This window comes from Podarcis melisellensis (assembly GCF_964234715.1).
Source record: "Podarcis melisellensis genome assembly, chromosome: 3".
Classification (NCBI taxonomy): domain Eukaryota; kingdom Metazoa; phylum Chordata; class Lepidosauria; order Squamata; family Lacertidae; genus Podarcis; species Podarcis melisellensis.
Genome location: NC_138530.1, coordinates 36,630,271 through 36,752,166, shown reverse-complemented (window position 1 = coordinate 36,752,166; position 121,896 = coordinate 36,630,271). Strand labels below are relative to the sequence as shown.

The following is a 121,896-nucleotide window of genomic DNA, read 5'->3' as shown; positions in this document are numbered from 1 at the left end:
ATCCCCAAAAGAGCAGGAAGTACACATTTAAAATAGCCCAGGGAGCGCACGAGGGAAAATTTAGAACAGAGAACATGTTCCCTACTTCTCTACTCTCAACTGCCCACACTCGGTGCCATAACAGCTACCAGAACACCAACTCCTTTGCTTCCTATTCAACCTCCAGTAATGGTACTGAGGACCTAGGGAAACTGCAGATGGGACACACCATTGGAGCTCTCAGTCCCCAAGGTTCCAGTGAACCCTGAACATGGTTGTTCTATAGTTGATATATTCATTGTTAAACAAATATGTCAATTTTATCACCACTTGTTTCAACTGAAATGACACATACAAGGTTGCAGTAAAGAACCCGAATATTATGTTTCCATGCTGTGTTTTAGATTTGAATACTCCCATCAAAACTGATGTAAGGGTCAAACTAATTTAATTGAGTTGATTCAATGCAATATTCTGGATAGGCTGCATTATCATCATTGTATGTCAACTTGTTCCATCCCTTTCAGATACACATCTCAACAAACAAAACAATATAATTGTCTGTTTTCTCTCAGGGCAAAAAAAAAAGTCAGGTTTTGTTGATATTTAATGGTGAATGCATTCTGCAAACAATTCTTGATACTTTACTTTTGCAGACTTAGGAGACTGTTCTTAAAAAGTGTCAGGAAGTCTCTGCTGAGAGCTGTTTCACACATTGTGTATGATGGTGACATTTGTCGCTGTGGTTGGGGCAAGAAGCTAATCCTGCTTCCCTAGGGGCAGTTATCTGTAGAAAACACTCATTTGCCACAGAGATATATGGCACATATATAGTTATATAAAAGCATTTCTAAACAACTTTTCATTTCACTTTTAATTTGTATATCGCCTTTCTATATTATTATACACAAGGCAGTTTACAACAACAAAATATACATGAAAGATCACACACCTTATAATAATCTGATTCAATACAAAAGTCATAACAAAAACATAACTTTAAAATAGACAACTTATGTCAAATAAAATTCAATAACCTATTAGAATATAATAACACACAATAAAATTAACTCTCAATATCATCAAATAACAATTAAGCAGGACTTCACTCTTAACGATTACAGTAATTACTAACTAAAATCAATAAAAATAGCAGCAAGTCACAGTGCATAAATAACATAAAACTTTAAAAAATGTAAAAGATTAACCATTTAATACTTAAAAATCCCTAAGTAGTATACTTACATTTCTGTATGATAAAAAGAGAGGTACAAACATAAAAATATAATATAATATGCACATGGATGATAAAAACTGCACATGTAAGCATTTTATATTTAAAAATATTTAATATGTTGTGTTTGCTATTTTTCACTGAAAGATAGTTTGATGACTGAAGTCCATTTAATAGCAGACACTGCAGTGATTTATATGGTGAAAAGCTCCATGAGTTCAAACTAAGCATCCTGATGAGACAAGTCTAGTGGATCCATTTTTTAAAGAAGTAAAAATGGACATTCCATAGCTATAATTCATGTGTGGCAGTTCAACCATTGAGATTTGCTGAGGTTTTTTGTGGTTCTACCTTTGGGTGATGCATGAGAGTTGCTTAGGGCCTTGTCTGTTGCAACAGCTCATTTACGGAACTCCCTGCCTAGGACAACTGTGCAACAATGCAGTCATCAACTCAACATGCACCTGTTTACCTCGATCTCTGGGACCTGTGAACAGAATGAGGAGGCTTCACAGGCCTCCCTGGAGCACAGAATCAGTCTTTCACTGCTAATCTACATTGAGGAGCTGTGAGGCAGACATCCAGGGCTCTACTCAGCAGATAGGCCCCCTGCTGTAGCACATTTTAAAGTGAAGTAATACACATTACCACCTAAAGGAATGGGTGTGCATAAGACCATTAAGTCCAGCATCTAAAATTATCTAACTGAGTTTCAGTCCCCACCATTTCTATATCCAGGAGAGCAGACATGGGGTGGGTAGACTTCAGACTTTTGGGCTCTACTTTGTTTTCTGTTTTTGCTTTAAACCAGAAACCCCTTTACAGTATATATTTTTTTCAAAACCATTCCTGATGGCCCTAACTCCACCCCTGAGTTTTGAACAATACAAACATATAAGAGCCATTAGATTGAGCCAAAGGCCAGTCTAATGATCCTGATCCAGGATTGTGGATCTAATGATCAGATGACTATGGAAAGCCTACCAAAAAAAGCCTTGCATGCAACAGTGCTCTCTTCATTTGTGATTCCCAGCAGCTGGTATTCTGCTTCTCAGCGGAGAGAGAACATGTTATGCTAGCTATAGTGACTATCTTCCACGAATCTAAGCCCCTCTGAAAACCACCCAAGTTGGTGGCCAACATCTTATGGGAGCAAATGCCACGGTTTTAACAATGCTGTGTGAAGAAGTACAGTGGTACCTCAGGTTACATACGCTTCAGGTTACAGACTCTGCTAACCCAAAAATAGTGCTGCAGGTTAAGAACTTTGCTTCAGGATGAGAACAAAAAATTGTGCTCCGGCGGTGCGGCAGCAGCAGAAGGCCCCATTAGCTAAAGTGGTGCTTCAGGTTAAGAACAGTTTCAGGTTAAGTACAGACCCCCGGAACGAATTAAGTACTTAACCCGAGGTACCACTGTATTTCTATCTGTCTTGAAACTTCACCAGCTCCCCTGGAAGGCCCCAAGCTCTAACATTATGAGGAAGAAATGTTACTCTATTTTCTCCACATCATATTTACGCACCTTTACCATGTTCCCCTTACTCTCAAATATTGCAACTTTTCCTCATATGGAGGGCAACTTTTGTTTGTGTGAAGGGACTGGCGACTGAAGACGAAAGGTGGCTTGTGAGACGTTTGCTCCAGATCCCTTACAGTGGCAATCCTCTGTAGGTCTACTCAGAAGAAGCAAAAAAAGTTCCTTCCAGTAGCACCTTAAAGACCAACTAAGTTAGTTCTTGGTATGAGCTTTCGTGTGCATGCACATTGAAGAAGTGTGCATGCACACGAAAGCTCATACCAAGAACTAACTTAGTTGGTCTTTAAGGTGCTACTGGAAGGAACTTTTTTTGTTTTGACTATGGCAGACCAACACGGCTACCCATCTGTAATCAGAAGAAGCAGGCAGCGGTTGACCGTGTGACCCAAGCAGCACTGTCAGATTAGCAGGAGAAACGGACCCTGCTTCCTAGCAAGGCTGCACTCTCCTACCCTTTCCAACCGCGGTTGAAAGTACAACCCAAAAAGGGGCTCGTGGGTCCCAAGGTCGCACTTCCGCCCGGCACATCGCGCTCTCGAGAACCAACCAGCAGATGGAAAGCTTTTCCCAAGGCGAAAAGCCAGCGGCGGGGAAACACCGAGCGCTTGTGTTCGGTTGCCAAGGGGTAGCAGCCATGGCACGATGACCCCCCCCCCCCGCGGGGAAAAGGACGGGTAGCGCGAAGTAACAAGCCCGGGGCAGCGTCTGCGATCACGTGGCGGCGAGGGACGCGCGCTTGTGAGGCGTTTGCCCAGGGCAGCCGCGCAGGGGGCGCCTCGCGGCTGCGCCGCATTTCCTCGCCGTCCGAACTCCGGCTGGGGGCGCGTCCTGCGTCTGGAAGCGATTGGCTGGCGAGGCGCGCGCGGGGGCTGAGCTCCGCGCCGAGGCGGGCCCCTCGCCCAGCTTACAAATGCCGCCAAGCCCGCGCGCCAAACTTCACTCCAACTCCGCCGCTGGGCGCTCTCCTCGTTGCGCGCCTGAGGTGGCCTCGCGCCCCTGCCTGCCTCTGCGGTTGCTGTGGCCGAGGCGGCTGCCGGGGCTTGCGCTTCTTGGGGCAACTCCGGCGGCAGAGACATGCCTCCGTCGTCGGCGCCGGCGGCGGCTCCCTGGAAAAGCTTCACTCTGGCTTTGCTCTTAGCCACCGGCGGAGCGACTCCCTCGAGGCGGGTGAGTCGTGACGGGGAGGAGGGCGCGGGGCGAAGGCGCGGGGCTGAGCGCTATAACCGAGGGCGCTTGGCCGAATTGCAGCTTGGCTACTACTACTACTCGACGGGGTTTGCTTGTCTTTGCTCGGCTTTCCCTCCGCGGTCTTGCCCCGAGCGAGTGCGAGAGGAAGAAGCGGGGGGGGGGGGAGAAGCACGATTTGCCCCAAGACACAGCGCTAGGGCTGCCGGCGTCGATCCCTCTCGCTCCCTGATTTTGCTGTCTTTTGAGCCACTTTCTCCCGCCCCTCGGACAACTCCCTTGTCTTCAGGCGGTTCGGTCTGCGAGGGCAGAGGAGCTCGACGTAGTTGGGTTTCTTGGCCGTTCCTTCCGCAGGCCAAGGGCAGCCGGGCTATGCTGCATATATCTGAGCAATAGTGCGGGAGGTGGGTGGGTGGGTGGGGGAGTTCCGTTATAAAGCTGGCGAGGTTGCAACCACCGTCAAAAGTTTATACGATCTACACAGTTTTTTGTTTTCTTTTTCTCAATCATTGCTTATCAATTGGCTGTTTGCAACCGGTATCGCAAAGCAGCATTCAGAAACTGAGTGTTCCACTGGTCTAAGATGCGCTCATCTCAAAATCTTGACAATATAATAAACCCATGCCTGGCACAGGGATGCAAAGTGGGGCCGACTTCTCCTAGAGTACCGGCGGACTGATTTCTCTGGGTGCCAGGCGCTCCTAAACAAAAGCCACTTGATCCCAGCTGAAGCATTTCTGCTATAGTTCGCTCTGGAGCTGTTTCCTACAGCCTTACAAGCACAACTCTGCCTCTTGGTGTCTGCTGTTGTGTGTGGTGGCATTACTTTGAGAAGACTATTGAGGGTGGGATGCTCAGATTAGCTGGCCAGAAATCGGGCTGTGTCAGGGACTTGGTTGGAATTAAGTGAACTTGCAAAGACAGCTTCAGTTTGTATATAGGCTACTCAAGCAGCATCTGCATTGGGGTATACAGTACCCATATATGAATGAATTGAATGAATTTTTATTACTTCGGCCACAGACCAGTTCCAGCCCACATACAATATCAAGGAAGTCATAAAACATGATAGGGATACATTTGAATTTGCAATTAGGTATAACAGGGGCAATACAGATATAGCAACAGTTAAAAAATACATACATTAAAACTTAGTCACTAACATATAACCTAAAATTATCATTTAGGGCCTTAATCATTATGATAGCACAGCTTGTTCCCTAAGTTTTATGGCAATCGCACAGAATTTTGCTACCCTTAATGTGATCTCAGGATCCTTGTCCTCTACCAGGGATTTTAGACAAGTACCCATGTATATTGTTTGGGACTGTGTTGTTTGCTAGTGGAGAATAAACTATAGGGCTTTCAAAAAGGTGTTGAATGGCCTTATTTGCGCATCGTTACCTTATCCGTACCAGTCTCAGTGCTGGGTTTCAGCATTCTCAGAACTGGTAAGGTGTGATGCTGAATATAAAGTACATGCAAAGTCTGTATAAAATGCTTATGAATTTGTGGGTGCTTTTTCTTTTCTTTAAAAAGGTAAAATTTCTTACCTTTGTGACTTTAAATATTTTTACGGACCTGAAAATAAATACCTAAAAATGCTAAGCTTTGTGTAGCTAATGGATGTTTTTGCTCATGAGAAAGATGCAATGGGATTCTCCTCCAAGGAAGTGTGCATACAGGCCAAGAATCTTTTGTGGTCTCAGCAACTTCACATAAATTTAAACTTCTTAAAAGAATCATGGTTTACCTTCATTTACCTTGAAGTAGGTTTGATTCAACTACAGACATTCTGGACATTTTGACACTTGCGTATGAGCATCATGTGCCTCTTTGCCAGTAGAATTTGGCGCCTATTGTAAGTGTTGATCAAAAGGAAATGGTAGATTATGTGGTCAGACTTTTTTTTATAAAAAAAATCATGCATCCCATAGAAAATGCTAAGAAAGAGAACTAGATAGTTTTGCAATAATGGAATAAACCTCCTTATTTGTCTTAGTTACCGTAGTTTTCACTCTATAAGACGCACCTAGTTTTTGGAGAAGGAAAACAAGAAAAAAAATATTCCGAATCCCAGAAGCCAGAACAGCAAGAGGGATAGCTGCGCAGCGAAAGCAGCAATCCCTCTTGCTGTTCCGGCTTCTGGGATAGCTGCACAGCCTGCATTTGCTCCATAAGACGCACACACATTTCCCCTTAGTGAGTCTTATGGAGCAAAAAGTGAGTCTTATAGAGCAAAAAATAGGGTATACTGTAGCTGTTAGCAAATTATTGCCAATCCTCTTGGTTGACACAGCATCCAGAAAGCTTTCAAACTAGGTGTGCTGGAAAAGATCCTGAGGGATTATTTTTTTAAAAGTATGGGCGGTAAAGTATCATGAAGTTGAGTTAGCTGGTCTGAAGATAATGTCCCCCGTAAATAGAATGTTAAGTTTATGCTGCAGTGTGAGTTTATTCAAAGCATTAACAGGCAGTGCATGAAGCCAAGACTGAATTGCTAGTTGAAATACATGACTTTAAAGAATGGGAGAGAGTATCAGCAAAATATATAATTTTGCTTTATTAGTTTTGCCATTAATGTAGAAAGAGTACTTGGGATAGGATAAATATTCTTTTGTGATTCAGTACCTTCAGTATTTAGGCTTAAAAAAAAACCTTTTGGGGGTCTTTCAATGTAGCTGTACCATTTATATATTTACTACATTTATATTCTGTCTTTCTGCCAAGGAACTCACAACAGCATAGTTGGCTCCTCTCCCCTTTATTTTCTCTTCAACATAATGTTGACTGACACTGACTAACCCATGATCATCTAGTGTGTTTCGTGGCTGAATGGGGTTTTAACTTTGGTCTCCTTGGTCCTAGTCTAACCACTGCACCATGTGGACATGTTGAAGAGAGTTCTGGTCCCTCTCTTGCAAAACAACAAAGGTTTATTAAAAACTTAAAGTTATAATTTAATCAATCGTTAGTCATTGTCCTGCTTTCTGGAATATCTTCTGACCTAAAAGATCCAGTGCCATCCTTGCTTGTCAGGAGGTATCTGGCCCTTGAGGCCATGCACAATAATTGCCTGTGAAATGGGTTTGCTTTATGAAGAGGAAGTGAGACTCTGAGTATTAGAGGGGATATGGCAGGAATGGTGTCATTGGGGTAGTGGAAGAAGAATGACACACTCTTGCATACTTCAATGGATCTTTCATTAGTATTCCATGGGTCCAAGACTGAACGAAACAGAATTACAAAATGAACAGATAAAGGATGGAGGAGGAGGCTGCCGCCGCCACAGTAGTGCAGGTGACAGAATGAGGCCATTTCAACAGTAAGGATTGAGCAGAATGAGAAGATGCAGAATGAAAAGCAAAAACTCATATCTTTGTCCCATTTGCTTAAGAGAGCAATCTTAAGATGCAAGCTTCTGTGACAAGGCCTCATTGAGGATGAGGGAAGATAGGCTTAGGCAGATACTGTTTTTGCTGTAGGCAACCCAAGGAGCTGCTCAACAGACAGACTTGAAAGAGGCACTTTCTTCTTTAGAATTATATGAGCTCTTGATGCAGTTTTATAACCAAGCCTCTCTGCATTTCTTCTCTTGACCAGGTGGCTTTGCCATGAGTTAGACTTGTGCAGTGTCTTCCGGTTTCTATTAATGTGCCCTCATTCTGTCACCTGCAGTATATTACTATACTGCAAAAATGAAGGATCAGTCCCAATGGGGCTGCAAACGTTTTTTTTTAAACAAAAGTTTTACCAAATAATAGTAGCCTCTTAATGTTCTAATAAAAAGTTTTCAATATGTTAGAGCTAATAACACGATTCTTCAAAAGGGAGCTGCACATTAAAGAAGGGAAGGTTATTACAAAAATATCCTTTAAATATTTGCCACAACTCGCTATTTCCATTTTTTAAAGATGCCCAACATTGGGTTTAAAAAGCAAAGAATATGATAACTTGTACTCCACTAACCCAATTCTGGCAAAATCGAGCAATTTAAAGTTGAATTTAGTAAGACTTATAAAATGATAACTTTGGGCTGGATGCCCTGTGAGAATGAGAATGAAGAGAGAGCTTGTTTGAAAACTCCTTAATACACGCAAGACTGAATAAAGGTCATGTTCATTCCTGTAGCAACTAACCACAGAAAATACATATCTCAAAAGATGCTGTTGATCTGCTAGCTGCCACACCATAGTTTTCTTGTTCTCTAAGACATATGTTTAAGTTCAATTCTATACATGGTTATTCAGTGGGACTTCTTTCAGGTAGGTGTGCATTGGTTTATAGCTTTATTGGCAAAATTGTTGGCAAATTCCAAGAAACCCATCCATCTATGCTGCTTGCTTTTCCATTTCTGTTTAAAGTTCCTTAAATGTTTCTAACAAAATCTGTTCGTTTAATGCTGTACTTTATTCGCATTCATGTACTGCTCAACTTGAAATGTGCTCACTTAACTGCATTTCTTGTGCTCTGTTGTCTCTGGGGAGCTCGTCATAGATATTTCTGCTGTTCCAATAACTAACCCATTCAATCAGTGGTATGCAAGTATCTTGAATAAACTGGGAGGAAATGAAGAGAAGCTCTTTTACTTGCTCTAGACTTCCTGACGTGGACAGCTTGCGTATTAACTGTATTTTATGCGTTGAGGTGACTTGACCATGCTATTAACTCTTTCATTCCTGATTGGATTTTGCCATTGAAGAATTAAAATAAATGTAAATTGTATCACTTTAAAGATCCATTCTGTTCAAGATCCATTCAGTTGTGAAGTCCTCACAATAGCTACACAAAAATTGATACTGAACATTGTATTCCTGGAACATAATGTATCTCTGTCTGTAGTTCCTTCTCTACCTGTAGTAGCATTTTTAGTAATCAAACTGTTAGCGTCATGCATTTTTGGACAGTTTATTCATGCTGTCTTCTGAATGAACGTTAAAGTGGAGCGGTAGTTTCAAAGTGGAGAAATCAGTATAGAAGGGTGGAGAATTAATATATTTGCTGCAGAGAGGAGAAAACGTGTATCTTTCATCAGTAGGGAAGGATCATAGCTTTGAGTCAGTGGGCGAGCTCTCTCTCGTGCACGCTTTCTCATGTGTTTTCACATAATAACTTGCTTCTTCCCATTGTCTGATAGAAGTCATTCAAAAAACTTTAGCTTGAATTTTTCATAAATTACATCTGTACTAAAGAGTAAAACTCTGCAGGAAGTTTCACATATTGTCAGTACCACTTTAAACCGTTATGTTTTCTTATATTAAGTAAAGTTGTAATCATGCCCACTGCTATTTGATTTAAGTGGCATGTAAGCATTCGTAGAATCGCAGAATTGTAGAGCTGGAAGGGACCCTGAGGGTCATCTAGTCCGACCCCATGCAATGCAGGGATCTCAACTAAAGCATCCATGACAGATGACCATCCAACCTCCACTTAAAAATCTCCAATGAAGGAGAGCCTACCACCTGCCCAGGGAGTCCGTTCCACTGTTGAACAGCTCTTACTATCAGAAAGACCTTTCTGATGTTTAGTCTGAATCTACTTTCTTGTAACTGGCAGCCATTGGTTTCTCTCCTACCCTCCAGATTGCCATCAAAGTATTTAAATGCAAATCTCCTTTTGAACACCAGTAGTGGAAATTTATCTGCAAACGGAAATATGCACACCATTGAGTAGTTGTGCAAATTTCAGCTTGGGCAAATGTTTTCCTAAATTTTAAGTAGAGAATAAGACTGCCAATATCTCCTAAGGGAAAATTAAGTATTCACTGCTTTCCTCGCTTGGTTGCTCTTGAACATGAAGGTGCTATGTCTTTTGCTTGTCAAATCCTAAATGTCAAAAATGGCACAACACCTTTATTACATTGTGCCTAGTCTTCTCCCAGAGAAATTGAGATTTATGGCATACTACTAATTTATCCCCCTGTTATATATCAAGAATTTCAGGTATTTGACAGCATGTCTCTTCAGTTATGGTGGTTTAATCCTTTCATAATTTTCCTTATTTAACAGTTTAATGTTTTCCTTCTCTGCTCTCCCTTTTATCATCTTTGGACTATAACTTGTGCCCCTGTTTCTCACTTTAACTGGTTTGGTCAGTCATTTGCTGACCATTTGTTGACTGTATTCCCCTTTTAGGCAAAATCAATACCATCTTCATTGTAGGTCAAACTGCTGTTATCTCTGCGATCCTTATTTTTCCAGGAGTCCCATTTCAGATGAAAGAATGACATCTTTGCTAAAAAAAAAGTTTACATGAGTTTCAAATGGCGTATTCCCCACAAATCACATATCAAGGAGAGGTAGCAAGTAAGAGCTGTGACTGTCTCCACCCTGTGTTTTTTATTCATCGGATAAGGAAGGCAGGTGTAATTTAAGTGTTTAAAAGTGACGCTGTAAACATTTGAGTGGGGAAATTGCATAAATGCACAGTCCACTTCAGCTCAGAAGGTTACAGTTCTTTTCCTTTATTTGGGTTGCTGAGACTCCTTAGTCTACACACATTTGCTCAAAGTAAGCACATTTGGTAGTTGTCATTTTACCTCTTTCCTTGTTGCCAGATTTGGAGTGCTCACAACCACTGTGCAATTGACTGAAAGACATAGGATGTTGGTGTACCTGCAGTTTCCTTGTTCTTTCTAAGCAGGAAAGTTTGTAAACAGATTATAATATAGTAATAATAATACTTAACTTCAAGGAAACCGAACATGCAGAAATTCTGCTTGTAATTTCCCAGGGCTTAGGGAAAGGAAACCTAGACATAAATGCTCCTTCTGCCAAAGCAATGAATGTTTGCTAACAAATAATGGAGAGGTGTCTTTCTTTCAGAGGCATTTATAAATGGCCCTGTACAATTGCTGCCTCCCATCGGAGACATACGTTTCTTCAGTTCTTGCCAGTGGATAGCAAATAGTTAATTCAGTTCTTGCCAGTGGATAGCAAATAGTTGTTGACAAGAGTGAGAGTTATGCATGGTTGCTTTCCTTGTATTCTGAAATGCGTGCTAATATATACATCATCCTGATTCAAGTTGGTGAAAGCTGTAATAAATGGATCAGTTTTGATGCATGACCGTTTCCTGTTCCTCCTGTCGCGAGGCTGCCTCTTTTGCACTGTGAAGAGAAGCAGCTTGTGGAAGGGGACAACTCTTGAGTAGAAAAGGGCCACAGAAGGAAGGATAAACTGAGGGAAAGCCCTCAGTTGAGCTCAGAGTCCCAATCCAAGACTGCTCTGGGTTCAAAAAAGAAAAGTACTGTAGGATATAAAAGTTTTGCTCTCTCTCTCTCTGGTTGCTTCTAAAGATATTTGTTTTAATTTGCTTCTTGTTGAAGCAAGTTAGATTTTTAAACAGTTGTTGCTCTGTTTTAAATTTCAATATGATTTCATTGGTCTGCTCAGGAATGGTTTATGCTGGTTTAAATGGTAAATTTTTAGATATTGGTTTCATATCTTACAGCTAAGATAGTAACTGTTAAGTTGCCTTGAGAAACTACTTGTTTTGAAAGGTTAAATAAAAAATAAATTAATGGAAGCTCATCAAGCAATCACAAATCTGCAGCCAGAATCCGTTGCATGAGATCTCCCTGTTGTAACTGAAACTAAGTTAATGGCACTTTGCTAAAGTCTTGCTGGATTTATGTATTTCCTTGCTTGTTTCTTCTCACCTGGAACTGTCAGATGACCTGACATCTCAAGAGTTTTATTTGTATAAAAATAGAAATAATTGTTGGAGGTGAGCAGGATACTTCAACAAACAATTTTCCGGATATTGGCAAAAACATAGGTAAAGGTAAAGGTACCCCTGCCCGTACGGGCCAGTCTTGACAGACTCTGGGGTTGTGCGCCCATCTCACTTAAGAGGCCAGGGGCCAGTGCTGTCCGGAGACACTTCCGGGTCACATGGCCAGTGTGACATCGCTGCTCTGGCGAGCCAGAGCTGCACACGGAAACGCCGTTTACCTTCCCGCTGGTAAGCGGTCCCTATTTATCTACTTGCACCCGGAGGTGCTTTCGAACTGCTAGGTTGGCAGGCGCTGGGACTGAGCAGCGGGAGCGCACCCCGTAGCAGGGATTCGAACCGCCGACCTTTCGATCGGCAAGTCCTAGGCGCTGAGGCTTTAACCCACAGCGCCACCTGTGTCCCGGCAAAAACATATATATATATATATATATATATATATATATATATATATATATATATATTTGAATGTCAACCTTTCCCCTTTGTTTAGTGATCTTATAGTTCTCCTTCTCCTCTGAAGTATGTAAAAAAAAAAAAAAAAGTTGGGGCAGCAGATTGTTTCATCTATTCTTACAGATAATAGTTTTGCCAGTCAAAATCCCTGTGTGTTAGAAAGCTATTTTAGCCAGTTAGCCTAACAGCCAGTTTAACAGGACAATCCGATCTATTTAGTGATGAGTGCAACACAATGTAGATATATATATATATACTGCTGCTAATTTAGCTGACTCTCTGCAGCATTCTGCATAATATGTGGACAGATGTTCAAAGCAAGTTAGTACCGCTTTAGTAAGGTATTGACCTCTCTCAAGCATAAACTTGTGAGTGGAGCCCTTATCAGCTCATATGAGCAGTTGCGCCCAGGAACAGGTGCAAACAGTACCAGATGTTTTCTGTATGTCTTGAGACATGTTCCTAGAAAAACATACGGTGCTGCTGCACCTGTATTGTTGAAACACTGGGAGGCAATCATTAAAAAGCAATTAAACTATGTTTGTGTGTGCGTGCGTTATGTATATAAGATCTATTAAAACCTAATGATCATTACAATAAAAACATCACAGCACCAACTATTTCATTAGTAACAATCAGTTCCCCAAAGCCTGTTGGAATAAGAACAGGCTTTTTGTTGTCCTGCCAGCGGAAGGACAAGAAGAAGGGAGCCTTTCTAATTTCTCTTGGAAGGGAGTTCCAAAGTCTGGGAGCAGCCACTGAGAAGGCCCTCTCCCGTGTCCCTACCAAGCATCCCTGTGGGACTGAGAGAAGAGCCTCCCCTAAAGATTTCAGAGCCTGGGCAGATTTGTGTGAGGGAATGTGGTCTTTCAGATAACCTGGACCTAAGCTGTATAGGGAAGTACTCCTTAGAACTAGTTATCCTAGCAATGAGAGGAAAAGTATAGATGGAAGAGATGGTAATTCCGGCATGAAATGTTCTTTTTAGGTCTTCAGTGGGAACAAAGACTTATACAATATATAATGAAATGAGTGCTGTTTGCAGCCAGAATGATTGCACCAAAATGAGGACATCACAATTGCATTGTTTTTTTTGAGGACTGAATTCTTATTCACATGTTTAACACAAGAGCTGCAGTAATGGGCAATGAGGGAACAACCAGCAATATCACTTGGTATTTATCTGTGGCAGCTCAAATGCAAGATGTAATAGTTGTGAAGAGCATTTGCTTATTATGCAGTAGTAAGGTGTACAATCCCATTTGGTTTTTATACTTTTATACTTGGTTTTTATACTTTAGGTATTGCTACTGTTGCTGTGGGCTGTGGATTACGGTAATAAACAGCCCATTAGTTGCATCAGATTCCAGGCCGTGAATGCATTTCCTGTAAGCACAAGAAAGTGTATAAATTATGTTAGGTGATTTAACCTAGACGTATTGATAGTGGCACGATTTAAAGCACAACACAAGTTAAGGTTGTGCAATGTCATGGACCAAAATGCTAAACCAGCATTGCCAAATACGTTAGCACTAGAAGCTTAAATTCCTCAAACAATTGAGATCTAGCTTAATGCCTTTCAGAAAGTAAGGTTTTTGCTTCTGCAAAGGAAACATCTTATTTCACTCTTACACAGTGAAAGCCAACAATGAAGAGATTTGGGAGTTTGCAGAGAGCAAAAGTATAGAATGCTAGAATGATTGACTGCAAGACAGATCAGACACAGGGATGGTCATGTCTGCACAAATAGCAGCACAATGGCCCCTCTAAATGGCTCCCTGTGGTGGCTGCCTTCTTCATTGGCAACTATTTGCTCTGTATGGAGAAGCTTTCTGTATCTCTGCTACTGTATACCCACTGAAATATGATTTATGGATGTTGTTCGTCTTGCAAGCCCTCCCCTTTCAAAAAAGTAAAACTTATTTTCTTGCGTCTAAGCTTCGTTTTTTCTTATGTTGCTCTTATGACTTGCTTTTAAAATCTGCCTGGTGAAGCATATAGGAAGGCCTTCTGCATTGCTAACTTCAACCTCTCCTCACTGTGTGAAAATTCAGAGGTTGATGCTACAGCGTTTAGTTTCCTTTTAGATGCAGAAGAAATTTAGCTCAAATTGCATTTGAACATGAACCTGCCTGATTTACACTTTTCAAAATGGTATGCAAGCCAAAGTGCAGCTGTCCTTCAATATCTGCATTCTTCAAATTGTGCAATTTGGCTCTCAAGCCCCCCAAAATGTGTTTTAGGTGAAAATGTGTTGTAAAGATGCATTTATTCAGGAGAATAACAAAAAGATGCATAGCTTTAAGGAAAATAGCTTGCACAAATGTCTACATCAGATAAGATTGTATACAAGACTGTGTATGAAGAGAAATGCAAACTAAGGGTTTACATTAGGACTTACAAACTAAGGATTTACATGAGGACTTAAAGTAAGAAGATGATGACTGATACAGAAAAGTGAACAGAACACAAAACTGGAAAAATGAGAAACTGAGAGTAGCATATTGGACAGATTTCTATCCCAAGATGAGAGTGAGCACTGGAGACTTGGTAGTGATTGTTTATTTCTGTTTATAAATACACACGGAGAGTGCAGATAACACAACTGCTTATTCTGCCTCAGATTCCCAGACAACTGTCCACAAAGATGATTTCACCAGTGTCCTACTTGGTCAGTCTTATTCACCCTTCAAAAACTCACAGCTGTGTGTCCGTCCATCCTGCAAAACTCTAATGGCTATATCTTCCCATCTTCAGCCCATATGGGAAACTTCTAGCCCTTCAGAAGTTGTATTCACATTGGCCTTAGCCAGCATGGCAAAAGGTCAGGGATGTTGGGGGCTGGGATCTGTTCCTGCTTTAACCAGTCTTAAGTGGCTGTTGTTGCACCAAGGTGATTATTTCATGGGGTCTTGGCAAGGCATGCTCCTATCTGGTGTCTTCCCTTCTGATCCTGAATCTCTGTGTCTGAACTGTTCAGTCTCTAACTGAGTAAGTGAGGACTGGCTCTTACTCATACCCCCTGTGATGGGTGCTCACTCTTACCGCTGGTAGCTGGAAGGAGGCTATTGCCAGTCTTTCTACAAAATCACTTGCTAGCCTGCCAATGGCATGGATGCCTTGTACCCTGGCAAGTAAGAAAATAAGAATGCTTACGGGTGGCAGGAGAATATAACTCATTGTGAAACTTCCTGCCTATTCCTATGTATCGTTTGGCATATGAAATGGGGTTAGGCACACCATAGAATTGGCTATCTAGTAGAAGCTGCAGAAAGGGTCAGGTGGGAAATTGCATCACAGCAGCTAAATTAGGTTGGAATAAATTTATTCTGTGGTTAAAAAGGCTAATAACTTTTTTGTAGCCTTCTGCTAAAAACAGATTTCTCAGACTGCGCTCTGGAACAAACAAAGCCATATGTTCTGAAGAGTTGGATATACAGAATGAAGACCCTACCTATTGCAGCAGTGTTGGAAATCTACAAATAGTGGCATTTTAATTGTGAAGAGTTGTGGGATGGGAATTGGGAAAAATTAGGAGTGAGTTTTAGGACCCAGGGTCTGTGATCTCTAGCTAATGTATGGAATGCTATCTAGAGAGGTATGAGCAGTGTCCAATTTCTAAAGATATGTACTTGGAGTCAGACTTGCAGAGGAGCAGTGTCTGCTTGTCTCATAAGTGCTCCTCCTTCACTCTGTATGGGCAGGCAGAGTAGGCTTTACTTGCTTAGAGGAAAGTGAAAGGCACTGCACATGTGCTTTGGGGCAACTGTTTGCTACCAAGCCTGGGCACAATTTCTTGACTGGTGGCTTTTGTAGTCTCTGCAGCTATTAGAGGTCACTGGGTCCTTGCATCTTCATTGCTTGGCCTGGTGAGCCTGTGCAACATGTAAGATGCCAAATGTAGATGAGAATGGCATTTGATGTTAGCATAGAGAGCCTACATGCTCTTGCTACATATTGTTGATGGCGTCCTTGCTTTTATTGCTCTTAGTGCAACAGCCCATTAATCAGCCGTTGTTCAGATTTCCACTTTAATGCTGCTGATTGAATTTCATTGCTGCTTGTTCATCTATGCCTATGTTTCCCCCTCTTGTTACTGCTTCTAGGTCTTGATTTCTCTGAGGTTTTGTAGTATATCCCCATGAACGCTTCCACTTTGTTGTCGCTCCCTTTCCACTCTTATTTCTTGCAAACTTTGTTGTAGTGTATGTCAGAAACTCTCCCACTCTTGCTCTTTTCCTCCCCTTTTCTATAACGGATAACAAATTGAACAGTTAGCAGCACAGAACTTAAATGAAATTGGGCAATGTAATGGTTTTCTAAAGAGAGATGTGCAGGGACTTTAGAGTTTTAATTCCCTACAGCCTAATTAGGAGTGCTAGGGCTGCCCCAGACTAGTGCATCCCTTATAAAGTCCCAATGTTTTCATTGTTCTCACTGCCTTATGTGTTATTTTATTGTCCTTTTATGAAAAACAGTGTCCAACCTTGAACTGAAGGGAGTGTGAATGGCTACAGAGTGTTTTTGCTACTTGGAAGAGAATCTAACAAGGCCACAATTGTTCTCAGAACTGAACTTCTCTGTGTCTGACGATGGATTTTATTTTCACCTCTAAATGCACTTGGGGATCTGTGAAGTGAGCTTAGGCTGTCTTATTGAAGGGGAAGGTATTTATGCTGATCTGCACCAGATAACAACAAGCCTGGATTTGTGTTTGTATGGGTGTGTATTATTTAAGGGTTGTCCAGTGGTGGCTGGTGCCAGTTGGGGATTGGTAGGGCATTAGGAGGGGATGTCAACTGTAGGTGGAATTGGAACCAATGACAGACAGAGCCAACTAATTCTAGTTTTGTCCCCCAGCTTCCTTCCTGTTTTGCTCAAGGGGGGTAAATAATCAGTACATGCTTCAATTTAAATGAAGTAGATGCTCTCGCTCGCTCTCTCACACCTGCACCCACCCACCCCTGAATAAAAATTCCATTGAGTTGATTGTTGTTGTTTAGTTATTTAGTCGTGTCTGACACTTTGTGACCCCATGGACCAGAGCACAACAGGTCCTCCTGTCTTCCACTGCCTCTCATAGTTTGGTCAAACTCATGTTGGTAGCTTCGAGAATATTTTGTCCTCTATAGTCCCCTTCTCCTTGTGCCCTCCATCTTTCCCAACATCAGGGTCTTTTCCAGGGAGTCTTCTCTTCTCATGAGGTGGCCAAAGTATTGGAGCCTCAGCTTCAGGATCTGTCCTTGCAGTGAGCACTCAGGGCTGATTTCCTTAAGAATGGATAGATTTGATCTTCTTGCAGTCCATGGGGCTCTCAAGAGTTTCCTCCAGCACCATAATTCAAAAGCATCAATTCTTCGGCTATCAGCCTTCTTTATGGTCCAGCTCTCACTTCCATATATCACTACAGTGGTACCTCGGGTTAAGTATTTAATTTGTTCCTGAGGTCTGTTCTTAACCTGAAACTCTTCTTAACCTGAAGCACTACTTTAGCTAATGGGGCCTCCTGCTGCCGCTGTGCCGCCGGAGCCCGATTTCTGTTCTTATCCTGAAGCAAAGTTCTTAACTTGAAGCACTATTTCTCGGTTAGCGGAGTCTGTGACCTGAAGCGTATGTAGCCTGAAGCTTATGTAACCCGAGGTATCACTGTACTGGGAAAACCATAGCTTTAACTATACGGACCTTTGTTGGCAAGGTGATGTCTCTGCTTTTTAAGAGTTGCTAGTGTTGTTGATAGCGAGTTGATAGTGCTGCCTAAATACAGGCCTCTTTCATTATGAGGCTTGAATAAAACTGGACTGCAGGTGCTGTGGATGATAGCAAGGTTAGCATCATTCAGCCAAAGTACAGCAACACACTTTTGATAGATTTGTGGCTTGTTATATATGTTGTTTTCCTAACAGAGAAGCATGCCAATTGTTGAAATACTGTTTTGAAATACATTCATCTCATAAAAGAAATGTGTGTAATGCACTATGTGGTGTGACATGCAGAATATTCCCGTAAGGAAGAGACATCTGTCAACAATATTAGCCATGATATTGTTATAAATAGAGCAAAGAAGACATGGCCTTGCTTTAGCTCCAAAATTAAAAGCTTCCTACTTTATTAAGCACTTTTTCTTTTCTGTTGAAAGTTTTTTAATATATGGAGATTTGACTTTTACATTCCTCAGAACGCTTGTCTAAAGTGGACTCTTGTTCCGCAATTTCACTTTCCCTTCAAAATTTTAATTTCATTCTGTAGTGGTGCAATTCATTTAGTTGTGCAGTTTTGTTTAGGCTGCTATCCTTTGCCCACTTCCCTTGGAGTACATCCCATTGAACTGGGGGCTTACTACAGAGTAGATACAGTAAGGACAGGACTTCCCTGCAGTCTCTGCCCAAGAGGGTGGAGTACTTCAGCTATAGCTATTTCTTACCTAGCCTTCCACATAGATAAACTCTTAGTTTTAGATCTCAGATTGATTCTTGCCTTTGTTTTAAAAGTACTGTAAAATGTACATGCTGAACTTGACTTATATAAGTAGTCTTCACCATTTTCCCACCTAGGGTGCACCTTTTAAACCATTTGGGAACCATTTCCTTTTTCTTTTACCTTACATTTTCATGGGGGTCATGCTGCTTCTACAACCCACCATAGATCAGGCTGTGACCTGGTAGCAGGTCCCAATATCCCAGCTGAAGACCATCAAACTCTTTTCTGGCAAACCTTCCCCTTTTGATGGATTGTTGTGATCGTATTGTAGCTTGGGAGCCTTTCAGAAACATTTTAAACTAAATCCATGGGACTGAATTTGGTATTGGTTTTATGTTTGTTTTTACATACTGAAGAATGGATCAGGCAATTAAGAAGTAAGAAATGGAGGGGGAAATCACCCAGCATGTAATCCCACAAAGGTCTGGTGTAGGTCTGAATACATGTTATTGACTTCTGTATGTAGGAGGGGTGCCAACTTGAATAAAATATTGTAGGGGTCCAGGTAAGTCCTGCCCCACATAATCGATCACATGACACATTGTGCGCGCACGCACACCCACCCACACCATTTGCATGGGATTGCCCATTGACTTTGTGGGGGCCGAAGCCCCCATGGCCCTTAAGAGCTGGTTCCTATGGTATGTAGGGTCTGCATACTTTTGTTTGCATTAAATGCTCTCTGCTTCCTGAACCAGAAGAAATTCCAGGTTCTGGGTTTAGTTTTCTTTGGAGGAGAGAGAAGATAGGAGAATTAGTCAGATCATAGTGGAAGGGAACAGGCACCACTAAGCAAATGCAACATCCCCAGAAAGCAACTTGCATATTCTAACCCCAAAGGTTTTATCACCAGTTCCAGCCTGGAGCTCTCCTACCTTCAATCATTCTCTCTCCCTACCCTGGCCATTCCAATAGCAAAACTGAAGTGTTTTGGGCTCAGTTAGACAGGTGTCACTTCCTCTATGATTTGATTGGTATCTCTCCACAAATGCTCAGTGATTTTTAGCTCTCAGTAGACCCTTGCTTGCCATTTGCTCCCACTGATGAAACATCAACCACCATCCTGGTCCATTAACCAGCAAATGAATGGCGGGCTAGCAGCCATAGCGATCTTTCAGATGCTATGAAAGTGTATGTACGTACTCTCTGGCTCCTGTTGAGCTCTGAAAAGCAGATTAGAAGGCTGCCAGGATGTGAAAAACAAAGGAATCAGATGAGTCACTCTCTGTTCAGTGACCCCTGCGTTACCTGAACAAAGCTGGAAATGATATTTCAGCGACTGCTGTTTCTTCTTCTTCACATGTTAGAGGACTTCAGTCAGATTTTTAATGATATTACTTCTACTTACTGCCACACTCCCCAAGTGAAATTGATGAAAGTGTTGATTATCATGTGTGTGTGAAAAATTGGTGGTTAATTTAAATGCCCCCTTAATAGGAATTTATGAATAGGTGGTAGGAGAGATTCAAAGCAATGAACACAGGAAGCGGGGAATAGGATAAGAATGTGTTGCCATGTGTTTTATGTAACTGCGTGGTGCTTGGATACAAAGGTGATAAGTGTTTTTAAAAATATCCGCAATTTCTAGAGCTAGAAATGTGGCAGACTATGCTGAAGCTGAGTCAGAGCAATAATATTAATAATACTAATATATTTATTTATAGCTCCCCCTTTTTTCTGATGGGACTCAAGTTTACAATTAATTATTATTAATTTAAATTTGTATACTGCTATATACCAGTAGATCTCAGGGCGGTTCACAACATAAAATTAGAATAGAAGAAACCCACAAAATACATAATAAAAATAAGAACAAAAACAAACCAATAACTCCCCTCCCACAACACATTAAAATAGATATAGGATATTTATCAGCCCAAGACTTACTTGAAGAGGAACATTTTCACCTGGCACCAAAATGGATATAATGAAGGCATTAGCCAAACCTCAAAGTGGAGAGCATTCCACAAGCAGGGAGCCACTGCAGAAAACTCCTGTTCTTGTGTTGCCACCCTCTAGACCTCTTGTGAAGGCACACGAAGAAGGGCCTCAGTGGATGCTCTCAGAGTCTGGGTAGGTTCATATGGAGAGAGGGTGGTCCTTGAGGTATTGCGGTCCTGAGCCTTTTAAGGCTTTATAGATTAAAAACTAGCACCTTGTATTGGGCCCTGAAACTAATTGGCAGCTAGCACAGTCTGTCCAGGATCGGTGTAATATCAAACTGTCTTGTCCTCGGGAGCAACCTGGCTGCCAAATTCTGCAAGAGCTCAAGAAATGCTAAAACCATGGAAAAACCAATCATTAAAACACAGTTAGACATTGACAGAATTAAAACTATATGCATATATAAAATCTGCTTTAAAACTTACAAGTCATTACAATAAAACAGCAGCCAATTCCCAAACGTCTGTTGGAACTAGAAAGCCTTTACTTGCTGGCAGAAGGTCAGCAAGGAGGAAGCCAATCTAATTTCTCTAGAAAGGGAGTTCCAAAGTCTGGGAGCAGCTACTGAGAAGGCCCTCTCCCGTGTCCCTACCAAGCATCCCTGTGACGGTGGTGGGACTGAGAGAAGAGCCTCCCCTCAAGATTGCAGAGCCTGGGCAGATTTGTATGAAGGAATGTGGTCTTTCAGATAACCTGGACCTAAGCTGTATAGGGAAGTACTCCTTAGAACTAGTTATCCTAGCAATGAGCGGAAAAGTATAGATGGAAGAGATGGTAATTCTGGCATGAAATGTTCTTTTTAGGTCTTCAGTGGGAACAAAGACTTACGCAATATATAATGAAACAAGTGCTCTTTTGCAGCCAGAATGGCTGCACCAAAATGTGGACATCGCAATTTCATTGCTTTTTACAGTCATCAAAAAATCATTCTGAGATCACAGTTAACGGGGATTATTATTTTTTAATGAACACTGCAGACTTTTATTAGTGGCAAAACTGAAGGTGAATGAATGGTTATGCAATATTAGGATACGGGCAAAACTCCACATCCTGCAAATTTTGGCTCTTTAAAAAGCTTTCAGGTTCTCGTGGATGTAAAGATGAGTTGAGAGGACAGTTTTGAAAGAAACATCACATGTGGGCAATGGGGTTAAATAATATCTCATTTCAACTGTTACAATTTTCACGGCCTCTCTCTCCCCTTTATATGACATCTACCTCAAATATATTGGCAAATGAATAGACATTTTACATCATTAATGTGGCCATCGTGGAACTGAATCTCCTTGGCACTAGATTGGGTTGCCTTGGAGCATAATTCTTCTTTAGCACACAATCTGCACAGCTTTAATGTGTAATCATGAATCGTTGTCATTAACACCCAGCTAGGGGATATGGTGGCAGAAAAATTTGACTAGCTAATAAGTTGTACTAATTTTCTTAAAAGGCGTCCTGTTGATCAAGTGATTGAGAGTAGAACTTGTCCCTTCCAAGGTACAATACATGTACAGGGGACAGAAGCTTCTGAGAACATCTAGTGTCATTGCCTGCTTGCTACTGAATGTTTTAATAAACAGTTTCAGGTGTGTTCCATCCAGGGTTTCCTTCTGTGCATCAGAAGCTTGCCTCTGTTTTGTACATCTGGAAGAATTTGTTCCCTGTTCTCTTTGCCTTCCCTTTCCTGTTCGTTTGCTTGTGTGAACTGCTTGCCTCTTAATTGTTCCCCACCCCCCAATCCCTCTTGCTGCTCGGCATTCTGAGAAGAAATAGGCCCATTTTCTTTTTAATGTGTCCCACCGACTTACCTAGTGGTTGACTGCTGTTTATGCTATAATGATTATTTACTATATAATTGTCCCATAAAATAACAGGATGGTGATCGCTCAAATATAATTAAATGCATAGCAGCAATAAAAAGTGTTTAATTTTAGAAACCTGCCGTAAAACTCTAGATACATAAATATTTCTTGTCAAAATAGCTTTCGCATAGGCCACTAAATTTAAAGAGGTGTTATCTGCATTGTGCTGACTTTCATATGAACCTAGGAAGATGGTCAGATACGCATATGGATAAATGTGTGCGGCTTATGTTGCTGCCAATTCACTTGAATATTTTGACAATGGGATAGTCTACTAAAACATAGAGTGTCATTTTCAGAAGATTTGTTGTTCTATCAAACTTAGAACAGTAAGAAGGTTAATCTTGCCTGCTACAATGTACAGCTTTTAAAACTATGGGAGAGACAGGCTCCCTTGCTCTTACAGGTTTGTGGTCCCCGCATCCCTGAACCTGCTCTGCATCCCCTCAAGTTCTTTATCCTGGTTGGAATGTGTCCTTGAAGTGTGATGAAGGTGATGCCTCTTGCTTACCTGGATGGAGAGTGAGTTTGTGGGTGGGTGGAAACCTCTGACCTTGGCGTGGTTGGAATGTAGCTTACTGTACAAAGATAAATGTCTCACCCATGGTCCTACCCACTTTTGTCTCTGATCCCACCTGCCACTGGCATGGGTAGTGCTTACAGAAGGCTACCCACAAGCGAACAACACCTTTGGGCTGAAAAAAAGGCACCTCTCTCCTGGAAACTCTGTATTATGTAATATCTCCATATAAAGAGCAAAGGATCAAATGTTGATGACATTTGTGTTAGGTTTCCATTCTGTCTTCCCTTATAAAGTTGATTTTTATCTGGATTTTTAAACACTGAGTTGTACTATTAAATGATTTGCCACTATGAATTGGATGCTGCTTTGTTGTCTTGTTGCCAATCACAAGGATTTCTGCTATGAACAAATGCAGTGGAATAAATGGTTAATTCTGTAATCTATATCACCGTTTATAATATCTCCAGATACTTAATGTTTTAATAGTTGGATTAATAACCGTCTGTGACAAGCAAAAGATGAGCCATGGGTTAAAAAAATTACTTGGGGTGTTACATTGTTAGGAAGGCTATGAACTAATTTCTCGGGGAAAGTTTTCTTCCAGGAAAGTTGGGCACTTTATTTGTGTTTATGGTTCTTTCTAGATATTCCGCAGAGGTGAATGGATTCCTATTTGCTTAAGACTAGGTAGGAAGTGGGAGATGCAAAGTTGCTAGGGTAAGGTTAATGAAGTTCCATCCCCCTCACAAGGCTGTGTTAGCTGTTGAATGGGTACTTCAATTTTCAGAATATTATTGTTACTGTATTTTCCTTCCACCCAATTGTACTCTGAAAATAGCTGGGAAATGAAATTCTCTGTAAGTTAAAACTCCAAATGGCTCAGCTGATATATAAATCTAAGATTTTAAATCTTCCCTCCATCCCCTTCTACCATTCTGTTCGCACTGCCTTTATTCCAGATTAGTTTGAAGACTGGTAGGGTAAGGATGAAAAGAACTGCAATGGTGAGATGACAGTGACAGAGAAATGCATGGAATATAGAAGCCCAGTCTGGCCACAGGAAGAGCAATGAACAATGCTGGACTTGTGTGCACTGTGTTAATAAACACAAAGCACTGCCTTGAACATCTCACACCTTTTTTTTTACTTCAAAACGCCTAGTCCTTATTCCAGCAAGCTCGTTAGATTCCTATATAGTATATGAAGACTTTCTTTCTTGGCCATTATACTTCACTCCATGTAACTACTGCTATGTAGATGCTAAAATGTTTGTGTGTCCCAGTAGCAATCCACAACACTGCAGACTAAAAATGTGTTAAAATTCTAGTGAGTACACTATCACTTTTAAAATGCAGCTGAGGGAAAAGCTATTAGTGATGGTTGTGGATTGGTACTCCTCCACCCAGTCTTCATCCACCTCCCCCGGAAACTGCTTAACTGGATTTTTAACCTTGCATAGTTACTTGATAATTACATGCTTTCCATGCTGACAAGTTGCCCTGTATTTGAGTTCCTTAGTTTTGACTTTTCAAAGTTGACTCTTCAGTGCACGTGTATCATTGACAACTGGTGTGCCATTTTAGGTAATGAAGCTGGTTGCTGTGAAATGATTCAGGGTTCAGTTTTAATTGAAACTCTTGAATTAAAATCTATGCAAGACTTGAGAAGTTTGGCCACAAGCATCAATGTTCATATTTAGTTGAAAAGCTGGGTTGAAGTAGAAGCAATGTTTTGATAAGGCTTCTGTTTTGGTAAAGCTTCTATTAGGCTTCTGTTTTCCCCCAGGTTACTCCAGCATTTGTAACTGCCTTCCTTTCTCTTCAGACACATTTTCATACTAAGGGAAACATAAAAGTATCTAGTTGTATAGAATCTAAACACAAATATACACCACCTATTGAGATTAATCATGCAAGAGTTCCACAATTCTAGAGCTGCATGAAATCCGATAAGAATAACCTGTCAGTGCAAAAGGAAAAATGGATGGGAATGGAGGAAAAAAAAGAAGTAAATCCAGGTATCAAATACTATATATATATATATATATATATATATATATATATATATATATATTAGTATTATCAGTGGCTTCGATGGAAACAAACTGCTTTCAGTTCAAAACTTATGCCTTGGTGCCTCCTGAGACATATCCTGTTGACTGAGCCTTTGTGGAAGTGACAGTAATGTAGCCAGAAGGATGGGAACTGGTGGCTTCTTGTCACTTGCACTGCCGCAAGTAGGGGCGGCTCACAGGATCCTGTTGATAACTACCATCCCCAGGAAAGATTGTCTTGTTCCAGTTCCGCACAGGGCTGTTGTAGCTCAGGATCTCTGCAAGGGGAGAGGAGGAGCCCAACCCAGCTGATGAGAGCAGCAGTGTTTGGAGCCAACAGCAGTTCCTGCCATCTGTTGCTTTTAAAAGCTGGTAACAATATAGCAATAACAAACTGCTTGACCAAAAAACTCTCCAAGCAGGGATGTGGCTCTTTCCAGGTGTGATGCAAGGGGCAATTACCCCCCCCCCCCAGTGCACCGCCTATAAAGGGCCTGCTTATGTGGGATTATTCATTTGTCCATAGAAAGCCTATGGCATGCTGGCTTCTTGCAAGGGTGTTGAGGCCCAGATAACCATGAGATAAACCAGGGGTACCTGGAGGAATAGTGAAGCAAAGTATTTTATTTACTACAAAGTTTGTTTATTGAAAAATACTAGGCAGTTAATGTGGTACCATGAATTTGACGAGACCAGCAAGCAAGAGTCTAACCAAAACATCTTAAATGGACAAGTACATCCAAATATTAATATTTTTTTATCAGTGAGGTGCTTCTTGGAGAGAAACGACAGCCTCTAAGATTGATGGTAAGATTAGCTGTCTTCCCCTGGCAGGCAAGTTAACGAAATGCATCACTAGTTTTTAGCATAAGGATGGATCTGTGTATATAGTGGTTGGTTGAAATATCAGCTGTGCTCTTCTACAATCAGAGGGGAAGTCAAAGTATACACATCTGTTATATTGGGGATGAGCTCTTATGTTATCTTGTTATACTAATGCATCAAAGCACCCTTACTAGTATGAGCAGTTTTATCCCTTGAAGCACCCTTCTTGAAATCTATTGCCAGGCTATTTCCGAGTGTTTGCAACACCACTATACTTAAAAACAATTATGGGAGGGATGGCTAACAGGAGCTGATCAATACAGTGGATAAATGAGCTTTGAACCTTGAGCACTGTGACAATGAGCTTCTAAGGGAGTTACCCTGGGCCATAGTTAATTAAAAGCAAAATAAGCAGCTTCCTTCGGCTGGAACTGCAGCTTTTGAGACATAATCGTATTCCTCACTCACAATCACTTACCATTAGGAGATGCAAGAGCCATGAAATTATATACTAGAGATTATGTTTAATAGCTTTGTGATTATTCTTTTACTGCCTTGTGTCCTCTGTTTAACTTAGACTTTTAACAATTTAATATTGGTGTGGCTGAAATGAGTAAACAGTGAAAGCAGGATAATCTAATGTCATTTGACAAGGGGCTACAGAGTTGAGAATTGTTTTCCCTGCTCTGAGAATCTTTCCATTTAAGTAAAAGTCAGCAAGTCTCTTCCCTCCCTCTTTGGAGTGTGTCTCCGTTTGTTACCAGGTTCACTAGGTTCATAGCAATAGAAATAAGTTGTTTACTTGATTTAAGGCAGCTTTCTTACACTTGTCTTCATGGGAGATCCGACGTAGAACATCTCTTTGTAGTGAGTGGGGACATGTGAAAATTCGTGATGATGCATGGGAATAATGAATGATGGAGGGAACAGGGATATTACATCCATTGGCTTGCCTTCCCCTCCACACACCTGTTGTAGGCGTTTTGAGGACTTGAAACCTGAAGGGTTGGTAAGTTGATGGTGAGGACAAAAAGTGCATTCCTCTTCTCTCTTAGATATTCTACCTATAATGAGCCCAAATGATCACATTCACACAGATCATTATACAAAGGGTATTATAGAATTTTAAGAGTTAGAGGGGACTTTTGAAGTAATTTGGTCCAACCCTTTTCTCAGTGCAGGGTGCAAGGACAGCAGACCCAACAACAGCCCATCCAGCATCTGCTTAAAAATGCATACCTCCTATGGCAGACTGCTTTTACTTCTGCACAGCTTTTCTTTGGGAGTTTTTCCTAATGTTTAGCAAGAGTCTTCTTCCCTTCCATTTCCACCCATTGACTTGGTTTTTGTTCTGGAGTAGTAGAGAACAAGTCTGGTCCTTCTGTGTGACATCTCTCCAGGTATTTGAAGATTGCAATTAAATGCCTCCTTTAATTATCTCTAGGCCAAACATGCCAAGCAATTTCTATGGTTCTCCATAGATCTTGGTCGTTCAGTGGGCATGGAGGAAAAAATAATAATCTAAAAAGGCGTATAGGAATTACTTACTGTGTGGTGAGATTTTCCTTTGGGGCTTTATTTTATTGGAATGTGAACTTTTAAATAAAACAGCAATAATGAATTCTCTCCATCCTTTTTATTGAAAATTTTGGTTCAGTCCCCTAGTGCCCATTCCCCATGGGCTGTAGTGGTTGACAGGGTAGTGGTGTTCACCAGGCTTCCCAGTACTGTTAATGTCAGTGACCAAAAGGGAGAGCAACAGGGAGCTCAGCACTGATTGGCCACTCTGCCTGTGCCACTGTGCTGCCGGCTATTGCCATGTTGTTGTTGTTTAGTCGTTTAGTCATGTCCGACTCTTTGTGACCCCATGGACCAGAGCACGCCAGGCACTCCTGTCTTCCACTGCCTCCCGCAGTTTGGTCAGACTCATGTTTGTAGCTTCGAGAACACTGTCTAACCATCTCATCCTCTGTCGTCCCCTTCTTCTTGTGCCCTCCATCTTTCCCAATATCGGGGTCTTTTCCAGGGAGTCTTCTCTTCTCATGAGGTGGCCAAAGTATTGGAGCTTCAGCTTCACGATCTGTCCTTCCAGTGAGCACTCAGGGCTGATTTCCTTCAGAATGGATACGTTTGATCTTCTTGCAGTCCATGGGACTCTCCTCCAGCACCATAATTCAAAAGCATCAATTCTTCGGCGATCAGCCTTCTTTATGGTCCAGCTTTCACTTCCATACATCACTACTGGGAAAACCATGGCTTTTACAATACGGACCTTTGTTGGCAAGGTGATGTCTCTGCTTTTTAAGATGTTGTCTAGGTTTGCCATCGCCTTTCTCCCAAGGAGCAGGCGTCTTTTAATTTCGTGGCTGCTGTCACCATCTGCAGTGGTCATGGAGCCCAAGAAAGTAAAATCTCTCACTGCCTCCATTTCTTCCCCTTCTATTTGCCAGGAGGTGAAAGGCCCAGTGGCCATGATCTTCTTTTTTTTTTATGTTGAGCTTCAGACCATATTTTGCGCTCTCCTCTTTCACCCTCATTAAAAGGTTCTTTAATTCCTCCTCACTTTCTGCCATCAAGGTTGTGTCATCTGCATATCTGAGGTTGTTGGTATTTCTTTCGGTGATCTTAATTCTGGCTTGGGATTCATCCAGCCCAGCCTTTCACATGATGAATTCTGCATATAAGTTAAATAAGCAGGGAGATAATATACAGCCTTGCCGTACTCCTTTCCCAATTTTGAACCAATCAGTTGTTCCATATCCAGTTCTAACTGTAGCTTCTTGTCCCACATAGAGATTTCTCAGGAGACAGATGAGGTGATCAGGCACTCCCATTTCTTTAAGAACTTGCCATAGTTTGCCGTGGTCGACACAGTCAAAGGCTTTTGCATAGTCAATGAAGCAGAAGTAGATGTCTTTCTGGAACTCTCTAGCTTTCTCCATAATCCAGCGCATGTTTGCAATTTGGTCTCTGGTTCCTCTGTCCCTTCGAAATCCAGCTTGCACTTCTGGGAGTTCTCGGTCCACATACTGCTTAAGCCTGCCTTGTAGAATTTTAAGCATAACCTTGCTAGCATGTGAAATGAGTGCAATTGTGCGGTAGTTGGATCATTCTTTGGCACTGCCCTTCTTTGGGATTGGGATGTAGACTGATCTTCTCCAATCCTCTGGCCACTGCTGAGTTTTCCAAACTTGCTGGCATATTGAGTGTAGCACCTTAACAGCATCATCTTTTAAAATTTTAAATAGTTCAGCTGGAATATCATCACTTCCACTGGCCTTGTTATTAGCAGTGGTTTCTAAGGCCCATTTGACTTCACTCTCCAGGATGTCTGGCTCAAGGTTGGCAACCACACTACCTGGGGTATACGAAACATCCATTTCTTTCTGGTATAGTTCCTCTGTGTATTCTTGCCACCTCTTCTTGATGTCTTCTGCTTCTGTTAGGTCCTTTCCACTTTTGTCTTTTATTATGGTAATCTTTGTATGAAATGTTCCTTTCATATCTCCAATTTTCTTGAACAGATCTCTGGTTTTTCCCATTCTGTTGTTTTCCTCTATTTCTTTGCATTGCTCGTTTAAGAAGGCCTTCTTGTCTCTCCTTGCTATTTTTTGGAAATCTGCATTCAATTTCCTGTATCTTTCACTACCTCCTTCACATTTTGCTTGCCTTCTCTCCCCTGCTATTTGTAAGGCCTCGTTGGACAACCACTTTGCTTTCTTGCATTTCCTTTTCATTGGGATGGGTTTAGTTGCTGCCTCCTGTATAATGTTACGAGCCTCCATCCATAGTTCTTCAGGCACTCTGTCCACCAAATCTAAATCCTTAAACCTGTTCCCCACTTCGACTGTGTATTCATAAGGGATTTGACTTAGATTGTATCTTACCGGCCCAGTGGTTTTCCCTACTTTCTTCAGTTTAAGCTTGAATTTTGCTACAAGAAGCTGATGATCTAAGCCACAGTCAGCTCCAGGTCTTGTTTTTGCTGACTGTATAGAGCTGCTCCATCTTTGGCTGCAGAGAATATAATCAATCTGATTTCGATGCTGCCCATCTGGTGATGTCCATGTGTAGAGTCGTCTCTTGTGTTGTTGGAAAAGAGTGTTTGTGATGACCGGCTTGTTCTCTTGGCAGAACTCTATTAGCCTTTGCCCTGCTTCGTTTTGAACTCCAAGACCAAACTTGCCAGTTGTTCCTTTTATCTCTTGAATCCCTACTTTAGCATTCCAATCACCTATAATGAGAAGAACATCCTTCCTTGGTGTCATTTCTATAAGGTGTTGTAAGTCTTCATAGAATTGGTCAATTTCAGTTTCTTCAGCACCAGTGGTTGGTGCATAAACTTGGATTACTGTGATGTTAAAAGGTCTGCCTTGGATTCGTATCGAGATCATTCTATCATTTTTGAGATTGCATCCCAGTACAGCTTTTGCCACTCTTTTGTTGACTATGAGGGCCACTCCATTTCTTTTACGGGATTCTTGCCCACAGTAGTAGATATGATGGTCGTCCGAACTGAATTCGCCCTTTCCCGTCCATTTTAGTTCACTGATGACCAGGATGTCAATATTTATTCTTGCCATCTCATTTTTTACCACCTCCAACTTACCCATGTTCATGGTTCTTACATTCCAGGTTCCTATGCAATATTTTTCTTTACAGCATTGGACTTTCCTTTCGCTTCCAGGCATATCCGCAACTGAGCTTTGGCCCAGCCGCTTCATCAGCTCTGAATCTACTTGTACTTGTCCTCCGCTCTTCCTCAGTAGCATGTTGGACGCCTTCCGACCTGAGGGGCTCATCTTCTAGCGTCATAACTTTTATATGCCTGTTGTCTTTGTCCATGGAGTTTTCTTGGCAGGTATACTGGAGTGGCTTGCTGGTTCCTGCTCCAGGTGGATCACGTTTGGTCAAAACTCTCCACTATGACCTGTCCATCTTGGGTGGCCCTGCACGGCATAGCTCATAGCTTCTCTGAGTTATTCAAGCCTCTTCGCCATGACAAGGCAGTGATCCATGAAGGGGCGCTGTTGCCATACCGTCCAACATTTCTTCATATTGACTGGGTTGCCATCCACTCTGGGCAGCTTCCAACATATGTAAAAACATAATAAAACATTAAACATTTAAAAACTTCCCTATACAGGGCTGTCTTCAGATGTCTTCTAAAGTAACTTGTAACTTGTATAGTTACTTATCTGCTTGGCTCAGGGGCCACATAACTCAATACCCTCCAACATTTCTCTGGTGAAAATAGGAATGTTCTAAGGAAAAGCAGTAAATTCCAAATCAGAAACTGGGATGGCTTCTGTAAATCCAGGACTGTCCCTGGAAAATAGGGACACTTGGAGGGTCTGTGCTGCCTACAGGCAACTAACTCTGTAACCAAGCCCTAAGTGTGTGCGTATATAAAAGGGTCATGTATAACTGATAACTCATTTCCCCATTTCTCCCTACCTCCACGTTCCTCCTCTTCCTTTGTTTTCTCTGTGCCATTTTTTTTACATTGTAAGCTCCGCAAGGCAGGGGCCTCTCCTCTGTCCTCCTCTTCAATGCACATTCATGGTGTTATAAAAATAAAAGTATTAAGCCTTCCAAATTCGTGCCTGTCCAGTTTTTAAACATGTTTCTCACTTGCCAATGCCTAAGAGGAGATAACCTATTGGGGGATGTCCAGAGCAAAATATGCAATATATTCCCTCCTTCTCAAATATCCTTTCCACATGTGGAATGTAAAGGTACACTTTCTCCTTCAACAGGCATGCAAATCTTCTGGGCTCTCTGGCATTGTACTGAAACAATGACATTCTCTGAACTGCACTAAGCTATTGTTGCTGCTGGCTAAAAAGGATCAAAGAAGGTGTGTGGGCAGGAAATCTGAAGTGGGTGGCATTGTGACCTCTTATCAGTTTGCTTTTATGGAATCCTTTAAAGTCCTGGGTGAAGTTTAGCTCTCTGGGTACCTGCTGCATGGTTAGCATAACCAGAAATACATCTACAAATACATTTTTTAAAGATGCTGCTGAAACATCCGTACTGAACAAGAATAACCCTATACTTCTGCTAATGCATACATATAGCCGAAGGAAATTTAAACATCTCTTGTTACAAAATCTAGATCTTGAGATTTCAGTAGTTCACAATACGGCATTTTCCCATTTCCTCTTGGATATCAAGGGGGGAAATCTGTGTTTCTAATTAGTTGCAGGTCCCTTCTGGAGTCTGTCCAGAAGAGCCAATCCCTTAGTTGACACTTAACCTCTAATATTAGTTTTAAGATTCAACATTCTTTCCTCCTAATCCTTGTGAATGAAGGCTGGTATAAGTTACCCAAAAAACCCCCATTCTTTTGGAATAGCTAAGAATGGTTACTGAAAATAGTATTGATTTATTGCTAGATAACAAATTATGTTTATTTTTAGCACAAGCAACCTGTAGCCCATTTGCTCATTATTGTTCCAGTTCTTTTTGCTGTTGCACGTAAGAGATATATCTGTGTTTTGTTGTGCATGCTGGGTCTTCCTTTTATGTACCCTGCTCTGGGATTGTTAGAACGAAGAGTGGGCAATAAATAGTTGAAATAAATGTCAAATTTTCAGTGTTCATCTTGGGAATCAGAAATTCCGAACAGAACTGTGCTTCTTGGTTTAATTAGAATTATCCATATGTAGCAGTTAGCAATGCATATTTAAATGGGAACTTGGCTTACTCAGCTGGCTAGCTCCTTTGCATATGCATGGCAGATTATTTAAATTTCTCACTATTTGAATGAGATCATTAAAGTTACACTTCTGCTAGACATTGTTCTTCTGCTCAAAATCTAGCTTATTTGTCAAAAAGCAGTCATTTGAACTATATACAGAGAGGTATAGAAAGCTTAGAAATTCTGTAGTCCCTGTCCAGAATGACTGCGTATGATATGTGTATGCCTTCTCCAGTTTTGCAGGAGAGAAGTGGATAATTCTTTAGTGACGAAACTGGAATATGGATCCTTCTTCCTTCTACTCCCTGGGAGGTTTGAGCTACTCCTGCCACAGAGGAGTTGTTGTTTAGTTGTTTTGTTGTGTCCGACTCTTCATGACCCCATGCATAGCAAGTTGGGGATGGCATTCTTCAGGTGTTTTGCATCTCCTCTGATCCTATGTACTAAAAATATTTTCTTAATAACAGGAAATGATCTAGCAACTATTCACAGCACAGAACTTGATTTTCCCTCATTGCAGAAGGTCCCATGTTCAATCCCCAACAGCTCCAGTTAAGGCTGGGAATGTCCTCTGTCTGAAATCCTGTAGAGCTGCTGCTGGCCTGTGCAGACTGTACTAAACTAGATAGGCTGATGGTACTGACTGGGTATAAATACAGATACACCTGTGGCTTGCTAGCAATATCATTGCATAGCTTGGAAAAGGTAGCCAAATTCCAGGATCACCTTAGTTTTTTCTCTGCTTGTACAATCCTTATCTGTTTAGGAATATGGGCTTGCACCGAACGCATATGCAGTCAGTCTGAGAGAAGGGGCACCTAAGCAGGCATTTTTAGAACTCTGTTTTGGAGAGAAATACATACGATCTGATTTAGTACTGCTGTTGACTTGGGCACAATGACACTTGCTATAGCTGCCTCAGTGACTGATATGACCAAGATAGGACAGTGCTGGAGTTATGTTGTGTCAGTCTCTCAGGATTTATCCTCTGATCACAACCTATAGAAGTTAGCTATCAATAGGCTCATACTTTGTGGGTTAAAATTCTCTTCTTGCTCCAGAGTGCCTGACATAGTGAGTAATACAGCCTGGGTAGATGTCAAGCTCAGGTTCTCATAACCCCTGCCACCACAGGGTCCACCATCATTGACTGAGAGGTCCTCAATGCAGAAGCTTCTGCTGTTGTGTCTTGGTGCCCTTGGTGAGCACTTGGCCCAAGCGTGTCATCATTCTCTTTCTGTACCCCACTCCCTGCCTTGAAGTTGAAACAAACTCCTTTGGTGACAGCAGCATAAGTTCTATTGGGGTTGGCTGTTGAGTAAATCTATGATATACCCTCTTTTGGAGGAAGCAGAACATTTGGCTGGAGCAGGTCAGTAAACTGCCATTCTCTCTCACCATCACAGGCCCGATTCCCTTTGGTGCCTGATCACACCACCACCACCTCTTCCCTATACATTTATATGCACACGCAAACTGAGATCTGCCCAAATGCTCAGTATTAGAAGGGAGTATGGGAATATTAATTTGGTGCCTGGGTTCATCCAGTTAAAGGAAATATCCTAAAAGAAACACGACTCCAAAACAGAACCGAGGCATGAAATACAGCTGTGCATCAACAGATTAACTAATCACACTAATTCTGGAAGAATCTGGAGGTGGGGAGGGGAAACGAGATGCAAGCAAAATAATGCCCCCAAGTGTCTCATAGCTCTAGGCTGAGGCATGGGAACAAAAGTAATTGTAAGGTAAATCCATCCAACTTTAGCTGTTATGTTTGGTGTTCTATATATGATGCAATTTGCTAAATCTACGGGGAAAAGATTTGCATAGCTAATGTCCCTAGTGTATAGCCTCCTAATTTCCTGTTTTCCTAGTTTAATCTTTTATTTCCAATTGTCCCCCCTTCCCCACAATCTGGTCCCGTCTCTCACTGGTGGAACTGCGGCTATGCTTTTTTTGTAAGTATATTCTGCAAGCCACGAGTCCAGCCACCACAATATCTCCCAACTACTCTGAAATAAAGGTTGAGAAAACACTTTCCTTTGAAATCTAATAGAGTGCCAGCAACTACAATGTGAAGCAAATGTGTCTTGTTTTCCATTATCTGGGTAGAAAGGTGATGATCTTCTTCCCTTGAATTTTGGACTTGTGTGGCTCCCAATTGAACTGCAGCAGCTAGAGAAATTTGAGATCTTCCAATCCTTGTTTAATGGCAACTAAGGACTCATTCCATGATGCTAAATGTGTTTCTGTTAATGGTTGTGAACTAATAGTTTTATAGGTCTGTTCTGGTTACTGTCAAGGTTTGTGGCACGACTTGATGCTCTTCTGATTCCTTGGTCACCTCATGAGAGCAAGAGCCCTTCCTGTATTTGTTTCAGTTACTACCAGCTTGATTTAAATTACACCCCAATGGAGAGAAACCTTAATGCTCAGATTTCAATATTGGTTCCATAACTGCTTTCAATTGAATAATGGGTTGGTTAGAGGAACAAGAACTGTCACTCTCCCTGCAACTGTCTCGTTCTCAAAAGGTCTGCTGTGGCCAGTCAATATTTTTTGTGGCCTGAATCTTGACGGCAGATTGAGCAAGAAAGGCAAGAAAGATGCAGGGTGACTCCAGTTCAGCAACAGAGCCCCCATCTTCTTCCCACCTTAAAGACTGCAACTTGATCATCGTAAGGTGGTAGCAAAGCTATCAAAAAAGAAGTGGAAACCCAGCTTAACATATGTATATATCCACACACACCCCGTAGCTGAATGATGATGTCATAATCCAGTCATCCAATAAGTAGATACTTGCCCCCAGGATTGCAGTTTTCATCTAACTTTGAAGCACTTTCAGAAATCAAAACTACACAAGTTAATGATTAGAATAACAGTTGACAGTACAGTATTTTGAATTCTGAAATTTAGGAGAAATCCTCACTGGCAATTTGAAGAAGTTCTTTATTCTATGATTGCTGGCTGAGCTCTGTTTGCCTTAAAGTAGTCTCCCTGCTGCTCCTTTCTTTTCTTTGTGTTTTGCAGGGTGTGAGTAAGGGATCTCTGCATTCTTACCACAAGATGGAGCTCCAGGAACTAGGTTTCTCAAACAGATAAGGACACTTAATGGATTTTCCATTGACTGTTTTTTATACATTCAGTGGTCCAAACTGTGGAAGTATTCTAATGAAGGATTCTTTCAGAATGCCTAAGATCACCGAAGTTGTTGTTTGGTGGTTGCAAAAGGTCGCTAAGCTTTTTAGGTTACAGATAGGTAGCTGTGTTGGTCTGCCATAGTCAAAACAAAACAAAAAAATTTTTCCCTTTCCAATAGCACCTTAAAGACCAACTAAGTTAGTTCTTGGTATGAGCTTTCGTGTGCATGCACACTTCTTCAGGTACACTTCTTCTGTATCTGAAGAAGTGTGCATGCACACGAAAGCTCATACCAAGAACTAACTTAGTTGGTCTTTAAGGTGCTACTGGAAAGAATTTTTTTTTTTTGGTTTAAGCTTTTTAGGGAACATGGTTGTCTGACTTGCTCAGTAGCACATAGTGTTTCCACTGAGATGACTTTATTTTAGAAAGCAACCAAAACATTTGTGGACCTTGGTTTGATTATGGCTTGGTGTGCGTGTGCAGTATTAAAACATAGTTTAAAAGGACCTATGTTCTTTTTCTCCAAACAAACCATGAATGGTAACCCAAGAACAAACTTTAGTTTCTACTCATGATTTGTTTGGAGAGAAACAAACCATTAGCCCAGGTTTGCAATTAAGAATAAACCAGGTTCTGGCTTCCTCCTGGCTTGTTTTGATTCTAAGTGTGTTAGGAGCAGGGGAGAAGCAACTCTCTGGAAAAGAAACAAACCCTTCTGCATCTTTCTTGGGGAATGGGTGGGGGATTCATAGAACCATGCAACTTACTTTGACCTCCCTGCATGTTGTTGTTGTTTAGTCGTTTAGTTGTGTCCGACTCTTCGTGACCCCTTGGACCGGAGCACGCCAGGCGCTCCTGTCTTCCACTGCCTCCCGCAGTTTGGTCAGACTCATGTTTGTAGCTTCGAGAACACCGACCAACCATCTCCTCCTCTGTCGTCCCCTTCTCCTTGTGCCCTCAATCTTTCCCAACATCAGGGTCTTTTCCAGGGAGTCTTCTCTTCTCATGAGGTGGCCAAAGTACTGGAGCCTCAGCTTCACGATCTGTGAAGACCTCCCTGCATACAATGTATCAATAAATTTTAAATTTTTTTTAATAAATATTTATTGAAATTTTTAAGTTACAATATAACAAACGATGTTATGTTATAACTTCGTTTGTTTGTTATATTGTAACTTAAAAATTTCAATAAATATTTATAAAAAAATAATAAATAAAATCCATTCTTCGATACGGAACAGTGTGTTTTTTTAAAAAAGTTTTTAAATGAGCCAAGTGTGCTTCATGTGGCTGTCACCCAGGCTGCCATCTAAAGTCAAATGATTATTACAGTCAAGAAATGTACATTTGATGCTTGCTTCAGATCTTTGTTGAGTGGGGTAATTTATCCAGAGATTAATTGCACTTAATTATATTGTCAAAATGAGTTAGTTGTGTGTGCCATGCACAATTTGAACGAATTTGTACTTGTCTCATCTATTTGATGGCATTGCATTGTGATGGCATCCCACTGCTACTCACACAGCGTCTTTTATTCTTGCTTGCATAGTTTCATTTTGCTGTATTTGCTCATCTTCACAAAATACACATTCAAAACATCTTCTGTTATTCAGTATCGCGAGGGAACATTGTGATGCCTGAAACAAGTGTGACTGGATCTCATTTCTGCTTACATGAGCACATGCTATATATTTCAGGCTGGTTAGAATTCCCCACCCACCCCTTATTTACTTTTCCTTCAGTCAGGACACATTCTGAGCCCTCATCAAACCTTTTGGAAATCCACAAATTGAGTCAGTTTAAAAGCATCATAAACTGGTTTGAGTAAAAGGATTGAATAAACAGAAGACAGAACTTCTAACCTAACATTTGTTTAGGCTCTCAACAGCTGTTGAACCTTTAACACTTCAAGACTTCCAGAAAACCTTGCTGAATAAGATCCACCAAGAAACCCTCCTATATGGGAATGTTACAAACTGAGATGCCCTCTGAGAATGACAGGAAACTGAGTGTTAAAATCTGTTAGATGTTTGCAAACTACACAATGCTCTGTGGAAGAGATGGGGAACCTCTGGCCCTCCAGATGTTGTTGCACTCCAACTAGCCACAACCATCATGGCTAACAAACAGAGATGATGAGAGCTGTTGTTGGCATCCGTCTGACTTGGGAGACAATGGAGAAGTGCACTTGGGGTGGGGGATGAAGTCCAGCTGTTGGAAGGTTGCAGTGTCTTCTGTGGCTGCAGAGACCAATATGAAAGAGACATGTTTTGTTGCAGATGAAGGTATCCAGTAGTGCTGCTTGCAGCATAGCGCTTCTTCTCTCTTCACTCCTCCCAGTGGTCATTCCTCCTCTGGTCACTGCTATGAATTCACAACCTGACTGTCTGTCTCCAGGCACTGCAAGGGATTCCCACACAGTGTGGTTGATGTTGCCAGCTTGCAGACATCTTTGTAACGCACAGTTGGTCTGCCCACAAGCCTGATGTTGGAAGCCTGCTCCCCTTAGAGCACGTCCTTGGGGATCCTGCCATGTGGAAATGACCAAGCCAGGGCAGACAGTGCTAAGACAGGAGTGTGAACATGCTGCAAATGTGAGCTTGGGAGAGCACATCTCTGTTTGAAATTCTGTCCTGCCATGTGATATACAAAATCTTCAAGTCACAGTGCATGTGGAAGGCTGAGGTTGCATATATCCCATCACTGCATTTGAAGAACACAGGAAACTACAAGGTATTAGCTGTGTATAAATTTTATAACCAGTGAAGCAGCCTTTCATAGTTGGTTGAGTTAACAGATTATACATCTCTGCCAGTGCCAAATGTATTTAAAATATGATGTTTGTATGTACTTAGCGCAGCAAGATTTTTTAAAAAAAATCTTCCGTGCAATGATTTGATTGATTTGTATTTTTTTGTAATCTGCTTATTTCTCCAGAGATACAGTGTGGCTACCATGCAGTAGTAAAAACCAGAATAAAACACAGAATTATATCCAACTTAAGTTATACTTGGAACAGATCCACTGAAATCAGTGGACTTAAGCCATGCCCATTAATTTCAATGGCTCTACCCATGAGTCACACTTAATTGGCTACAAACTCATAATCCCTTTCAAAGCCCAATTTACATTGAAATAAGTTAACAATATCTAACCTGCTTAACGAATGCCAGCAAATTAGGCAAATAGTTTGCACTTTATTAGAAATCTTTCAGGGCCTTCCATAGTTTCACTGACAGTGAGCTTAGTGTTTATTATATGTTTTGTCTTTTATATATTTCAATATAAAAGTTTAAAACATTGGATTTTAACATCTGTATAGTGTCTGAAAGCATTATATGAAGTGCACATGTGGTTAAGCCAATAAATTATGGACCCTTTGGGTTTCATTTGTCTGGCTTACTGGAATAGGATGTTTTTATTTAAATCAAATCCCACAAATTAGACATTCTTACAAGAGAACATGTCTGATTATTTTCTTATTACAGTTTGCTAATAACTTTTCCAAAACCCGCCTTGTCGTGGTGTATAAAAACTGCTACAAATATGGTATCTAATTCTGGTTAGTAGGTGGACAGACTTGCTGTATGAAGTATTCTTTAAAGAAAAAAATGTACAAAAAATTAAAACTGCCTTTTATAAATTAAGGAGATAATAAGCTTTCATTTTATTTCTTAAAGGTAGCACTGTATTTTGGAAGAGAAAAACTAGCAAAGCTTATCACTTTGTGCAATGGGTCTCAATTAATGAGATGTCAATAATGCCAATGAGAGAGCAAAAAAGGGAGGAGAACGGGTTACTTATTATGAGTTACTCATTTAACATGAGTAGTGCTATGCAGATAGTTGCTCAAAATTGCATTCTGCAATGTACATTTGAAATGAATACTTCCGCTTAGCTCGTATAATAGTTAATGGAAATCTGGTAGACTTTTAAACATTAGTAGAGGATTGCATGCCATTGTTTCCACAGGTGGTGTTCATAATGGTACTGCATGTTTGAGTAACATCAAAGTGCTCTGAGTGTGGTTCCCTGCATATAAAAAATACTTTAAAGTGTCTGGGAAAATTATTTGGATTTAAAAATAAAAATTCGAGTATCACAATTCAAGTAGTCCATAGTAGGTATTAAAAACACCTACCCTGGGTAGAAGACTACTTTCAGCAATTCATTTAAATTTAAATAAATAAATAAGTAAGTAAGTAAGTAAGTAAATAAATAAATAAATCCCTACACTAAAATGATTTCATGCAGTTGCATCCATGTCAGGGTGCTTTAATGAGTAGCAGGGCTGTGTTTTATTCCTAGACAAGCTAAGCCTGCACACAAATTTTGTATATAAATCTACACTTACTGAATTTTAATTCCTGAGTTGGATCTGTGGGTGAAATACAGGTGCCAGCAGGAGCTATTCTGCCAAGGATTAGATTTAGACCAGGGAGCTTTGCATCGACAAGATAAAGGCTGTAATTACCATTAAAAACTGCACAAATAAAGGCAGTTAATAAACATGTGTGTTGTGTGCAGGCAAGTTGGTTGCATTACCTTTTATGATTCCCAGAGAGCATATTTGTGATTGAACATAATGGTTTATAATGCCATTGGCTTGTTTGTCACAGAAGGGCAGCCCCCCCATCTTTTCTCCATTAGGTGTCTCAAATGACTGCTGCTTTTTCTCCTGACTTCCACCTCTGCTTCTGACTTGCGTTGGAAAATATAACACCACGCAGCAAAAAAAAGAAGTATGTTCAAATTATTTGGCTTTAATGGTTCTTAATTCCTTAAGTCCTAGCTTGAGTGCATCATTGCATTCTTCCATTTTATTAGCATACTCCACTATGTAGAATATGGTGGGTCTTGCTTTTGAGTAAATGTGCATAGGATTGGGCTTCATGCCTAAAATTCCAACTATGCATGTCCCTATTTATTACATTCACATCCTCCTTTTCAATATGCTCTCAAAAGAAAACTTATTGGTAGTGAATGCAGAACAGGGAATCCAAAAAAGATCAAAGAATTAAGCTTGGAGTGGAGGAGGCAGTTCTCAAGTTAGCCACATAGCAAGGTGTTCAGTGCTTGAAAGATCAGAACCAGTATGGTTTGGAAATGGATCAGTATGCCTTGGAAATGCTTTTGACAGTGTTGGTAGAACCTAGCCATCATAACTAGTAGCCATTTACAGTATAGCCTTTTGCTCTATGAACTTGTCTAATCCTTGTTTAAAGTCATACAAGTTGGTGGCCATCACAATCTCTTGTAACTAGCTTCTCTTAGTGGCTTGAAAAATAATTTACTAGAATGCTAAGAGGCTGGCAGCAAGGAAAGGTACTACCTTGTAGAAGGGTACTAATAAATTACGTTCTGCCATGCAAACAAGGGATGGAACAATCTGTGCCTCCATTGCCATCCTGATCACCCCCTGCTTATGTATTGCTACCAGACAAAGAGTTAAGTACAAGGTTGGTATAAGTTTTGATAGTAAGAACAGCAGTAATGGAAGAGAATGAGGGCAGCAAGAGATGAATGCGTATGTTACGCACTTTGGCATGAAATTTAGAGAATTATGCATGAGCCTTCATGGAGGTCTTTGAGATTTTGGGACCTGGTGTATGTTTATATATGAATACAAATATCTGGAACCAAACGTAAATGTGTGTAATTATATACAAAGAATGTGGGATTTTTATTCCACCAAATACCCTCCCCACTCTTTCCTGCCAAAAGGAAAATATGGATATGCAGACAGAGTATTCCCCAAACTTTCAATTCAAACTGCTAAAATAAAACTACAAGGGTTGTTAATCCTTCTGCTTGCGGGTATAGACTTGTATCAACAACTGTGGTCAAGAGACATTTCAGCAGCTTTGTGGTAGATTTTGCAAAATTAAGTTCCTGCTGATGGTTTTATGACTTCTTCTTAAGTATCCAGCCTAGACTACTGAAGATGGTTTGGATGGGCCATTAGTTATTTAAAGGATGGTAAATTTTTAAGTTCATAATTTAGTTTTATGGGCGTTTGTTTTAGATGGTACATGAGAAGGCAGTAAAATGTACCAAAATGTGTTCATACCTACCAAACTTATTTAAACATTTATATTTTCTTTACTTTTCTCCTCAGATATAAAAGCTTACATATCAATAATTTAAAATTTAAAAAGACAACCCCTGCCTTCAAGCTCACAGTTTAAAAGCCATTACACAAAAGGAAAAAGGGGGATGGGGAGGTAGGAGCAAGACAAAAAAACCTCTAGTCCATGGAATGTGTCTTAATGTTAGGAAGGTCTAGCTGGAAAGGTTTGTTCTGTCACCCTGTGTTTCCTCTACTACCAGGGTTACTAGAGACTGTCAAATAGAGATTAGGCACAAATCTGGCTAGTCACACCTTCAATAGTATAGGTTCCTCTTCAGCCTTCTTCTCCCTTTCCTGATCTTTCCTCATTGCCGATGCAAATGAAAATTTTATTGGTTTCTTCAAGGCTCCTCCTCCTCTTACCAACATGACAAAACTCCAGCTGTTTTCTACTCATTCTTCATCAATACTTCATCAAGCCCTGACCAAGCCTTCACCTATGTCTTGAAGGTGCAAGATTCCCCAATTAGCAGAACCATATGCTGCAAAGTTTTGCTAAGATGTACCCACTGAGATTACAAGTAAGGAATAGCATGTTTGAATACTCTCTCATGTAAAAAGCCTTCTCCATACAGAACACTTGCAAGTTAGGGACACAATTGCTTTTTAAATTCAGCTGTAGTGGAGCAAATGGAGATACATTTTTCCTACTGTCTGGTGATGGACAATGGTCTTTTTTATAGTATACTTAAAACCATTATCTTTTTAGGGGCTACCCCACATTTTCTTCAAAAATTGCTTTGCATAAATAAATACCACAGAGTGAGCAAGATTTTCAAAAGTAGGGGGTCCATGGCTTGGCTTTTGAAAAATAGGGGGTCCTTAGTAATTAGCTAATTGGGAACCACTGCTGTACATGGATGAACACAGTGGCTTGCTTCTGTTTGTACTCAGGCTTCTCCTTTCATGGAGTTATAACCCAATAAGTTCCCAAGCATTGAAGCATAAGCTGCTTCTCCTGCACAGTGTCTCAGCCAGAGGCCTCTCCACCTTCACTAATTTCGCGTGGAGGGGTGTTGGGGTATCTGACTGTCTGTGTAGGCAGGAGCCTGGCAATGGGGAAGGGGTTGTCTTCAACGTCTGGGGCTAGTGATAACCAGTGAACTTGGATGAGGGCCCTGGTGCCATTGTCAGAGGGGCAGGTTAGTATTGGCATTGTTGTGGGTTCACAAAAAGCATATCTTGCTAGAGTGTGATTTTGAAAGGACAGCTCATTTATTACAGAAGATTGAAGGCCTTATGTGATGAAAACAATGTATAATTCTCATAAATCCTGCCAGATGTCAACAAGAAATAATGTGTCAAGCAACAAAGCATTGAGGGTTGTTATGAGGGAGGCCAGTATGGGCATTGGCTTAAAGTGGTTGCCAGTGTCATCTTGAATCTAAAAGCAGGAAAAGGGGGCTTGTAGTTTACTGTATAGCAAAAATGCAAAATATTTCAGTGAATACCTATCACCTGGTTGGTCTCCTTACATGCTAGTTCCTAACGCTTGGGAGCTGTTGCTCGTTTGGGGAGTTTGATCCCATGATGTAAAGTTGTTTACTATGTATTAATACACAGGAAAAGGTAAAGGGACCCCTGACCATTAGGTCCAGTCATGGCCAACTCTGGGGTTGCGGCGCTCTTCTCGCTTTATTGGCCGAGGGAGCCGGCGTACAGCTTCCGGGTCATGTGGCCAGCATGACTAAGCCGCTTCTGGCAAACCAGAGCAGTGCATGGAAACGCCGTTTACCTTTCTGCCGGAGCGGTACCTATTTATCTACTTGCACTTTGACGTGCTTTCAAACTGCTAGGTTGGCAGGAGCTAGGACTGAGCAATGGGAGCTCACCCCGTCGCAGGGATTCTAACCGCCGACCTTCTGATTGGCAAGTCCTAGACTCTGTGGTTTAACCCACAGCGCCACCCGCGCCCCAGGAAACCCATCACTAAATAATTGGATTTGGTTAACAACATATCTGAGATGCTATTTTCTTTCCTTCCAGAGATCCCAGCTCTCCTTTCCTTCACTGAAGCAGAAATGGGAAGAATATCGGCTCCAGTGTTTGGAGTATCTTCATGAAACACCCCCTCTTATGGCAGGTAAGGCTGCACAGCACAAATGGCACTCCCAAAGAGCATCCTAACTGCATACTGCTACAGTTCTTATAGGCCATAACGTGTTTTCCATCATCTCCCCTTTCCTATTAGTTTCTACAACCTGGTCTGCAGTGTCCTGAAGGGCCAAGTTCCTAACGATGGAAGGAAATGATTTTTGCTAAGTTATAGAGTGTGAGCCTCACCCAGCTAGAAGAGAAGGATTGTAGCTTAGTGGTAGAGCTTGCTTTGCATACAAAAGGTTCCATCCCTGTTATCTTCAGCTGGTGGTGGAACAGATGTCTTTCTGAAACCTTGGAGACTCACTGTTGGTCTAAATGAACAGTACTGAGCTACATGGGTCAATACTCTGATTAAAATTAGGGGATATTGTGTGGGATGTGGGAGGGAGTCAGAAACAAAAACAATAGTGGGCATCAAGTGCATCCCCCCCCCCCGTCCCATATTTGATAGACTAATTGTGGAGTGGCTCCACCTAGGCATGTACTTGTAACTTTTGCTGCTGGGTGCTCCAGTGCAGTGTGTGCCATAATTATTATGGGGGTTCTGGTCCATGTACAAGGGAGGAATTCCCCTACCTCACATTACAATGTTCAGTAAGCTGTCCCCCCCCTTTTTTGCTATCTGCATTCAGAAGGGAAATGTGTTTTAAGATAACATTTTTTATATATTTTTAAAAAACACACATATTGGTATTGTATTAATTAAAGGCATTTAGGATAGCTTACATTAAAAGTTTAAATGTTCAAATATTAAACATATATATTACTGTAAGTATACAGTGTCAGTGCATCATAGTGGTAGGAGTAATTTAGTCAACTAAAATTACTTGGTAAAACAAATATGTATTAACAGGCTTTCTAAAACTGGACTTGGCAGGTGTCTATCAGAAAAGGGTTCCAGATTGGGACACTCTTGCTGAATATGTACCTGTTCCACTATAATATCCTTGATGAAATAAGGCAGATGGAAGAAGGCTGTACTGTATTGGATTGTTTTAAATGTGTGTATGCCCATATCAGGAGGAGGCAGCCTAAGATTCAAATTATGCAAGATTGATTGTATGTTTTTTAAATTTTATTTTACAAATTATTTTCATCATGCCCTTGCTTTATCACTTACATATCACAAAATGTTGGGTTGTTTTGACTGTATGACAGTATCAAAACCTGTACCAACCAACTGAATGAAAACACAACCTACTGTAACAAGTTCAGGTTTCTGGTCATTTGGTTCCCAGTAATTTGAAAAAGAAAGCCTGCAGCATTAAAATGTTCTGGTCCCAACCCACTGGAATGGATAAGACTCGATCTATACCCCCCCCCCCATATATAACAAAGGATTAGATTTTTCCATTGCTTCTTCTTAGAATTGCCCTGTAACATTAGAGAATGACACTCGCTGGTAGCAATAATAGTAAGAAGGTATTAATCTCTCTTTGCTCTGCTAGGCAGCCAACACTACACTCCTAGGCTGATGGTTTAATAAATCTGAAACTGAGCCTTTAGCGTGTTGAATAAGCTATAATGCTGATTGGTGGGCTTTTGTGTGAGTATTTCAGCAATGTGTCAGTGTGTATAGTGTGGAATTAAGAGCATGACAGCAGATCATTTGTATTGAGAAAAATACATAAGGTATGTTGAGTTATTGAACTAGCAAATGCAATGCCAGAGACATGTGTTGCAAACCAGACAAAGCAGGATATCTGGTACCAGGATAATACCTTCAATGGCAGCTGCTCCTCTTCCATAGGCTACAGTGATAATCTTATCAATTCAAGACCAAGTCGCTGGTCAGCTGAGACAGGTGAAGAACCACTGAGGTCATACTTAGCCATTTAGCAAGTAGAATTGGAGCTGATGGTGAAGTACAATCACCTTATGCCAGGGATTCAATGAGGAAAGCGACAAGGACCCAAGAAACGAGCTGAGGACACATGACACAGCTGCCTTGCTGAAGCTAAGTAGATTTGGGTCTGGTCAGTATCTGGATGGGAGACCACCTAGGAACCCCATGAGTTTCAAGATAGAAGATAAAGGGGATAGAAGTATATTGAATTAATAAACAGAATGGCAAGAACTTCACTAACAAATGCTGTGAATTGTTTGTGCAGTCTGTATTGAGTCATGCTATTAACTTACAGTTGTAGCTGTCTAGCAGCTTGAAGTAAATTGTAAAGATAGAATGGTTATTTTCCCTACCTCCTTCCCCCCCCAATGTTTGTGTCTATGTGTTGTGGGGTGTTATTAGGGAACGGGCTGTCATTATTACAACACTCGGTTCTGGATTGGGTTTCTGTTCAGTCTTAGTTGCTGAACAGGGCTGTAGAAGCATTGCGGCTGATGATTGGTGTAAGACACAAATAATGGATTTAGATCTTTTTTGGGGGGGTGGGGTGGGGGTACCTATCTAATATTAAATCCTCCCATCCTGGACTCTTGCAATGCAACCTCATAAAGCTGCTTCTTCATTTTCTTCCAATTTCTCTCCAAATATTCTCTATCTGTAGAAGGCAAGTTCTGCAACAGGACATTTGATGAATATGCATGCTGGCCTGATGGTCTGCCTGGCACCTACGTGAACATGAGCTGCCCTTGGTATCTTCCATCATCTAGCCCAGGTAAGTATGTTTTCCTATCTTTGAAGAACATCCAGTATACACAATTTCTCTCCCACCAGCCTGCTAATTTTATTTATATGTTTGTTGCGTGTATATTCTGCCACTCCTTTAAGGAACTCAAGGTGGAAGACATGATTCTCACTTCCCATCTTATCCTCAAAAACAGGTAGGTTGGGCCAAGAGAGAGCCCAAGGTCACCCACTGAGCCTTATGGTCAAGGGGAGACTTGAATATTGCACTTCTTGGTTGTGGTTCGACACTCTTAGCTACTAACGTGCAAACTTTGCTAAAGGCAAGCTCAAGTTCATCTGGAACTCTGCATGTGCCCAGAAGCTATGTCTGACTTCTCCCTGAACAATGAGTGCAAGCATCACTGTGGTATAACAGTAAAAGCATGTGCAGTGTAAAGCCAACTTGATCATGGAAATATAAGTGGCAAGCAATAGGGCCTTGCAAGCCAGAAACATGAGCAGGTCTGCATGAACCTAATTAATCACACCCACACTCACACACAACAACTCCTTTTTGTAGTTACCACTTAGGTGCTGGGTCATGTAGGGTGGGAAATATGTTGGGACTTGGTGTTACTTGAGCAAAGAGGTAATTGACGCATGGTCTGGTTCAGGACTGTCGGTTTTAATTCCAAAGATCCTTTCAGTAGAAATGGGGGGTGGGGCGGGGTGGGCGCTATGCTGAGTATGGGTGGGAAAGAAATTTCTTTCTTGAAGTCCTTTTTTCTGACATACCTTTCTCTCTCTTGCATGAGTATTCATATTGTATTATGTTTGGTTGCTAGCGACTGTTATCTTAGGGTCATCTGAAAATTGAATTTACAAGCTCTTTATTGGTTTCTCATTCATTAATAAACATATACATTATTTACAGTTACTTAAAAATTTGCTTGTATTAATGTGCAAAATTGTTGACTTTCCAATTAATTGATATAAGAGCCCATCAAACATTCTATAACTCCTTTCAATAATTCTTTCCCCCCTTTATCTAATAACCTACATGCAGGATTAAATGCCTTCCCTTCAGCAAACCTATTTATTTTCCAACTTAGGACTTGGTGGCAGTCATTTGGCTGCTAACAGCACTAAAAATCATCACTGCAGGAGAGAGCCAAGATTTACCCTAATCCTGTACCTCAGTAAATTACCAGAATGTGCTGCATCTTTCATGTACTTTTGCAAATAAGCAAAAGCTGAATTATCCTGGGGTAGAATACAATTTTCACTTAAAACACATTAACATTTGGATCTCTTCAGAAATTTTCATTAAAGGATTGCAAACCACTTTGGAAACAAATTAAGCTTTATAATCCTCTCATTCCTGTTGCTATAGTATATCCTCATTTTTCTTTGTTGTCCCAATAGACTTGATGATGGGCTGTGGCAATCCTTGTTCTCCTCCATTATAAATGGATGTGTAGTATTGTGTGTGTGTGTGTGTGTGTGTGTGTGTGTGTGTTGTTAATCTCGTCATACTTTTACTTTAAAGTGGATTACTACAATGCAGTCTATGTGAGGCTGCCCTTGGGTTTATAAACACCAGCAGGTGCAGAATGCTGATCAGGGGCATCTTGCTGACAACACGTGAGACTATTGTTGAAACATCTGCACCAGCACCAGCTGCCCATCCACTACCAAGTCAGGTTCAAGTGTTTTAATTTACAAAGCCCTGAACAACATAGGTAGAGGGTACCTCAGGGACTGCTTGAACCCTTATATTCCAGCCCAGCCACTGAGATAATCTGCAGCAGCATTGATGATCATTCCCCAAGTTGGTGAGACTCATTTGATAACTACAAGAACCCAAGTCTTTTGTGTCACTGGCTCTGTATTAGGAGAGGGGTAGTATATCTGGTGGGAGAAACGTCACATTCCTTCTGGGGTAGCTTGTCCACCTTTGATCTCCACCCTGTACTCAGCTCCCACGTGTGGCTCCTAGAAGCTATCAGCATGCAACAGTGGCCACCCCCTAGGAAACAGTTTTAACTGGCCAGCTAAACCAGGTGAGTCTAGCTGATAGGTCTCAAATCCTCAGTGAGTTAGGGACTTTCCCTGCATGGGAACATATGCTCTTGTGGATTGAGCGGACGAGACCAATTGTGTGTCAAGGCCCCCAAGCCAGCTCCCGTTAGAATAAAAATTCACACTGACACAGATTTTTGGTTTAAGGTTAATGGGCAAAAATTTAGGCCACAACTTTATTGATTACAGCATTGGCTTAGGTATTGGCAAAGGACTATATTGGACTCCTGCCCCCTTTGCAGGAAGTCAGTAATGGTAAACCACTAAAAGAGGAAGCTACATTGGGGGAACCCGCCTGTAGCTCTCCTTGGTGTTCCCAGAGGCCTGGCATGGCCCTAGCCCCTCAAGTGGACTTCGGACAGGATCCAGGCCCCGGATTCCTTCAACAGAATACCCTTGGTCAATGGAGGGGCAGGCGATGGCCAACCTCCCCTCCCCCACAAATAAATGAGCCAATGCCTAACCGCCAAACCTTACAAAGTTGTGACGATTGCTAAGAGGTAGGCGAAAACCAAGTGGCCAGGGCCAATCTGCCAAATGGAAAAATTCCTACCTGGCCCCCGTCCCAAGAGAGAAGTGAGGGGCAGATGGGGCTCGATGGGGCTCGCCAACCTAGGAGAAGGAAAACTCTGATCCTAAACCTATGCTACCTTGCATAATAGCTTTGGGAAAAGAAAAAGTTAAGGAGTAAACCCTGCACAAATCCAGTATTCCCTAAGACAGTTGGATGGCACCTTGCATGCCTGCTTCCGGCAACTCCTGCAGCCAAGCTGGTGCCCAACACATTGCTTTCCTTTCCTTTGGACCGCGCCAGTGAGGCCAAGAGTCTTGTCATCTGAGCAGCCCAGGATCTCCATACACACTGCCCAGGCTTGTACCCTAGAGAGGTTACTTTGATGCTGCTAATTGCAGCGGTTTGACTTCACTCCTGAAGGCACACTCCACTGTCCCCTGAGACAGACGAATGTCAACAAGGGATTCAGCAGGCACCTTCTATCCCAACTTTTCAAGGCCTGCTGAAAACTTGTGTATCCGTCAGACTTATACAAACAATTAAGAATATATCTTTCCATAATATTTAATTTATCTCTGATTTTAACTTTTTATATAGTTTTATTGTATAGCTTTATGTGTAATTATTGAAAATGCTCTGATTTTTAAAATAAATAAATAACAGTATATGAATATTGTTATAAATAAAAAAATGAATAAACTTAACTTCCCAAAACCTCACCACAGCAGCAATGTGATGGGGTCAGTGGTCTTCCTCCTTGAGCCTTCGGTATGTACTAAAACCTAATCAGCATATGGGAAAAAATCTTTTTGAGTTTCCTTTGCTAATCTGGACATTAAATCATTTTCCATAAATTTTGTAACCAGATAAACTAGGTTAGGGTTTTCATTAAGTGAGGGTGCATAATGGATTCCCTTTTAGACAGAACTCTTACTAAAACTGTTGTAAATAAGAATTGGTTGAAGTTAGCAAAATAAAGGAATGCTTGGGTGGGGGCTCTTCACTGCTTGGTGGGGGCTATAGTACCAAATATTACTCAAGATTCCTATACATGTTTTGAAAGTCAGGCCATTTCGTGTAGCCCAAGATGGCAGAAGCTGCATAATTCTAAAGCCAACCACTTCTCTTATTTCTGCCTTTATGTAGAATAATAGTGCAAAGAGAGAGCTATTGGTTCTGCCACTCCTTAAAAATTAATTAATTAATACCCTGCCATTTTTCCTGACAAGGATTCAAGGCAGTTTATAGATAAAAACTGTAGAGTCTTCTCTTCAAGTATTTTCGCCAATTAGAGCTGGCCAAAAATGAATACATGTACTAAAGCTTCATAGCTGAACTTCTATCAAGTACGTATCAAGATTATTAGCATCTAAATTTTATGAGGGCAAGCAGACCTAGGAAGGCTTGAACTCGGAAAATGTGTAACAAACCATTAATTGCCTATGTGCAACAAAGGCTTCAAAAATAAATTTACCATGATGCATAATTTGTTAGGAGTGGCTACTTTTGTCGACTTTGGCTCCCAGCACCTGAGTTTTCCTTTGTCATGCGGCGCCCAACTAAGACTGTCAATTTGGCCAAAGAAGCTGTGGTCAAAATTAGTCAGGTGTCTCACAGTTCTTTAAGGGGTGAAAGTCATGAACTATTTCGTGTTGTATTCATCAGCTTTCATTGTCCATGCAGATGAAGAGGTTTCTAGCTCTCTCAGATTAGAGTTTAGTTACAGCTATCACTATTGGTAATCATGCAACACGATCACTTGCTTTTAAAAAGAACAGAAATCTGTGTAGTTATTACTGGCGGTTAATTTAGTGGGCCTAGACAGCTGGCAGCAGGAGCGAAGCCTGTCTTGCATGGCCCACTGGTGAGCGCTTGGCTTTAGAGAGTTTTACGATGTGGGCATTTACCTTATTTGCACTGCCCATATTCATATTTGCTGTGAACGAGAACATTTGCGTTGTTTCTCCTGAATCACAGATTTTGTTCACCCTCAATGTACTTCACACTCCAAGATAGAAACTACAGGACACCCCTGCCTCCCCTCCCGCCCCGAAAAAATGAGCTTTGCTGGCAGATGACACATCAAGCTTGGCAGAAACTCTAGGAAGAGGACAGTGAGATGAAAATTTATTTTTCTGTATTGTAGCCAAGTGAGAGTATCATTTGCTTTTTCATCTCTTCAGGGGCTTGGTTTTCGCAGGCTTTTGTTCTCCCTACAACCCCCTTTTGTACTTAAATAATAGCTACCTTGCTCTCCCGCTCCTTTTTTAAAAAATGAATATCTCTATGAAGCCTATAAACAGCTTTTAATTTATTGGAGATAACGTCCAACCTTATCAATATCCAGGATACTTTCATTTCTGCTCTTCCTCGAGTGAGTAGGAAGAATACTCAGGGGTTCACTTTTCAGGTCTTTTTAGGGGGGGGGGAGGTTTCCTGAGCTAAATGTAAAAAACTTGCCCAGTGGTAAATCATGCAGTGGTAAATTTACCTTCCCTTTTTCAACCATGCTGAGGCGATTTCTGGCATTCAGTGGAATCACTGCAACTGCAAAGGAGCATAAGAATATCGTGTCCTCAGGAAAATAGAGCTTTCTCTTTTAGAGAGGGTATCTATCTCTTGTTACTGTCACTGGGAATGTAATCTCATTTTTGTTACCATTTTATAATTTAAGCCCTGCTGCCAATAACACTGTGTAGACCAAGAAAGCTTGGAGTTGCTACGGTAATCCATTTTACATTTTATGACTCCTTCAGGGTCCTAATATTTATTGTCTAATGGCCCTAAATCCTCTTAAATAGAAAATCTTCCAGGGACGCAAGTTCCAAACAAGAGTTATAGGTGCAGTAACCACATTTGTTTTTCTTATGCCCTCTGGAGTACACAGGGTTTTGCTGCAGACTGGTGCAGCATAGTTATGCCTCAGGAACACTGATACGACGTGTCCATATGGCTTGGTCATAAGAGCCAGGGGCAAGAATGTGTTGCTTCAAACTATAGCCTTACTTCTGAACAAAATGCATGGCAGGTCAAGGCTTTACTAGATGTACAGGATGCAAGTAGCGCAGTTGTTTCAACTGGGTGTTTAGTGAAGCATTCCTGCAGTACAAAGGTAATTTTGATTCTAACCCATTTAATTATTCTTATTTTTCTGAACTGTGTCCACAGGACTTATTATTGTGGATTGAGGGAAGGAGACATGGTGATATACTAGTTGCACAGTTATCTAGTTCCAAAGAAAGCGTTGGTGGATGGGGTTGCTTTTGAACATTTGAAGCTGCTAGGTGAGATCGTACAGGGATTTGGAGTGTGGTGTTATCAATGAGTTCTACCTGAGAAAGCAGGTAGTTAGCTTGATCGAGACCCAGGTGGCTTGTTTGACTTGGAGTGACTCTTCCCATCTTCAGCTGCTTCACCAGCTATGACGGCTCCTGGTTGAGGATAGCCTGGCCACAGTGGTCCATGATCTGGGACCCCCCAACTGGGTTACAATCATGCATTGTGCATGGAGCTGTGCTTGAAGACAACTCAGAAGCTTCAGTTAGTGCAGAACACAGCAGCCACATCTGGTGGGGCTGGATAGGATGTTTTTTACACTGATCCCTAGGAGGCTGCGCTGCCTGCCTGTTTGCTTCCAGGCCCAATTGAAGATGTTGGTTTCCACCTTTTAGTGTCCTGAACAACTTCAAGGCCCAAATACCTTGTCTCCCGTATACCTACCTGCCCATGTCTTAAGATCTGCTGCTTGAAGTGCAATAGGTTTTTGCATGTTATGTGTCAACAAGGGAGAGAGCTTTCTCTGTTATGGTGCCCCAACAGGAAACTATCTTTGTTAGCTTTTTGGTGCCAAGTTAAAAAAACACAAAAAACTGTTTGCCCAGACTTCTGTCCCATTTTTTAAATCCATCCTGTTGTGCATCACTGCATTTTAAAGTTGATTTGATAGTTTTACAGCTGTATGACAGTTTTGGTCTTGTTTTGTACATTGGCCTGATACCTATTTGATGAACAGTGGTTTTCATATATTTTAATAAATTAAATGAAACAGCCATTGGGTTCCCTGATCCCACTTACTGCCTAAGCCTTTACTATATGGCACAGGATAGATGAACTACATCACCTTTTCTTTTTATGTAAGCCCCCATATTAAGTTTGTTTATTTATATATATACACCATCCTTTTGCAAAACATCAGGGCAGTGTACAACTACAGAAAAACATTTAAAAGCAATACAAGCTAGACATTCCTGCATGTTATGTCCTATGAGTGTGGAGATGGAGTTGAGAGCCAAACTCCATGTAATTACATTTAAGGTGCTTGACATCACTACCATGATACGCTTGCAGACTTGGTTAGACAGAGACCGAGAAGGCTTATTTTGCTCCCAGTGGTCTGCCATGCATAGCTGGCATGCTGCGCTTAGTTTGGTGAACCAGATTATTCTGTGTTATGTTAAATAAAGTAAAGATTTGGTTTGAAGCATGGAGCTTGGGCACCCGACACGCTTGAGTTGAATTATCAGCATAGATGAGTATCTCAGCATGTTTCTCATATTTTAAATGGTACTAATATAAGTCTGCCTGAGAAGGTAAATGTTGCAAAGAAGATAAAGAACATAAAATATGTAAATACTTTATAAATTATTAATAATTTCATTTCTGCAAAATAGTCTTAAGTTGCAAAGTGCTAAGCTTGTGAAATGGAGTCATTTGCCTCTCATCAAGCACACAGGCTGTTTAATTTTGCACAATGACTCATATTTGCATTGTTACCCTTTCACATTCCTGCATTTTATTGACGATGATCCTCCAGGGAGCTTTTCTGTTATAGGCCAAATGGTCCCCAAGAGGCACAGGTCCCTACTACTTATTTTGAAAGTGCTGCAGATAAAAGTTTTATCCCCCAAACATGTTCCAAATGTTGACTTTTAGAATTTCTATTCATCACCTTAAATTTTATTTGAGCGAGAGCAAAATCCTTAATGGCGTCATGTTTATGAGGGAACCCACTTTTTATAGCTTTTCCTTGAAGATAATGACAGCAGATTCTGGCTTACTTCCAGAGTCATTTTACACTTCTGGGGCTAATTTACTTTGCTTCCTGACAATTGGAGTAACCTGAAGTGAGTTAGGGAAGAGCAGGAACAAGTGCTCAATCAGCATAATTGCTTTTGCAAGAAGCAACCTGGCATTGCATATGTGAAAGCAGCTTGATTATCACCATCCCTGGAGTCAAATTAAGCAAGGGGAAAGTCCCTATTGAGTGAATACAAATGCAGAGCCTTCTTTGAACTTGTGTTCTCCTACAATGTGCTGGGTGGGCGAGAGTCGCTAGGCTGTGAACTGCAAATCAGCCATGAGTGCTCACTGGAAGGACAGATCCTGAAGCTGAGGCTCCAATACTTTGGCCACCTCATGAGAAGAGAAGACTCCCTGGAAAAGACCCTGATGTTGGGAAAGATGGAGGGCACAAGGAGAAGGGGATGACAGAGGACGAGATGGTTGGACAGTGTTCTTGAAGCTACTAACATGAGTTTCACCATACCGCGGGAGGCAGTGGAAGACAGGAGTGCCTGGTGTGCTCTGGTCCATGGGGTCATGAAGAGTCGGACATGACTAAACAACTAAACAACAACAACACCACAAATTTAATAAACAACAGCAACCACCCTATTTGGATTTAGACACAGGAAGGAACCCACTTTCTGCGCATTTTGATTTTAAAAAATGGGAAATAAGTAGAAACTAACTGGATAGTAATCTCCAGAGATTGAATGCTTTGGAACAGGTGGTTAAGAAGATGGAGTTGCCGGATATGTTGAAGCCTCCCTGAGGAATCCTGCTTTAGAAGAGAGATCCAAGGGAAGATACTGTTAAGGAATTTGGGTTGGGCTGGGTGTCATCTTGGGATCCTCTTCAACCCTGTGATTCTAGAGATGAAAGACTGGGATATGGAGAAGGGGAGGACTGCTAATATGGGCAGACTAGTTCTTGGTCAAGTCTTCTCTTTTACAATATAGGCTAGGACAATATGTTTACATTGGAACCAAAGAGCTGGAAACATAAGTAAAGCAAAAGTGGCCATACATCTCTTCCTCCCTCACCTGGTTGGATGGATGTGATATCATTGAAGGATGCATGTCTGTGTGTGCAGATCTGGCAGTATAAAAGAACAGTAGACAACTGGTGCTGGTGACTTGCGGTCTGTGAAGATCCAAATGCTAAAGTGCTGGGGTTCCCCTAGAAATCTGATGGGAATCAATATCTTTTGGAGCTAATGCCCCATCTTATTCTCAGCCTGTATGTATAGCACTAAAATGTAATATATTTGCAGTGACGTAATTTAAAGGAATCCAATCAAAGGTACAGACTGAAACCTCTGAAATGTCTTCCTGCTTGTATATGGGGCATGTATAATGGTACCTTTACAGAAGTTCCACAGCAGTATAGCAACACAAAATAATGGTTTATTTCCATAATGGAAAAAATACTGTATCCATGAAATATTGCACTAACAGAGATGCCATGGCATAGGTCTTGTGTGACAACAGGAGTCAGATTCACTTGAATAAAAGTTTGATACTGAGTTCCACGTTGAATATTATCATTGTGCATTATACCTAACTCAGAAATGACTGTTCAGCTTCAATACTTTTTCCATGCCTATAGAAGAAATTTGAGATGAACACTACTGTGCTTAGTATTTACCTATAGAAGCTGGCTTCTTTCACATTGGTACAGGTGTGTTCTAAAGTGCTTCGTATTATTTTCAAGATCATTTTTAGAGGACTTTTAATAAATTATTCTGCCATCGTTGTGCAAAGGGAACTAAGGGTAGAAATAAAAGGTAGTTGTAGACTATTTTTGTTGTTCTCCATGGGGAGACAGACTACAAGTTTTTATGAATAGAAACTTGCTTTGCCCACGAAACAAAGGTTGCTGAAAGCTGATGTGCTGCCTGTGTGATTGATAAATTTAGGTTGTGCTGGTTGAGTGGAACTGTTCAAAGAACAAAGTCTTGTGCTAGGATATATTATCTTTTGCCATCAAAGGGCAAACCACTCTGTCAAGGAGCAGCAAGTCAATCTACCACAGCAAATAATTTGGCTATTACTCATAAACAGCAGATTCACCACTGCCTTCTGGAAAAAAACTGTTACCTTTTCCAGAACATTTCCCCTGTCGAGAATTAAGAAGAGTTATTAAATTTGGGACAACTTACAATGCTCAACACGTGTGCAGAGCGCACTGAGGGGAAACTCTACTCTCTGCCTCCTCTCCCTCAGCTTGTCTTTCCCTGTCTGGGTAAAATGTGATAGGCTAGGACATGATGTAATTTGTTTCAAAGATAAATTATGTGGCAATTTATTCCAAAGGACAATTGGGTGACTAATCTTCCACCATTCCTGACACACAGCTGTAGTAAAATGCAGATCAGGTTGGTTGTTTTAAAGGGGGAAGCATTTAATTTGTTTTTTTATTTCCAGCATAAGTGAGCTAGCTAATGAAATATTTGTGAGCCTCCTGGCATGTGATAACATATTTCCTATATCTAAAAGTGTTTTGCCAGATGTAGTATTTGATTTGATTTACAAGCTCATCCAAGAACAAGATAAATGATGACATTAACTCCAGTTCTAACTATTGGCCTCCCCTTTCAGTCTTTTATCAGCAAACAGGGACTGTTTGGATTCTGGGCACCAATCCATATCTTTAAACATTTAATACTAATAAGGTGTAATTGACATGGAATTCAAGCAAACAGGCTCTATTAAGGCTATTGCTTCTAAGAAACTAACTTTTTGTGTGAAAGCATCTTACACAGAATGTGAAATAAATCAAAGCCCTGGCCTAATTGTGCAGCTTTACAGCATCATTTTTAGAATATTGGTCTCTTTTGTGTAAGCTTTAAATGCTTATTGATTTCTTCCAGTTCGAGGCAACTTCCATGGAAAAATAAGATCCCACATGAAGAAGCAAGGTGATGGCAGTTGGACATTAACATAAAGCTGTTTTGATCAAAGCAGCACAAAGCTGGTGCAGCACATTGTCTCACCTTTAAAAGCACTTTCATAAAGACAAGTATACGCTGTGTCACTTTGTAGAACTCTATGACCTGTGTGCGACGTTGTTTTTTTTGTCTTTGTTGCACCTTATGAAACACATCCTTGCCATTGCAACCTAATACAGCATTCAGACATGCCTTTTGAATTCCTGTGTTCTAGATAACTCCCGTCTTGTTAAATCCTGGCCACTTTTGACATGCCAAAACCAACTCAGCATGAGTTTGGCAGACTGGCGGGAGGTTTCTGTCCCCTCCCCACAAAACACAGAAGACTCTGGTGACTGGTGAAATTCAGGGCATTCGTTTTAAAGCAAAAAACAATTGTTTTTAGGTGTTTTGCACAAATGTAAAATGTATTTAAATACAAGCTAAAGAAATGTGTATTTTAAAATAAAGACGTAGTCATAGCATAGAAAATAGTATCAAATGAATTATTATTGGCTGGAACCAGAGTTGCACTTAGCAGAGTTCCTGAGGAGGTGATTTTTTTTCTCCAAGGGGTTGGGGGCCACAGGAATTGCACAGGGGAATTGGGGAAGATTACTTCTTCCTCTAGTGAGGAGTCATTGCTGGATCCTAGTGCCTTCCATGAATGGAAGGAGTCCTTTCATTTGTGGTTCAGTCAATCTAGATAAACATTTTGATTTACTGATTCAGATTTCTGAAGCTTCTGTGGAATGTCTGGGCTTGTATGAATGCAAAACTTGCATATTCCTGGCCAAAGGGGGATTTCAACTGGGAGAAACATTAACAGTTTTTTATGAATAGTGGTATATAAATATTTTTATAAATAAAAATAAATGAACTTCAAATTCTGGTACTGCCACTTTTAAAAAGTAAACTCTTAAGTTTTCTTAAGTAAATTATCTGAGATTATTTCTGTGTTTACTATGGCAGCAACAAACTTTAGTATCTTTTGGTTACCTATTGGCTTCTGAGTGTGCCTTGTTCATTGTCCATAGAGAACAGTAGGCACCAGATCATTTAGACTGTAACTTATTTACTGACATGGATGCCAACCAAATGCTAATTTCTATCAAGTGGGATGTAAATTATTCTAAGAGAAAAGCCATGTGGTTCAGGAAATAGGTTCACTCTCAAGTTACAGAGATCAGATCCATGGAGTTGTCACTTGCCAATTTTCTGAAAAATGTACAATGAACTTGGTTCGCTTTTCTAGTAGAAAAACAATCAGTGTCAAAATTCATTAAACTTGAAGCCACAGAGGCTGGGTTCAGATGTAAAGCAAATCCATGGTTTGTGCAAACCATTGTTAAGAACCATATCATTGTTTGACCATCTACATGTATAACAGACAACCAGTGCTTGTCTGCTTTTGTTTCCCATCTATTCAGGACCCAGCTTAATAAGTCCACTTGAATCTCTAAGAAGGGAGGAGAGATGAGGCACAACAGACACAAGGCTTGTTCATATCTCAGCTTGATAAGCCAAGATATATGTTTGTGAAAACCGAGCCATTAAAAGAAACCATAGTTTACCTAAACAAGCCATGGTTTCATGTTACATTTTTGTAACATGAGATGTAACATGAGATATGTAACATGATACAGATATGTAACATGAGAATCCTAAAATGTCTTAGAAGCGCTTGAACTGCTTCTACGTCAGTACTATGGTTAAGTATACATTACTGAAAGCTGTCAGGGGGAAGTACCACACTTTCTGCTGGTTGATACTAATAATGGGTTAGATTTTGCTTTTGATTTATGTCATCTTCCATCATTATGCGCTTTCTGGTCTTGGATAGGGCAAGTTTACCGCTTCTGCACACTGGAGGGCACGTGGCTGCTTGAGGAAAATTCCACCATTCCATGGAGGAACATATCTGAGTGTATGGCTACTGATGAAGTAAGTGCCTAAGATTTTGCTGGAATAATCACTAGCCTGTATGCCACATCCTCTATCTCCAGAGACTGTTACAGCAGTAGTAATGGTAGTGATGTTTTTTAGATGTAAGTTTTCTGTTAGGTAATAAAGCATGCTACCTGCTGCTGGTCGCTCAAATTCAGATTGTTTCAAAACTTCAGTGGAATTGAAACAAGTAGCATGGGCATGGCATTCTTTGGTCCCAATGTTTATTGGGACTGATACTAATTATTGCAACCAGTATAGAAGCTGCAAATGTTGAAGGAAATTGCTTGCATGTGTGACCATAGGGGGGAGAAAACAAGAAAATACACTGACAATGTGGTACAATTTCTAGTGGGTTCTCCCTTTACAAGATACTTGTGAAAGGCAATGGGAAATGGATGGGGTTGCAAAACTCATCTTTTTAGCAGTTTTGTATTTTCATTTACATTGCCTTTGGCTGGGCTGTACTGACTTAGACTATTTTAATAACCACGTGGACTTGTTTGGAGGAACTCTGTGAACACGCATCAGCTTAAACCATGGGTAGGCAAACTAAGGCCTGGGGCCTGGATCCGGCCCAATCGCCTTCTAAATCCAGCCTGCAGACGGTCCAGAAATCAGTGTGTTTTTACATGAGTAGAATGTGTCCTTTTATTTAAAATGCATCTCTGGGTTATTTGTGGGGCATAGGAATTCATTCACCCTCCCAAACAAAAATATAGTCTGGCCCCCCACAAGGTGTGAGGGACAATGGATCAGCCCCCTGCTGAAAAAGTTTGCTGACTCCTGCCTTAAACCAAAGGATTTCAGTGCTCAGAGGTTTCTGATGTAGTCTGTGTTGCCCCACAAAGTTTTGCAACAAGCCAAAGGACTTGCAAGCAATTTGTTGGAAACTTAAGACTTTAGAAAGCTGAATGCAAAGCTGTGTAAATGTTACTCATCACATGAAATTAATTGGGGGCAGTCCGGTGGAAGTCAGACTACCATAATTACTATTGAACATAAATATAACTCTTTAGAGTTTGCAGCACAGTAATCTTCACAGCAACTCTCTGGAGGGAAGGTTAGATTGGGCTGAGGTTAAGAGATGGAGGGTTGCTTAGAACCACCTTGTGATCCTCCACAACAAAAGTGAGATTGGTAGTGGTGATTTGCAAGCTCATTTTAGACATCATGCTACATCAGCTTTTGGCTAAAATTGTTTACTGTAGGGGTGAGCTGCATGCTCTCAGGGATAATCTGCTGGAGGCCAGAAACAAACATTATAAGGGTCACTTTTCTTTCTTTCTGACATTCCCTTCTCTCTTTCTCCCCATGCATTGGGCTGCTGGGGGAGAGCTAAGCCATTTCTACTGCAGGTACTGCAGGTCTGAAGGGCTTTTGTCCCTCCTCCTCCCTCCAGTTCTCCAAATGTTTAAACTCCCATTCTCTCTCCCCCCCACTACCTTCCTGTCCACCTCTCCCTCTGGGCTCTTCCAGCCAGCATGAAATTTGACTAAGGGTCACATGTTACCGACTGCGGTCTACATTGCCATGTTACGATTATTCAGCAGAAGTGGGAAGAATACAAATAGAGAACAGGGCAGGAGAGAAATTCTGCAAGTTTGAAGTGAGGTTAATTAAAATGCAGGAAATCCCCAAGCTTGCTTCCCCATCTATTTTCTCATTCTTTTGAATGCCTGTGACATAGCTGAAGATGATGTTCGGAGAAGCTGAATTGCTGTATTACAAACCACATGCAGGGACATTTTTTGTCTCCATTGGCTGTTTAAAAGATTATTTCACAGTTGTGTAGAAAGCTGCCAACAAGACAGATGCTTAACGACAGTGCTTGGTCGTTTGGCACCTGTCTCATTTCCATAAAATAGAGTGCTTTGGGGGGTAATGATTTAGAAACCCTGAATACTGTGTTGTGTCCTGAAATGTGAATACTGATTTTTATTTTCAATTTTCGACAACCCCACCAACTTATTCTCACACTGTTTAGAGCCATAGATAAAAATAGAACTCAGAACAACCTTTAGATTTGGGTAGGGTGAAGGTCATCATGTGGCTTGGCTGTAGCTGTCCTTGAGCAAGAAATCCAACTGGAAAGATTGAAGCTCAGAGGAATGGTCACAGACTAACAATTGGTCCAGGCAGAGCTCATTAAAATAAATGGAGGTTCTGCCAGTGACTTATGAATTTCACCTATAGTTCTGCTGCTCCTGTCTTAAGTTTATGCCCTTTGTAATTTCAAACTAACTCCATGCATTGGTTATTAATTTAAAGTTGGCTGACGCATGTAGTTACTGCTCTCCCTTCTGTTCTGAATTCTTCTTTCCTTTTCCAAATTAGTCTTCCCTTTAAAAACAGCAACACCCCTCCACACAATCCAAATCACTCAGAAGACATTTGGGTGGCATATCTCATATACCACCAGCTCATGTGGTCCTGGAGAATTTCCCCTTTCCTGTGTGAGAGGAGGCAGCACTCGGTTTGTACAGAGGACAAAACACCACTCCAGTATCAAGATACAAAATATAAGGGCCAAATTAGGCTCAATAGCAGACTTCCATATTTGGGTTTGAGTTTCATTTTATTATTTTCATGTAATGAGTTTTTAAGCTTTCAGGATAAGTTATGCTCCCAGGGCACATCGTCCTGAACAAAAAAAATCCAATGGTTTTGGGATTCCTGATATATTGGACTTGATGTTTGTGATCTGTACTACTTATGTTTTTGTATAAGATTGTTGGCTTTGCGGTTCTGTTTATTCACTCAACTATGCCTTGAGTTGACCATCTGCTCATCTTAGAGGCTTTTGAGGAAGCTGGGTTCGTCCAATAACTATATCATTCCATTGTGTTCTTATGTTATCTTCTTTTAGGACTCACCAGAAGGCCACATGCTATTCCTTTCTGCCATCTACACCACTGGATATGCTCTTTCCTTCTCGGCCCTTGTCATAGCCACTGGCATCCTCCTGGGATTCAGGTAACCTTGATATGCCTACAAAGAGGCATGAACTCCAAATTGTAAATAGCATTTGACTAGTACTTGTATGCACTAATGGTGCCTGTTGCAAAATTTCAAAAACCTCAAACCTTTAAATGCAATAAAATGGGAAGTCAAAGGCAGCATAAAGGTGAGCTTCACATAAACGGTGGAAGAGTTTAAAGAGTTTGTTGTAAACTATTACATACATATAGTGGGGAAACTGCAGTGCAAGAAGAGAGTGCCCAAGTTCACTGTGTTATATAACCAGTAGTGATAATATTTTGCCTTCATCAGTCAGAACCATACTGGGCTATCGCTTGTTCTTGGTGTGCTGTACATCAGAAGCAGCTGATATTTGTGCTTAATAAAGAGACATAAACTCTCCTGCCCCCTCCCCCGAAGAGGTATTAGTTTGATGCTATAACAGATGTAAACTCTGAAATTACTATTAACTCAGATATGGCTGAACTATTGTGGAGGAACATTTTGCTTTGTATCATAGACAGAGCATTTTTATTTCGATGGAGGGACAAAACTGCCTTGCTCTACTGCACATATCTTTTCAGATGGGGTTTGTTATTAGGTGGCAGAAAGGCAAGGGAGAAGAAATGTTTGAGATTCTTGAATAAAGGATTGCTGTTACATTGATACTGGGTTCTAGCTACTGAGTTGAACTTTTTTCTTTTTGACAGGTTGTGATTTCTGTTCTCCTAGAGCATGACTGAGATTCATAATGAATGTTCATTGTTACTTATTGTGAGCCTAGAGGGGAAATCATGCTCCCACAACAGTCCATATAGTTCTTAAGTGGCATATCGGTATCGAGGCTTATCTTGCTTTTCAAACAATAGGTAGTAAATATCAGAACTTCTCTTGATGGAAGCCGATGCTTCTGCCACAGCCCCCTGCAGATTTTCCCAGTACACAGAAAGCTAAGGCATGCCTCACGAAATGCATTTCTTTATCTAAAGAGATTTGAAGATGTATAAAAAACTCTGTTCTTTAAATCCCTCTCCTGTGACCACTTTAGTAAAAATTCAAAATAGTTCTCTACTTCTACACATCTTTTTAGTCTAAATGTGGTTTGGAGCTTTTCGGGGTGAAAGCATTATAAGTTTTCCTTCGCCTTCAACATAAGAAGAAATCCCTGCAGCTCTTCCTGAATTATATGCCAAGTGACTCATTTGCCCACTTCAGTTTTGAGCGGAGTCCCCTTGTTGCCCTGTTTGACAATTGTTACAGCCTACACGTTTGAGTAACTTAAACATCATGATTATTTTTCAGGCATCTGCACTGCACCAGGAACTACATTCACTTGAACCTTTTCACCTCATTTATTCTCCGTGCTATATCCATCTTCATTAAAGACTCCGTGATAACTTGGATGTATAGGACAGCCCCTCGTGAACAGCAGTGGGAGAGTTTATTCTCTTATCAGGTAGGGGGATGAGGCCAAAACACCTTTAGTATCAGTGATCCTGTGACTCAATATATTTGTATTTCATTTGAAGGGAAAGGTGCCCTGGGTTGTCTTGTTAGATTTGCACGCTTCTAGAGGTTTGCTCTCAGTGCTAGTCTTCCAACTGTCACAATTTCAGTTGTGAATGATTTTTCTGATGCAGTTGAAGTCTCCCTTGGTGCTCTTGTTGTATAAAACCTTTCCTCTTTGCTCCATTTTATTTGTCATTTTCTTTCCCTGAGATGAGAAGGAAGCGACCAATTCTTTTTCTGACAAGTGTCTGTTGAACTATGTCTCTTTAGTTACTATTCCAATATCCCAACAAACATCTAGAAATATTACCTCAAAAAACCAAAGACTACGTAGGGAAAGATACCAAAGTTTTCCCAAAGCAGAAGGTCTGGGATTCCTGAACAGTTCTCCCATTATTATACTTGGTAAACAATTCCACTTTGGTTTGATATTTGAACTGTGTCACCCCAAAAAGTGGGAATTCAGTCGTCTCTGTTCCCTGATTTTGTGAGGACTGACCATCCCTGCTTTTACACTGATTGGTAGCTGTGAGAAATGGCTTGGATCCTGAGAGACTCAAACAGTAGGAAGGTTGCCAAAGGGGACTTGCCTGCCTCCTGCACTCCCTGAAAGCCTCTCTGAAGAGTTGGAGAGACTATCTTGGATAGTGTGGGATGGGGCATGCAACGAGAAAAGAGGAAATTGCCCAAACTGAGCAGAGGTCTCTTATACAGGTGGGCTTCCACTTGAACAAGGTGCCTCTGTCTAATTTTAGATGACTTCCTCACCAGCCCATCCTGCCATGTTTAACAGGGGCCTCTGACCCTCTGAATAAGCTTTTCATAGACAGATACATAGGTATATGTTCACACATACTTAGGGGATGTGGTGGAAAAGCTATTCTGTTGAATTTGTTCTTTTTTGTTCAAAATACAATTGACACTCTCAGAAGGTTTTTTTTAAATGCCGTTTCTAGCCAAGTACTGGCTGGGGGAATCTGGTATCTGTCGTGTCACATGCACTCCTGCTTTTGCTTAATTGTCTTTCACAATGCATCCTGTATTTGCTAATTTCTCTGTTCTGTTTCAGGAGTCACTTAGTTGTCGCTTGGTCTTTGTGATGATGCAGTATTGTGTGATTGCCAACTACTATTGGCTGTTGGTGGAGGGAATGTACTTGTATACGCTGCTAGCATTATCTGTTTTTTCTGAGCAGAGAATCTTTCGGCTCTACCTTTTCGTTGGCTGGGGTAAGTGAGTCTCTCCTCCCTCCCCACCCGCCACCGTTTTTAATGAAAAAGTGCATTTCTCTGCTTGAGTGCCCTAGGATAAATGAAATTGAAGCAGGAGCAGGGGTAGCATTGTCTTTTGCAGTAAAATAAGTACTAACCATTTGATCTACTTTCTTTTCTCTTTTTTGCTGCTAAACTCAGATGCATCTTTAAGACAACAACATAGCCATCGTTTTTATACTTCTGTTAGGATCTTCTTCTGCTAGGCTTGCTACTCTACCACCCATCAGTAGTGAGGATGGTCTTCTTTTAAGAAGCATGCAAAGGGGCATGGATGAAGCTGCTCTCATGTGGGCCACAATGATAGCCTTTCTTGTAGAGTACGTGGCATGCTCTAGCTATGCCTTTACTTTCAGAGAGAAAATAATAGGATTCTTTGTGGAAGAGAGTGCTCAGCTGAGCATTTCACAATACTCATTTCCAAGGGAGTGTATGAAGACCAGCAAACCAAATCTCTATTAACCGCACTATGATTTTGCCAACCAATTGTAGTTCAAGTGGCTTTTGCCATGAAAAGGCTATCTGCCTGGTAGTTATATACATTGCAAAATTGGGACTGACCAGGCAAGAAATGTATCACATATATCAGGCACATTCTTAATATCTGCTTGTCAAACTATTATGAAGTCTCTGTGATAAATTATCCATTAACCTTTGGAATTCTTGAAATGTGATTATTATAATAGTGATGCTTAACACAGAGCTCAGTCGCAAATGCAAAACTTTGGTAATAATCTTGCTGCTTTATTTTAACGTTCCTAGCATTTGTGGTCATGCCAGCAATGTTTGCTAACAGCTCTGGAAACAGAAGGCAGTGCTTAAAAAACAGGACTTCCTGTGCTTCTTTCATATCTCTCCCCCCCCCCCCATCCTGAACCTGATCAATAATTTCATAAAGCATCCAATTGCTTGCTACTAGATTGAATTAGGAAAAATAAGGACAGTGTCTGCTAATTTTTCTTATTTGTATCATTCTAGCTTATACCGTGTTGATTCTAGTTTATACTGTGACACCAATTTTCTGCATGGCTACTTAAATGTTTTAAATGTATTTTGACTGAATCATATGTATGAAATAATCAATACACATTGAAGATTATGTTGAACAATAAGCCACATAGGGTTACCATGTGTCCTCTTTTTCCAGGATACATCTTCTCTTTCAGGGGTAAAATTTGAGACAGATTGCATTTATTTGCTTTGAATGACCGTCATAGCGTCCTCTTTTTTTGCTCTTCAAAATATGGCAACCCTATTATAGTGGAGGAAATGTTTATATTTACTATTGTCCTTTTTTAGAATGCTTTGAGAGGCTGGAGACTTAGAAGGTTAGATTGCATTTTAGACTTTGCAGTTATAAGTGCTTTTATTACAGAGCACCCTTTTCTTTGTGTTCTCATTTGGTTTGGTTTTGAAAGTATAAATAGTGGGATGTTGTTAAAGTTCTTGGTTTATCCAACTGTGTGTTTCATGATGTTTAGATATTTTGCAACACACACAGTGTATACAAAACAAAAAAACACAAATCAGTTTAGCAGCATGCAAGACAACATACATAAGCAGAGCCTCCTGAAACTTGCTATTCCAGAGTAATGCCCACTTTTCAATAAATGTATTTCATAGAATTGTGAGTTGGAAGGGACCCCGAGGGTCATCTGGTCCAATCCTCTGCAAGGCAGGAATCTCAACTAGAACATACCTGTAAAGAGTCAGTGTGGTGTAGTGGTAAAGAGCGGTAGATTCGTAATCTGGGGAACCGGGTTCGTGTCTCTGCTCCTCCACATGCAGCTGCTGGGTGACCTTGGGCCAGTCACACTTCTCTGAAGTCTCTCAGCCCCACTCACCTCACAGAGTGTTTGTTGTGGGGGAGGAAGGGAAAGGAGAACGTTAGCTGCTTTGAGACTCCTTCGGGTAGTGATAAAGCGGGATATCAAATCCAAACTCTTCTAAATGACAAACAGTCAATCCAACCTCTGCTTAAAAACCTCCAAGGAAGGAGAATCCACCACCTCTTGTGGGAGTGTGGTCCACTGTCAAACAGCTCTTACTGTCAGAAAGTTCTTTCTGATGTTTAGTTGGAATCTCTTTTATTGTAACTTGAATCCATTGGTTCAGGTCCTAGCCTCCAGAACAGGAGAAAACCAGCTTGCTCCATCTTCCATGTGACAGCCCTTTATATATATGAGGATGATTGCCACATCTCCCCTGTCTCCTCTGTACCAGGCTAAACATAGTCAGTTCTCTCAACTGTTCCTCATAAGGCTTGGTTTCCAGACCCTTGATCATCTGGGTGACCCTCCTCCTGCGTTCCAGCTTGTCAGTATCCTTCTTAAACTGTAGCACCCAGAACTGGACACGGTACTCAGGTTGTGGTCCGACCAAGGAAGAATAGAGTGGAACTATTACTTTCCTTGATCATGAAACTATACCTGTGTTAGTTTGGTGTCATCTGTAAATTTCTTGAACCTTCAGTACTTCACCCCACTTGTCACTTTTTTCCAGGATGACGAGGAACCATTAGTGAGCACTCTTTGGGTTTGACGAGTTAACCAGCCACAAATCCACCTAACAGTTACCTTGTCCAGTCTACATCCAGCATGCATCCTTTCATAGTCAGGTCATTTAATCATAATTGCAACAGTTCATCTATGAATAACCAATCTGAGATTAAAGGAGCTGTATTGGTTCTTGCCCTACCGCCCAATTACATTCTCTGCATAACCTGGCAGCAGTGAGTAGATTAGCCACTTATCTCTGAATCAGTTTCATGAACCAGATTTTTAAAAATAATAAAACAATGCTACCTTTAGGTCATGTGGTATCATGTACAGTGGTGCCTCGCAAGACGAAAATAATCCGTTCTGCGAGTCTCTTCGTCTAGCGGTTTTTTCGTCTTGCGAAGCAAGCCCATTGACGGATTAGCGGATTAGCGCTATTAGCTGCTTTTAGCATCTTATCGGCTTAGCGGATAAGCGGCTTAGAAAAAGGGGGGGAGGAAAAAACCCCCGCAGGAACTCGCAAGACATTTTCGTCTTGCGAAGCAAGCCCATAGGAAATTTGTTGTGCGAAGCACCTCCAAAACGGAAAACTCTTTCGTCTAGCGAGTTTTCCGCCTTGCGAGGCACCACTGTAGATTGTCATTTCAGTAATCGAGAATAGTTAGCATAGTTGTCCAAACATTTTGTATTGTTGAGATGTCTAGAATATATGGGGGATGGGGAACCAGCATGCATTGAGTTGCAACAACAATAGCAGATTAATACAGCTTAACCTACATGGTGTCCAATACCACTGAAATTGTATTTCACAGATATGTTGCATTTTTAATGCCTAAATTGCTTTGGCAAGTTTTTGCCCTTCTGCTGGTTCACCTTGTGGTCTGAACACTCTAGCAAATGAACTTATTGGCAAAATTCAAAATTCATACAAATGATCAGTTGTAAATTATTCACCTAGCTCTACCAAATGCACAGTGATATATTGATGATGAAAATATTGTGCTCTGTTGAAGCCAATAAATAAATATAAATAATAAAGAGCTCAGATAGATAGAAATGTCTAAAGCAATTCTGCTGGGGGTGTTCTAATGGCACTTTACAACCTACAAATTGTACAATTATTTAAAATCCTACAAAGCAGAGAGCTGACAAAATGTTTTACCCTTTATAAAAAAAATTGTCTGACTTTAGACATTTATCTGAATAAATGGAAATGGGGGGAATTAATAGTCTGTCCAAACCTAGACAGACCTAAAAATCCATATGAGGAATACAGCAGAGCTCTGTCTGTCTTGCTGCCTGAAATATTTCTGATTGCAGGCTCAACTTAGCAATACTTGAAGACAATGGTTGCAATGCGGGAAGGGATCCAATATGCACTCTGAGCAAATGCAGTCTAGTTCTCCTCTGAGAGCTGAGAACAGCACATTAAAATGGAGGTCTGTGTATGGGTTTAAAAGAGAGAATGTGAAATTATCCTTGTCTTCATGGGACGTTGAATCATGCCCAGTTACATATTTTTCTGTTCAGCAGTAGAGTTCTTGTGAATTTTTCTTACTATGATAGTGCTATAAAAATGTTTTCTTTCTCCAAACCTTTATTAGATATATTACAGATATAGACCATCTTAAAACGTCCATATACAAAAATTTCTCTCTCTTTCCCTGAATCTAATAGCTGAACTTGATTGGCTATTTTTTAAAAAATGCATCTTTCTTATCTCTACTTATTTTGTAGATGTGGAGGTTTTCTGCAGTTGGATTAAGGAATTGTGACTTGGTTCAAGGAAACAGTAGATTTTGTTCCTCTTTGTCAGAGCCACCCGTCTGGTCCCAGCTCACAAGAGACCCAACTCCAATCCGGTTTATTTACAGAAAGTCTTTATTGAAGATCATGGTTGCGTTTACACTCCATCTTTGTGACTCTACGTCTGTACCGTTAGATCGCTGAAGTACCCTCTGAATCTGTCCCACCTCGGCACCAATTTAAGAGGCTTGTGCTGGACCACCTCTTCCTCTCTTTCCTTTTCCGCAGAGTCTTTCTGCCCCCCTGGGTTCCCCCTCGCCGGGACTCGCCCGAGGCTGAATCCTCTGACGCCTCCGCCCCCCTCCTTCTCGCTTTGGGGCCGGGCTCCTCCCCAGGGCTCTCCTCACTTCCGCGCGCCTCTACATTTGAACTTGGCGCGCGTACGTTGCTTCTGACCTTTCTCTCGACCGCTACACTGCTCCCGGTGCTACTCTCCACCCCTTCCGGCTGAGCGTCCTGCTCCGATCTTCTCCCCCTGTCTCCTTCACGCTCTGCTCCCTCTGACACCCTGGTAACTCCACCCCCTTCACTCCGTTCCGGCTGAGAAGCTGGCTCCTGTGTCCTACTCCTACTGAGGCTTCTCCCTTCGCTCCCCTGTTCCTCCCTGCTTCCCCCTTGGCCCCCCTTTGGTCTGACCAGGGGGGCTCCCTTCTGGGAGTCCTCTGACTCACTGGACAAACTCATGGACGACCTTTGGTCATCGTCATCCTCCTCATCTCTCTGGGATTCTTCCCCCTCGCTCTCTGTCTCCTCCCCCATCTGCTCTTCTCTCCCTGAAACCCTGACATCCATCCCCCCCTCGAAGCCCCCCCTTCCCCCCTCCCGCTCGTCGGGTGCAGGTCGTGGAAGCTGCGGCTCTTCGGGGGTAGATTCGGGATACAGGTCGTCTACTTCAATGTCCTCTGCTGGCAGTTCTGTGTATGTGTGTTCGAACCCGGGTTCTTCACCCAACGCGGTCTCAGTCTCTTCACCCATTGCTACTTCGTCTGGTGCTGCCCTCCAAGGCCACTTCACCCACCTCTTACGCCAGTCCCCCTTTGGTTGCTCCTCCCACCAATCCGAAGGTATTGTGTCCACTCCCGAACACGATCCCCTGGGCGGGCTCGATTCGGGCGTTCCCTCCTCGGCGGAAGAAAAACCCCTGAACGTGGTATCTGACAATGTGGGCGTGAAAAGCCAGTCATCAAAGTACTCAGCTGGCATGGGTCTATGTGGGAAAAGCGCATGGAACTCATCCTTCAAAAGGGGTTCATCTAACGCGTAGCCTGGCACCCAACTATTGGCAGTGGCTGGGGTGCCCTCTCTGGCGAGAAAGTATTCAACTCCCTCTTCCCCCCATCTCGAGTCCAGTATCTCTGTGACCTCGTTGAGTGGTTCGGCCCTAGGCGACCCCCCCCCTCTTGGGTGACTCTTTGCGCGGATCTGGTACTGTGCCTGACTCTTGAAACCTGTGTGGGGCTTTGTAGGGAGTGAGCACCGACCTATGAAAGACCGGGTGCACTCTGGAGCCTTCTGGAAGGGCCAGGCGAAATGCTACAGGATTGATCCTAGCCTCAACCTGGTATGGTCCTAGCTGCCTGTGTTCTAGCTTCTTCTTGGCTAACGATCTGGCTGGCATCGCTTGGGCCGCTAACCATACCCAATTCCCCACCTGGATGTCCTCTCCCTCCCTTCTGTGCTTGTCCGCCTGCACCTTATAGGCCTGTTTGGCCAGCTCCAAATGTCTCCGCAGCTCCTCGTGCACCTCTTGCAACTCTGCTGCGAACTGGTCGGCCTCTTGAGGCACCTCCCCTCCCGGTGCCATAAGCCTCGGAAAGGTTCTGGGATGACGGCCATTGTTCGCGAAGAACGGCGTCACCCCCGTCGATGCGTGCTTCGTGTTGTTGTAGGCAAACTCAGCCATCGGCAGGTAGTCCACCCACGCTGCGGGTCGCTGATTGGCGTAACACCTCAGGTACTGCTGCATGATCGCGTTGACCCTCTCTGCTTGGCCGTTGGTCTGTGGATGTCTCGCCGACGCTAGGTCGATCTTGACATGCAGGATACCCAGAAGCTTCTGCCAGAAGTTGGAAACAAATTGGCGCCCCCTGTCGGACAGGACGGACTGCGGTAGTCCATGCACTCTGAACACGTGGTCGATGAAGAGTTTGGCGGTCTGTTCTGCCGTCGCCACCTTGGCACAAGGAATGAAGTGCGCCATCTTGGTGAACAAGTCCACAACCACCAGTACCGCCGTCTTGCCTCTGGAGCTGGGTAGGTCAGTAACAAAGTCCAGTGCTACCCTCTCCCACGGCTGCTGTGGCGTTTCCAGCGGTTCCAACAATCCCGCCGGCTTCTGGTGTACTGGTTTGGACCTCTGACAGGTGTCACACCTGGCGACGTAATCCGCCACCTCTCCCCGCATCTGGGGCCACCAAAAGTCCCTGGCCACTAATTCTAGTGTCTTCTCCTTGCCGAAGTGGCCCGCACTGGGAGCGTCGTGCAATTGCTGCAGAACCTTTGCGCGCAGTTCGTCGTTAGGCACGTAAAGGGCACCCTTGCGAGTTAAGAGCCCGTCCCGCAACTGGAACTCATCGCCGCTTTGCGACCCGTTGCGTAGCTCCTCCATCTTGGACTGTGCAAACTGATCCGCTTGCAACGCGCGTCGCACTGCGTCCAGGTCGACTGTGATGGCAGCGCACGCCCACGCCTGCGGTGCGAAAATGTGCTTCGCTGCAATTGGTGTCGTCTCCTCCAGGTATTGCGGTTTCCTGGATAGTGCGTCCGCTATAACATTTGAGTCCCCCGGGATGTATTCTATTTTGAAGTCGAAATCCGCAAAGAATTCTGCCCAGCGCATGTGTCTTTGGGTCTGCAGCTTTGCCGTTCGCCAATACTCTAAGTTCTTGTGATCCGTGCGGACCTGCACTGTGTGCTTGGCTCCTATGAGGAAGTGCCGCCACGCTTTGAAAGCTGCATGAATGGCCAACAGCTCCCTGTCCCATATGGTGTAGTTCCGCTCCGTCTTGCTGAGCTTCCGGGAGTAGAAGGCGCCCGGCCTCCAATTGCCGTGCGGATCCTCCTGCAGAAGGACGGCTCCCACCGCTCTGTCTGACGCGTCGGTTTCCACCCGCATGGGCCTGCCGGGATTCACGTGTAGTAGCTGCTCCTCGGAGGCGAAGAGGTTTTTAAGCTTCCGAAGAGAGCGCTCTGCCTGTTCCGTCCAAGCGAACTTCTTCTTCTTGGAACTGAGGGTGTCCGTGATTGCTGCCGTCTCCTTTGCAAAACCTCTGATGAATTTGCGATAAAAATTGGCAAATCCGATGAATCTCTGGACCTCCTTCCGATTGCGTGGGCTTTTCCAGTCCAACACCGCTTGGACCTTGACTCTATCCATAGCCAGCCCTTCGTCGGACAGCTTGTAGCCAAGGAAGTCCACCTCCGTCACATCAAACTGGCATTTCTCCAACTTGGCGTACAGCCTGTGCTCCTTCAACCTCTGTAGGACTTCCTTTACATCCTTCTCGTGAGCTTCCGGCGATTCCGAGAAGATCAGGATGTCGTCGAGAAAACATACACACTTCTTGTAGAGGAGTCCCGCCAACACGTGATGCATAAATGCTTGGAAAACGTGGCTGCCATTTTGGAGACCGAACGGCATAACTCTGTATTCATACGTGCCTAGAGGCGTGAACATGGCAGTCTTCCACTCATCGCCCTTCCGGATGCGGATGAGATTGTACGCTCCACGCAAATCCAACTTGGTGAAGATCTTACCCTTCCTAACGGTCGCTAGGAGGTCGTCAATCCTGGGCATGGGGAAGGCCTTGGGCTTAGTCAGCCTGTTGATGAACCGGTAGTCCACAACCAATCTTTTTTGGGGCGTGTCCTTCTTCTTCACAAAGAAAACAGGACTGCCTCCCACTGCTTTGGATTCCCGGATGAACCCACGCTGCAGATTATGCTCTATGAAGTCCCTGAGCTCTTGCATCTCGTCCTCAGACATGGAATACAGCTTTGCAGTTGGCAGCTGCGCCCCCGGCACCAGGTCGATCGCACAGTCGTAAGGCCTGTGAGGCGGCAACTGGTCAGCTTCTTTCTCGCAGAAAACCTCCAAGAATCCTTTGTACTTGTGAGGCACTGCCTGCACCATGCCCAGTTGCAGCTGCTGCTCGGCCCCCTCCTCCTGATTGGTCTGGATGCAATGCTGAGCACAATACGATGAGCAGAAGGTGATTTGCCGCTGGTACCACGCTACAGCGGGACTATGCCTCTCCAGCCAACTCATGCCCAACACAATGGGTGTGTCTGACAGGTGGGTGACATTGAAGCTAATGACTTCTCGATGATTTCCAATCTGCATCACCATGGGAGGCGTCTGCTGCACAACTTGCCCTCCCAGCAGTTTTCTGCCGTCCACTGTGACCACATTCAGAGGCGTCGTTGCAGGCAGGAGTGCTATGCTATGCTGCTTGACAAATTGTATCCCCACAAAATCCGCATTGCTTCCCGAATCGATCGTGATGGGAACCTCCAGGGATTGTCCATTTGGCAGCTGAAGGGTTGCAGTGAGTTGCACTGCTGGCTTGGGTGGTAAAGGGTCTGTGCGTTGCAAGGATGCTGGGGACTGTTCTACAGATCCGCCTGGCTGAGCCCCAGTAGCTCCGCTTCCAGCCAGGCACTGTCGTTTCCCTGAGGCTGCTCTCTGTGCACCACTTCCGCTGCCACTGTTGCCAGAGCTGCAGTGTGCTTTTGGAGCCTCTGGGGGCACTCCTTGGCCATATGCTGTGCACTGTCACAGATGTAACATTTCCTGGTCCCTCTAGGAGGCTTCGCCTTCACTGCACCGGAAACAGGGGCTCTGGATGGTGTCTGAGCCCTAGCACCACCAATTTCCATCGGCTCTTCTCCTTGCCTCCCCAAGGGCGAAGGGTGCGTCCGGCTGAAGTCCCTGGGGACAAAAGGGGGGGTTCTCGCTGGTGCACGCGCCTGGGGTCCCTCCCCCTCGTGCCACGGACGTCCCTCATGCCGTATTCCAATAGCCAAAGCCCGTTGCACTAGGTCTTCTAGGGTCTGGGGTCTATCTCCCCTGGCGATCTCATCCTTGACGGGGGGGCTAAGACCTTCCCAGAAAAGATCTCTGGCGGGTTTACTATCCTTCTCCCAGCCCAACGCAGTTAGTAATGCAAAGAATTTAGAATGATATTGACGTACAGTGGCTTTGCCTTGCCGCAGTCCGTGCATCTGCTTGCGAGCAATATCCACATCCACAGAGGACTGGAAACAAGCATCCATCGCTTTAATAAACTCATCAGAATCGCGGCGGGCAGGGCCATCTTCGCGCCACAAATTGCGCAGCCAAGTCCTGGCCTCCCCATGCAGATGCGAAATTATGAACCCCACTCTCTCCTCCTCATCTTTAAAATCATGACGGAGCAAATGCAGTGCATACACGACGTCTGCCCTGAAGTTAGGGTAGTCTTCTAGGTTGCCATTAAAGTGCGTAACTAGGGCGCCCCCCCGCCGTCCAAGTGCAACGCCCTCCGATCTGGACCCCGGAACCCCTGCCCTGCTTGCCTGCTCCCACCTTGTTCGCAGGTCCTGGCAAGTCTTGTCCAGTTCGTCATTCTTCTTCTGCGATGCAATGACTGCAGCTGTGAGTTCGGTAACCTGATTCCTCAGCGTAAGCAGCTGTTCCTCCGCGCTCATGGCTGCTCCCGTTGGTGAGCTTTGCAAAAAATTTTTTTTTGCGTTCTGTGGAGGGTACTTACTGTCAGAGCCACCCGTCTGGTCCCAGCTCACAAGAGACCCAACTCCAATCCGGTTTATTTACAGAAAGTCTTTATTGAAGATCATGGTTGCGTTTACACTCCATCTTTGTGACTCTACGTCTGTACCGTTAGATCGCTGAAGTACCCTCTGAATCTGTCCCACCTCGGCACCAATTTAAGAGGCTTGTGCTGGACCACCTCTTCCTCTCTTTCCTTTTCCGCAGGGTCTTTCTGCCCCCCTGGGTTCCCCCTCGCCGGGACTCGCCCGAGGCTGAATCCTCTGACGCCTCCGCCCCCCTCCTTCTCGCTTTGGGGCCGGGCTCCTCCCCAGGGCTCTCCTCACTTCCGCGCGCCTCTACATTTGAACTTGGCGCGCGTACGTTGCTTCTGACCTTTCTCTCGACCGCTACACTGCTCCCGGTGCTACTCTCCACCCCTTCCGGCTGAGCGTCCTGCTCCGATCTTCTCCCCCTGTCTCCTTCACGCTCTGCTCCCTCTGACACCCTGGTAACTCCACCCCCTTCACTCCGTTCCGGCTGAGAAGCTGGCTCCTGTGTCCTACTCCTACTGAGGCTTCTCCCTTCGCTCCCCTGTTCCTCCCTGCTTCCCCCTTGGCCCCCCTTTGGTCTGACCAGGGGGGCTCCCTTCTGGGAGTCCTCTGACTCACTGGACAAACTCATGGACGACCTTTGGTCATCGTCATCCTCCTCCTCATCTCTCTGGGATTCTTCCCCCTCGCTCTCTGTCTCCTCCCCCATCTGCTCTTCTCTCCCTGAAACCCTGACACTCTTCTTTAGTTCTAGCACTGACTCCCAGATCAAACTTACACTCACCTCAACACCATACATTTAAATCACTCTTATATCACTTTTAAACTCATGGCATCCCCAAAAGAATTCTCAGCACCCTTATGGACTACAGTCCTAGGATTGTTTGGGGAAAGCTATGGTTGGGACGCAGGTGGCGCTGTGGGTTAAAGCCTCAGCGCCTAGGACTTGCCGATCGAAAGGTCGGCGGTTCGAATCCCTGCGGTGGGGTGCGCTCCCGCTGCTCCGTCCCAGCGCCTGCCAACCTAGCAGTTCGAAAGCACCTCCGGGTGCAAGTAGATAAATAGGGACCGCTTACCAGCGGGAAGGTAAACGGCGTTTCCGTGTGCGGCTCTGGCTCGCCAGAGCAGCGATGTCACGCTGGCCACGTGACCCGGAAGTGTCTTCGGACAGCGCTGGCCCCTGGCCTCTTAAGTGAGATGGGCGCACAACCCTAGAGTCTGTCAAGACTGGCCCATACGGGCAGGGGTACCTTTACCTTTTTATGGTTGTTAAAGTGGTATAAGACAGCTTTGAAGGCATGCCCTGAATGTGTCATGAGGCTTATTCACATATTGCAGATTTAGTAATACTGGCTTGTGTTCCAGAACACGGATACATGCATTTAATCCATATGAGAGCACAGAAAAACACACACTCTGGCTCTTGCAGCACATTTATGCACTGTGTGTATAGATACTAAGATGTGTTTAGTTGCATCACACATTGCATTGTACAAGCGGGTATAGACAAAAACTATAATGAGTATTTAATGTACTATAGTGTGAAAAGTGACTCTTGGCTAGTTTTTAATATAGAAAATCAGATTTTTTTTACACCTTCATGTCTTCCCTCAGTTTTTAGTGAGTGACTAGATAAAGAACATGCTTGGGCAGTTATAACCAGGTGAAGAGCAAGATGTTTACTTTGTTGTTTTTTAGATATTCTTGTGAATGAGTTTTGTTTGTGGGAAAATGAAAAGTGACAGTGTTTTTTGCTGCTATGGCAACTACCCCAGTGGGGAAGACCTTGCACAATAGCCAGCAGGTTGATCTTAGAAGTGCAGCTCCTCTACAGTGTTGATGGATTTCTTCTGGTTTGGCTTACACGACTACTGGTGCTAATCAGAACTACCTGAGTAATTTATTATGTCCTAGGTCTCCCTTTCTGTTATCTCCCCTAGCTTGTTAACTAATGCAAATTACTTTCTGAATGAATTGCTTAAACAAGCAGCAATCCATACGTCACTTCGAAAGGTTTTATTGCTCATTGCCTAATCATTATGGCTTGTGATCATAACTTTGTGCTTAAGTTGTGCACTTTTGTTCACTCTCCAGATAATGCAGAGCACTGATGTGCCATCCTATTAAATTTTAGGGATAAGAGTGGCAGGAAATTGTGTTGTCTTAACCTTCCATTATTTCTCAGATTCTTAAATAGAGGCGACTTCCAGGTTATGCAAAGGATAGTAGGCTGGAATTGAATGAAATATTTTTCTTATGCCTCTTAGAGACACTTCCTCAGTGTTTATTATTATCCAAGTGCTCCATGCTTTCCCTATTCCCTATTATTGCCCTATTCTGTCATTTAAATAGAATGTTTCTGCATGGGCAGTCATTGACATATTCCTGGCTGGGTTATGCAGGTAACTTCTAGAATTATTGCACGAACAAATGACAAATCGGTTGAGAAAATTGCTGGATAAAGTTACAATACAATATTACTGGATAAATTTACAATATTAATACAAATTTAATAAAGAACAATAACAGTTGCACCATAATGAATTTGTATACTGCTCTATACCCATAGAGCTTAGGGCGGTATACAACACAAACTCTTACACATCTATACTCAGGGATTCCATTCAGTAAGGCTTGGCCAGGAAGTCTCTTGAACATAAATTATGGTTTCCAAATATTTAGCATTTCAGCTAATGTTAGGTAAAATTCTGGAGTTCTATATGTAATCAGATTTAATTTTTATTAGTTCAAATAGCATTGTGTAATTTTGCTTATGGTGAATTTGTATTTTTTTGGCATCTTGAGGTTAGGATTCTACCCTTGGACCTATTGAGGAAAATTGGTGAAATAGCATATTTCTGAATAATGACTTTGGTTAGGGCTACTTAACTGAGACATCTTCATTAATATTTTCCTAGAGTACACACATGCTCTGTCCTTCTGTAGCTATGGAGGTAAATGTAACAGAGCACTATTCCCAGTGTTCTCCTGCAAAGTACTAGTGGTGAGTATTCTACAACTAGGAAGTCTAAAGAAATGAGATGAAAAGAGGAATCTTAAGCCCAGAACAGAGACTACAATTTAATTTTGATTCAAAACACATTTGAAATAGTTTCCCACAAGGAGAGAAAAGGCATACTCAGTGACTGTCCTTTTTCTGGTGCCTGTGAAAACCTGGACTGCTAAACAGCAAACTGTTTTTAAAGATACTTCAGCTAAATGTTAATAAACAGTTGGTGGATGGGCATTAGCTTTTATGTGCATATTTACTGGGCTATGTTGCATAAATGCCAGTTTGGATTTGAGCTTTTTTTTTTTTTTGCTTTTTTTGCTTTCAGCATAAATTAAAGTCTGTGGGTTTTAAGAAAAACATACTTCAAAATTCTTTACATCACTTCTGGATTGTAAGAGTACGTGTTTCCATTCACAAAGCTAGAGGGTTAGTGAGTTTTCTAGCTAACAAAGGTGTGCAATGAATTAAGCAGAATGGAAATTGTGGGGGAACTGTTTGTTGCATCTCCCTTTGCTGGATTGTTTTCTTATTCCATTCTTAAGACAGTGCTCACTTTTAAAAATGGACAAAAATGCACTGCACAATACAAAAGGCAATGAGGATAGGGAAGGATGAGGAAAACAAGCAAATTCAGGTACAACTACTATGAATATTAACTCATTGTTAATTAATACTCACAATTTGGTTGAAGTATCTTTACAAGCAATCTCTTTTTGTCTATTTTACTCCATTATTCCTGTTTTCATAGATATAGTGACAGCATCAAGGCAAGCTCATATATAGAGTACAAAGAAACATATTCTGGAACTACTGCCCTCCAAGAATTTCACTGTGGTGCTGAAGAACTGTATATATTTAATTACATTTGTATGGTTACCCAGTAAACATACATTCTCTCAGCAACTCACACAAATTAAAAGAATAAAATCTTTAAAATATTATACAAAACAATAAAAGCAGTGGCTACAAAAAAAAAATCTAACTTCATAGTTTTGTATGAATACAACTCAGATTGCACACATGGTATCTCTGTGGTCAGTTATATAGAACACCAATGGAAATGCCATTGGCCTTTGACCCTTTCATTCCTGCAAACTTATGTTTGACCTTGATTACCTTGGTCACTTATCTTGGTGCCACTGGCTGATCTGTGTTGTCCCTTTACTTGAGCTGGATCTATACACATAAAAAACCACCATGGCGAAACACATTATAAAAGCTCTTAATAGAAAATCCCATTGGCGATGGATCACAGTTCTATAGCTCCAGCTGCTGTTGCATGCTTATAATGCAGTTATAGTGATATAATTGATGAGTGTAGCTGAGTCCCTAAGTACTTAGTTGTCTGTTTTTCATATGTCATACTCATTTTTAATTTCTATTTGCAGTTTATTTTAGCTTTTATAATTATTTCTTCCCTTTTCTTCAAATAACTGTTGTTGTTGTTTAGTCGTTCAGTCATGTCCGACTCTTCATGACCCCATGGACCAGAGCAGCCAGGCACTCCTGTCTTCTACTGCCTCCCGCAGTTTGGTCAAACTCATGCTGGTAGCTTTGAGATAACTGTCCAACAATCTCGTCCTCTGCCATCCCCTTCTCCTTGTGCCCTCCATCTTTCCCAACATCAGGGTCTTTTCCAGGGAGTCTTCTCTTCTCATGAGATGGCCAAAGTATTGGAGCCTCAGCTTCAGGATCTGTCCTTCCAGTGAGCACTCAGGGCTGATTTCCTTAAGAGTGGTTATTATAAAATAACCATTACAGTACCATAATTTCTTAGCTGCACTCCCACCCCTCAGGTTCATTCTTTAAAGATAATGTTACATTGGTATCATATAAATTGCAGCTACTAGGAAGCTGTCTTTGGCTACTGATAATTTTAATTATAAGATTCTGAGACCTCTCAGCTGACCTTACCAGCTAGCCATCACTTTAAGCAAAGTGTAGGCAAAGAAAGAAAGACTGTGCATACAGAATGAAACTTGACTTGGAGAACCAGGTGACGCTTTACTGTAGCACAACATAGAACAGTTCATCTGCAAAGAGTTCTCAAAGAATCTCTCTCTCACCAGGCAACAGAGCAGTAGATGAAACTTGGTGTTAATAAGTGCAAATTAATACACATTAAAGCAAATACGTTCAATGCCACACATACACTGATGTGTTCTGAATGCCTGAAACTACTGAGAAAAAGGCACCATGGCTATTGTAGAAACCTCATTGAAACCATTAGCACAGTGTGTGTCTGCACTGCAATGAAATAGGCAAACATAATGTTAGGAATTAGTAGCAAGGTTGAAAATACTACTGTACTATGATTATGGAAATCTATCGTATGTGTGCTTCTAAGATAGGGGTAGACAAGCAGAGATTTCTATCCATTAAAGAGGCTGCAGTTTTCCCCGTTCAATTTTAACACTGTGCTAAACCCCTTTAGTCTCTCTGTGATTCATTTTGTGTTTCCAAGTGTACTTTTAACAATGCAGACATTTTTTTCTAGCCTGTGACAGCCACCAGCTGCCTGGTTATTCTCTGAGTATATGTATCCATTGTTAAATTGTCTAACTTTATCACCTTTCAACAAATCAATATGGATTATTGGAACTACTCTTTTTTGATCTGTCAACATTTCCAATTAAATTGTCCCTTTAAGATCTTTCATAAACATAACTCCTGACACCGCAGCTGTGTTTGGACCTAATTGTTTTAATTTCCACTTTTTTCAGACCCTTGGAAAGCTTTCAGTCACAATACTATTTTCAACCTTAATGCTGAATTTATTGCATTGGTCCATATTGTCTCAGAATATATGTTTTGAAATAAACTTCTCAATTTCTCCAATATATATGATCTCTTCTAGAATCTCATTGTTCAAAAAAATGTATTTGGCAGGCAAAATAATATAAGGGAATATTACAGTGTCAGGGAAACATAAACCTTCTGCTTTAGAGAATCTAATAAGAATAGTTTTTGTTTTCCTTGGTTGCTTTTCATGCCATACGAAATCCAAAACCTTTTCACTGTTCCCTAGCTTTAATTTGTAGGTAAATTCTAGAATAGAAACATCAACTGCAGCACAATTCTGCCCATCCACTTCATTGTATCCATTTCATTAATTACATTTTTTATAATCTATCAGAGATCTCCTTGTAACTGTGAATCTGATCCCAGTTGTTTTAACTAACAGGATTATAAAAATCAAAATTAACACCACTTCAAGCAGTTAGTTATAAGATATATGTAATTTAAGTGAGCTAGTTTAGATGTAATGCTAAACTATTGTTTGATGTTACAAGAGCAAATGTTGGTGAGCTTTGGACTATGTGGGGGAAAGGTTTTTTTAAAAATGGAGTATCTTCTGTAGCATTTTTTACATCCAGCTAAAGCGGCAGAAAGGAACCTGCCATTCAAAAAGGAGAAATGAAATGAAAGGATGAGAAAATTAAGATTCCTTCCCCTCTTTGAGGTAAATTTATTCTCTCTGCTGTCCCTTATTCATGACAAGGAGCTATTATAGCATGTTGGCAACCACAATAGAATCTGACTAGGAGTGAGTCAAGAGGGCCTTGTGTCATAGGAGAGGAATTATGGGAGATGGGCTCTTTCTATCAGTCTATTATCACTTTATTCTTCTTATAAGAAACTTGTCAAATATAATATTAACATCTTTATTAGGACATACTACACTGTTCTTCACTAGTTACCAGTTTTTTAGTAGGGAACCAAGTTTTCTTATACCGGTATGTGTTGCTGCTTTTTGAATTATCCCTTTTTACAAGGGCTACTAGAGAATAGTCCCGGCTATTTTTCCATCTGATGTCAGAAAGTAAACTGTGTTTTGGAAAGGATTTGAGTCTACTATGTTTCCTACTAAAGAATCATTCTTTCTTCGGTTGTGGCTCCAGTTTTCATTGCCTTTGGCTTTCTCCTATATGAATAAGGGCAGAAGTTAGCAATATGTATTCCACAGATTGACTAAAACACTGCCGGGCTGCATTCATAGGGTGGTTTATTTCATTTCCCCGCCATTTCTCTGTGTTGATTTCCATGTCATATCTGAGCTTCCACAAGATGTAAAAGCAACTTCTAGAAAAATAGTGGAATATAGCACAAGTTTAGGGTTCATTTCTGTGTTACTTGCAAACTTTTCCTGGAAACAAATAACATGGAAATGAGCACAAAAATTGTGCTGTTTTCCACTATATTTCTGGAAGTGACTTGTATGTCGTGTGAAAGCTCAGACATCAGGCAGAAAATAACAGTTAGGGGAATTTTGGGAAACAGGAATAAACTGCGGTCTGAATGCAGCCTCAGTGTGAGCTGAAGAGAAACTAGGAAATATAGATCTGTACTTAACTTAATATGATGTTTTCCCTGTTACTTGACATATCTCTAAGCCTGAAGCATCACCATTCTGAAGCTGCTTATCCTGCAAGTGCTGCTCTCTGCTCCCTACAAAATACTTGAAAGTTCAGTTCCATAAATGTAGCAAACAATCAACCAGTTTTGACAGAGTATTGTTAACCTTTTTACGCCTATAGGTTTGCTTATGAAAGCACGGAAAGTAGTTGTTGCCTAGCAACCGTCTGAAACTCTGCAGAAACAGAGCATTCAAATTTCAGGAAAATATTAAGGACCAAAAGGGCTTGAAATTAAGATTTCATTAATTAGTCTGTTGCAAAGCTTGGAATACAGTAGATGTTTGTGTAGACCAAAGTTGCATACTTAGCTCCACTTACCTGTAACACTCACTTGAATTCAGTAGGACTTTAATCAGATTATGTTATAACAAGGAATTCTGCAGCTGCAGGCTATGGTACCTTGTCAGAGATCTGTGATAAAGTTTATCTAATTAAAACAGAAAAATTAACATCAGTGCACACAAAGCAAGCAGGTGTTCATTTCCTAAAGTAGTGTTCCTATCTCTGGCATTCTTCTGAGAATGGCTTCTGAAAGGCTTTCTTTTGGAAATTTGATACAGAAAACAGACCATTTCAGTTCTTTTTGTATCTCACTTCACTAAGTTGACTTCTTGCCCTTCTATAATATAATTAGTTCAAACAGAACTAATTTAAAGCTGTAACTGGAGCTGTGCAAATTAGCAGCTGCTTTAACAGCAGAATTCATTGCAAACTATCCTTTGGAGTGCTGTATTTCAGGCTGGCAGGAGAATGGTAGCAGCTACTCTCAGACTCTAAATAGACATAGTGAAGGTATTGCTGTAGAGCTGTCTCGTGCACACCATCCCATTTAAGATGTAAAAACTACCTTCTCCTGTTGAATCTAGGTGGCAGTAGCAGGAAATGCTGGAATCTGCTTAATGGCTGATTAAGTAGTGGTAGTTTCAATATGCATTAACTTCCAAAGGTCAGTCAGAGGGCTCAATCTAGGCTGAAGCAGGCAGTAACCGAAGACTAAGACAAGACAATCTGACTGCAAAATCTATTTTCAGGGAAGCCTTAGGGAGTTTTAAAATCAAATTACATGAGCGGTAACAACTTTTTTGACTTTGCTATAAATCACAAATGCCAATACAAATTGCACTGAGAACATATTGCATATAATTAGTTTTAGAAGGATTAAACGGCCTGAGGCAGTCGATTTTGGATTGTGAAGCAGGAGTTTGGGAAAACAAAACATACCTGTTCTCCTGTTGGGGAGCCTGCACCACATTTTAATACTATGAAAAACTTAGTCCTGAATGAAGAAGATTCTAGTTGCATTGGGAATATGCAGCTGCCATCTTTTTGCGGGGATAGTATTTCACTTACCCCATTTCTAAGCTGTGAAAAGCTCCAGGAGGAATTTTACAGGTTTAAGTTTTCTTTGCATAAGGGAGCGGTGGAAGCATATGATATCTTTTGCATAATTGTAAGTGAAACAAGGGGACGTGGGTGGCGCTGTGGGTAAAAGCCTCAGCGCCTAGGGCTTGCCGATCGAAAGGTCGGCGGTTCGAATCCCCGCGGCGGGGTGCGCTCCCGTTGCTCGGTCCTAGCGCCTGCCAACCTAGCAGTTCGAAAGCATGTCAAAGTGCAAGTAGATAAATAGGGACCGCTTACTAGTGGGAAGGTAAACGGCGTTTCCGTGTGCAGCTCTGGCTCGCCAGAGCAGCGATGTCACACTGGCCACGTGACCTGGAAGTGTCTTTGGACAGCGCTGGCCCCTGGCCTCTTAAGTGAGATGGGCGCACAACCCCAGAGTCTGTCAAGACTGGCCCGTACGGGCAGGGGTACCTTTACCTTTACCTTTAAGTGAAACAAACCCTTCTGAGGAGCACACGTTTGGGTCTTTAGCTAACCGGGAGAAGGAAGCTGCTTGTTCTGTTGTTGTTCTTCTTCTTGTTGCTCCTGATGCAGGTGGGGAGGGGGGGTTAGATAAAAAAGATGGAAGAGGGCACATCTTTATAATTATTTTTCCCCCCTTCATATTTTTCCATGTGGTACTACTGCCAGCCAGAGTAGATAATACTGGACTTATGTTATATGTTGTTTATTTATAATATCTCTTACCTGCACTTCATTTTCAAGGCACTGCCAGAGCAGGTTACATTAAAATCAATACTAAATACATATTAAAACAGGATGCCCAAACAACGTACATAAATCAATGAGATAAGCAATTCAGCAGACTTCCGTAAAGGCCTAGATGAATAAGAGTGTCTTCAGCTGGCACTGAAAACTCAATAGATTTGGTGCTAGCTGTACCTGAGAGGAGAAGGGATTCCATTATTGGGACACTGATCCCCCAAAGGCTTCATCTCACAAGAAGGATAGCTGGATGAATAGTCTATAGCTTACTATGAGGCAACTGCATGTAGTGCTAGAGGTCTCAGGCTTAGAGCTGCCATCCTTGAACCTGAGCATTTTATAGCTATATGGACAGAGGAGTGTAGAATTCAAAACACTCATTTTTCTCTGCTATTCTTTCATTGGGAATGGAAAACTATGATTCAGGTAGGTACAATTGTACTTATTGCTTTTAACTTGCAGGTGGATAAACTTGGATGCACCTAGGGAGTCTCCTGAGTATATAGAAATCACTGCTTTGTTTTTCAGTGCTTCGCTTCAAAACTGCTAGGCACCTGAGTTCTGGCTATGGCAAACACGGCAGTTTGGTAGCAAATAGCCACCCAGTCAGCAAGCACATCCCTGTATCTGAACTGCAGTGCGCAACCTGACCACCTTGTCTCATCCTTTCTACCTTTATATACCCAAGGGATTTATTGCCCAGTAAAACATGCGTGCATACACCTGACCAGATTTATAACTTCTAATTAGATGTTGGTAACTTTGTGTACAGTATATCAGTGCAAAGCACAGGCTGTCAGCTCATAGGTATGCAAATTGCTTTCAGATCTCAGGGTTGTGTTTTAAACTACTGACAAGAACAGAATCGTTCAAATTTAGCAGCAGCAACTGTTTTTGTCTGGTTTGTACGTATTAAAATACATCGCTTGTTTCAAAAACCAGGTAACCCAATAAAATATGACGGTCTTTCTGAGGCATCCAGGCCCTCTGCAAATCACAGGGGCTATTGCTCCGCTCAGCTATTTGTTTGCTCTAAAGAAATAAAGCCTGTTTTCTTCGAGCATTCATATCTCATCTAACCAGTGTTACAGTTTGAGGCTTTTATTAATACAATTTACCTTCTTCGCTTTGCAAGAAATTAAACATTCAAAGTAATTAAGTAGGTTTCATTAGATTAAAGGAAACACCTGGGTTTGGAAATGATCTGTGGTGGGACACACATGAGTATCTTCAGTATTGCAGCTGGACTGTTCTTCCTCATCTGTCTTGGTAAACAGATGTTGGGTGTCTGTTGAACAACTTCAAGGATGGCACTTCACTGGTCTCACTGGCCCTCATCATCTTGTCCAATCTATTACTGTTCTTGTTTTAATTTTTTTTTTTTTTAAATGACTCCAGAAGTGAAGATAGCTTCTAGCAATCTGTGCCATTTATCTGGGCTTCAGGCTATCTAATGAAACTGCCACGATGTATTAATATTAGCATTGGCATTCCATAGTTCTATTGAATAAATTTCAGATTAAATTCAGTACTTCCACCTTATGGATTTTGTAATGTGAAAACTTCTTCAGGAAAGGGTGTTTGTGTTTAATTCATTTAAGTATAATGGGCTCAACTTACTGTCTGCAACCTCTTCTTGACTAAAGTTGTTCTGCATTATATAAAAAACTTTGTGTCGCCTTCCTGTTTCCTTTTTCTTGTTTCTCATTTTCTGTGCATATCTTGTTCCCTCTTTTTTCCAGGTGTGCCAATGCTGTTTGTTATCCCCTGGGGAATTGTCAAGTACCTTTATGAAGATGTGGGGTTGGTTCAGTTCTGATTCATAGCTGATCGCTTTTGAGGGTTGTGTTTGCTGTGGGGAGGGAGAAGTGCCCATTTTCCTTTGGCTTGATTGCTTTGGCAGTGGCTGTTCCATTGACTGACATCTTATCCATTTGCTCATGTTGCAGCCTGGCTAGAGCAGATCATGTTTTATGCTAGAGAAGCATCTCATTAAGAAAAAAGAAGAGTTCTGATGACATTTTGGCAAAAATAAATAAGCACAAGCTTTTGCTGGCCAACCATTTTCAGCATCATTAAATACGTGTGTCTTTGGAAAGGTATTCTATTCTATATCCTGGCCCCTTCCTCTCACTGCCCCTAATAACTCACCACACTGGTCAGAATGTGTCGAAACTTCAATTTCCAGTAGTGGCCGATATGGACAAGCATAATCTGTGAACCAATCTTGATTCTGAAGTTAATCTCCATGATGGGGAAAGTGTGTGTCCTATAACGGTGTGGCTGCTGAGGGAAAAGGTTGTGTTTTTACTCAAGGTTACATGAGCTGGGGATCTTATATTTCCAATGGATCATTTTCAGGCACCAGAAGGAAAACACTTTTGTTACAAGATGTGGTGATGCCTACTTGCTTAGATTACTCTAATACAGAATAAGACTTTACCAGTGGCTGCTGGTTATGATGCCCATATACAAAAGTGTTTTCCTTCTGATGCTTGAAAATGATCCATTTTTTTAAATTATAATTTTACTGGTGTTAGCCGCCCTGAGCCCGGCTCTGGCCGGGGAGGGCGGGATATAAATAAAAATGTATATTATTATTATTATTATTATTATTATTATACTGCCTCCAAGATTAGAGGCAGCGTGCTTCTGAATACCAGCTGTCCTGCCTATACAGTTTTCCCATAAGCAGCTTTCTGGCCACTGTGGGAAATAGGAAACTGGGCTAGATAGTTCTATTTGTCTGATCCAGCAGGGCTCTACTTACTATCTTATGTTCAGTGATACTGCCAGTAATATATTCTGTCCAGAGGCTGGCAAAAATTTCCAACTGTGTGTGTGTTATGTCTCTAAACAACATTCCTCTGATGAAAAATATGTTGTTCTCAATATGTGTCTGATTTCCTATTTGCCTTTACTTGAGTTATTCAGACTTGTTTATAAATACACACCCCTATTTTCTGTGTGGGTGGCCTCTTGTTACATCAAACTATATCACACAAAAGAAATAAAAAGACATTACCATGTATTTCTTGTTCTTTTACTGTTCAAATTTGAGCGAAAATAACATAGCTTCAAAAAACATAATTTAGCATTCAGTTCCTCATCAGGTTATGCATGCCTTAATAAACCTCTTCATCAAACACATGCAGCTGGGCAACAGGGATTGCAGTAGGGCAGCCTGGTCTGATTGTTGCTGCCACAGTGGCAAACACACTGTTTGTGATAGTGAGGTGGTAGTTTCATTCAGCACCAGCAGCCCACTAATCATGCTGGAGCAACAAATGCAGCAGGTATTACTACTTATAATCCTGTTTCAAATGTCACTCAGTGAATGTTAAGAGTGGAAGGCTGTGCCAACCAACATAAAAGTGGTTGTGGTTGTTTGCACACCTGCAACATGCTTACCTAGAAGTGACGTGGGTGGGGGCAGAGCTTGCCACCATGATGCCCACTTCCCGACACGTTCTTCTAGAGTGCCAAGAAAAAGCCTGAACATGTGAAAATAACATTTTTTAAAAATGTACCACTTCCTCTCTTCTGTAATTGGTGGTGGTGGTCCAATGTTTTGGGCTCCCAGTTCTGTTTTAGGAGAATTTACTCGGTGTGTGAATTAGCTACTGAGTGCTCCCATTTTGAGCTATTTGTCCTTCCATCATTATTTCCTCTTCCTCCTCAGTTCCCTTTCTTTCCCTCTTGTGCTCAGGGATCATAAGTGTGGGGGGAAGTAATGGTTCTTTATGCTATGCATCTTAATACATATACTGCATTCCCCAGTTGTCACATAGATATAGCCCTCATATACACCTGACAGGCTGCTGAGCTGCTTACAACCCTTTCATCTAATCTGCCTAGTCATAGGGCAGGGACATTGCCCTCCGGGGTAGTTTGTTAAATGGAGCCATGTATTAATGCTCATGACTTGGGTACAAAATGTTGTACTGGCACAAGGAGCAGCCCCAGTCTTGGAATGCTTGGTAGCGTGCTGATTTAGGCTACTTCCTCCCATAATCCCCTGCCACAATCACCCTTTCATGGCTGCCTGCCGCTTATTCACAGTCCATTTACATACCACATTTTCTGCAGAGCTGTGCTTAAAAAAACACACAGTCTAAACATAATAACAATAATACATAGCTTAAAAACAATAATAACAGCAATTCTTCAAAGACATATCAAAGAAAATAAAGTGGGCATAAACCAAAGGGAGGCGGGTGGTGCTGTGGTCTAAACCACTGAGCCTAGGGATTGCTGATCAGAAGGTCAGTGGTTTGAATCCCCACGACGGGGTGAGCTCCCGTTGCTCGGTCCCTGCTCCTACCAACCTAGCAGTTCGAAAGCATGCCAAAAAGTGCAAGTAGATAAATAGGTACCGCTCCAGCGGGAAGGTAACCGGCGTTTCCGTGCGCTGCTCTGGTTTCGCCAGAAGCGGCTTAGTCATGCTGGCCACATGACCCGGAAAAACTGTCTGCGGACAAACGTTGGCTCCCTCAGCCAGTACAGCGAGATGAGCGCCGCAACCCCAGAGTCATTCACGACTGGACTTAACTGTCAGGGGTCCTTTACCTTTTATAAACCTTACCAACAGGACAATTAATGTAGTGTAGCCCGTAAACTAATGGCAGTAATAACTAGCAACTCCTCCAGCTCTTATTCCTAGACTCAAAGGTCAAAAGTCCCCATAGAGTTTTGAGCACAGGGTGGGTGAGGCATGACAACGGGAAGCAGCCATGTGTGTCTTATGCTGGTTATTATTTTTTCTTTAGCTACAAGAGCACAAGTTCATGCGCTGGGTACTAGTTATGTATAGCCAGTTCACAGTTTGGCACAGGCACTTCACACATTAACCTGTAAAGAGTTGGCGTAAAGTGTATGAGCATAGCAGGCAACACACATGCTAAGGACCAGTCCTGGCTTTCCAGCATGCAGTCCTAAGTATTTGAGGAATTATATCTCCACGCTGTTTGGTACTGCAAGCTCCTGTGCATGCAAAAGTGTGAAATGACTCTTAAGAACCAGCTCCAGTGTTGCACTGAGTGTGTCCCCCCTTAAAATAATGTGCTGTCATTGTGGAGTGTACGTATAATGAAGTATTAGGCATTGAAAATTGTATTGACTATTAAAATTGTTTTGATTACATAATTCATTTTTGTAATGAACCTGTTAACGTTGTATCTGTTTTGAACCCACTCTGAATGCATTAATTTCAGAAAAATGAATGTATAAATAGACTGGATGTTTGTGTGACAGTCACGCTACCAGCCGCGCTGGGTGCCATGCCATCTGAGGGAGGGTGTGTTCAACTAACACAGAATGTACCCTTCTTCTCAGCCAACTCTCCCACTTTTAAAGCACACCAGACAAGATGTTAATTACTCAGAGAGTTCTTATGGATGTGAATTGTACACCTGGCTCATAAGTCATGTAACACTTTTGTGTGTGTCAAATTGCCCGTCAAAAATATTCCTAGCATTTTCTGAAGTTCTTGTCTAAAGCCAGATCAAACTAAGACCTTGACTAGGACCATTTTTGTTCTGATGATCAGTATACAGTACCTTAAAAAACCAGACATCGTCCAATCCCTGCTTCTAAGCATGCTGCAAACTCAGTAGTTTTTTTGGCAATGTAAAAATGTGTCAGGAAAGGTTCATGTTGAATTGATTGCCTTTTGTATTACTCAAAGCTGGCTTATGATTTCTGTTAAACAAAACCCACTGTCTGATGCATTCAGCAGGCCCTAATGGGCAATTTGGGTAAACTAAAACCTGTTTAAATATTTCTAAAATGGTATAATGACTAACCTTGTGCCTTTTCTTCTCTATAAAGTGCAAGGTTTCTGTGCCTTAGGCTCAACAGTTACCCTTTGTCTCTGTGATGCTACAGTAGATGTGCAGCAGATTGTAAATTGCATTTGTGTCTGGAATAACTCCTTGCTTAGGAGGGATATTAAGAAATGAATAATGTCCAGACCACAGTGGTTCAAAGCAACTGACAGTTCTAAGTCTGTACGGTACTGAAAATCAATAATTTTAAACAGTAAAGACCGGACCCCATCATAAGTGGGCAGCTCTTTTACATAAATGGTACAAGTTAGCTTTTATAAAAGAGGTTGTTAGAAAGGGTGGGACTTTTATTTAGTTGCAATTCAGTGGATGAGTCTTTACCAAGCAAGGCCAAATGTAAATAAAATTGGAAAGGAATCCTTTCCTTTCCCAGTTCTGCTCACTTGTTACTTTGGCTGGTGACCAGCGTTTTTTGTTTGTGTGTTTGTTGTTTGCCTCCTTGTGGTAATATGTTGGCTGCTCACTTGCCTCAGTTGTTAGTCAGTCTTGCAAAACTTATTCCTGTTGTATGGTGCCCTTTGGCTGCTGCTTAGGTACTGTGGTAAAGACTGATCACATTGAACCATTATGATGATCTATTTTGGGATAGAATAGCCTGAATTTAAAAACAAAAACAAAAAAAGGGAGACTACATTTCCATGTAGTGGTTGGGCCAACATGTAAGATACCCAATTCAGAATGTGTGTACTGTCTTAGCTTTCTGCAGTACTGGTGTAACATCATAAACCACCAAATTCTGGTGTAGCAATTTCATTCTTAAGCCCTTGTTTACTCATGCATGCAGTTATAAAATATATTTGAAATTCTGCTTGCTAAGGACCATCTGGCCCAGGAATGTTTGCACTGCTTGTGCTGAACAGTGAGCAGTCCTCAGAATGATGGGAGAGTGCAGTGTGGAATTTAGGAAGTGCAGACTTAGCTGCTCTTGTTCAGCCTCTTATTTTCACGCTGATCTGCTGTGGATTTGCAGCACTTGAGGATTAGAAAAGACGAATGAGTGTACTTGATCCCAAATATTTCCCAGCACACACACACTTAAGGTATACCCCATGGCATGTACAGAAATGTAATCTGATCTTCAATAAAGACTCCACTTATATGGTAAACCTGTGTCTGCAGAGTCTCCTTTCAGGCTGCAAGTGGAAATTTCGCATAACTGAATGTTCCTCTATATAGGAAATTCCCTGTACATAGAAAACATAACTAGACTAAGAATCCCTTTCCCTGATGTTTTCCATGAAGAGGCAATTTTCTGGATGGAGTAAGATTTAGTTGTTACCCGCAGGGAAGTGGTACAGGCCAGACAAAAGCTTACCACCTCAATGAGAATCTGGCCTCTCTGACAAACAAAGATATAAATAAAGAAGACACCTGAAGGCAGCCCTATACAGGGAGGTTTTTAATGTTTGAGGTTTTCTGTGTTTCAATATTTTGTTGGAAGCTGCCCAGAGTGGCTGGAACAACCCAGTCAGATGGGCAGCTGCTAACAACATCAGCAACAATAACAACAGCAGAGTTGGCATCCTTGAACATATGAGTCTTTCCCAGAGTGAATGTGATCTAGTGAAATTCTAAATACTACTCTGAGAAGTGGTAACTGTGCTCTGCTGTCTTTGACTCCTCAACTTAGATTTAGATCTTACTGAAGCATTTATAATGGATGCTGATGATTGCATTAAGCTTTGGGATTTAATAACATAGGCTTGGGAAAGTACAAAGGAACTAGGTGGTGTGTGCAGATAAGTTACTTACATTTTCCTACCACTTTTTGTTTTTCTGGCATTTTAATTTTACTGTAATGATGTTTTGATTGCACATTGGTATACATTTAAAAGCAGTTAAAGCTGTGGTGTGCTGTAAGAAGCCAATTAATGCACAAGGAAGTCTAACAGAATTTAATGCCCAGCACCATTACTCAACCTATATCATTATACCAGAAAACATTTAAATTTGTTCTAACGCTATTCAGAGGAAAGCAAACCTTTTCCCCAGCACACTTATTATCCAGCAATAATTCTTAAGTCGGACCAAATAATATGCCATAAAGCTGTTCCTTGGTCACATGTAACCTTGAAGTGACTTTCCTGCGACCAGGTCCTTCCTCAGAGAACTACTGGTAATAATATCATAAACACACTTTTCCTATGCTTTAGTAGCCATGTTCACACATTACAGAAACCCATAAACCATGGCTTGCTGTGAACTAGTACCACGCTAATGCAGGTGAATAAATTGCTCCTGTTTTGATGCTGCCTTTCTTGAGTGGTGGGCAACAACTTGGTTTACCATGTTGTCTAAAGGAGCAGTTGTGGTTCATTTCTCCCAAACAAACCCTGAATGGTAAGCCAAGAAAAAAGCTTGGATTAACATCATATTTTGTTGCTCTCAGCTCAGCATAGGAAAGAGCAAAAGGAGAGCAATTCTGCAGTGTGCACTAGCCCTCAGCTTGTTCATGGTAGTCCATGGTCTAAACATGTGAATGTGGCCAGTGGCTAAAACGTCATTGAACGTTATCTAGGAAAAAACTGATATTTAAAAATAAATTTGTGATGCAAAGTCCACTGGACAGCGGTAAAACCACCTGAAACTGAGGGGACCATTCTGGAACTAAAACTACCACTCCATCTTTTTCCATGCTTTGAGAGTGTTTACTTGTTAGCTCATGTGTTTGGATGCATGTCAGCAGGCTTTCTGTATTCTGCAGAGTGGGTAACATAAATGATGCACCAATGGAGCTATAATATCCCATCCCCACATCATAGCCTGTGCATTTGTTGTAGCGTGGTGCATATATGTTTGTAATGCCCATGGTGAGGTTGATCATTCATGATGCATAACCCATACGTCTCACAACTGGTTTAACCTTTTATCAGTCAGTTTTCATGAGCCCTGGTACCTCTCCATCTAGCCAACGTTCTGTCACACTCTTGTGGGAACAAGAAACCATACAGGATGGGGCTAGGCAGGCTTTGTTGACATTGGCTGAGGAGCAGTTCATATCTTTACTCCATTCCATATAAGGTGGATCACAACTTATGTGGAAAAGGAAATCATTGCATTCAGGGACACCATTGCAGTAAAGGGCAAATCATGTCACCCCACCCTAACACTGGGTGGCCTGACCTCGCTGCCAGGAATTTTGCAGGGGGTGGGGAGAATACCATGTGACATGCGACATACAAGACACCTCTGTGGGCACACACAGAGATACATACATCATGAGAATGCATATATTGCTAGTCTTCAGTACTGCTGAATGCCTTAGTTACAAAATGGTCAATTTATCAAGTGTTCTTCTCAAACAAGAGGAGGCACTCTGCATGTTACTGGGAGAACATGCTTGGCTTTTCTTAACTGCAGAGAATTTTCTAAACAAAAATAGACTATTTTTGAGGAGGAAGCCTACACCAATAAACTACGGTGGATGCCATAGGCTTGTTTTCTTTCTGTCATCTTCATAAAATAATTCAGATGGGATGGAGAAGGTAATCACTGAAAGTCCAAACAAGCTAGGTATTTGAACCGATAACTGAGAGCAGGAAAATTGTGGCAAACCTGGAATTCTGACCAAAATGACACATTGTGAAGAAAGAAGAGTTGGTACAAGGATTTTATAATGGGAGTTAAAACATTGCTAGCTTCAAGCTTAGACTTTCTAGTATGTGGGAGGAGACTGACTAACAAAATTCACAGTGGCTTGTATTCTGACTTCTAATAAACTAATTCTCCATAATTATTTACTGATAATTCATGACAAATTGTGCTGGAGAAATTTGTCATACAAAAGCAGAAAGAGAGGCCTAAGAGCACCCAGTTTAGCAGTGATCGTTGCAGATTAGCCTAAAGCTTTCTCTTCGGCAAGCAAGCAGTTACATCCATCTGTGCAATGTACCGTGCTGGTTTGCTAGCACTTGCTGTTGTTTTCCATCTACGCTGCCAAGACGTGTGATGATGAGGAAATTATTGCATGTATGTACTAAAGTTTCCCCCTGCCTGTCTTGTTCTACTTCTCTAGCTGCTGGAACAAGAATCTTAACATGAACTACTGGCTGATCATCAGGGTGCCCATCCTTGTTGCTATAGGGGTGAGTGAGCAGGAATCTTTGCAGAAAATTTAGTGTGTTCCAGAGACAAAAGAAATAGATGGAAATATTATTGGACTGGTGTGCCCCTCCACTAACAAATGTATTTTGTACTGAAGTAGAGAATGTGGTAGGTAATGCCCTTAGTTTTTAACTATCATGTTTGTAGAGGATGAGTTTGTGGGGACACTTTACTTATTCTTGACCTTGGTGTCCATCACATAAACAAGTCACTTGTAGCTTAAAATGGCACCTTCTTTACAGTTTCCATACTGGTCTGCAAGCAGACAAGACATACAGTAATTTCCACTCTCCAGAAGAAGTATGCTTCGCACTCTGAAGTAGCATTGACAACAAATGCATAATTAGTGCTGCTTACCTATACAGTCTAAAACAGTGGTTCCCAACATTTTTTTGGCCATACGCCACCTAAGCATCTCTAAAATCCTGACCCCCCTCCCCATGACATATAATTCTTATTATTAAAAAAGTGAACACCTATTCACATGGAGGAAGCCTAAAAGTCCATTAACTGTTAATAACTCATTCTTGAATTTCCCCCTTAAAAATCAAATTGCCCCTGTGTTGGGAACCACTGGTCTAAAAGAAACCTTTCAATGTACATTGCCAAGTGTAAATTAACCTATTTATTACATCTGTATACCACCCTATTGCAGAACTCTCATTAATTAAAACAGTGAAAGGCAATCATAAACAGAGGATCATTAAAAGCAACAATAAATTAACCAACACCACATCTACATCTTGACTCTAGAATAATTACTGTCGAGGTACATGGATTATCCTGATGATTTCCTTAAAAAATATTGGTTCCATCAACAACATACCTGAAAAACAGTGTACTCCCCACAAGACACCAACAAAACTGTAATTTGTAGCAGTGAGCTACAAATACATTTACAAATTCATCTGATATAAATTTTATACATCTGGGGAGAGAGACTGGACAGATGAAACCATTATTTGTAAGGTCTACTTTGTTTACAAGATGAACTCCAGTTGTGGATCACTAGCTACTCCAGGACGCAAATCATGTGGGCACAGCCTTCTTTCTTGAACTTAGTGAACAAATATTCATTTTATGCATTACTCTTCAAGTTTGAGTAGCATAGTCCAGATACTTGGCTCCTGCAGATTGCAGGTTAGGTGACTTCTTGCAGAGGACCATGTTTTCAAGTATAGAGAGATGGATGGAACCTGGCAAAGGAAATCAGCAGGGCAGTCTGTATATCTCAACAATAATCTTTCTAGTTTCCAAAAAACTTTGCCCCATGAATTTACACTTGGTATTTGCATTTAAAAATAATTGTCTGTCAGTGGTTTATGCTTTTTCAGAGTGTGAGGCACTCTGAAAAGCGCTGAACTACCTGGCAGATGATACTTCTGTAGAGTCTTAGAATTAATAGAAGTTTGCTTTAAAAGATGCACCGTGTAATCCTTTACTTTTTGTTTTATCCAGGTAAATTTCCTGATCTTTATCAGGGTTATTTGCATTATCATTTCTAAGCTGCAAGCCAACCTGTTGCGCAAAACTGACATAAAATGCAGGTGAGTCATCTTGGCAGCAAACCTATTTAGTGCTTATCTTAGGAGAAATTGCTTGCAGGAACGGATTAAATGACATCATTTCAGATTGCAGCTAGTAGGTGGCACTGAGCAGAAACTATCACAGTTTGATTGCATATGGGGAGCTTCTATTTGTTTTTAAATAAGAGGAAGTCTTCAGCTTTTTTCAATTCAATACCAAAAACAAAGGATTATACAAGTGTTTGGGGAGTAATGATGCAGAGAAAAACTGGCAATATGAGTCGATACCCATAACAAAGGACAGAGGTGGGAAACCTCTGGCCCACTTGCCTCTCCACAATTATGGCAGGGAAGGACTGCGGCTAAGTCCTGCTGCTGAGCTGCTGTTGGATGAAAACATGACTACGTTTCTATGCTGCGTGGTGATAAAAGGGAGCCCCTTCCTCAGTGCACAGCACAGAAGCTGCAAAAGCTGAAAGTATGTATCAGAATGAATGTGGTGTGTTTAAGAACCTGAGCAAGGCATTATGTGTGTGTGCGCATGCTTTGGCCCTGACCACTTTCCTCTCAAGGGAATACAGACATTGACGCAGAGGGGCAGTTTCCCAACCCTACTTAACAGTAAACATTGAGTCAGATGCTTGAACAGGTAGCTAGTTCTATTTCTTTTGCACATCCCTTAGCAGCACACAGGGTCATGGTAACGCAGTTACAAACCCTTTCCTAGCACAGGTCCTGCAGTGACATCTCTGTCCTGCTGTATCAGCTTGTCCTTGACTTCCCACGTCATATATGTTTGAACATTGTGTTTATGCAGAGCCTGCTTTCCGACATCAGAATCAAGAATTCTAGTTTCTCCTGCTTCCTTTTCATTCAGTTCTTTTTAATCATTGGTCTCTCGGAAGTGTAAAGTAAAATATACTGACACTAATAAATTACTACTACTACTACTACTACTACTACTACTACTACTAAGGTTTCACTAGCCATTTCTGTGGGTTTTGGAGCATATGTCCAGTAAATGTATATTCTTACTGCATCACAGTAGTTCTCTTCATTTTCTCAAAGTTAGTTATCAACGAATGTGTTGATGGTGCTTTGAAGATGTCACACATTATAGAATACTAATACAAATCCTTCAGCAGGACTTTTGCCTAATGATTGCCAAGAACTTGATGGCCTCTGTGAGAATATTTTTTAGTAGCTAGAGTGCATTTGATCTCCAAAAGCCATGCAGCACATGGTGATCCCACAGAGGGGAGGCAATTCTGGAGCCTAGTACAGATGGTATAGTCTGGGGTGCAATGTATTGCTCCCTATGCTTCATCATTTATTGTTTTTATGCTACTACCTCTACATTTTTAATATTCTGTTATTGTACCAATAATTAATTAATAGGAACAGTTCAATCCAGGTGAGCAAGTACTCACTATTTACAAATGGGGGAAAACTGACACTCAATAATGCCCAAGTTTGTGAACAAGAAATATAATGGTGCTTGAGAGAGGAACATAGGGGGTTTGAAAGAAGGTGATAAATGGTGCACATGAAACTGAAAGGGACACTGGGAAAGTAAAAGTATACAAACATATGCATTAGTCAATATAAGCTGCATCTATTTATTATTTGAGCATTAGAATATTAAAGGTGTGATTTGCTTAAGATAACCCAAACAAGTAAATGTTTGAGCTGGGACCAGTTCATAAGGGTCTTCCAAAGACTTCGTTCTCTGTTCTGATACTGCCCTTTTGCTAAAGTTTCCTATGCTTTCTATTCTCTAGATTGGCCAAATCTACGCTGACTCTGATTCCACTGTTGGGGACCCACGAGATTGTATTTGCTTACATTACTGATGAGCATGCCCAAGGAACATTGCGCTTTGTGAAGCTCCTTTTTGAACTCTCCTCCTCTTCCTTTCAGGTAGTACCCAGCAATTGTGCGTTCAGAACAACATTTATCATCAGCGCTTCAAGCAAAACAGACCAGTTTCAAAAATAAAATGATGCACAATTATAAAAAATCCATTGACCACCCTGCATTGAGAACCCTTCTCAATGCAGATGCATCAATTAATACTTAGCAGAATAACTGGGAAAGAGATCTAGGACATCAGATCCGAACTGCCATCTGGAATTGGATATGGCCAAATATTTTCCAATGAATAATCAACACAAATTTAAATGAAAGCTTTTATAAGTTCATTTTTCATTGGCACTCAGTGCCTGTAAGGCTTAATTGTATTTACGCCGCAGCATGCTGAAGAATTGTATTTGCTGAAGAAAACAAATACAAACATGGGCTATATTTATTTGGTCTTCCTTAAAATTAGAACTTTTTGGACAAGTATATAAAAAGAAATTGAAATTATAATGGGGTTATTTTATGGTAACCCAACCTAGTGTTTTGAACTACAACTCTTTGCTCGCTGGGGCTACTGGGAGCCTGATCCAGTAGGCTATTCTTTTCTTTTTATCACATTTCCATCAGAGCATTAGAAAGGTTTCTGCTTCCTCCCACAACAGTCGCTAAACAAGGAAGTCGGGGGACATGTGCCTCACAGAAGTACCAAGCACTGGCACTGAGTTTTGCATATGGTAAATGAACTATCAGCCCTGAGCCTGCTAATCTATTTGAACTAGCAGTGATCAGCATGAAGATGTCCATCAGCATAAGAGATGTTACTGGTGCTATCACTCACAAATCTGGATTTTAATTGTGAAAGTCCTGATTGCCCATCTATTTCATGGGTAGGCAAACTAAGGCCCGGGGGCCGGATCTGGTCCAATCACCTTCTCAATCCAGCCCGCAGACGGTTCGGGAATCAGCATGTTTTTACATGAGTAGAATGTGTCCTTTTATTTAAAATGCATCTCTGGGTTATTTGTGGGGCATAGGAATTTGTTCATTTAAAAAAAAAAATAGTCCGGCCCCCCACAAGGTCTGAGGGACAGTGAACCGGCCGCCTGCTGAAAAAGTTTGCTGACCCCTGATCTATTTGTTGTATCTGCTGCTTTTTTATGCTGAAACAGTTACTGTTCTGTTGCATCTATTTATGTATTTATTATTACATGTATATCCTTCTCTTCCTCTGTGGAGCACAAGGTTCTCCCCTTCCCAAGTTATCACCACAACAACCTAAGGTCATCTAGTGAGGATCATGGCTGAGCAGGCATTTGAACCCAGGTCTCTCAGGTCGAAGTCCAACACTAACCAATACAACACACTGACTCCTCCATCACTTTTATGGAGAAAAAAGCACATTGTTAAATTGCAAATAAATTGAATTTAAGTGCCACATTATAGGAGCTGCTTCTTCAAGTCCTGAGTCAGCAGGGTATTACTCAGTTTACAGGGATGAAGGCTTTTGCATTCTTTTCTCAAGATGTACTTGTAGCAGGATTAGATATAGTTTCCTCTCCTAGCTAGTTTGGCTAATGAAGTTTAATGCAAGAATGAGTATGAATTATCTATCTTTTATTTGTTGTTGTACTGATTTTTCCCCGCAGGGTCTTCTGGTTGCAATTCTCTACTGTTTTAACAACAGTGAGGTAAGTAAGACGCATGTATTTTGCAGTATTACAATCCATACAAAAAGAGAGGGGGGGGGAGAATGTTTTTCAAGTAATTTAGTTGACAGAAAACTAAAGCATTCAGATAGCGGTTCTCTATGAATATATCAAAGTAGCAGTATGGAGAATTAGAAGGCCATTGTATTAATTTCTGAGTAAATAAAGAGGTAAGTTATAATAAAGCCCTGATATGTTGAGGGTTGTAGTTGAAGACCTGTATGATCCCTTTGCTTGTTAACTTGAAATATGTATCGGGATTGGAGGAATTTTTGTTGTACAGCCTTATTATCCTGTTGCCAAATTGGATTTTGTTGACCCTGCCAGAATAAAATTTAAAAGGATTACGTTACTTGAATGAAAACAAGGACTCTGAAAAGCTTAAAAGCTTGAATAGTTTGGTCACCATTTTATAAGCCTCTTCCCCCTTCTCTTCTCTGTATGTGTGCAGATCTGTCTCCTCTCCCCTCATTATGTTCCCCATTTTCCCCTCCTCACCCTTGAATTCCCCACCAATTCTCCCCTCACCCCTTTGCTTTATCACACACATTTCTTCCCACAACCCTATACTTCCTTATGTGTTGCTGGCTGCTTTCTTTTTCTTCGTTCCCTTCCCACCCACCCTCACCAGTGAGGGTGTTTTTGAGTTTGGTTCCCCTTATATAGTTTCCCTCCCTATTTTAGAGAAAACACACTAATTTAAAAATTAGCTGAACTATAAAATAACAGTTGTAACAATATGTTAAAGATAAGTAAAAATTTATCAGTTTTAGACCCCTAAGTAATAGCAGTTGCCAGGACATTAATCGGTTTGCATCTACATAGTTCCATCCTTATTTTAGACATCATGATATCACAATGTTTAGCTGGTATCACGATGCTGAAAACAGCAAAGAATCCTGTGGCACATATTATCCTGTGGCACATATTGCCCAGCTCTAGTAGGCGATAATCTGGGTTGGTTTCTCTATTTTGTGTGAAATTTTGATCAGGACAGAGAGATATCTTCAAGGCAGTGTTATAGAACTTGCATGTCTTCGCAGTGGGCGCCAGATCCCTGTGCCTGAACTTTTACAGAAAGGCGGTCTCGGAAACTTCATTTCAGGGACTCAGGGACCGGCCACCTGTCAGATTTGGCCCACCAGGGATGCGGAGATTAAGATCTGAACCACCTGCTTCAATATGTGCCACAGGATTCTTTGCTGTTGCTTTCTGCAACAGGCTAATATGACTAGCCTTTGGAAAAGATAATAAACAGTAAGAGACCTTATAATGGATTCCCCCCCCCTTAACAGTAGTATCTACAGTACAAGAGCTACTGAGATGAATTAGCTGGCTTATGCTTGCACAATTATCCATTTACAAGAGGGACATAGTATTTCCTTATTAAGTATCCTCTATTTTTGTGCAAAAAGCTAATTCTAGCTGATGTGATAAGTGGCTTTTGCTGCGGTTTCTAATTTTGCTGCTACCGTGATGGATCAAATCCTAGTGTACACATTGTGCAGCTCTGAATAAAAAATTAACTATTTAAATCCACAGTTCCCACCTTCCCCCCCTTTTTTACTCTTGTAACTGGACCCCGCACATTTTGCTTAACAGATGATTAGTGCAGATCCATGTTCAAAGATGGAACCTAAAGTTACTCAGTTGGTAGAGCATGAGACTCTTCACCTCAGGGTCATTGGTTTGGGTACCACCTTGGGCAAAAAATACCTGCATTGCAGGAAGTTGAATTAGATGACCCCCATAGTCCCTTCCAACTCTATGATTCTATTGCATTGCATTTGGATCTATAGTTCTAGTTTAAGATAAGTACTGTAAGGCCTAATGGTGAGCTGTTCTTAATCAGTACAGTGGTACCTCGGGTTAAGTACTTAATTTGTTCCAGAGGTCTGTTCTTAACCTGAAACTGTTCTTAACCTGAAGCACCACTTTAGCTAATGGGGCCTCCTGTTGCTGCCGGAGCACGATTTCTGTTCTCATCCTGAAGCAAAGTTCTTAACCCGAGGTACTATTTCTGGGTTAGCGGAGTCTGTAACCTGAAGCGTCTGTAACCTGAAGCATATGTAACTCGAGGTACCACTGTACAGTTTCAAAGCTTTCGGTTCACAGGTACTTGAGAAAGTGGCTTATGGGGCAGCCAAGGAAGCTCCTGGGGGCTGGGGCAGAAACCAGAGAGTAGTACATGATCAATACCCTTGTCCAAGCTTACAGGCTTATTTGTGGCCATGACAACCAAATTACGCACATTATGGGGTGGGGGTGGGGAATGCTACAGAACTGGATCTCTAGTAAGAGCTTTCAAAAATAATAATTTGCTTTATATAAATGCTACTTCCCCCTTATCAATAGCCTAAGAACAGATATTTCTAATAGATTTGACCAGGTTGTACCAACTTTGCTGCCTGCTTGTGTCTTAAGTTTCTTTCACATGTCACTAGACTTGGTCTTGCAGAGACAACTGGATTTAAACGCTACTTTCCCCCATTAAATTTTTTTGGGAAATGAGAAAACGAGATGGGGTGAGCCTACTTTTGCGGCTTTTCCTATTTGTATCCACACCCAACTGTAGTAACTTAAAATACTCTCCTTTCACTTACATTTTGTGTGTGTGTGTGTGTGTTTGTGTGTGTGTATTCTTAGCACTCCAATCCTCCCCTTTTTAGTTTTTTGTTGCTGTGGATCTCAAAGTCAGCATAACGGCATTTGCCAGGTGATTCCCCCCCTCAGTCCAGTCCTATGCATCTTTACCCAGCAGTAAGTCCCTCTCACTTCAAGGGCACTCCCAAGTAACAGCACAATCCTAGCCATGTCTATTCAGAAGTATGTCAGTGTGGTTCAACAGGGATAGGATTGCAGCCTGTGCATGCCTAGAATTTCAGTCTTATTCAAGATTTTAAAACTGTTGAATTAACATTCTATAAATTGTGGTCTTTAGCTCTATCTATATGCAGAAATACACTTGTTGACAGTCACAGTGAGTATCTTGGATTCTCAAAATGGCGTTGAAGCAGGAAATTCAGACTAGTTTGAACCATGTGCCCTCTTAACTTTAGATCAACAGGTTGCTGCTAGGAGTTCAGTTAAGGCATACTGTTCCCAACTGTTGCACAGACATATATCTATTTATAGACAAAGGAGAGAGTGCGGCTATTATTTTGGTTATGAAACTACCTATGAAGGACTGATTAAGTAATTACAGAAATTATTTGAAACAATAACAAGGGCGGCTTTAGAACCTTGCCAGTGTTTAATTATATGGGATATTTCATCTTTTCTTAGTGCTACAATAGAAGTGGCTCAAAACTGGATTATCCCCCTTTCTCTCTCTCATGCCTTTTTGTTTCCTTATACAAGGTTCGGACAGAATTTCAGAAAAGCTGGGAGCGCTGGCGACTAGAGCACTTTTATGCCCGCAGAGACAGCAACATGAAGCCTCTCAAGTACCCAGCCAACAGTATAAGCAGCGGAGGTACCCTGGGGAGCACAGTCTATGCTGCCACTTTCCAGGCTACATTCAGCTAAGATTTCTGTGGAGGCTAGTGCAGAGGAGGCTAGTGACCAACTAACATGAACTGTAGGAGGTACCATCGAATCCCCTTGAATATCCAGCCAGCCAGATTGCATGAGGCCTTTGGAAGACTTGAACCTCCCTCGTTCATGGCTGCAGGCAGCTGGACAAGCTTTCAAAATAAAGCGGGCACCTAATATAATCAATACATTTGAGGGGAGGGCATGCTCTTTAAAGTAAGCTTAAAGCATATCAGAGGCCTCCAGGTGCCCAAAGCCTATAAACACTGTGTTGATGCTGTCACAAAGCGTAAAAGGTAATCATTTATTAGCCTGGGTAGACAGGTTGACAGCTTTACTGATTAAATTACAAGGATGCAGCTGATCATTACAAACAAGAAAAAACTCCCATTGGGAAAAAGGGGAGATTAAACTTTTGCATGGTTACAAAGAAACAGTCACCATAATCTCTAGAAGCATTTCAAGCCTTTCCAAGTGGTAGCTTTCTTAAACACCCAATATGCAGTCATTTGACTTGGGTGTTCCAGGCATTTCCACAAATGGGACTTTTGTGTCCCCCTCTAATCACACTGCAAGAATAGTATATTCACTGCAGTTTTGAATGTCACATGTGGTGTCGTGGACACCTAATGGCCAGTGCCAGTGACGATATTTGCAATGAACGGTTATTCATCTCTTCACTCCTACGGCACAGTAAGACGTAGTTTACTTTTTGTTGCGTGAGGTGTTCTCCGTTTTATGGTAATGTGTACAATTAAAAATGGGAAAGATTATTTAACAAATAACCATTTTACACCTTTATGCTTTCACATACCTCTTTTTTAAAAAATGGATAATGCTGTACATTTCTTCTCTGCAGCATTGGATTCTATCCCTCATTTTTGTAAAAAACAGCAGCATAGTAAACCTGATAAACAGGCAATTTCTGTGTGGCAGAGCAATCCTCTACTGACCCCAGCAGGACTATTCTACTCATCCACTGCTTGGGGACAGCATATAGTACTGGTGACTGGATCCACCTACTATTTCATCATTTGAAAAGGCTTGAATTGTTCTTGTGCCATTCAGATAAATTTTTGCTGGTACGTCCATGATTGAAGTATATGAATACTGGATATTTGATGTTGCCTTTGGCTGCATGCTCTCAAACATGTTAAAGAGTAATTTCTCACTCTGAGACATTTAAATCTATGTGCAGATGATGGTTCTTTTCCAGGTGATGAATGCACACCCTTTCTGCTGTCATTAGTGGGGGTTTTTAAAATGCCCAGTCTTACCACTCTCATAGCCCTTTACTGCTTCAGAAGGCTGCACAAATATTACTATGAACCAAAGTAATTAGTGGCTTTCTGGAATTGAGTATTTGACAGAGAACAACGTTTTATTCTCTGCCCCCTGTAGGTATAGAAGCGGATAAACAGGAACATGGAGAAAATAATACCCTTTATAACATCTATGGAGACACAAATGTAGAATTTAGTATTTTAGAACTTTAATCATTTGTTCACAGGAGTCCTGAACTTTAGCATAGGTTTTTCTATGCCTTGCTCTTTTTCTTTCCTTTTCAAGTGTCTTATAGCTACAGGGCTCTTTTATGCTAGATGTTGAAAACAAAAACAAGCTGATTCAGGAGCTATATTTTCAGCACTTTGGCCAGCTCACTCTTCTATGCTACAGCCAGCCGGATTTCTTGCTTGTCGACAAGCCTTTAGAATCTTAAAAATTATGTAGACTGCTCAGCAGGAATGAATTAAAAATATATAAATCCAATTTGCCTTTTCAGTAAATCCAATTCAAGTTGCCAGTCATTCCTAGAACGTTTGATTGCATACAGAGAAACTCTGGTTTCAGAGATAATCATATATTAATTACCTTATTGGTAGTAATGGTGTGCACTGCAGCACCGAGTTGAAGTACATTTGAAACTTGTCCTCTCCTCTAAAAACATATTGCATGATACTATTGTGGCCATTCTGGACTGACCTTGGATTTACCAGAATCTGAAAGGTTCTGCAGTGGGCCCAGGAGACTGTCCCTGTGTTGTGTACAGCATGCATAGAAATCTCTATGGCTGTGTACTGTGATGCCATAATTGGGCCTTGCAAGCTGCATCCGTATATACTGTGTGCACCTAACAGTAGAGAAACCTTCGCCAACGTGGTAATCCAGGGCAGTCAATGCGGTAGCTTCCAGATGTTGTGGACTGCACCTTCCGGCAGCCTCAGCCAGCATACAAATGGTTGGGGGGGGGAATGCAATTGTAGCCCAACAACTTCTAAGAGCAGCACATTGGCTGCCTCTGCTCTAAACCATGCTGGGCACGCCGCCTTTACTGGAGTGATGCTTTTATACTGTTACACTAGCATATTAGGATTCTGTCCATGCCAGATGTGAGCTACAACGTATTAGTTTCTTGAGAACCTGAGGCTACCAAAATCCACTGGACTCAAGTAGGTTTGCCAGCATAATTCAGTGATGTGGGATGCTCAGTGATCTGGAATACCAAACCCTTTTAAGGAGTTGAATCCGCTGGCTTTGACAGAAATCCTACACATCAGACACAGCAACTGTAGCTGCCACAAATTTAAAATTATCTATAGAGCCGGTCATATAGACTGTCTCCACTGGCCTCTTTCAAGCCACTTTCCTGGTTTTAAAAGCTGACAACTGCAAGCATTTCCCTGTTATACTTTTCACAATTCACTCCAACACAATCCCCATTGGTGGGAAATGGTTGTGCTACAGATGTCTATTTACAGGCAAGCGTGGTTGAGATCTGTGAATGCTTATTGTGCAGTTATTACTAGAGATTGTTTTGAAAATGGGACTTCAGAAGATTAGCAGTGTCTAAGCCATGCCTGTAGAGTTCCCAGGGCCAACTAGAGTCCTGGAAGGTTGCATCTCACCCCACTGGCTGAGGTCCCCACCCGATTTACGCAAAGGATGGGGGAGCATGTGGAAGGGAGACAAGCTCAGTGTTATATGAGAGGAGAGCAGACACGAGTGGCATGCTCCACCATGTTTAATTTGCCCTTTAGTCAACATTGGAATTTCTGTAGCATAATAGATCTTGTCATATGGGAAACAACGTCACATGCTTCACCAAACAGGAAGAAAAAAGGCAGTAGGCAAGGTTATTGAATGATGTGTCCCAAGAGACATTTTCTAAATCTTAGTAAATTTTGTTTTGATGTGTAAATTTAACCTTCTCTTATTTATCTTTCATTTTCACCAAAATTCTAGGCTAGGCAGCCGTTTAAATTCATGGCTTTTAAAAACTTTCACTAACTGTTCCCTTCTTCTTAAAATCACTTTGTTTCCCTTGATTTTTAACCTCTCCTCTTTTGAAGACCTTAATAAAATAAAATAAAATAAAATAAAATAAACATGGGCCCCCGCCTTATTTTGGTCTTGCTCCAGACCCATCTTGACAGGTTATGGAAACCATACTGGCAGAGCTTGGTTCAATGGGGCTTTCAAGGAGCAGAATTACAGGAGCATTCTGACCATGGGAGGAGATGGATAGAGCCCACCCAAATCTCAAAGAGCCCTTTTGCAACTGGCAAGATGTTTTCCAGTTTACTCTAACCAAGGAAACAATTGCTGCCAAAAAAAACCACCCATACACAATCCTCTCTTACTATTGATTATGTAGTGTTGGTGTTGTTAAATTTGTTTGTTCTATTGTATTGCTATTCCTCTTTCAGCCAGCTATTTTTCATTTCTGGAATGTGTTCCTAGTAATGTGATGATGGATGCAGTATATGCAACTTCTTTAAAAGCTTGTTTAGTCTTGGGAGAAGATAGCAGATGCAGAAAAGAGCATTCAAGACCTCTCTTCAGCAATGTCTGTGGGCTGGTGGAAGCAGCCTTGGGAAACAAGAAACGCCCTTTCGTTACCAGCAGCCTGTTTATAACGTTCCCAATAAAACTAGTACCGATGAATAGAGGAAATGTGCATGAGCCTCAATGTTCAAGCTGCCTTTGCTTTGGAATTCATAGTATGCTTTAAGACTGCTCTTCATACGGCGCTCAAAAACAGTTTGAGCAACCCAAGATGCACCAGCAACCTGCTCACTCACTGTGATTCTACTAAAGTTTCATTCCACAGTTATGCACACAAGTCTTGTTAAATTAATACAACTTGTGAGGCACCTAAGTGGAGGCACGTATTGCAAATGTACCAAAATGGTGAATATATATATATTAAGCATTAAAAATGAGTGAATGCCATATTTCTATCTTTACTGTTTTGATTCTTTTTTAAAAAAATAAATAATTGCATGTATTTATTTTTAAATGTTACAAAAATGGGTAACAAATTATGAATTATGTTCCTTTGTGCACGTGCGAATTCATCCTTGTCTTGCAAAAGCCATGTAATTTACCATATAAAGGTTTGCTGCAATTGATGTTAACTGTGTAATTCTCTCCTCATGGTTTCCAAGATGTGTCAGACATAAATTTATTTGTATCTCAGTTTAGTTTAGATCTACTTGAGCAGAATCAATTCAGTTTTTCCCCCCTTCATGCATTTTTAAAATATCAGGCCTTGAATCCACACATACCAATGAATGAATTGAATAAATCTTCAAAAAGTAAGCAACTGAAAAAAGTAAAATGTGCACCCCTAGCATCTCTTGTATCCTTAATACAAGATAATGCTGATCTTTATGGAATCAAATCAGGTGCCTGACATTGTAAACACAAACACACTTGAACAGTGAAAAGTAATGAATTCAATAAGAGAGTTGGAAATAGGCTTTAATAGTCTCTACTGAGTCAGATGGCGCCACTATCCTATGGCCCCAAAGTATGGGAGTGGGGAATCTGTCTGCAGAACTGCACACAGGTAATCTGGCCTGGGGAATTTCTCTTCATCCATATCCAACATCCAGGGTCCCGGGGAATTAGAGTAGTGGAGCTACTCTTCTGAGGGACAGGAGTTAACACTCCAACCATGCTGATGGATTCCATTTTAACAGTATGCTATGTGTTGAGACATTGTCTGCTAAAAGGTACTAAATTCATTTAAAACATACTGTACCTCAGCTGGTAGACTGGTCAACCTGCTTTGTTTTCAAAAAGTAAAATATGTGGCTTTCTGCAAGCAACACCCGATACAACACACCAGTAAAATCTGTTTGCCTTTTCCAAGCCTTTGTAACACATTCTCATATTTTGTTAGTTTATTAATCACACCTTACTATTGACCTATTAGGAGGTGATTTGAAGCACAATCCTATGAATGTACAATATCACTTGCTTCCAGGCAAGTGCCTTAAATTCCCGCACTGGGAATGGGGAAGTTTGAGCTGAGATGTCATCTGTATGCTGATGGTACATAGCTCTACCACTTCTGCAAATGATATCTGCTGTTTTTCCCCTGCCAATTTAGTGCAGCTGTTTTGTTCGTATGTCGTGGTGTTAGTACACTTTTTGTGCAAACTGACTTTTGTTAAAAGTGGGGTGTAGATCCAAATTTTCAGTTCAATGAGCATTAATCAAACACACATACAGTACAAATACAAACCTAATGTATATATATTGTCACATTATCCTTTCCACAAATGTGGCTCTTCTGCTTTTGACACTGGAGTGGATCAAATTTTTAAAAGAAGTTATAAGCAGACTTGGAGGTTATTGCTCAATGAAAGGTAAGGTCCTCCTGCCCCTCCAACTGGTTCTGTTGAGGTCTTCAAATTCAACTTAGGTGAGGAGAGAAACCCCAAGGAAAAGAATAGGTGTATATATTAATGTTTGGCATTGGTCTAAATATATATGCATATTTGTACATGCATTCCTGGATCTTTTAATATAAAGCTGGCCAAGATATTTTGCTTTAATTTGAAAGGGATGTCTAGGAAAATAACAGCTTCAATGGTGAGAACCATATAGCCTAGAATAGGAGCCTTTTTTGGGGGGGAGGCTGAATATGTATTTTTAATATCCTGTCTTTAGTTGTTTATTGTATAAGAAACAGTAACTACAGCTCAACTCTTTAATTACAATATTGTAAACATTTCTAAAGGTGAAAAATCTCACAGGAAACAGTTCCCATTTTGCTCAAGCGGAGAGGATAGACCTAGTGATACTGGTATAGGCACTAGTTACCTCTGGGCTAAGGGCCGATACTGTAGTTCTCTCTCAAACTGTTCTGCTGTAAGTGTTCCATCAATGGCTTCACATCCTGGGTTAAAGACAGAATAGGCACTTCTTTCTCCAGTCTGTCTTTCTCCAGGGCCGCGGGTTCCTACATAGATCCAGTAAAACATAGACAGGACAAAATAAGGCAAACCAAACTCTAGTTCCACAAACAGTCCCAGTAAGACAAGCCAGATGAGAAACTTGAGAAAGGTGACATTCAGAAGAAAGCAACTGGTCCACCATGGTGCAGAGCATGTAACAGCTTCAGTTTGGGGCCTTTCTGGCCTTTGACTGGATTCCTGCAAAATAAAATAAAAAGCCACCTGGGTTATTTATGCAATGGACAAATAATTAAGACTAGAACAACAATTGTTTCTAAGATCAGTTTCGTGATGGAATATTGATTTCCAAAAAAGACCAGTTTTTTCACACGCTGCAAAAGATTGAGCAATCTGAAATAGGTAAGAAGCAAGAGGAGTCAGGCTGTGCTGGGCAAAGCCATGTCACCATGTTGAAGGAAATATATGCTTGGCAGAATCGCAGAATGCAATTACCTGAAGATGTTCCGTGCTCTGCAGCATTCGAAAATACCTTTCCAACAACAAGTCCAATGTGTGCTGCTTGTTTTGTATTCCACTGAAATACAGAAGCAGTGCTATCACCACTTACATTTCTGCCTTTGAATCTTGGATCTGACAGATTTGCAGCAGCATGAACTGGGTGGCAACAAAATTATGGTGTTCTGCACTTTCTCCCACTCCCAGTCTTTTGAGGCCTAGTCAAGAGAACAAACAGATCCACCAACTATGCCAACAATCAGAAGGACACAATGGCAGGAACTGAATCCTCCTCTTGTTTCAATGGCAGTGCCTTCCTAGAAGCAGAAATGCATCTTGCTCTTGCATTTGCAAGTTGTACTCTCAATGCGCAGCTCAGGAATTGTCACAGTGTGCAGAAATTGTAATGATCTGTACACAGTCTTACATAAAAGTCTTCCTGATACAGTTTTAGTAATCATTTTGGGGGAGCTAAATCATAGAATTATAGAATTGGAAGGGACCATGAGGGGCATCTAGTCCAGTGTAGGAATCTTTTGTCCACTATGTCCCATGACCCTGAGATTAAGAATCTCATGCTCTACTGACTGAAGTATCCTAGCTCCATCTTCTTTTAAACATTCTCTTCATATTTCTAAAAGAAAATATTTCATAATCCTTTGGGGTTATTAATTTGGAGGTGGGGGACGGCGTTGGAGAAATACAGTATAGAGACATGGCTCACTAGCTACCAGTACTGAGGTAGGCAAAGAAAACTGAAATTTCAGCAGAATATCTCCAAACAGGAAGACCATGGGCAACACCAGAATAGATGGGATTCAGCTTTTATAAAGTATAAAACAGCAAATAATGAATAATGGTATGTCTATAGACTCATGCTCAATTATTCTGAAAAAAGAACTTGGGACCAGAGCAGAAAGCTCATTAAACTATATTCTATAGCTAAAATATCCATTCAGCCCATCCCCTCTACCCCTACTATTAGAACAGTGGTTCTCAAACTTTTCTCTGGGCCACACTTTCAGAATAAAAATTTGTGCCACACCAATTTTTTAATTGATAAAAATAAATTGGAAAACAAAAAGAAACAACTAGCAGTGCATGATTTATAACATGGGACACAACTAATTTATAATATGATCATGGGACATCTAGAAAGTATAAAACAATGCAGCTAAGTAAGAACATGACTCACTCCCAAAATATAATTATAAATGTGCCTCTTACAACATATGTACCTTAAGTATGTATACAAATTCAATGAGAGGTATGAGATTGCTTTTGCTGGGTAATCTTTATATTAGGTCTAATTTGAGACAAACTCTCATCTCCTTATCCAACACAAAGAAACCCTTCTCTTTTCTGATCTTTCATATTTGTCAGAGCTGAAAATCCCTGTCCACCACAATATGTCATGGAGAACTGTAGAGGAAAAGCCTGTGTTCCTGTTCTCATTTTGAAAAGATACCTATCCATACTCTACAAATAAAAATAAATAAATTTTAATACCAATCTATACTATACTGAAACATTGAAATTTTCCTTTGATTGTCCTTGAATCTTCCTGCCACACATGCCACCCTTTCCTGCCACACCGGCATGGCATGCCACAGCCTTTTGAGAACCACCGTTCTCATTAATCTCAGCAGATGAGAGGGTTTGGATGTTTTGCTTGTTTGCATGCTGTCTTAAACCCCTATTTCTAATGCTTACTCTTCAGCCTTACTCCTGTTTCCTTTTCTTAACAAAGTTTACCAATTTAACTCTCTTTATAACATGTAGTTTCTCCCAACTACTCTACTGTCAATCCCTTGGAACACCTCACCAGATGGTAAAATGATGAACTTCAAGGCAATTGTTGCCATAAGAACAAAACTTTTCCTCCATCCCTAATAAAAGATGGATGGTTAAATTCCTAAAGGACGCTGGACCACATCTCCACGGTATGGTGCAAATGGTGTTACAACAAGGTTTCACGAGCACACATGCCCACTCCCAATCATAATGAACATTTTGATCGTTATGCACTGTAAAACAGGAAGCATCACCACCAGGCACACTTGGGTTCAAATCCTTGCTTGGCTGTGCATCTTGCCCTGACTCATTCATTGCTCCAGGGAGGGCAAAGCTACAGAAGAAACATGAAGATCATCGGCCTATCCTATTCCTACCTCACAGGGATGGTGTGGAGAGGAAGATGACAGAGCCCTGAGGATCTTGATTAGAAAACTGTAGTGATTAAAATGTATGAGATAATAGTAGAGCCCAAGGAGAGAGAGAAGGTTCTCTGAGGATAAATAAATCAGTATACGAAGAGCAGAGCCAAGTGCTAAAGTTCTTCCTGGAGTGCTCAAGGCAGGGGCTTCATTTGTGAATGCTCCAACACGGCGGGGTGGAGGAAGAAGAGCTGGAAGGAACCCCTAGGGTCATCTGGTCCTACCCCCTGCGATGCAGGAATGAATGAACCTGTACACGCAGGAAATCAGTACGTCAGAAAGGCGGCCAGGCTAACAACTTTCGCCTGACGTTTTTGGTGCTGGAGCACTGAGCACACAACACTCCTGCAGCGGTACCGCGCAGCATAAGCCTCGCCTTGAGTTGCAATATAGCACGCGGCAGCTCTGACTGGAGAGCAGCTGCAGCGGCAGAAGAACAAGGAGAGCGGCGGCGCGATCCTACGCGCGTCTACCGGAGGCCGAGCGGGTGAAAACGCGGCCTTCCCCTCCCCGCAACGCGCCTCGGGAGGCGGAGCCGCCTCGGGCCGAAGCTAACCAACCTCTCTCGGCAGCGGGGGCCGGGCTTGGGCCTGCTCCTTCTCCGCCTCCGCCGCCTTTCCTGGGGGCTTTGCCGAGGGAGCGGTGTGGCGGGTGCCGCGGCGGGCAGCCCGGAACTCGGCCAGCCTCTGCTCCATGCACGCAGAAGCAGAAGCAGCAGCAGCAGCGCCCGCCTCCACCCGGTGCCACGTCCAGCACAAGAGCCGGCGCCCAGCGGCGCTTGCTTGCGTTGCGCGCTTGGCACGGCTGGCCGGGATCTGCCCCGGCGGGGAGAGCCGCCCCCGGGGCGGGACCGGAGGAGGGGCAGGAAGGCCCGCGCCAAGTCAGAAGGGCGAAGTGGAAGGAGGAGTAGCTGTTTCCATCCCGCCAAGTTTTATTTAGGTGTTTTGTTTTTGTTTTGTATCATTCATGGCCTCAGTTTTCAGCTACGGTTAGAAATGCTAGCCAGACGGAAACGCTTTCCCCTCCAAGCCACTGCCTGTTCTCCTCGTTCCAGCGGGTCTGGGAGCTTGCACGGGAACGAGCCCCTTAAAGCTGCTAGATGGTGACCGCTTCTTTTCACACTTGCAGGAGTCAAATAAAGAAAGTGGTGGTGGGAAAGGACATTTGTAGCATATCATTTCTACACCTTGACATAAATAACTAGGATCGTTGTCATTTCTGCATTCCCCACCCCAACGTGGCTTTGCCCATCTTCCCTTGTAGAGTTTCAGGTGCGAGATTGTATTTGCTGGATTGGGGAGGGGGGAGGAAACTGGAACATGGTTGGTAGTATCCCCCTCCTGAAGTAGGAACATGAGAGTCTGTTCTGTCCCATCTAGTATATCCCCACTTGTGATCTCTAGCAGCTGAAATTCACAGGCATACTACCTCCAACAACTGAGGCAGAGGTCTGTCCAGTAGCTTATCCTCTATGAAAGCCATCTTACAGCCAGCCAGGTTTATGACAATCAATACTTCAGCTTTTCTTAAAACAAACACAAGAAAGTGCAGTAGGACCTTTGTGTACAGGTGAGTTTGTGTGTAATATTAACACCACAGACTGGGTATATTTCTGGATTTCGTACTCAATGCAAAAAGTATTAGAAAGTGGGTCATGCAAGGACAAAGGGAAGGTGAGAAAGTGTTCTCTCTTCTTTTTAACATGATTCACCTTTCTGAATGGCCCTAATTATCTGGTTTGTAAAATTACATTTCCAAGTAATTTTACAAGCAGCAAGATCATTACCTTTGCTATCACCATTATCATTTTTATCTGGCCAATTGGAATCCCCATCTGCTTTTATGTTAAGAAATTATGTGACTAGGTGTTGCCCTATTGCAGAATTTAATGTGCTGAGCTAACCAATTTTAATATAATGCTAAGTTTGCCGGAGGTTATTTCACTGGAACTTCCTTCATTTACTATATAGGCTGTCTGAAGATGTTTGCTCACTTGAATGTATTTGCAATAGCTTTTCAGGGTTTTAATTCCTTTCATCTACATTGAATGCCAATATATCAAGAGACCGTACTGTGTTTGAGAGCAGAGGAATAGCTATCCTGTTGTTTTCTCATCCTTCCCCCTGTAATTGTGGTTCAGAATCCTGGGAACTTCACCCTTTGTTAAGGGTGCTGGGAACTGTAGCTCTGTGAGGGTAATCTAGAGCTCCCAAGATACTTTGGTGTTTGAATTCTTTAAATGTATGGTTTGTTCACAGCCAAAGCATTTTACGTAAATGGAGGGGAAGTTGATCTTTATGAAATGGAGTTGGGAATTCATCTAGCTGTTCTGTTGAAGCTGTTCACAAATGATGGGATTTTACACATCCCCTTTGGGATGTGTAAAATACCTAGAAGGAACATGCATAACATAGAGAAGTTCCAGTGATGGACAGCATCCTGAGTCAGGTGCGTCTTTCTGTCAGGGCCTGGGCCATCAAGAAAATAATTTTTGATGAGCCGGCATATCGATTTTATAAGTAAGAGAGTGGAGGTCAGGTATCAGGAAAGCAAGACCTAATGCTAGATGCAGAAGATGTTGCCATGGGCAGGCTGGAGGTCAACTACCAGAAATGCCCGTCATAGTTCCTAGATGTGATAAAGTGCTCAGGCTGCCAGACTAGCTCTAAAGGAAGGACTTCTTGGAGCTTGAGGCCCTTCCATTGGTTTTGGAGGTCATTTGATCATCCTCAAACTGTTGGATCAAGAGATAGATCTCAGAGCAGCACTGGAGTTTGAAGGACCCTTTCCCAGTAGAACCTAACTGGGTCTGCCTTTTGAAGGCACAGACAGCGCAGGAAATAAGGCACCAAAGGCTAGCTACTAGAGGTTTTGGTTTGAGATCCCACTCTGGGCTAGACCCCTGAACAGCACAAGCAGAAGCCAAGACACAGATGGGTTGAATGAAGAGATTTAATGAGCCAACTTGGATTTATGAAAATATCTCCTCTGTGACCTGCTTCATCTCTGCATACCCTGCTGTGAAATGGAGTAAATCTGAGCACAAAATATTTGAGAAATACTATCTTGGAGAGAACGTCACAATTTCTTTCTTGCGAATGCAGACTTGCTTAGTGATGAACCTGTTCACATCTTGAATAGCAACCGAGTACATAGAAGCCTAGCAGCCTTTATGGCATATTCAGGGCTTAGTTCCTCCGAAATGTATTTGTCAAGAGCTTAGGAGCTCTTGCCATCAGGCAATGTTAAGGTTTTTCTCCTGCTCTGTATATCACTGTACAGTCATACCTTGGGTTAAAGTAGCTTCAGTTTGAGCGTTTTCAGGTTGCGTTCCGCAGCAACCCGGAAGTAATGGAATGGGTTACTTCTGGGTTTCGCCGCTTGCACAGGTGCTCAAAATGATGTCATGCTCATGTGCAGAAGCGGCGAATTGCGAGACGCACAGACACGGGTTGCGTTTGGCTCAGGATGGGAACGAGACTCTGGAATGGAACCCGTTCAAATCCAGAGGTACCACTGTATAGACCAGGGATGCGGAAACTGTGTTACTCCAGATGTTGCCAGATTGTAATTTTGACCATCCCTAACTGTTGGTCATGCTGGCTGGATTGAAGGAAGTTGGAGTCCAACTCTGGCTTCTTATCACTGTTTCTGTAATCAACAGCTTGGTTACCATAAACATCATTCTTCATATGCCAGGTGGAATGGAAGCACCAGATATTTCATACATCCACAACCCTTTGCAAAATTCCCTGCTTCTTTTAAGCTGACCAAGCAATAAGAGATTCAGTCAAATCCCTAGGTTTACATTTGAACCAAATCAACTGCTGCTGGTCGATCACTATGACTGTACTGGTGTATTTATTCACTTCTGTGTACAGCTTCATCCAGAGGTTTAGTCCAATCAAAGCCCAATCATTTAGGACACTGCTGCTCTACAGCTCTGCTGGCCACACATTTTATCTGCTCCGGCCAATTTTGTGCATGTCAAACTGTTCCGAAATAATATTAATGATGAACAAATCTCATTTGTTTTCTTGAGCACAGACGGATTCATCTAATTTATTGCAAAACTGCCTCCTATGTGAAATGTATATGTATGCACTCTGACTTACTAAATGCTCTAATAAAAAGAGAGGGCCAGCTGATTATTAAATTAATGATCGAGTTTCATTACTGCAGTGGAGCCAAGGGAGCAAAGTCTGTATTAGCAGATGTTGGCAAAGGCTGTTTTGACAAAGGATTGCGCCTGTGTCTGTACAGCTCTTTACTGAGGTTTTGCAGATTCGGAACTCTGTGAATCAGTGAAGATAAGCATGAAACTATTACTTCATTTTAATGAGTGTGAATTTTATGTATACTTACTTGGGAATATGGCCCTTTGAACACAGTGATACTTATAGGAAAGCACAATTGCTGGCTGCGCAAGTCCCACAAAATACCCCGAACTATGAACTGAATTTAGTTCATGAAAATAACTTCTACAATGACCTTGTAGGTGGCATTGTCTTCACAAGTTTCATGCATAGGTCCAATAGTACTTTTGTGACGCTCCGGTTCATTTCAATGGGGGTTATAATGTGTCCTTTCGTCTTGCTTTTCAAAATATATCTTTATGCTGTTGCAGCCTCTGCTCACATCTAACATTTTGTTTGGATTGGAGCCACTGATTGGGGGTAATACATGGGTAGAATGCTTCACCGACTACTGTGCACTGAAATGTTACACTTTCCACCAAAGGACAAGTCAGAAATATCAGTGGTTTAATGAAGCTGATTTAGCATGAAAAGATTCGGCTGGAGTTTATTTTTACAAGGAAAGTGTCGAGAAATATGTTCTTTTTAGTACAGCTGTCAGCTGTAAATGTCGTATCATCTGCTAAATCTGGTGAAGCAAAAGAACATGATTAAACCATAGGGTTATTTCTTAAGTGATGACATTCTACAAACACATTGGAATTTTTGTTCCACTTTGATGCAGTTAAAATAGCAAAACGCTGCAATGCGTTATAAATATTGGTGCTCAGAATATTGTTTTCATTCCTTTTGGATGGAACTGTAATAGTGTGAAATAATGCCCATATATCAATTTTTGACTTGAAGTCATTAGTTCCTTATTCTCATATGAATCTTTGGGCAAGAAAACCTGCAGAATGGTATTTGCTTCTTGCCTGCTACTTATCTATCATCTGCCTCTAGCAGGGTGGTGATGGTTCAAATGCCTCTACTAACAGTTTGTACTGATGCAGAGATCCATGGGGCTATTAAGACAACCATTATAGCAATTCCTTTCCCCCCAAAGGCAGACACATACTTTGTTTTCAGAGCTGCTTACACAGGGGGATTTTGCTGAGTTGAGAATAGCTAAATGAGAGGCCCACAGAGTGAGGTGTCTGTACTTGTACACACCTGCCACCAGAGGCAGATTTAGGAAACCACAATCAGTTTGGTCACAGTGGGCATGAAGTGCAGCTGACGCCACAACTATTATTTAGTTAAAGAGGCGGTGCAGGGGACACACACCAAATTTTAGTGTCGCACGGGAAATCTGAGACCCCAAGGTCTCCTGCTGATTGCGGAACCAGCAGCAGAACTGTCTGAAGAATGCAGGGGTCAGAAGATTCAGTGTAGTTACCCTCTCTCCTGTCTAATAATAATAATAATAATAATAATAATAATAATAATAATAATATATTATTATTATTTATACCCTGCCCATCTGGCTGGGTTTCCCCAGCCACTCTGGGTGGTTCCCAACAGAATAATAATAATAATAATAATAATAATAATAATAATAAAGTGATAAAACATCAAACATTTAAAACTTCCCTAAACAGGGCTGCCTTCAGATGTCTTCTAGGAGACCGAAACACATCTACTGGACAGATGCTCTAACACTGAATGGTCACTCTGCAGAACTTCAGGAATGCAGAGGCCGCCTTTCCATTTTTTTTGCAGAATGAACCACTCTAGTGAGGTAGTGACTCACAGGTTCTTGAGTAAAGCCTGGTATAAAAGGTTCTTTTAACAATGACACACCATTGGCCCAGTGCTGGTGTTTCACATCCCGTCCCTGCACATCACAGCATTACGGCATAATGGACTTGCAAGTTTCTGCAAGGGGACTGAGGTGCCTTCTGACCTCGCAATAGGAACACAGGAAGCTGCTTTCTACAAGTAAGCCCACCGGTCCATCTCGCACAAGTTTCCATGCCATGATACACAGACATATTACAGTTATTTTCCAGTTACTTAACAGAAATGCCATTAGCATTTTAGTGTGAATTATTCCCAATTTACTTTCGAAGGCAATTTTGCCTAATATACACATTTTGTAAAAGCACATTTTATGTAATATTCATATTTTCAATAATATATGCATTTTATGTGCACAATGCATGGCTGGAAAAGTGTGAAATGTGAAAGATGGCTGTGTTTTGGTTCACTTATTGTTTCAGAAAGTGTGAATTGCCTTTAAATGAGGACTGAATCAAATCTCTCCCCTGTACCTAATGGTAGCTGAAGCATTTTTGTAGGACCGGACTACTAAGGATTGCCTTCCTTCCTTCCTTCCTTCCTTCCTTCCTTCCTTCCTTCCTTCCTTCCTTCCTTCCTACCTACCTACCTACCTACAAGAAAACTGTTCTAAGGGAGCACATTTGTGTTTCTTTGAAAGTTACAGAAATAGAAAGATAGCCTCTTTGCAGAGCAGATCATGCTAAAATCAGCATTGCAAGCAAGACACACAAACACAAAAAGCATTATTACCAAGGGGCAAGAGCTTATTTTTTTGCAGACATATATAAAGCTGAGAGGCGCTCAAGAGTATGCATAGAATTTTGGTAGGTTTTTATAGCTAAAACTTCACCCCCTGGATTTAAGTTGGGAATATCAAATGCAATCCTATAAACCATAGAATTGATATGAACTCAACAGTTGGTTTTAGCAGAGACAAAATGTTACCAGTACATAACTAACAACTTCTAAAATGAATTGTTTAAGCATTTGTTAATATTAACTGCAGACAGATATTTTTGGCAAGTAAATATTCAAGACTTGCAGATGGGAAACAATTATGGTAAAATGTCAGATGATTTCCAAAAATTAAGAAATCAGTGTCAGCCAAAGGAGGATTCTGATCAGGGAATTCTCCCCTGCTACCTTTTTATCTTCTTCTGCCATGAAAAGGCATTATGGAAATTATTTCCTGCTTGCTTTTCACAAAAGCTTTCCTAGGTATTCAGTTAAAAGGAATCACATTCGTTTGAAAAACGTGATTATTTTTATTTGATAATGTATCTGTATTTTCCCATAAATACATTGTATATATAAATACAAGCGAATAACTTTAAACGTTTTACTTTGTTCCATCCAGAAGGTGCGTGATAGATCACAAAAGTTAAAAAGACTGCAGGGGGCAGTTCCATTTTTACATTAAAGAACTAATGTTTCATGGCTTGAACTCTGTCCATCCAGTAACTTTACGGCTGAGCTGGAAATACAATAGGCTCACCTGTAAAAGCAACCAAAGGGATCCCTGGGCAGCAATCTTTTTAGGCGTATGAATGAAGCTGCCTGAATATATTTATTCCAGCTTTTTCTGCAACATCCCAAGGGGTCCTGGAACGTAACTGCTACAATAGATAGTGCAGTCTGCTTGGTGACAAAATGCCTTTGGTACCCAAAGTCTTTTATCTTATCATACCATTCAATTAATGCAAAATATTAATATGTACAACAGCAATCAACAATGTGGTTTGGCAACTGCAAATACTGATCTCCCCTGTTGTGCATAAGACTATCAAGAAAACGGAGGGCATCCATTTTGCCACAGCACCCTGAAACTCTGTTCCAATCCTCCAGACCCGATTTAGGAATAAGTGGGAGACTGCGTAGGGGAGGGGAAATCACCAAATTGCCTCCCTTCCCATTCCACTGATGGATGCCTTCCGTTGATAGGTGACTTCCGTCAATATCACTATTGGTTACCACTCAATATCTGCATAAGTCCTTCACTGAGCTGAACCTGTACCTAAGAGCGGTGAATGCAGATATCAGGCACGTCCAACTCCCAAGAGACTGTGATGTACTCCCAGTATACAATATCTGGCAGTGATCTACACATTGTCATTGGAGGGAGGAGGAGAATGAGTTTTTTATGGGGGAGTGACCAGAGTTGTTGTTGAGCTTTTTTTGGGGGGGTGGTGGCCAAAGTTGATGAGCTTTTTTTAAAGGGGTTAAACCACAGAGCCTAGGACTTGCCGATCAACAGGTCGGCGGTTCGAATCCCCGTGACAGGGTCAGCTCCTGTTGCTCGGTCCCTGCTCCTGCCAACCTAGCAGTTCGAAAGCACGTCAAGTGCAAGTAGATAAATAGGTACCGCTCCGGCGGGAAGGTAAACGGCATTTCCGTGCGCTGCTCTGGTTTGCCAGAAGCGACTTAGTCATGCTGGCCACATGACCCGGAAGCTGTACGCCGGCTCCCTCAGCCAGTAAAGCGAGATGAGCGCCGCAACCCCAGAGTCAGCTGCGACTGGACCTAATGGTCAGGGGTCCCTTTACCTTTACCTAACCAGAAAATATGTTCAGCGCTGCCTATCGCACACAGCATCAGACGGACATTGCGGGCAGGAGGTGGGGATATTGCTTCCCCACGGTCATCCAGGAGCCCCCATGATCTACCACGGACACACTGGTGATCTACCTGTTGATCACGGTCAACTGGTTGGTCATCACTGAATACACCATCCCATACAAAGGCTAGGACTTGAGTCAAACACTTTGTGGGAGATGATATTTGCAAAATGTGCCTATTTCATCTTAAAAAGTTTTCCCCCCAAAAACCCCAAAATGTTGACCTTGCTTGCACCTGTGTCCTTGAAATTATAGTCGTGTCAAGGCATTCTTCTCTGTTTAGCCCTCTCTGCACAGATTGTTGGGGTGGGCAGTTTTATTGGAGCAAGCACATTTCTGCTTATACATAAAAGGTAATGTTCTGATGGGGGAAATACTTCAATTGCATTATTATGGCAGCCTGAGCAGATTTCTGCCAAATCCAACAAATGTTTGTGGCAGCTTTGCACAGCTGCTATAAGGAGCAGATAACGGTTGTCTGAGTTAATACATGCTGTTATGAATGATCTTTTTTTTTTTATGGGTCCAAAAAGGAAATAGGAAAGGATCGATGAGCAAGTGGGAAGATGCTTTGCTTCAGCCACCCTGGCTACCATTATGCTTCTGATGCAACCCAATTTATCATGGTGTTAAATATGTTCCCGCCTAACTATAAACATAGAATGGGCCCTGTTGACTTCATAAAAATTGGACAGGGGTCTTTGATGTATAGTGGGTACTTTGCAATACAGAATTCCAAACAATGGTTGAATCGTTCACATTTTAAAACTCCTCGCCAAACATCCCTTTGTTTAGAGGATTATCAGTTGTTGTAACATTTTTACTTCTTTATTTGCCTTTTGGTGGGTTTTTATAGGGTACTTTTTTTTCCACAGTCAGGAAAATGTTTGACATGTCTGTTCCTTCTTTGAACATCCAAATGAGTGGCTCTGCAAGCGTAATGAAAGCAAGTGATAAGGACATTAATTGAGAAAGGAGAAACATTTTGTGCATATTAAAAGGAACGAACAAAAAAATCCCTTAAATGCCATCTGCTACCCAAAAATCTTTTTTATAAAATGGCTCATCCTATTTTGTAATGTCTACCTTTGCATTGTAGTTAAAGGTGATATGAATATTGCACTTAAACAGGGGTTATTTATATTGTATATTTATATGTTTAGCTATATCTTCTCATTCTTTGCTCCTCAGAGGATCTCGTCATGGCTGAAAGAATGTGCATTACAATATACGTAACATATAGTTCAAGCTTTCTGGGTTTGTCACTGCCACATTCTGGAATGACCAAGAAATTAAACATAACAGATGAGGGTACTTGTCGATACAGTGGTACCTTGGGTTACAGACACTTCAGGTTACAGACGCTTCAGGTTACAGACTCTGCTAACCCAGAAATA

General features: G+C 41.7%; 2 protein-coding genes across 3 annotated transcripts; one reads left to right on the top strand and one right to left on the bottom strand.

The window, feature by feature from the left end:
- The first annotated feature begins 3,470 nt into the window (after nt 1-3,470).
- On the top strand, nt 3,471-107,348 carry GLP1R (glucagon like peptide 1 receptor). 2 transcript variants are annotated; one of them, XM_081904182.1, is made up of 14 exons: nt 3,471-3,919; nt 43,775-43,871; nt 46,396-46,506; nt 56,987-57,034; nt 58,887-58,987; nt 61,860-61,966; nt 63,254-63,407; nt 64,530-64,689; nt 86,114-86,174; nt 94,233-94,302; nt 95,780-95,868; nt 97,629-97,767; nt 99,354-99,395; nt 102,774-107,348. In XM_081904182.1, the coding sequence occupies exons 1-14, from the start codon at nt 3,827-3,829 to the stop codon at nt 102,939-102,941; spliced, it is 1,440 nt and encodes a 479-aa protein (XP_081760308.1). In that variant the 5' UTR covers nt 3,471-3,826; the 3' UTR covers nt 102,942-107,348. The 2 variants fall into 2 exon arrangements, with proteins under 2 accessions (XP_081760308.1, XP_081760309.1); XM_081904183.1 differs by lacking the exon at nt 56,987-57,034 and having other exon boundaries at nt 3,475-3,919.
- Nucleotides 107,349-107,693: 345 nt separating this feature from the next.
- Nucleotides 107,694-112,597, bottom strand: SAYSD1 (SAYSVFN motif domain containing 1). Its single transcript, XM_081904525.1, has 2 exons — nt 112,428-112,597; nt 107,694-109,393 (listed from the first exon to the last, which is right to left on the bottom strand). The coding sequence occupies exons 1-2, from the start codon at nt 112,560-112,562 to the stop codon at nt 109,058-109,060; spliced, it is 471 nt and encodes a 156-aa protein (XP_081760651.1). The 5' UTR covers nt 112,563-112,597; the 3' UTR covers nt 107,694-109,057.
- Nucleotides 112,598-121,896: the final 9,299 nt, after the last annotated feature.

Bases quoted from the DNA above. Each gene is read 5' to 3' on its own strand.
- GLP1R (XM_081904182.1), top strand. From the start codon at position 3,827: ATGCCTCCGTCGTCGGCGCCGGCGGCGGCTCCCTGGAAAAGCTTCACT. The intron at 46,507-56,986 runs GTAAGTATGTTT...GATTTCTTCCAG, and splicing joins TCTTCCATCATCTAGCCCAG to TTCGAGGCAACTTCCATGGA. The intron at 61,967-63,253 runs GTAACCTTGATA...ATTATTTTTCAG, and splicing joins GGCATCCTCCTGGGATTCAG to GCATCTGCACTGCACCAGGA.
- SAYSD1 (XM_081904525.1), bottom strand. From the start codon at position 112,562: ATGGAGCAGAGGCTGGCCGAGTTCCGGGCTGCCCGCCGCGGCACCCGC. The intron at 109,394-112,427 runs GTTGGTTAGCTT...TTTATTTTGCAG, and splicing joins GGCCCCCGCTGCCGAGAGAG to GAATCCAGTCAAAGGCCAGA.